We start from the raw sequence: 144,179 nt of genomic DNA, 5'->3' as shown, positions 1-144,179 counted from the left end.
CTTGGTCACATTTCCCCTATACATTTTATGAAGACTCAAGACATTCCAGAAAATATGCTGCCAGAAGAGCTGAATTAAAAGCAAGGTGTCCATATTTACTAAATTAACATGCCAAATTCAAACATAAAATGTCCAAGATTTTATACATCTATTAGAAACTAATTGCGTGTAATGTGAAAGAAACTGAAATATAAAATTGTTAGTGTCTTTATGATTCTGCTGTATCAAATCCTTCAGATGGTATAGACCTTGACAGCAGGACTAATTAGTTACCAAGAAACTATAGGCCCAAAATGTTAGCCTGTCTTAAATATATAAGAAACTCAACGCATTTAAAAAATTTATTTTAGTAAAAATAATTGTTGGATTTGATCACCTCATGTGCAGGATTTAAAGCCCCAACATTTCGGCACTGGGCTAGGACATTAGAACCTGAAAATAACTTACTTTGTAACTTCAGACTCATTAGTTTGTTTTCACTGTCTAAGCAAAGTGACTTATGAAAAGTTAGCCAGCAATAGAAATAGTGAAAAATGAACTCAATTTTTAGCAGTATTGTATTTTACTATATAACTGTGTTGTATTAACAATATAACATGGTTAGTATCAAGTATTAGTAATAAGGATTTTTTTAAAAAGTATAAACAAGTTACTGTCCCAATTCAGCACTCTTCAAAGTTTTATAAAGCTGGGTCTCTGGTTTGCTGTTTTCCCAGAACGTCTTTATATTTTTGAAGAGCAAACTTTTGTGTTCTGATTAGTCAATGCAAAAATGGAACAATGGAGCTAATAATTATTAAAATATTAGTAAAATTAAATGTAATCCGCCCACCAATTTGGGTGAAATTTGGGTTTTGGTGAAAACTTAGTGTCCATCTGAAATTTCGCATTTAAAAAAACCTGGTTAGAACGTAGGTTTCTGAAATAAAGTTTCCCGTTGTAGACAACAAAAATTAAATAGGTAGGCTATTGAATCATAGCTGCAACTATGCAAAAATGGAACAATGGAGCTAATAATTATTAAAATATTAGTAAAATTATATGTAGTCCACCCACCAATTTATTCAATATAAATTAAGGACTACAGGCACAACATAAATTGACTGCAAATGTTTAGCCATGTGGTAATCTCCTATATTGTTTGATTTATGATTTAATTATTCATTGTTTTATAAATGTAATTGCATGGATGCAAACTGTGCTCCATTGAGAAGTGAACGCACGAGGCAGCAGTGAGGCAGGATTCGGGGAGGGCATAGAAGCCTTGTCATATAGGACCAAAAAGGCGGCTGACGCTGCCAACATGCTAAATTCAGGAAGCAAGACTGACCTGGAAATAACAAGGAGGAAAAAAAAAAAACCCAGTATGTGCCTGACTGTGATATTAGTGACTTCCTGATAATTTTACCAGATAGCGACTATCTGCTGAGATGGGCATTAAATAGAGAATGTCAGAGTGGAGAGCAAGCTATCAGTGTGGGTTAAATTCTCCTCTGCAGAAATGCAATATCTGCTGGTATCTGGTAATCGGCAGATGGTATGTGAGCATCTGCAGGGGATAGTGATTAGTATATAGCAGGAGGAGAATCGAGAGGGAAACTAGGGCAAAAGGACAAGAATGAAAAGGAATTTGTAAGGGTTCTTCATCAGGATGATTAAAGACTCTCATAGGACACCATGCTGAAGTCAAAGGCAAATTTCCACTATATCTGCTTTGATAGCATCCTACCTTTATATAGTGCTTTACATGCCAAAACCTTTTACAATCATCCATTTACTCTGGCAGCACCTGGCCCGCAGTCAGTCAATGCAGTCCCAAAAGTAGGCAGAGCCAGCATAGTAAGCGTGAGGTGAGGCCAGCCAGAAGGGTGATATACTGTTTCCATGCTTTCCCTTAACAATCTGCCGGAATATAAAGTGGCCTCCCTTGGCCTGAACTTTCCCTCCAACACAGCTGCTTCAGGGGTGCCAGTGGGGCTTGTAGCCCTTACATCAGCAAGGAATGAATCTGTCTCTTTGTATAATCATATCTCACATCACTGAAATATTATCACCTCTGGGGTGCAACATGACATCCATTCTGCACCAGCAACATCACACATTTTTTAGGAAGGAAAGTGAAGAGCAATTCATGCAGCTGAAACACAGACTTCGTTTCAGATAATATATAAAGTGATGTGAATTATGTCAACAAGTGGGTGAAAGGGAAACTACATTGGTGAGGGGGCAGAGGAAGATGCAAGCTATGGTTTGGGAGGGCACTACTTCATCTTACACTTTCTGCCACCCTCTGAATAGTTGATTTTCCTGCTACACCCATTTCTCTGAGTCCCACAGAGTATGTTGCCCCAGTTTAGAGTTTGGATCTGGATCTGAATTTCCCCAAGGTTTGGTAGCTTCAGTTCAGAATTTTGGTTTCACCTTGTCTCTATGTCTGTTGCACTTCTATCACTTCCTATAATGAGCAAATGTGTGTAACTCTTCTCAAGTCATTTTGAGTAAAAGGATTAAAACCCTTAACATCATGTACATTGCAGATTTAACTCTAGAAATTAGAGTTCTCCCTTTCAGTTCAAAATGCTCTCAGTAGTGGGAAACAATAAATCCCCTTTGTGAATCTCACCCCATCAATGACTAGAGGTTTCTGGTCAGCATTTACCTGCACTTCATGACTGCACAGGCTTGAAAGACTGATTAGTGCAGGTTTGCTGCCAGAGATGAACAACAAGGGGTTGTGCTCAGCAAAAGGTCACTGCTATGTGGTTAAGGAGACTTTGTGGTCTTCTACAGTTTGGCTGCGGAGGTGTCCATGTCAATTTCAGGACCTGAAAATTGCTGCATCCCACCTATAGGTTCATAGATTTCACGGCCTGAAGGGATTATTATGATGATCTAGTCTGATCTGCATAATACAGGTTGTAGAATAACATCTGTCTGAGTTGGAGCATATATTTTAGAAAGCACTTGATTTAAAAAATCAAGTAACAGACTCCACCACAACCCTAGGCAAGTTGTTCCAATGGTTAGTCACCCTCAGGGCAAAAAATTGTTCCTTATTTTTAGTCTGTAGCACTCATACCCTGTCACACACTTGACTAGATGACAGCCGGAAATCACACTTTCTCCTTCCCTCAAAAGTCCATGAAAAGAAACTGGGCCATAATGATACATTATTTATCACAGATGTGAAGTGCTTCAGTGTGGTATCTGGGTACACTTTACATGGTTAATTACAAGCAATATTTCCCTACTAGAAGGAGCAAAACTTCTATAACCATTGTCCACAATACTTGCAAAGTTCCAGGAAAGAGGGTGCAAAATCTCGCTAATGGTTTGGATGCTAGGTGTACTGTAGTGATAGATGTGCCCTCTTAATGAATGAGCCAGGTGTGGGGAGATGGCAATGTTGACATAGGGAGCATGAACATACCTGAAAAAGCCTGAGCTCTTCATCTTGGCTGCTTCCCAGACACCATCTCCAAGGATTCTCTTTGCTACAGGACCAAAAACCAATTGACATAAAAGAAATGTATTTATTTAAAATCAGGAGCAAAATATATTCCCAGTTTTAAGTTATTGCGCAACAGTGGGTCTCAAGAACTGTCTTCACTGCAGCTGGTCTAGACAGAATCCATCTCAATTCCTCCTGTACTCTGCTCAATGTCACTTTCACAGCTGCAGCACTGAAAGGCCTGAGATTCTGGAGGCTGGTGAGTGAACTCCAAAAACCAGAATCTTGGACCAAATGCCTCAGATTAGGTGGGTATGGCATGTGTTCTCTTCAAGGCTGGGTGACACAACACTCAAGCCTAATAATTTCTGAGTGGAAAATACAAGTCTCATGCTTATTTCCACCATGGTTTTGATAACAGGCATTTCAAGGCCTGGGTGAAGCTAGTGATCTTAAATTTATACACACACAATCTTATCTGTTGCTCCACTGCTGGCAGAATCTCCCTGATTTTCCAGTGTCGGCAGATACAACGTGGTTGCTAACACAATAGGTGTACTTAGAGAGCCGTGACTGGCTAAAAGGCATAATGAAGATCATAAATAAAAAATATGCACAATATGAAAAATCTGTCCTCAAAGAAATTTAAATTGTGCATGAGGTCTGCTGCCTATACTCATGGCTGCAGGTTCTGTCCTCTTGTGTCTCTTCACTTCTTCCCATCAGATGATCTCTCCTTTGTGTTTGTGTCTTTGCCAGTGTGCCATGTAATGAAAGTGTCTCCCATTCAGGACCAATATGGGCAAAGTTTATTTTTTACATCCAGCCCACCACTGGTCACCTGTTATGGACAAGGTGGCATTATACACATACTGGTTTGGCAAATGTAAACCTTGTGACTTGTTAAATTTGTCCACAAGTTTGGTTGTCAGTATGGGGCCTGATATAGATTTTGAAAACTTGAGGAGTTTCCTTGGAGCCTTGGGACCTTGATGGTGGGCACAAGGGTCTACAAACATGGCCTCATCTATATCTCTACTGTGCAGGTGACTCAAAGAGGGAGGGGATAGAATGGGAAGATATAGCTGCTGTCATCAGGTAAAGAGATGTGGTTCCAATGTAGCAGGGAAGGGAAGCCCTGCAAAAGAGATGGCATTTACAGTCCTGTCGAAACGCAGGGTTCCTGTCTAAACGCATCATTGCCTGGCAGCTGAGACCTTGTCAAACAGCTTGTGAATGGGGACATTGCCAGACGAACACATGGGCATGAATGCAGGCAACTAAGAGGCTATCACGTGGCCTGTGTGATCACAAATTCTGGATGACTAGGATACAAGTCCCAGCTGGGAGCATCCTTGGGACAGATTATGGCTAAGGAACTGTGTCAATCCATCTAATGGCTGGAGTGACTTCAAACAATTTCTGTGTGTCTGTTAATTTAGAGCTTGGGAAAAGTGCCAGGCTGAGGATCACACAGTCCTGAAGACTGCAGGCCTCTTCTTAGCCACAAAGCAGATACAGAACTGGCAGCAGCATTGCAAGCTTCCTCACACTAGCCTGCCAATGTGCCTGACCTGGAGGGGCTACCTCCAGTGGTATGGGGATGGCTTATTCCTCATGCCCCATGCTGGCCAGCCTCTCTGCTGAGATTGCCAACCAGGGGCCAGATTGGGAGCTGAAGGAGAGAGGAGGATGCTACAAGCCTTCTGACCTTTGTGCAGAGGACAGGCACAATGGCAGTCCTTGTGTTCAGTAACTGCTCTTTCCTAATTCTTCTTGAGGCTCTGGCCATGCAAAACAGGCAGGGCGGAGCCTGGGGCATGACCAACCACGGAAGGGAGACAGACAAATGCACAGGGAAGCACATGCTATGCTGCCCTAAGGGATGGTGCAGTGGGCATGTTCCCCTGGTTCCAGAGGTTGCTGTGTTGGGGCACATCTCCCCAAGCTTCCCCTGGCATAGTACAGCTTTGTACCACTCTCAACATGGGCCTGACCCGGAGGTCGCCAGTTAGTGCTGATAATCTTTTCATGTGGACATTTGTCCCCTAGGAACTGAATTGACACCAGCAAACTTATTTCATAGGGGCTGACAATAAGTCATCATTTTTAGATTACTACTGACCTGAACTGGATTTGACCCAGTCAGCTGAAGTTTCAGTTTTTGCATGACATGTGTTAAACAGAAAAGGGGAAGCTTTTCATCTGATTATATAAAATATTATTGGTGGTCGTGGCAGTCATTGATCTATATAGAAAATGCCATGATTTCAGTCACCTACCCACCCACCCAGACAAGGTCTTCTCACAGCAGCTTTGAAAGTGAATAAGATTGGACGGAACAGAAGTATTTCTCGTTTTTACAGCAATCCCAGCAACATTTGTTTCCATTAAACCAGATTTAAAAACAAGCAAACAAACAAAACAAAACAATAACAAAAAAAACCAAGATTTTTTTTTAAATTAAAAGAGAAAAGAATCAGTTCATGGCTTATATTCCTAGGTGCACAAAGTGGTTTAAATTGACAGGCGATTTCCAAGAGATATTTTTGTATTCCTATAACAATAATTTTATAGACAGCAGCAATCCGTAGATTGAATCTGAATAAAGTTTTCCATTTACAGTGATTTCCACCCCCCACCCCTTTCTGGTGTTAGCTTGAGGCCTAGAAAGCAAGGAATTTCCCAAGAGATGGGCACATCTGTTTAGGAATCTGATCTAATTTCTGCCTTAAAGATCCTCCAACTAAATGGATCATTTGCTTTCACAAGAGTAGTTGCTTTGAATGCCATGAAAAAAAGGAGCCAGAGCCATGGATAACATCCAGCTTCTTTGATGTTTATCAAATAAGTGTATGTAATAAAATTAATAATAATAAAAGTAGCATTCAGTTTTTAAAAAATGAAGTTACCTATTTCTAAACCTGCCTTGGCTACATGTGGCACAGAGCATCACAAGGCAAATACAATCTCTGTGTTGCAAGGAATATGTGACTTATTCATACAGACATCACAGGCATCAGTTATGCTGCACACCTGGGCATTTTGGCCCCATAGATAGGGACCTACCAAATTCACGGCCCTGAAAAATGCGTTACTGAATGTGAATCTGGTCTCCCCCACGAAATCTGTATAGTATAGGGTAAAATTACACAAAAGACGAGATTTCACAGGGAGACAAGTGTTTCTCAAACTGGGGGTCCCAACCCAAAATGGGAGCTGTAGGGGCGGTTGCCAGGTTATTGTAGGGGGATGTGGTTTGCCACTCTTACTTCTGTGCTGCCTTCAGAGCTGGGTAGCCACAGAGCAGTGGCTGCTGACCATGCAGCACCCCACCAGCAGCAGCACCGATGTAAGGGTGGCAACACTATACCAGGCCACCCTTACACATGCGCTGCTGCCTTCAGAGCTGGGTGGCCAGAAAGTGGCAGCTGCTGGCTGAGGACACAGCTCTGAGGGCAGCAGCGCAGAAGTAAGGGTGGCAATACCATACCAGGCCAGTCTTACTTCTGTGCTGCTGCTGGCAGTGGCTCTGCCTTCAGCGCTGGGCAGCTGGAGAGCGGTGGCTGCTGGCCGGAAGCCCAGCTCTGAAGGCAGCGCTGCCGTCGGTTGCAGCACAGAAGTAAGGATGGCAATACTGCGACCTCCCTACAGTAACCTTGCGACCTCTCCCACAAGCCCATTTTGGGTCAGGACCCCTACAGTTACAACACTGTGAAATTTCAGATTTATGATTTTTAAAATCCTATGACTGTGAAATTAACCAAAATGGGCCGTGAATTTGGTAGGGCCCTACCCATAGAACACAGAGCTGTTCTCAGCCACACTGGTGTGAATCCAGAGTAATTCCACTGACTTCTGGGATAACAGACTGAGTTTGTCCTCAAGCCTTAACTACCTGAACTAAAGGAGGCTCTATGATACATGACATTAGTATTAAAATACTCTTGGTCTCACCACCTTCTCCCTGAAAAAACCCATGCTTGCAGGGGTGCTGCAACAATTTTTATAGTAGGGGTTGAGAGCCATTGAACCAAACTGTAAACCTTGTGTATATGGAAACCACTTCAAGCCAAGGGGTGCAGCAGCAGCCCCTGCACTCCTAGTTCCAGCACCTATGGAGGCTTCCTGCTGATTGGCTGATGATGTGGACATGACAACTCCGGATCAGGAAGCAGCAAGCTTGGAAGCTCTAAATGTAGAAGCCTTGATCACCTAAATTACATCTATTTGCCTTCTCTTATTTCCCTATATGTTAACCCACGCCCATCTCCAGATAAGTGGAGATGGCACTGCTGCACTCCCTACTTTAAGCAGCAACTTTTGCGGAAAGTCTGCTTCCCTCCCCTGCTCCCAGGCCCCGCATGTGTACCATCACCCTCTTCCTGCTCCACGCAAGAACCATCCCTCAATCTCCTGGTCTTAGATCCACAGAATAAGGGACATGCTGCACTCCCTACCTCAAGGAGCAGAAATGAACTGGTGTATGTTTCCCCATGCACAAACTTCCTCTCCCCCTGTCCACCATGCACTGCCAGTCCCCATCCTCCCAAACTTCAAACAAGCAGAGGCACTGATCTAAACTCCTTATCCCAGCAGGTATATTTGCTGCAGTAGCCCAGAGGCCTCTTGCCTGCTCTTAGCACTTCCTCTGAAGCAGGTACTGCACTCCATGATAGCATTTTGATCACCCATTGTGTGTGTTTTTACATATTATATGTTAAAATATTATATAGACTCCAAAGTGTACTAGGCACTTTACAAAGCAATTAGAAGTTGAAGTCCCTGTCCCAAGAACCTACAATCTAGACAGACAATGTGCAGAAGTGAGGATGCAATGAAGCCAGTGGCTCTGCGAGTGCTTAGCTTTAGCAGGAGTCCTACAGGTTGACTCTTGAGTTGTACAAAGAAGCAATTCCCTCTACTGGGTTCTAAGGTTTTTTTGAATGGTCACAATTCATGCTACTGATAAATAAAGATAGGGCCACTGGCAGGGGCAGCAGGTTTGTATAATTTTTGGTGGTGCCCAGAATGGGTCCAAGTCCTGCTTCCCCCCACACACACCTGCCTAAGGCTCTGGGAGGGAGTGTGGGGTGCAGGCTCTGGGAGGGAGTTTGGGTGTGGGAGGGGGTGAGGACTCTGAGAGGGAATTTGGGTGTGGGGTGCAGACTCTGGGCTGGGGCAGATTTTCCTCATGAAATTTTTCTATGGTGCTCATCACTACATGATCGGAGTGCTTCACAAACAGTAATGAATGGGTGTTATCCCCATTTTACAGATGGGGAACTGAGGCACTGAAGGATTAAGGTCAGAAGTAGCCACTAATTTTGGGTGCCTAAACACCTAGAACCTGATTTTTCAGAATTCTTAGCATTATAAAGCACTTTATATGTTCAAAGCACAGCTCCCATGGATTTCACCTGCAGCTGTGAGTGCTCAGCACCCTTCAGATCAGATCTCAAACTGTGCACACAGAAAATGAGAAACACAGGATTAGTGACCCGCCTGGGAAAAGTTTCGCTTAAGTGACATGATTAATGTGCTGGAGATTAGTCTATCCCCTTAAGAGTGATAGAGCCTGGCCTTTTACTGTTTCTTTAAGGGCTTGGGACTAAAAGCCTTGCAGAGTAAGTAGAGCAAAGCTCTCCTCTCTCCCAGCCAAGTGGGATGAGCTTTTGGAAGGGGCCCATGTATATGCTGTCAAGTGTCAGGGGGATAGCCATGTTAGTCTGTATCCACAAAAACAACACCTTAAAGTGTCCAGTGGCACCTTAAAGACTAACAGATTTATTTGGGCATAAGCTTTTGTGGGTAAAAAACCACTTCTTCAGATGCAGGGAGTGAAAATTACAGATGCAGGCATTATATACCGACACATGAAGAGAAGAGAGTTACCTCACAAGTGGAGAACCAGTGCTGACAGGGCCAATTCGATCAGGGTGGATATAGTCCACTCCCAATAATTGATGAGGAGGTGTCAATTCCAGGAGAGGCAAAGCTGTTTTGGTAGTGACCAAGCCACTCCCAGTCCCTATTCAAGCCCAAAATAATGGTGTTAAAATTGCAAATGAATTTTAGTTCTGCAGTTTCTCCTTGAAGTCTGTTTCTGAAGTTTTTTTGTTCAAGTTTAGCTACTTTTAAATCTGTTATAGAATGTCCAGGAAGATTGAAGTGTTCTCCTACTGGCTTTTGTATGTTGCCATTCCTGATGTCCGATTTGTGTCCATTTATTCTTTTACGTAGGGACTGTCTGGTTTGGCCAGTGTACATGGCAGAGGAGCATTGCTGGCACATGATGGCATATATAATATTATTAGACGTGCAGGTGAATGAGCCCCTGATGGTGTGGCTGATGTGACTGGGTCCTCTGATGGTGTCGCTAGAGTAGATATGGGGACAGAGTAGGCAACAAGTTTTGCTACGGGGGTTGGTTCCTGGGTTAGTGTTTCTGTGGTGTGTAGTTGCTGGTGAGTATGAAGGTCTGCCTGTGGAACTTTCACAGCCTAAAGGGCTGATTGGGGGAATGGGCTCAGCTGGCGAGAAAGCTGGCTGAGGGCCTGCAGCTAGCCTGAACTGGAGCCCAGCTTTAGGAGGAGAGCTGTGGGGATGCCTGATCTAAGGCAAATGCCAATAAGAGTTTAAAATACAGCCAGGTTCCAGGAGAGGAGGCTGCCTTAAGGAGGGATAATGTAACTACCTGAAGCATGACCTAGCTGCCAGAAAGGCCATGAGTGGACTTGAGGAATCTCCTCAGTAGCCAGCTGGGATGAAGCCAGATGAGGAGACCAAACTACACTACTCCTGCTCTGTAATCTCCAGCCCAAGGAAATGGAAGGAGCAGTTTGCTGCCTAACTCAGGGTCCTTGGGCTGAAACTCAGACTAGAGGGTGGGCCTGGGTTCTCTTACCTCTCTGCCAGTAAGACGAGGGACTACAAGCCTCTAGACTAAAAGAAGTAGAGACTGATGGGGCCACAGAGGAGGGCCAAAGGCATAAAGGCCAGTAGACTTGGGTTTGATTCTGTTTGGGCTTTTCTGCTAACCCCTACCTCTTGGAAGAGGATTGAACTCTAAAGTCCCAGGCAATGGAAGCTGCAGACCACTATAAAACCAGAACAGCAGATGACAGGCAGTGCTAGAGTAGAAGAACCCCTACAATGCTGCTGTTTGGCCTGTTTGCTCTGATGGTGAGTGTGCCCCATGACCCCTAGCATCACATAGGAGCTCTGGGGTGGCGGTAGGGGATAGAATCCAATTCTCTAGGGTGGTATTGAACTGCCTTAACCATGAGATTGTCCTTTCTCTTCCTGCAGTTCTCTGCCTCGTTTTCTAGGCACGTTCCAATGTCTACAACGAATGGAGCAGAAGCCTTAGAGAACGTTTTTATCTCTACACAACCCTGACTCATCCCAAGAGCCGGTCCATCCTGTGCACTGAATGAGGTAAGGGTCCTGGGGAAAAACAATATGGAGTCATAATGGATATGCACAATGGGGCTGAATTAGTCTTGCACAGCCTTAATTTTGGTGTTTCTTTACTTTTCAGTGCTTGACTTTGTGACATTAATGTTCTCTTAACATTGCATTTTTGTGTGTAATTGCTTTTTAAAAAACCCCCAGCAAAACCAGAATTTTGAACCTGTGGTGGCATATTGACCCCTATCTGGGTCATCAGCAGGGTTTGAGCCTTTAGATCCATCACATGAACCTCTGTCACTTGCACTAATTAAATGCTGGCCTATGCTATATAGTTATGTTGGCTTAACGACATTGCTCAGGATTGTGAAAAAGTTCATGCCCTGTGTGAGGTAATTAAGCAGACCGAAACCCTAGTGTAGACACCCCTAAATCCACAGAAGAATTTTTTCCATCGAATTAGCTCCTGCCTCTTGAAGAGGTGGATTTTCTACAGCGATGAAGAACCCCTTCTGTTGCTGTGGTGCAGCTGTGGCTGTGCTGCTGTAGCATTTCTAGTGTAGACATACCCTGGCTAACTGATAACAGTAGTAGACCATTATCCTCTGTGGACAGCAGTAGCAGGGGATAGGACACTTTGCCAGTGGGTTTCACAGGTACAAGCTGATAGCCGAGGAAGTTGAGGCTCGGGAATCTTGGTTTCCATTCCAGGTTCTGAAGGGGAGTCTTCTCCAGTGGGCACAGACTCTTCCGCTCTCTTCCCCCAATCTTGACCCCCTTCTGTCTTACTCCTGTCTCTTCCCCACCCCATCCCAGCCTCCTTATCCAGCAAGTCCTGGTCTCACCTTTTGAGATGCTCTGTCCCAGTCTTCTTGTCCAGGTAGCCCCAATCTTTTCCCACCCCAAATCCTCATCTCGGGTTCGTTCTTTTCTCCCCGCAGGCTCCTTGTTCCAATCTACTCCCCCAGGCTTTTGTTCCTTCTGCATTGGACTCAGACTTCCTCCTGTATGGGCCCAGTGTGGGAGGGAGACAGACAGACCGGCTCCTCTTAGTTCTGGTGCCCAGATCGAGCCTGGCTCACAGCAGGCCTGAGCTGTAACTGCAAGGAAATTCCTGCTCAGCCTTGGGCTGGAGCATACTAAATGCAGACAAAACTTTGGGGCATTTAGCTGTGAAGCTCTAGTAAGTCACTAATGAGCATGTGAAAAAAATTATGTATTTTTCACATGCTTACAATGTGGCCAAATCTGGGCAGCTTCTCATGGGGATGGCTAAAGGTGCTACCCTAACAAAAAGGCCACTCCTTGCCAAATTCCTAGTCCCTGCTCCAAACTCTGGGGTATTAAAACTTTTTTCAAAGAAAACGATGCCAAAATCTCTTTCATGTGGGCAAAACAAAATTTTATTCCCAAATCTCGTTCTCGGAAACAGCTGAACCATTCTGGCTGATATTTCCCCCCTTCCTTCCCGCCCCCCCCCGCCCCACCAAAATTGAGCATGAGGTAGGTGTGGAAAATTTTAGACAAAGCAGTTAGTTTGGCAAAGTTATAAACAACCAAAAACAGAATCTTGTAAATGGGATGTGCTGGCCAACATTAATAGCTGGGGCTGGTAGCATGACCTATGATACAGTGGTAACAGCAACAAAATACAGCTTCACCATTTGAAAAGAGTGGCCAGTTACTGACATTAAATAAATGTCACAGGTATGCATGGTGCTTCCCAGATAGATATAGAAGAAGACAAAGAGCTGTCCAGGGGGATTTTTATAGTCCATCATAGACAGATAACAGAACGTGTGTGTGTTAAATCAAACCATGGGGTAGGGAGGAATGAGGAGACAAATGAAGAGCGTGGGAGGAAAACTCTTGGAAGACTTGTCCTAGTGTGTAATGATCAGAGAGGGGCACGCTCAAGTCGTCTGAGCCCAGGCCTGGGTACCAGAAACTCCCCTGCTTCGAATCTTAGCTCTGATGCCGATTTTCTCTGTGACCTTGGGTAAGTTGCTTCATCTTTGCTTCTCAGTTTCCTCACCTTTAAAATGAGGCAGATGATGCGTCTTTCCCTCCCAGGGGTGTTGTGAAGAGTACAATGAATGTACGTAGAGCATTCTGAAGAACTAACTGGTTTACAGGACTTCTCCTGCTTTGTTGGCAGTCTAGTCCCAAGTATCCTGTCTCATTTTGTTATGCATCTTGTGAAAATTGGATGGATACCAAATCCTGGGCAGGAATGGAGAGGACATTGGAGAGAAAGGTGTGTGTGTTTGAAGACTCTTCTGGAAGCTAGCGTTTGATGTCAGCACTGCTCCATGCTGGGCTGCTCCTAGCTAATTACACTTCCCCTAGTTATCCATCTTTGCTACAGAGATCGTGGGACAAGGGAGATAAAATAGCTTATGCTTCATAAGAAAGCATTAGTGTGATGCTAAATACAATCTGCTGATGAAAATCCACTTTTTAATAACATCACTGAGTTCCCTGCTGCTTTGCATTTTAGCATAGATATTAATAATTGTTTATGAAATTCTTGAACAGATACTAACAGCAGGAAATGCACCTGCATTATTTAAAGGCTGTTAAGTAAGCAGATTTTATTTACCAAAACACCACCGTACTCCTTTAGCTATTAAACCTGTCCTTGGTTTTGGCAGGATGGGTGCTTATTTCTGTTTTGGGCCATTGGCTGCATGTTGCTGATGTCAACAGACAAAATGGACTTTTAAATGAGAAACAGTGGCATCCTTGGCTGTGAATTTTGGCTCCTGTTTAGGACTCTGCAATCAGCCAGTGATATTCACATATTGACTAACTGGGGGTTTTGTACAATACTGTGGCTAATCCATTTTAATGGGAAATAAGTATGTATTGAATTGGCTTGTGTGTGTACCCCCTGCTGGATGGAATCAGACTTGATCAACTGTGTGTCATCAGCCCTATACTGCTAGTGGTGATTATCCTTTAGCTTAAGTGGCAGGAGACTATGGTTTTGGCACATAAGGATCTGAGTTCTATCATTGCTGCCATGAAATGCCAAGTGTAACTCAGTGTAATTACACTAGGGATGAAGCTGACTCATTGGGTCCATTGTAACATCAGGAAAAATATCACAAAGCAATCACTTTATGGCTCTCTGCAACACAACTGCTTGATATTCCCTTCAGTTCTTTCTCACTCCTTCCTGACTGCTGAAGGGGGAAGAGAGGATGGACTCTCTTCTCTCCCTTCCTCCCTTATTTTGACTGTTTGGAGGAATAGGGGTCTAAAAAGCTCCACCCCATTTGCTCAACTTTTCCTTCAGAGCCTCCAGTGAGTTGGGTAGCATGGGGAGTGCGCCTTGGATTGGCAGTCATTCTACCTGATAACAACAGGCACAGCCAGGAAAGGGCCTGTTCACATATTACCCCCTTATTCTCTCTCCCCTCTTTCTCTCTCCCCCACCCCCCGGGAATGCATTTGGCATTAGAGCCATAGTCTGAGATCCATGGGGTAGAGTCTATGCTGGATGAACCTGTTGATTGGATATGTAGCCACAGTCAAGGCGCTTGTCTGAAGCCCAGCCAGACCTCCTGCATCTGCAAAATTGGCCTGGAAACTTCATGTTACTGTTAACAGATGTTCTTGAGATTTCTAGTATATCCTACTTATGTCTGGCCTAAAAATACAAGAATATCTCCAAGGTTATTTCAGCACCTCTGGGGCTGGTCCCGGTTGGAACCCAGAACCTCACTGGTCTGAGGAAAAGGCCAAAGCTAAAAGAATGCTTCAGAACCTTCAAAGATGCTCCCTTAAAAGAATGTGCAAAGGGTTCTGGGATAGATGTAGGAGCCTTATTGCGTCAGATTCAGGCAAGCTGCTTCAAACTCATGACACAAGGGTTATCCCGCTTGGCTCTTGCCTTTCATTTGAAGTTCTCAGTATTTGTGATGCACTTTAATTCTCGTACCATAGTGTGGTGGGTATTAATTATTCCCAGTTTACAAATGGGGGAAACCTAGGCACAGTGTGTCAAATGATTTGCCTGACCTCATACAGCATGTCCGTGCCAGAGCTAAAAATGAACCAACAAATCTTTACTCCTAGTCCCATTTGGGATCATTCGATCACTCTATGCCTCATACACAAAAATTTGATAGGGGAAAACGCCACATTACTAGACAGGTTGTACAAATTTGTATTGCAGTAGCTCCTAGAGACCCCAACTTGGATGTGTGTGTGGTGCTACTCAATGTACATACACGCAACAAGAGACAGTCCCTGTACAATTTAAATAGACAAGACAGACAAAGGGTGGTGGTGGTGGGGAAATCCACCTAATTATCCCCATTTTATAGATATGAAACTGAGGAGATTTGCCCAAGGTCTTGTGAGATGTCTGTGGCAGAACTGGGAAATGAACCAATATCCTCCCCAACTCCAGGTCCAGTACCTTAACTACACCACCATCCTTCCTCTTAATCACAGAGTTTTATCTATGTAAACAATTGTTAAAAACCCTCACATGATCCTATGCTAATTGTTTTAATTGCGCAAATGACACCTGTGCAGATCTAAGAAAGTTAAGACATCAATTAAAACTGTAGCCAATGGCTGTTTGAATAGTAGGGTGTCAGTGCAGAATGCTGCAACATCAGATGCAGCAGCAGAGCTGTTAAATTAGCACAGGGGTTCTCAAACTTCATTGCACTGTGACCCCCCTCCTTACAATAAAAATTACTATGTGATCCCGGGGGGCAGGCTGGCTTCAGCCCTGGGTGGTGAGCCTCAGGCTTTGGCCCTGGGCTCCAGCAAGTCTAATGCCAGTCCTGGTGACCCCATTAAAACGGGGTCGCTACCCACTTTGAGGTCCTGACCCACAGTTTGAGAACCGCTGAATTAGCACATTTAATGGGGCAGGGGGGAAAGAAAGATGCATTTTTTCCCTGCTGTTACAGAATAAATCCATCATTCATTAGAGAGGCTTTAATCCAGATGTCTGACAAGAAAAGTTTTTTCCTTTGAACAGCAGCATAATGGTCAACACAATAGGACTCCCATAGCCGAAATGATCTTGCAGCCACATTGAGCGAAAGGTCTGTGGTTCACAGTGTGCCACAGAAGTGACATTCAGCGGGGTGATTTCCTCCTCTCAGCAGCAGAAAAATTTCAGTGTGTATCGAGACTGCTGACAGCTGTTGAAATTGTGGTGGGTCAAAGGCTACCATGATGCTACTATCCACCATAATAAAACATTATTCCTTTATAGACCCTTTCATCCTAAAGCAATTCACAGGCTACATACAGTACAATTAGGCTTAGCAGAATTTGGATTCCAAATTTTTATAAATTTGGATCTTGTTTTAAGCACTTTATTTTTATAAATGTTCAGTTATGGGAAATGTGGGCTTTCAGATTAATTATTGGCAGTAGATGTTGAGATTAAAAAAGTTAAAGCTTTATATAACTGTTAGAACACAAACTGTCAACATCATATGTCAAAACATACAATGTAAATGCCTTTAAATCAAGCTCTAAGTTCTCAAGCAGCATTTTCTTTGCCCATCTGTAAATCTGTTGTTATCGCTGGCAATGCTGGTTTGGGTATATAGGGTGAAATCGATGTTTACCGATTTTTTATTTATTTATTTTTTTTAAACTAATGCTTTGAAGCCTAACTACAATGTAGCCATCTCTAGCTTGCCGCACTGGAGAGGGGAAATGTTATCCACGAATGCAGCCTATCACTGCCCTTTCAAAAAGTGCCATGGGGTCTTTAGTGGGCTGTAATATCAGACTGAATCCTGCTCTCCAGTTATGGGTCATTTTGCCATTGACTTCAATTGCAAGGAGCTCTAAATCATCTGCTTGCCGTAGGATAGTCATTGGAGCAGGGGGAATAGGCTAGAGAATCTTTCTCCTTCTCTCGCCCACTGACTATCTAACTATATCTCCAAAGTGGAATGGCTTCAAGAGGAGATACTGAGAGAACTCTGTATCAGACTATCCAATAGCTCAGTGGTTAGAGCACTCACTCAGGATTTGAACAGGGATCTGCTATCTTTTTTTCTCCCCATCAGGCGGATGGGGGGACTTAAGCTTGGGTTTCCAACCTCTCATGTGGGTGCTGGAATCGCTAGGCTGAAAGGTATAAGAAAGGCACTAGCTCCCCCTCTGATCCATTAGGTGTGCTCTGAGCGCACCTACTGGAATGGGCCCCAGAAGCAAGATAGGTATTCCACCACCGGTCTTCCCCTGGCTGGTGGATCGTGTTAGGGCTTAGGTGTGAGAGAGACATTCAGATGCCTTGAGTGAGGCAGCAATGCTCATGCCCAGGGCAAAAACTTAAGCATCTCTGGAACTTTTTTAAAGCAAAAATTTAGGTGCCGAGTGAGTTAAGTTTCTACAGAGTTAGGAGGCAGCTGAGCAGGGGTTTTGTGGGTCACAGTTGCACCTAAGTCCTTTGTGGATCTGGGCCTTTGAGTTTTGGGAGAAGAATAAACATTTCCCCATAAAACAGGGCTGGGGTGGGGAATAAAGAACCTTTCCCTACTAAACCTGGATCTCATTGATCAGTTATTCTAATGAAGACCTGGTTGTTCCCTTACAACTGGCCATGCAATAGCACCAAATAGCTTAGCCAGAAGCTTAACTAGAATATATTGTGTATGCCAGGGTTTTTTTGGGGGGGAAGGTTTCCTGTTCTCACTGCAAATCAAACAAATAAAGAATGGGGAGGTGAAACTCATGAAGAGTAGCTCTGGGAAGAATTTTCCCAGCATGCAGAATCAGTTAAGAGAGGAAATCAGTATATTTTTCTGTCATGTCTTTAAATACAACAGTCAGTTTTTTCAAAAGGCCTAATTTTAATCTAGCTAATTCAGGCACCGGAGCCATGAAACTGCGGCAGCATACACTTTAGCGCAGGCTGTACAAGCATACCCTGGGTAATTACTCACAGGGCTAGTCTCCTCTGAAGTGCATGCTGCTTCAGTTTCATGCTCTGGGTTGTGAGCTAGCTAAATTAAAGCTAGCTCAGGTATGTCTGCTCCCGCTGCAATCACACCCTGTGATTGCCATTTAGACATCCTCAAAGACAAACGGATGCTGATTCCAGGTATGGCAGGATTTTCTTCTGATGAGAGCTTAGGAGAATTGGGGTGATTTAGCTTGGAGAGCAGAAGCGAACGTGTAGAGGGAATATTATTTCAGCATTGTAGAAGGAACAGTGAAAACTGATCAGTCCCTCCTCCTTACCCTGTCCCATCAGACCACAACAAGAGGTCAGAGGCTGAAATTAATGGTTGATACATTTAGGATACATTAAAGAAAATATTTTATTTGCCCAAGTGTGGCAAGGAGCAGGCCCAGTCTCTCACCTGGGAATCCTGAGAAGGCCTTTGCCCTGCAGTGGCCTAAGAATGACTGATCCTGATGGCACTGACCAGGTGCTACAGTAATGGATGGTATAGAAAACCCTGAGAGAGATTGACCGGACATAAAATATGAGGTTGGTTACCTAATTTTGTTGGTGTGCAGGAAACCGAATCCTATTTACAAACTCCTGGAACTGGCAGGCATGAGTTGCTGACAACACAGGAATATGCTCAGACCACAGGCCAGATTCTGATCTGTTATACTGGTGTAAATCCAGAGCGGTTTCAGTGGAATTACTTCTGATTTACATTGGTATAACAGAGATGAGTATCAGAGCCCCATTTCTCTTGCAAGTCCCCAGAGGGTTCACGTGCCACCTTGGCCTCTCTTTCTAAGGCAGATGTGTATAAGCAACTAGATTGACATAGAGCAATGATAGCCAGCCTGTGGTTATTTTAGACAATACATGTGCCTCTCAAAGGGCCTGTTCAACGGTCCATCTACCCTGCCCAAGACCAGGTGGAAGGGCAAAAAAGGAACTCCCTCCCCCTACTTCACCTGTTTATTCCCAGCAGGAGAAGAGAGAAGGAAATTCCCTGTCAAGTTGCAAAGTCACCAGATAACGGTGGTGCGATTGCTTGCCGCTGCATTGCAGTGTTTCGTTACAGCACGATCGTTGCAGAACGATCCTGTGTCACAACAGTGCCACCCCGGGCAAAATAATGGCAGAAGGGAACGCTATGAGTCTCTGCACCTCCTTTCAGCGAAGGTTGAATAGCACTGGCACAGAGCAGGCTTCTTACTGACTGCAAGATGTTGCTTATCTTATGCTTGTATTTTTAGACTGTCATGGATCACTTCATCCTCTCACAGATGTTTTCCCCATCCAAATTCCCAGTCCCACACCTTTGCTTCAACTGCAGGGTTTGGGTATGCAAGAAGGTATTATCAGGGCAGTATTAAGGAGATAAGATGAAAATGATCTCCCTTTATTCAGATGGGTGTGGCTGCCTGGTTTTACTCTCTTATTTCCTGGGTTAGGGTGGTTGATTATTACTGACATTCCCATCATTGCTTGCCTCTCAGCACTCTGGTCTCCCTTCTCTGTAGTTGGGGTCTACTCTCCTGTGAGTTTTCCCTCTAATTTTATTTCCTGCATTTTTGATCATTGCTTAATTTTATACCGAAAACAACTGATAAAGGAGGGCATGAAGCAGTCGTGCAGCGTGAGGGAGGGACAGGTTTGGTTTAAAAAAAAAAAAAAAAAAAAGCTCTGGAAATCATAGCAGAGTCCTGGACTGGGTTGCAATTTAAGTAGCAGAAAGCACAACTGCTTAAAGACTGGCAGATGCAATGCCATTGTGAGAGCAGGCCACCTTGGAAGGCTTTGTAGAGAACAGCTGGAACCACTGTTTTATGGTATCTTCAGGGTTAAAACTCCAAGTGGAGGGAAATCATTCCTTTTAGACTAGCAGCAGAAAACCATCCAGGTGCTGGATCTGAGTAGAAAGGAGCATTAGAGTATGTAATTTACAGATTTTGTGCTGGTGTGTATCATCATATCTGAGTACATTCCTTTAAAAGTAGTCTAGAGACATCTGAGTGCCCAGGACTTCATTTTCACTGGGACTCTAGTTGTCTTGCTTTTTTGTTGTTCAGCAGCTCTGCCAGTCCCAACAGAAGCAGGCAGTAAATAATCACCATCTTTTCCGGTGTTGTTGGCAGCTGTGGGGCACAACAGAAATGCTAAGGGACTATGTAGACTCCCCTATCAATCACTTGGTGGGTGGTGAAGTGAACTGACTTCCAAGCAGATTGGGGATGTGTGTAGTGGGGCAGAGGAAACATTACAATGACTGGGGCCATATAAGAACCTAAACACACACAAATGGTTCAAGTGAGTGCAATTTGAGTCTGACCATCCCAGCTTGGACATTGCTAGTCCGGTTCTGTCACGTGCAAGGATACTTACCACTACAGTTTGCATGAAAAATTTCAGCCAATAGCTTTTGACTGAAAAATGTAGATTTGGGTCAACTGAAACTATTTTGTAAACTTGAGTCAGTTTTGATAAATAGTTTTGGTCAAAGACTTTTACCCCCCCTCCCCAAATAAAAATAAGCCAGAACAGCTTGTTTCAACATTTCCAAACCAAAACATCTAGATTCCTTTTTTTTTTCCCCTTCAGGAAGATGGCTGGTGGTTTGTTTGTTCTTTAAATGCAGGGAAATTCCAAAAACAAAACCATACATGTCTGAAACCCCGCAACAAATAAATAAAACCTCTTATTCAACCTGAAATGAAAGATTTTTAACTTTGTTTCATCCAGAAATTCAAACAATTTTTGGTTGATTTCTGAATGAATTCATGTGTGCGCACACACACACCATGACTTTTTTTTTTTGAAAGTTTGGTTCACCAAAACGAAAGAAATTATTTATCCAGCTCTACTCCCCACTTTTCAGACTTTGTCCCTCCAGGACAGAATCACCATGTCACAGTGCAGATGTTGCCATGTCTTCCTATAAGGTGAAGAGCTCAGCACTGAGATGTGGACAAAAGGAGGAGGTGTTGGTGATGAGTTCTGTAGGTTCTCTGAGTCTGCCCTTCCCTACTTATGTTTCACCATTTCTCACTTGTGTAGAAGAAGTTTGTCAATGACAACGCTGAAATATATTCGTAACAAAAGTGTTGGCAGTTTCAGAATGACCATCATCAGTGCTGCTGAGGAGTGGATGGCTCACAGGCTAATGATATTTGCATGAGGAGATTTTTTACCCCTAGGTGGCTAGTTCAAATCCATCTCCGATAACTATGAACTAAAAGTTTGTTTACCTTCTGCTGGCTGTTAAGTGGCCTATATGAAACGAGTGGGTGGATCTCAATCCACTTCCATGTAGGCACGTGTCCATCTCACAAATCCATCACCCTATTTGGCACTAATAGGCAATCTTAGAAAAGTACAAGGATCAAATGAGACATGGGGACTAAACTCCCATCGCATGGAGTTCCTTCCAGGGCATAGCCTACACACTGATGGGACAGTGTTAAGAAGATTGTGTTGTCTATGCCTGTTCTACGGATAAATTTCACTCTTTAGGATTGTCTATCCCGCCTGTTTAATGAGCACTGAATTCATTAACAAAGAGAACAAATATGAACAGGACCAGCTAAGGCTGACAGAAGAACTTGAGAAGATTGGGAAGGGTAAGGGGAGGAGGAAAAAATGATTAGAAACAAGCCCCCAAACCATTAAGAGCCTGATTCTTCTCTCCATTGAATAAACTGCATGTAAGGCCAAGTAGTGCGTGCTCAGGTCCAGATTTTACCACCCCTACTCATGTTGAGGAGCTCCATACTTCCATTGGCTTCAATGGGCCCACTTGGGGAGTAAGGCACTATTCAATGTGACTAAAGGGGATCCAAATCCAGACTTCTATCTGGGTATAGGCTTTGGTTCTGTAATATAACTTACCTTGGGGCACTTCTCCTCTGCGCGCACACACAGTTTAGTGGAGCAGACTACATTTGAAAGTTTACATTTTATTCTCAACTGTATGTTTCCTTTTCTTTAAGGTTGTTGAGCCATTTGTGCAAGCAATAAAGATGACAAGGGGTTTGCTTATGGTGAAAATAAAGACATTCCTTAGGCATAGGTGCTGTAACTAGGGGTGCTGCTGCACCCCCTGGCTTGAAGTGGGTTTCACTTTGGTTCAGAGTTTACAGTTTGGTTCAATGTCAGCACCCCCCATACAAATTGACAGATGCAGCTATTTGACAATTGCACAAACCAAGCATGGCATTATTACAATAATAAAAAAAAGCTTAATTTTTGGGAAGAGGTTACTTTTTTTTTTTAAATTGTATCTGTCAAGGTTGCTTCCCCACTCTGAACTCTAGGGTACAGATGTGGGGGGGACTTGCATGAAAACCCCCTAAGCTTACTTTTACCAGCTTAGGTTAAAACTTCCCCAAGGTACAAACTATTTTACCCTGGGACTTCAACTGCCACCACCAAACATTTGTCTGGGTTTATTTTTATTAGGAAAGCGTCGTTTGGAAAAGTCTTTCCCCCCCAAAATCCTCCCAACCCTTGCACCCCACTTCCTGGAGAAGATTTGGTAAAAATCCTCACCAATTTGCATAGGTGACCACAGATCCAAACCCTTGGATCTTAGAACAATGAAAAAAGCATTCAGTTCTTGAAAAGAAACATTTTAATAGAAGAAACAGTAAAAAGAATCACCTCTGTAAAGTCAGGATGATAAATACCTTACAGGGTAATTAGATTCAAAACATAGAGAATCCCTCTAGGCAAAACCTTAAGTTACAAAAAAGACACACAGACAGGAATATTCATTCTATTCAGCACAGCTATTTTCTCAGCCATTTAAAGAAATCATAATCTAACACATACCTACCTAGATTACTTACTAAGTTCTAAGACTCCATTCCTGTTCTGTCCCCGGCAAAAGCATCACACAGACCCTTTGTTTTTCTCCCTCCTCCCAGCTTTTGAAAGTATCTTGTCTCCTCATTGGTCATTTTGGTCAGGTGCCAGCAAGGTTATCTTTAGCTTCTTAACCCTTTACAGGTGAAAGGATTTTTCCTCTGGCCAGGAGGGATTTTAAAGGGGTTTACTCTTCCCTTTATATTTATGACAGTATCACTAGCAATGGGTTTTACAATACAGCTGACCCTACTCTGTTGAGCCAGGGAGAAGAGAGAACGGTAAATGTGAAGTGAGACAAGCTTTGGTAGCCCATGTATTTAGCAAGTAAGTAGTAATCCTGCAAGGTGCTGAGTGCCCAGAAACAGATCTAAAAAGATTTTAAATGTACCAGATTTCATATTCTAACCCTTAATTCAAAATCACTAATCTGGTAGATTTGAGAACCCAAAGCCCCAGTCCTGAAATCACTTACTACTGTGACCAGTCCCAGGACTTTGCAAGTCAAACACTTACATAAATGTTTGCAGAATCAGGGCCTTAAGGTAATATAGTAGGTCCACAGCATAATCTTATGTTCCTCATTCGCTAACTACTATGAAGAAACTTTTAAAGTAACTGAACCATTCACAATTATTACCTCATAGCTTGTTAATTTCTTTTGGTTTCTAGCAGTGATACTGAAATCATTCCAGGAAGTTCTACATATTAATATTTCAGTTCCTGGCAGCATGGTTTAAGTACTGCATGTGGGAAATGGCTGATTTTTTTTTTTTAAATAAAGGCCATGGAACTATCAGCTTAGTGTCATATATATGGCACAGAAGAAATCACAGGTATAGGAATGCTTAGCAACCAATACAGATCTGTAAAACGAAATGCTTTGTGTGACATGTATTAACAGTCTACTGTAAAGCATCTTAGGGAAAAAAATCATCTCAGGTCATTGGTTGGCAGAAAGTTTTGTACTATGAAGTATGTTGGAAAGATTCTGCATTGATTAAGTCTAATAAATGATACAGGTCAATGTAGTATGCCTATATCTTGATTATGTTATATTTATAAAGAATCTAGTGCTTTATAAGTTTTGGCCAATGCCAGTCACTGAAAAGCAGCCCTCCCTGGGATGCAGTGGTTTTTAAAAGGTGACAGCAAACAAGGCACACCAATTTAGGTCAAGAAATGAAGCGCACTGCATCCAATTAAAACCACAGAACTTTGGCCAGGACACCCTGGATCTTTATAAAGTATCATGGGGTGTATCTACATTGCAGTTGACTTGGGCTCTGGCTACAGGATTATAAAACTGCAGTGTAGACATTCAGGCCTGGGGATCCCATGAGGAGTAAAGGGTCCCAGAGCTTGGGCTCCAGCCTGAGCCAAGATGTCTACACTGCAATTATACAACCCCACAGCCTGAGCCCAAGTCAGCTGGCCAGGGCCAGCTGTGGGTGTCTTATTGCAGTGTAGACATACCCATGATGTCTTTAATGACATCAGGATCTTTGATTTTTATCTCTTATCCAAAAGGTGACCCCTCCATAAACTCAGGTGAGAATATATTACAAATAAAGCTTGATGACCCAGGATGAAATTAACATGTTTAAAGGGATGCTGTCAACTCTCATTTAGGTATAAACTCCAAATACATATTACAGAATCTGATATGAAGAGACAACCTGGAGAAGGATAGAGTGGACAGGGCTGGAGCACCCACAAAGAAAAATTAGCGGGTGCTCCGCACCCACCAGCAGCCAAGCTCCCCCCTCCTCAGCTCCTTCTCCCCCACTCCTGAGCATGCTGCGTCCCCGCTCCTCCCCCTCCCTCCTAGCGCTTCCCACCCCCCTGCTGCCTAACAGCTGTTTGGTGACACTTAGGACTTTCCGGGAGGGAGGGAGGGAGAGGAGTGGGGATGCGGCGTGCTCAGGGGAGGAGGTGCATAAGAGGCAGGGCAGGGACAGGGACTTGGGGGATGGGGGTGGGAAGATGGCAGGGCTGGGGAGGGAAAAGGCAGGATGCGGCAGGGACTTTAGGGAAGGGGTGAAATGGGGGTGGGGCAAGGACAGTGCATGGGGCAGGAAAAGCGGGGCAGGGGTGGAGCAGTCAAGCACCCACTAGACAGAGGGGAAGTTGGCGCCTATGAGCTGAGCTATGCAGGCAGAGGGGTTTTACTGAAATGGAACGCAAACGCAAGGGATTGGGTGTGGTTTGATGGAAAGGTGTCTCTGAGCAGAAACATTGAGTTGCATCTGGAGGCAGCTAGAGAATAGGCAGACGACAAAAGTCAACCAGTTAGTAGGAGAAACACTGGAAACAGGACCCTGAGAGAATGCAAAGAGAGCGCAATTTGGGGCAGAGGGTTGGCACTCTGAGCAAAGAAAATGCCTCATTTCTACTGTGTTCAGGGAAACAGGACTTTATGTACTATTTTGGTAAGTAAACAGGATTGCATTAAAGAAATACCTGACTCCATCACCAATTTCTCCTCCTAACAGAAACAGCCTGCAAGATCCTGAATAATGGCTAACTGCTCGGGTCAAAAGCAATAACAATACCTTGCACCTCCCCTTGGAAGATTTCTAAACGCTCTACAGTCATGAATTAAGCCTTAATATGCTCAGGGCTAAATGCTAACATTGTGCCAATATTTAAAAAGGGTAAAAGAAATAACCCAGGTAATTATAGGCCTCTCAATCTGACATCGATCCAGGGCAAGATAATGGAGTGGCTGATAAGAGACTCAATTAATAGAAAATTAAAGGAAGGTAACATAATTAATTCCAATCACCATTGTTTTATGAAAAATAGATACTGTCAGACTAACCTGATATCTTTTTTTGATGAGATTACCAGTTTGGTTAATAAAGGCAATAGTGTTGATATAACACACTTGGACTTCTATAAGGTGTTTGATTTTCTACCACATGACACTCTGAAAAAAGTTGAATGATATAAAGTTAACATGGCACACACTAAATTGACTTAAAACTGGCTAACTTACAGATCTCAAAATGTACCTGTCAACAGGGAATCCTCATCATTGAGCAGGTGTGTTTCTAGGGCGACCCCCAGGGATCTGTTCTTGGCCCTACACTATTTAACATCTTCATCAATAACTTGGAAGAAAACACAAAATCATCACTGATAAAATTGGCAGATGACACACAAATTGGTGAAGGAGTAAATAAAGAGGACGCGTCACTGATACAGAGTGATCTGGGTCACTTGATAAGCTGGGCACAAGCAAATAAAATGTGTTTTAATACAGCTAAATGTAAATGTTTACAGCTGGGAGCAAAGAATACAGACCAGACTTACAGGGTGGGGGACTCTATCCTGGGAAGCAGTGACACTGAAAAAGATCTGGGGATCATGGTAGATAATCAGCTGACCATGAGCTCCCAGTGCGCTGCTGTGGCCAAAAGGGCTAATTAGATCCTTGGATGCATAAATAGGGGATTCTTGAGTAGAAGTAGGTTATTTTATCTCTCTATTTGGCACTGGTGAGACTGCTGCTAGCATTTTGTGTCCAGTTCTGGTGTCCACGGTTCAAGAAGGATATTGATACATTGGAAAGGGGTCAGAGAAGAGCCACGAAAATTAGCAAAGTGACTGAAAAACATAGTGATAGATTGAGTTCCTTGAATCTATTTAGCTTAACAAAGAGAAGGTTAAGGGGTGTCTTGATTACAGTCTCTAGGTACCTACATGGGGAACAAATATTTAATAATGAGCTCTTCAATCTGGAAGAGAAAGGCATAATACAATCCAAAGGCTGGAAGATTAAGCAGACAGGCCTAAATATTTAACAGTGAGGATAATTTACCAAGGGTCAGGGCAGATTTTCCATCACTGGCAGTTTTTAAATCAAGATGGGATGTTTTTCTAAAAGTTCTGCTCTAGGAATGATTCTGGGGAAGTTCTATGGCCTGTTTTTTACAGGATGTCAGACTACATCATCACAGAGGTCTCTCCTGGTCTTGGAATCTATGCATCTTACTCTTACAGATGGGGAAGCTGGAGCACAGAGATGGGGGAAAGGGACTTGCCCAGCAAGTGAGTGGTATAGCCAGGAATAGAATCCAGAATTGCTTTCACCTGGAACTGTTCCTTAACCAAGAGACCATTCTTCCTCCATAGCTCTTGTTATGGGACCCAAATGGGTGGTGAGATTGCTGCAATGGCAAAGTTCTTAAATAGATTAGCGTGCAAACCCGTACAAGGACAGAGGAAGGGAAAAGGGACAGAGGGCCCAACAAGCCCAGGATAATCATTCTTAGCTACTAAATGGAGAACATGCTTTGGCAGAGGGTTGGGGGAGAAGGATGGGGAAATTAGTAGATTTAAAGTTGCTGGAAATCGTATTTATGGGGCTGAATTCATGCTAGCACTGATCACAGCAGCGTCAGGAGGGAATCCTTTCTACAGGGATAAATAACTTCTGCATTGCACTCGGTATAAAGAGGCGTGTCTTCCCCACCAGGTGGGTACATAAGTTCTTCTAGCATTTCCCGTGCCCCCCATTGTACAAGTGTTTTATTTTCCTCCAAAGCAGGTTTGCAAGGAATTGCTAAATGTAGCCTCAAAGGGAGTAGGCAGGTTATACAGAGACAACTGTTTGCTATGATATCCTAGAATACCTTTGAATGGAATAGTGTTATATATGTCTATTTCTTCTGCTCCATATAGTTCAGGATACACCGCCATGTAATCTTCCATGTCATTGGCTATGGTCAATACAAACACAATCCCTTCCCCCACCCCTTCAGTTTCTGTTAGAATTCCACAAGTCCATTTGAGAGTATTTCAGACTACTGTTGCAATAAGCAATTTGGTTCCAGGCTCATTCCCTCCTTGAAGACTTTAGTGCTATAGAATAGCTGATGTAGCTGTTGCCTTATTGACTTTCTGTTCTAATAGCTGCTTCTTTGGGGCACCAGAATAGAGTCACCTCCTTCTGGCAAGTGACTGGTCTGGGGTCTATGGCTTCATCTATTGTTACCAAAGAGAGTGAATCTTCATCATCATCAGCTGCTTTTAAGGCAATAGTTACGGTAGCATCACAATATGGAGAGAGTGTGCTAGAGTCGCTTCTACTTTATACTATACTCCAAGGAGTCTTGTCTGCGTGGCTCAAGGGACTGGTAATAGGTTATTAGCAGTTAGCCTTTAATTCAACTGGGGGATTTACAAGGGGGAGTATGGCTGGGCAGGGGACCAGTGAGTACAGTCAGTCAGCAACCCACAGCTGGATTGCCAGCCAAAGGCCTTAATAGCAGGGGAAGGAGAAAAGACATTTCTGAAGATGGAGGACTGGAAGGGGCATAGCAGGGGCCAGATAGAGAAGGAACTTCCAGCTGAAGGAGCAGGCATCTGACACCTGTCAAGGAGGGCAGAGCTGAATGCATCAATGGTACCTGTTGCGCACGTCCTTCTCCCTGCCACTCCTCTCATCGAGCCTCAGTTAAGTGAGGTATCAAGAGTAACATCAGTCAACTGCTGCCTCCCTCAAGCAATCAGCTGAAGTACTTTTACCTGTGGATGCAACATGCATTGTAATCAACTGGGGGACATTGCAATCATTTGATCGCTCTCTTATGCAGCCAAGCCCAAAGTTCTCTCTCTCTCTCTCTCTCTCTCTCCCATTCTAGCCCTACTAAGATATTCCTTCAGCTGGATGAAGGTCAAACCTCTACCAGTGTTACTACAGGCCACTGGAATCTCCTTGAGTTCCAGTGACGTAGAGGTCTGCATTTGGCACAGAGGACACTGAATTCTCTGTCTCTGTGCCAAGCGTGTGTACATTTTAGCCAGCAACCTTGGCCAAAATTTTCCAAAGGGACCAGTGACTCTGAGCACTCAACTTCAGACACTGTGTAAGGGCCTGATTTTCCAAGGATGGGTGCTCACAACTTTGAGAACCCTTTAATGTATCAATTTGAGTATCTAAAAAAATTGAGGTACCCAGAAATCATTAGTCACTTTAGAAAATCTTGGCAATGGTGCCTTGTTTGTGACTATGAATCTGCTACACTACGTTCAGGCACTAGTGCCCGGACACACATAGGGACTTAGGCATCACAGCACTCAGTGTTGTGACATCTAACTTGTAGGCGTATTGGAAAATCACTGGAACCTACAAACCCTGGCTTAGGCACCTAGACTCCCTGTGTAACTCATGGGAAGACAGGTGCCTGAGAATTGGATCCACAAAAGCCAGCATGCTAGACAATGGGAGGTTCCAACAGGCAGGCCCTCTCAGAGGTCCAGAGAGGCCTGGGCCACTTCCAGCTTTTGAGGCCCCTAGCTATAGTAAAAATAAAAAATGATGACCCATGAAAACAAAATAAGGCACCAAAAAAAGACTGAGACATAATTTGAATATTTTTTTATTTAACAAATGCTTTTCTGGTCCGAGGGGGATGTGCGTAAAAACAAGTTGCGAAACTTATCAAATACCAAAAAATTAACAAGTGTCTAACTTTGAGGCCCCCTTTGAGCTTGAGGCCCAGGCCAAATAGCCCTCCTGGCCCCGCCTCTGAATGTCTCTGCCAACAGGAGGGATGTCTCCTAAGCCCTGGCCCTCTCACAGAGTTCAGCACCTAACACCAGGCTGCAGGGAGACACCTATCTCTGCTTGCAACCCACAGCTGGGAATCCCCCTTGCCTGGAGTCAGGCACCTAAGGGTATGTCGGCACAGGATAGTCAAGCCAGGCTCAGACTCAGGTTTAAGCCCAAAGCCCCCTACTGTCCACACACAGCTCTTTCTGACTCAGGCCTGTGGACCCATCCAGGGGTTTGGTTCCAAGCCAGAGACCCACTAGGACTCAGGTCCAAGCCCAGTCATTTTGCCATGTGGACACAGCTCAAGCTTGGATCACCAGAGTCATGTCCAGAGAATCCACCAATGCTTTCCCACAATCCCCTAGGCCTGTGTTTCCCAGCCCTTCCTTCCCAAAACATCTCACTTGATTCCCAGGAACTGGAAGCGACCTCCTGGTTCAAACAGAGCTGCTTGGCATGTAACCCTTCCTCTCCATGCTGACCACGCAACTGGAAACTCCGTTAACCCTGTCCCACATTATCTATGGCCAGCGCTGCGAAGAAGCCGTATGATAACCACTAGGCTAAAGGCTAGAAGGGAGGCTGCCATCGCCTCCACCCCGCCCACCAGCCATTAGGCATGCTCTGAGCAAACCTACCAGATCGTGCCCTGCAGTGAGACAAATAGGGGAATGCCTATCTGCACCTGATTTGAGGATCATGCTGGGCTTAGGTGTGAGATAGGCATCTGGGCACCTGCCTGACGCAGCAGCGCACATGCCCAGAGGCAGAAACTTTAAGCACTTAGGAAACTTTTACAGTAAAGATTTAGGCACCAAGTGAGCTTAGGGGCAGCTGAGTGAGGGATCACAATAGTGCCTAAATCTAGGGCTTAGGCAACTAAATCTTGTGCATAGGTGCCTAAATTCCTATGTGAAGCTGGGCCTATGGCAGTAGCTCTGAACCTTTCCAGATCCTATTTGTGCCCCTTTCAGGAGTCTGATTTGTCTTGCATACCCCCAAGTTTCTCCTCACTTGAAAACTACTTGCTTATAAAATCAGACATAAAAATACAAAATGTGTCACAGCGCACTGTTACTGAAACATTGCTTACTTTCTCACTTTTACCATGGAATATAAATATTGTGCTTACATTTCAGTGTATAGTATATAGAGCAGTATAAACAAGTCATTGTCTGTATGAAATTTTAGTTTGCACTGACTGTGCTAGTGCTTTTTATGTAGCCTGTTGTAAAACTAGGCAATACCTAGATGAGTTGATGTACCCCCCATCCCCAGAAGACCTCTGTGTACCCCCAGGAGTATGTGTGCCCCTGGTTGAGAACCACTGGCCTATGGCACCAAACCATGAATCTGGGCTTAGGTGTGAGATAGGCATCCGGGCACCTGCCCGATGCAGCAGCACATATGCCCAGAGGCAGAAACTTTCAGCTTTCTGAACTACTGGGTTTTCCAGTATTGTTTGTTTTCTTTGTAATTGAATTTTCAATCCACAACAAAGGGAACCCCAGGAAGAGCCTTAACGTTGACAGAAACCGACAGTATCTTGGCAGTGCACTTGATTTGCAGCCTCACAGCTGCCAGTACTCTATTTGAAATTAATTAATATAGACAATAAAGAGGAATTAGGGCCAGGCCTTTAGCCTGCATTGAAATGCACTGCACTTCAGGAATTGTTTGGAGGGACAGAACGGGAGGTGAGGAGATACTTTTCCCCCCTAGAGAATAAAATTGTCCTTCAGGAGGGACAGTTGGCATAAACCATACTTCCTCATGCTGTGATCTTAACATCTCACAGAGTAAAGCAGGATCAGAACTTAAATCTGAGACCTCCAATGAATTCCTTGTGCTGCAGAAAGGACCGTTGGTCATTTAGTGGGTGGTACTCATCTCTCTTAGTACTGAGACATTCACCAGCCTCGGTTTAGGCTATAATGAGGCTCTTATCTTTCAGATGGTATCAAAAACTGAGGCTCAGTTTTGTCTGAGAAAGGGTTTTGACCCTGGTGTCCTGGTTTAATTCTACTTCAGGCAATTACATTCTGCTTCCTTACGTTTCCTTCCAGTTTGTTAAATACAAGAATCTTCTTCACGTCCTACCTTAAGACTTTGTATAGCATTACTGGGGGCTGTCTTCCGCTCTAGCAGCAGCTTCAATTCACACATTCTTCAAGTGCTTCACAATGAATGGCCCTAAATCTTAGTTCTTATTCCTACCTGATCCAGATCTTTAATCTCTCATTAAAATCAGGCATACGAGACATATTACCATGATTACAATATTGATGTCAAATAAGGCACGCTCCTTTAACTGTATGTCCGCAGCATGAGAATTAGATTACTGTACTAACCACCTGCAAATAGTAAAACTTTCCATCCATTTTATTTTCAAACAGTAAAACTGAAGTCTTATGTTCCTTGGGGACCTGTGTCTTCTGTGAAAAGCCACATGGTGGCTCTTAAATATGTCTTATAATCACTGGTAACTTACAGCATGATCATTTTGCATTAGGCAAGATGCAGATGAGACACATGGACTCAAATATTATCTGGTCACTAAAATGAATGGCTTTTCCACTATGCGCAACCTGGGACGGGCCACAGAAGTCTCTTGCTGTCTTGCAGCACCAATGAGAAAGTCACTGGACATTCATGATCTGGGCCATGACAGGGGCTGTCATTTGTTGTATGTTTGTATAAAGCCCAACACAGCGGGACTCTGATGCAGTTGAGGCCTCCAGGTGCTACCACAGTATAAACAATAACTGTAATAAAGGGTAACGAAGCTACACTGTAGCCTGACGAATTCACTGCAGGCCAAGAGTTAAGCAAGAGAGAAGAGAGGAAATGGAGGCAAACTGGCTAAGAGGGGAGAGGAAACAGAGTTTCCGCAGCATCCTCAAACAGTTTTCCGCTCATTGGGAGCCCGGAAATATTTACTGAATAACAGCTCAGCTCCGGCTAAGTATAGTATGTAAATCTGAAAACAGCACTTCTTAAACAGTGCATCAGTCAGGGGACAGTTCAGGTCATACCAGAGTGTACATGATTCAGGAGTCTAGCACCTGCCAAGAACTGTGTGGCGTCAGTTCCCAGGAACATTCAGGGTATGTCTACACTGCGATAAAATACCCGCCTCCCGGAGTCTCAGAGCCTAGGTCAACTGACTCAGGCTCGCGGGGCTATAAGATTGCTATGCAGACACTGGGGCTCCGGCTGGAGGCCGGGGCCCTAAGCGCCCATGACGGAGGGAGGGTCTCAGAGACCGGGCTCCAGTCAAAGCCTGAACATCTACACTGCAATTTTATAGCCCCACCACCCGAGTCAGCTGACTCAAGCCAGTTGTGGCCATGTCGTGGGTCTTTTATTGCTGGGTAGATGTACCCTTAGTAACTCACAGGGCTCAGCACCTCAGAAGCTTGGCACCTCAGCATTTAACCATCGACATCTGCCCTTAGCTGAAATTTGGCATATTCAAATGGAACAAATGAAAAGCTTTTGTCACAAGCTGGGGGGGCAGAAGGGGAGGAAGTTAACTTTTTAAAAAGAAAGTTTGCCTGCACTTTGTGCAGGTGCCATTAAACAGCTGGGTTATTCCAAAGTCAACATCCCTGAAGGATCTGTGAGGATTCCCCCGCTCTCGTTCTCCCACTCCTCAGCTAGAAATATCTCAGGCTGAGGAGGACAGCTAAACAGGTTCCCCCTTTATAGTCAACCACTGTTATTTCCACAGTATACCTCTTTTGCCAATATTTATTGCCTCTATAGGCTGCAGCCACTGCCACCAGGTGAGGGAGGAAGTGGTGTTATTTGGATTGCAGTAATGTCTAGAGGTCCCTATTGAGATCAAGACCCCGCACTGTGCTAGGCCCTGTACAGACACATAGTAGCATAGTCACAGCCCTGAGTTTATAATCTAGTGCAGGAGAAAAATATTACCCCTATTCTATGGATGGGGAAATACTGAACCACAATTCCCCCTGGCCATGGAGCAAGTAAAAGAACCAAAGCTAGGGGCCCGTGTAAGAAAAAGCGTGGCCAGTCACTTCCCTATGGGCACAATCTTTTTACTTTCTCCATAGTAACCTCCATAAAAGCAATCACTGTGGGTTAATTATTCTGGGCCTGATTTTTCAGAGAAGCCAGAACCCATAGCGCTCATTGGTTTCAGCTGGAACTCTTGGGGCCTAACTCATCCCTGGTTTAGCTCTACTGATTTCGGTCAGCTTCTGACTGGGCTTCTGTGTGGCCGTTGTTTTGGACGGTGTTTCCTGTGTTTCACCTATCTTACTCCAAAAAATGAGCTTAACTGTTTCTTACATTTGTTTTGAATAAAGGGCAGGTATCACGCCACCAGCTTCCACAAGGTTTCACCCAACCTCCAGCCTAACGACATTATTAATAATAATCTCGCTTCCTCGTCACTAATGTCCTAGAAGGATCCTTTCTGGGGCCTGGATTGTTTGGAAAAACCCACAGGATGGGGCACAAGGGAGAAGAAAATCCTGTGAGAATCTGTTTGGGACTTCTTCATGCTTCCATTGGGCTAGGGGAGAGTTTGTCCCTTATAGAAGAAATCTGGTCTGTATTGCCCCTGGATTTCCTGAGATCCAGCTTCCTGTGTGGACCAACAGACTATTTCTGTCTCTGGGATGGTCAGTGACAGTTCAGTCTGTCCCGAGCATTCCCTGCCAATGTGCCTCATCCTTAGAATGGAGAGTGTGAGAGAGACCATTCACATGTTCAAGTCTATGAAATTAGACTGAAAATTTCAAACTCTGGACAAAAGCAAATGTTCTTCCCCCATTGGCAGTTACCAGACTCCAGTGCTGATTGGAGGGGCTACTGGTGATTCCAGGGCAATGCATGCGGGGAGGTCTATCTGTGGGAGAACTAGAGGACTGTGGAAGAGCAGCTTCATATGTGAGTTTAGACACAGATCGGCTTCCTTAAAGTTATGGTTTGTTCTATTGTTAAATATGGCACAGAATGTTAAAAAAAACCCAACAGCTGACTGGTCTTTTGACTTCCAACAATAGCAGTAACTTGTACTTCTCTTACCTCTTTCATCTGAGTCCTTCAAAGGGCTTTTACACACACACGTCATTCTCCCCACCTCCTGGCAGCTAGGGGAGATTACCCTCATTTTCAAATGTGAGTTTAAATAGCTTGTCCGAGGTCTCAGAGCCAGGAATAGTACGTGGGAGTCCTGACTCTTCAAAACTTTAAACAACGCTGCCTCCCACCTGGCCCCGCCTCCTGGTGTTATCCAACCTGCTGCTGCTTAAAGTCTTGTAAGACTTCATATGTATTCCAGCTGCTGCACATATCTGCAGTGAGATTATCCTAACCAGCTCCCATTGTGTGGCTTAAACTGGGGCTTCTTGCTGGTCTGAGTAAGTGTCACTATAATAACTCGAGGGCCAAGTCTGGGGCTTTGAATGTTCCAAAGCCTTGAGGCAGACACAGCAGCTGCTGCTCCTGCTGCCACCACAAAGCTTGGCCACGCCTCGGACTCGGGCCATGCATCGGCCTATTCCTTGCTATGTTGGTATGTTTTTTTTCCAGAGGCTGCACTTCCTCCAGCAATTGTCAGCAAACAGCAACTTGGCTGGCAATAACACAGCCTGAAGGCTTTACCTGACTCTGCTTTCCAGATTGATAGAAGCTGTGAAGTGGGCTGCGGGCACAGCTTTTGCTTTGATAATTAAAGCCTTGGAATGTGGGGGATCTGCCTTTGCACCTCTGAAAACAATACAAGCGGAGAGGGGGCTCAAGCTGCCAAGTTTGGAACTGGATCCAAAGAGGAGGGATATTCCGATGCTTGTTACAGAGAGATTTAGCCAGCAGGGAAGTTTGGACTTGGATCTGAACTTCTCCAAAGGCTTTTGAGGCTTCAAACTGAGCATTTAATTTATTTTTAAGAGGGTGTGCAAATGAGCCCAAGGGACTGGGGGAGAATTTTGCTGGTACAGGTGCTCTGTAAGACTTGAGTGGGCAGCTTTATGCTACACCTCCCCCCTTGAAGACCCCAGCATAAAGGGCTTGAATATAGTGTCAAGCACTATGGGGATTGTGGGCTGCTGTGAGTTTAAAGCAGTCCCAGGGCTGCTCTAATTTACGCTAGGGGACGATTTGGCTCTGTAGCGACCCAGAATCTAGGTGGTGCAAAAGTGGCTTGAGAAATCCCTGTTGCAAGCTAATCCTCTAGACTATGATCCTTGGACAAAATTCTTTGCTGGCATTGAAATCAGTGGGGTTCTGCCAGCGGAGAATTTGCCCTCTTCATCCATAGAGTGTGTATGTGTGTGTGTTTGGGGGGAACCTACTAGAAAACTGTCCATGACAATGGTTATTGCTAGCACAGTTCCAACTATAGCATGGCCGGGTCCTAAGGCTTCATCCTCCCCCTTAGAGCTCTCCTCATGGCTACTGCTGGTGTAGCCGTACCTGTGGGGAACCTGAAGAACAATGCCAGAGCAGGAGAGGCCTAACAGGGTAACAAGTTCTTCTGCTGCCTCACCCTGTTTGCAGGTGTAGGAACCTTGCAGGGGGATGCTAACTGAGTCAGTCTGACTCATTGTATTAGATGTATAAGGGAGGTGGGTGAGACCCTCTGGAGAGAGGGTGCTAGAGTGTGGGACAGAGAGGTCCTGAAGGGAAATCCTAGGAACAGCCAAGCTGGGGAAAGGAAGCGTCATGTTGGCTGGTGAGTTTGTTTTTTAGCGGTTACGCTCTCTTCACTCCGGTTCCTCCCTGTCCTTCTATCCGTGCTGCAGCTGGGGACCTCATGCAGAGATTCGCTCCATGGCAGCCAGGAGTGGAGATGCCACACCCTACATTCCCATTCCGGGCAGCAGAGTCACAGCTGTTCAGCGGCCTTCAAGCCTTTGCATGGCTCTGATTTGCCCCCTAGAGACAGATAAACCTGCACCTGTTCTCTTCTGTGCACACCATCCTCCTCCTGCTCCTCCAAATCCCTCCACAAAGCTGCTCACTTTCCGTTCCTTTTCCCTTGCTGATCTCTGCTGTGGTGCTACCCAGTCCCCTGATTACGGCCCATTAAACGCACACAGACCATGGCAAACATGAAACAGACACACACTGAGCATGCTGGCATTGCTGCATAATGCTCTTCCCATGAGCAGCCTGTCCCATTCCCTCTCTCCCTGCATCTTATCTCCCATTAGGTCATCATCTCCTTCAGGTTTTAAACCCCTTGAGGCAAAGCCTCTGGCTCCTTACTTTACCATAAACCCTATACACATCAGTGGAGCTATAGTTATAGCAACTCATAAAGGCCAGCGGGACAATTGGATCGTCTAGTCTGATCCTCCTGTGTATCACAGGCCATTAGATTTCACCCAGTTACCCCTGTATTGAGCCCAATAACTTGTGTATGACTATAAGTAAAGGCATATCTTTCTGTAAGACAGTGTTTTTCAAAGTTCGGGTAGCGACCTAGTACTGGGTTGTGGCATGTAAGGCACTGGGTCACCTTGCTCAGCACCCAGGGACCCTAGTGGCTCTGGTCAGCACCGCTGACTGGGACACTAAAAGTCCTGTTGGCAGTGCTGCCCAGCTAAGGCAGGCTAGTGCCTACTTGTTCTGACACCGTGCTGCACCCTGGAAGCGGCCAGCAGCGGGTCTGGCTTCTAGGCAGGGGGGCCACAGGGCTCCGCACACTGCCCCCACCCCGAGCACCAGCTCTGCACTCCCATTGGCTGATTCCCGGCCAATGGGAGCTGGGGGGGCAGTGCCTGCAGGCAAGAGCCGCGCGGAGCCACTTGCGCACCTCTGCCTAGGAGCCGGACCTGCTGCTGGCTGCTTCTGGGGCACAGCACAGTGCCAGGACAGGTGAAAAGGGTGCCGCTGCACCGCTGACCAGGAGCCACCGGAGGTAAGTCCGCACCCCAACCCCGTACCCCAACTCCCTACCCCAGCCCTGAGCCTCCCCCCAAACCTAGAGCCCCTTCCTTCACCCCAAGCCCCTCATCTCTGTCCCCACCCCAGAGCCTGCACCCCCTGCCCTGATCCCCTCCTGCACCTCAACCCCCTGCCCCGAGCCCCCACCCCAAACCTGGAACCCCTCTTGCACCCCAAACCCCTCATCCCCAGCCCCACCCCAGAGCATGCATCCCCAGCCCAGAGCCCTGACCTCCTCCCACACCCCAACCCCCTGCCCCAGCCCAGAGCCCCCTCCCACACCCTGAAACCCTCATTCCTGGCCCCACCCCGCAACCCTCACCCCAACCCTCTGCCTCTGCCCTGAGTCCCTCCCACATCCCAAACCCCTCATCCCCAGCTCCGTTGGGTCGCAGGCATCAACAATTTTCTTAAATTGGGTCCCCAGAAAAAAAGTTTGAAAACCACTGCTGTACGGCATCCAGACTTGAGATGAAGACATCACAAGATGGAGGAATAATAATAATCTCCCTATAATTCAAATTCTGTCCACTGCTGCAAATGAGGCAATGATGGTGATTAAAGAACATGAGAAATGATTGCAGATAGGGAATGCTGCATGGATGGCTTTGTCCTCTTGGAGGATATTTTCCTGTCTCTGTTTTGTGTATTGCAGACTCTCAGGTACTTACTTGCTGAACTCTTTTATGAAACAAACAGAAGAGCTTTCAAAGACAGAGAGCAGAACAGTAATGTATTAAACACAGGTGCAGGCTAAAACATTAGTTGCAACAATGTGACACTCTTGACTGTTCCCAACGTTTTCTGGCTAACAAGGACACTGCTACTCATGCTGAGATCCTTCTGGTAGAAGGTGTTATAGAAAGGCAACATATGAACTTCCTAAGTCCACACACAAGCTAAGCTGGCGTCAGAGTGCTGTGCAAACACTAATGAAATAAGCCTAAAAGCACCCTATGAGGAATCAAGGTGGTATTACCCCCATTTCACATGGGTAAACTGGGGCACATGGGTAAAGTGACTGGCCCAAGGTCACACAGCAAGTGTGTGGCAGAGTTGGAGGTAGAGCCCAGATCTCCTCACCTTTAACCCTCAGAACAATCATAATTTTCTCAGCGATGCTTCCAGTTACTTCACAAAGCACATATGAGCATCACTGTTGTCTTTGTGTGCTTGTGCATGAGAACCATCTTCCTTGCCATAGGATCTGGAAATAGAATTGTAAAAAAGTTCAGCTTTCCTGAAATGTCAGTAATGGCTGACACAACAACCCAGAGCCAAACACCTCTGAACATAGGGATAGCCAAAATCCAAATTTTGGAGCTCAGCTGTCCTAAAAAGTTTTGTAGAAACACATCAACTCCCTCTGTGTTTATACTCCTTCCTAAAGAGAAATGGATGGGATTTACCCCAGTGCCCTTTGTAAGCTTTTTCCCACATCTCTATATTATTCTGATGTCAGAAATGCTTGGTGTGCTGTGCGTATCGACAGTGGAATCCTGATTATCCGAACAGCTTGGATGACTCCCAGTTTGTTAGGATAACCACAAATCAATAGGCAGGGCTTGGAGAGTGGGAATTGGGGATAATAGGGACTCGATTTGTGTGTTAGATTAAATAAACCTATTTTCACTGAATGAGATTAAAGAACCATCCAGGGTGAGGAATTAGACTTGTTTCCCCACTTCCCTCCAGTCTTTCCTTGGAAGCTGTGAACCCCAATTAGAACAACGGTAAATCTGGACTTTGCATCCTCTGCTGGTTTAAGTGTGAACCTAGCAGTGCTGTGAATGCATTGCTTTGTGAGCATTCATGGGAGGTGGCGGGGAGAGAAACCTCACTGTACCCTAATTGCAGATTTGTTCGCTTATTTCATCCGGCCTTGTGCGTTAGCCACAGAACTTTCTAAGCATCAGCACAAGCCAAGTTCGCATATGACAGCAGCAGAAGGCTGGGGAGAGGTTCATTAAGGAATTCTGTGATATTAATAGCCCCAAGATAAAAAATAATGAGGATTAATGTGCAGCAAGGTAACCAGAGATCCTGGTTAAGGCACCATTCCTCTTTAAAAGTGCTTCATCATAAAACTGGTCAGCCTCAGACTTATTTCATGCAGCATTTTGTTTTTTTAATTGAGGTAATTTGAACTTTCTCTGGTAGGAGTCTGTTACTTCTTTGGATGGATTTTTCTCTGACCTTGCGTTTTTTTAGAGATAACAGATATTACCTCCTCCACCTTGTCTCTCTAATATCCTGGGACCAACGTGGCTACCACACTGCAAACAACTTGTTTTATGTCATTCTTGGATGCAGGATGCTAGCGTGCAGTTACTGTTTTTATAGCAGTGCTCGCAGTTTGTGTGATATGCTTATACCATTGACACCGAACACTTCAAGACGTGTATTAATCATAAGGCCCTACCCGTCCCTTGTTTGCCATCACCTGTTCTCATCTTGAAGATGCTCTGTGAAAGAGGGGAAATGTTTGATTATAAGGCAGGCCTGAAAGGTAGGGGTGTGTGTTAACATTAGAAATTCAGGTCTTGTCTACCTTGTTTTTCCAGAAGACTTTTATGAAGGACTGGGAAACCAATTCTCGTAAGACATCCAAGATCTCAAGCAAGGGAAACTTGATTTAGGATTTGTGTAGGCTGCGTGGCCATCCCTCCCTGTCCCATGCCTCCTCGCTGTCGGGTACCTGTAAAGGAGAGCTCAAAGCGGGGGAATTAGCTTCACCTAATGCTCCAGTCCTCCGGCTGGGCAGAACAGTACAGCAGTCTCTGAGTCCCAGGCCCAGTCAGGCAGGGCAGGGCAGCAAAGCAATGAGGGGTCTCTGGCCTGCAGTCAGGGCAGAGCAGCTAAGCAGTCCACGAGCCCCAGTAGGGGTGAGCACCAATAAAGTCTAGAAGCTCAAAGAAGGGTGAGCACCAGTAAAAGACTATGGGGCTCAGGTAGGGTTGAACACCAAGAGAGTCTATGGGGCTCAGGTAGGTTTGCCTGAGGAGCGCAGGCCTCCTGGCCGACGGAGAGGGAGTACTGCCTTCCCAGGGGTGCGGTGGCAGGGGGGATGTGGGCCCGCCCAACTCCACCACGTCCCAGCCCAGGGCCCGAACAGCGGCAGAGTGGTCCGCCACTGCGTCAGTGTGGATCCGCGCGCAGCACACTGACCTTGTATCAGGCCAGCTCCCAACCAGACTGTTGCCTGGTTTCCCTGGGCTGCTTCCTACCCCCCCCGCCCCCTCCGAGGTGTACCTGCATCTGTCGTCTCGGGGAGACCCGGCCAGACCGCAGGCGACAGTCCTGGCAACTCCTCAGCGTATTGGTTGGCCAGTGGTCCTGGGATCTCTGGCCAGTCCTCAGGGGGCAGCCCTGACAGCTTTTCTGCAGGCTTCATCAGCAGGCTGGATGCATCCGTCTCCTGTGGTGGCTCCTGCAGGGCCCGCCTTTTGTACTTCCCCTTCCTGTTCCAGCCTTCCGCTTCTGGCGGGGCAGACGAGGCTCTCCTGGTTCAGCCCACCAGGGGGCCCCGTTGTGGTCCCTCCCTGTCACTCTCTGAGGGAGGCCACGCCTCCACACTACACTTGTCTACACAGAAAGTTTTTACCAATTAGACTAATCTAGTTATACCAATATAATTATATTGGTTTAACTCCCCTTGTGGACAGTCTAATTCCAGTATAAGAAGGCCTCTGGTATAGCTTATGTTGCTTTGGAAGGGATGTAAGCTAAACTAAAGGCCTTCTTCTGTTGGAATTAGGTTATGTCTACACTACAAACTTTGGTCGATGCAAGTTACATTGGCATAAAGCCATAGTAGTTAGTATATTGCTTGAGCGTGTGCATACATGACTCTTTGCGTTGGCAGTCCATGAACTCACCAGGAGTGCTTGTGTCAATGAACATTGCAGTGCACCATGGGCAGGTATCCCAGTGTACATCCCACTGTGCAGCCCACTGTCTTTTGGGAAGCTTTGACAATGCATGGTGGGACGGAAATGAGCTGAACAGGGGTGACTGGGAGAAAGGGGTCAACTTCCCAGCTTGCAACTGACTCCATCCCTAATGTCATCTCTAGCCCATAACTTCTGTGCCTTTTTTCAAAATCCCACAAACCCACATGGCCCTTCTCACTGTCCGCCATCTCTGACAGAAGCATGGAGCCTGCTCAGCTCTGCACTATTGTCATAAGCGTTGCAAGCGTGGGACACAGGATCCTCTGGTATTTGCAGAGCCGTAATAAGCACTGAATCAGCAGGGAACATAATGATTCCTTCCACGACCGATTGCTGTGGGACATAGCGAGAGCCAATTCAAGGTTGTTGGTGGCATTCACAAAGCAGTTGCAAATGGTGGAGTGACACTTCTGGGTCTGAGAAACAAGTACTGATCGGTGCGATCACATTGTAATGCAGGCTTGGGATGATGAGCAGCGGCTGCAGATGCACAAGGCCAAGTTCTGGATCTGTGCTCTGAGCTCACCCCCCCATCCTTCAGCCCAGGGGCACCAGAATGAGAGCTGCACTGACGATGGAGAAATGGCTATCGCACTGTGGAAACTTGCAACACTGGATTGCTGCTGGTCAGTGGGAAATTATTTTGGAGTTGGAAATCCACCTCAGGGGTCATTGTCATGCAAGTGTGCAGGGCCATTAATTGCCTCCTGCTATGCAGGACTATGATTCTGGACACAGTGGATGAATTTGCAGCAATGGGGGGTTCCTGAACTGCAGGGGAGTGATAGATGACAGCATATCCCTATTTTGGCACCAGACCACCTTGCCACAGAGTACATCAACAGAAAGGGCTATTTTTTGATGGTTTTGCAAACACTGGTGGATCACTGGGGATGAGTCACCAACATCAGTGTTTTCTGGTCAGGGAACTTGCCTTGATGCTCACATCTTTAAGAACATAGGACTGTTCAGAAAGCTACAAGCAGGGACTTTCTTTCCCAACCAGCAGATTACCATTAGTAAGAGGAAATCATTAGTACCTTCAGATAGTGTAGTGCAGCTGCTGTATGCAAAAATTCCTCCATGTCAATGTTCCCCCTAATTTTTTTACATCCATGTGTGGAATGAATTTTATGTGCCCCAATATAGAGGTGATGTGTGGCAGGGGTGGGGCTGAGGGGTTTAGAATGTGGGAGGGGGCTCAGGGCTGGGACAGATGGTTGGGGTGTGTGTGTGGGGGGGTGAGAGCTCTGGGGAGGGGCCGGGGAGGAGGGGTTTGGGGTGCAGGCTATCCCGGGGCTGCGGCAGGTAGAGAGGACTCCCCCAGTCCCGCAGCAGCCCGGGGCCAGGAGAAAGCACTTCTCCCTGCTGAGACAGCTCTGGGGCTGGGGCTAGGGAAGAGGCGCCTCTCCCCACCTGTGTCGCCCTTGATAGCCTGCTGCACAGCTACGCAGCTTAGAGGGAACTTAGCTCCATGCCCACTTCCATGTGTTGGTTATACACACTTGTTGTATCAGTTCTTAAACTTAGAGTGTATGTAATTACTGACAGGCCTTGTCCGTTACTATGTGTATGTACAGCACTTAGTACAGTGGGGCCCTGATTGGGATTTTTTTTTCTCCAATCTCATCCAGTGTCTCCTGGGAGGTGTTGAACACTCTCAGATGCCATTGCAGTCAGTGGGAGTTAAGGGCACTCAACATCATAAAGAATTGGGCCTCCGTATTATACTTCATGCTAGTGCAATATTAGTGTAAGCCATTTGGGGATGTTAGCTGCTCATCAAACCTACTTTATTTTTAATGGGAAATTCCAAACCGGTGAGTGACTCAAGGAGGAATTCTGAGGCCTATATGTTTATGGAATATGGTCTTGCTAAGACCCAGCCAAGCCAGCCCCTAGGGTGGCAGAGTCATATATGTAAAAGGGGTTAAAATGCACTGGAGGAAAAATGCACCATTGCCACTTGCTGTAACTTTTAGGTTGAAGGGGAGGATTCATCAAATCCAAACTCTGATACGAGGTTCTGCAAATAAAAGCAATCAAACTCCCTGAACAGATTGTAGTCCGCGGTAGTGCCAGTTAAATCTGCTGTGGAGAGTGGACATTTGTCGAGGAGCTGGATGACTGCACTAATGAAGGCTTCAGGCCTGGCATGTCTCTTCTCTGAATGGCCCAAGGGGCATTAACCTATCCAGGTCAAATGAGGGGAAATAGCATTGTTATGATGTGGTTTGTGTTGCTTAATGTAAACACACAAAGGTTTCTGACAGAGACTGGCCCAGCCCTCCAGACTCAAACATCTCTGGCACATAGGGTGACCAGATAGCAAGTATAAAAAATCAGGACGGGGTGGAGGGTAATAGGTGCCTAGGTAAGAAAAAGCCCCCAAAATCAGGACTGTCCCTATAAAATCGGGACAGCTGGTCACCCTACTTGCACAGAGTGCCGGAAATCTACCCACCTTTCATTCTAGAGTTGGCTTCTTCCTTCATTTAGTGACTAATTGATCAATTAGTCATTTCATTGAGCTTGGAAAGAGCCCTTCATCCAGAGTGCAAAGTACTCACGACAAGGCTGGAGTAGATCTGCCAATCCATTTCCAAAGGGCATCCCGAGATTTTTCCAAAGGGGAACCTGTCATTTCTTCAAATTCACTTTTAAGTCACTGATGTGCATTTACCCCCCTAGCTTGGCTACTTCCCCAGAATTACATCAGTTATTTCTGGCAATGCTGTCTCCCTTCCTGGAAATATGCTGTTACCAGATTTGACCGTTACTTTGGGATGCGCTCATCTATTAGGGTTACTCTTGGCGGGTGTGTGTGTGTGTGTGTCTGTAATTCTATCAATGTACTGCTTGTGTCACTTGTGTTCTCATATGGAGCTTTATTTCTCCCTTCTGCAAGTTCCCTCCCAATGGAGCTATCCTGCAGGACCTAGGTTCCCATGGGCTGGGTTCTTCCAGCCACATACACACACACACACACAGCGTCTGAGAGGACCGGGCTAATCAGCACTCCCAAGCTGACCCCTTAGATGTCCCTGGACTCAGCAGGCGGGGTCGAACAGCACCTCCAAGCTGTCACCCTCATATGCCATGGGCACCGCACCGGAATAGAGTACGCCTGAGCAGTGGCAGGGGAGCCCCGGGCCCTTAAAGCGCCACCCGAGCCCCACTGCCAGAGCTCTGGTGGTGCCTTAAAGGGCCCTGGGCTCCCCGCAGCGGCTGGAGCCCCAGGCCCTTTAAATCCCTGCCGGAGCCCTGCCGCCCCTACCTGTAGCAGCGGCAGGGCTCTGGCGGCGCTTTAAAGGGCCCAGGGCCCCCCGCAGTGGTGATTTAAAGGGCCCGGTGCTCCTGCCACTGCGGGGAGCCCCAGGCCCTTTAAATCACCTCTGGAGCTCCGGCACCATGGGACGGGATAACTGGTTGGGGGAAACTGGAGGAGTGTATGAAGGTATGAGAGAGGAGTGAGGGTTGCTTTCCACCCTGGGGATGGGTGTGCAGCCACTCAATCACATTGACATTGGCACTGATCTCTGGGTGCCTGGATGGAGCACTAGGTCATTCCCTTGTTCTAGTCTCTGCGCTCTCTCTTCAGCAGAAGCCATGCAACCATTTGTACCCTGCAGCACTTGTGCCCTTCCTACTGTCCCTCCTCCTCCCGCCCCTCAGAGAGTTAGAAATTAAAGTTGCAGTAAGCACTCCCACAGTAAGCAGTAAGCAGTAAGTGGGGATGGTCAAATCTGACCCTGGGGAGGGCTAAATCTGTAATGGGCTGAACCAAAATCTTGTGTCTAAACTCCCCTGCACTTCATGGAGTGGGCCATCTCTGATATGATTCGTGTGTCTCTGTTTCCCCTCTGACCCTCTTCTTGGGTAGTAAGCTCTTTGGGGCCTGCAGTATCTGTTACTATGTGTCTGTGCACTGCCTAGTACAAAGGGGGGGCCTGATCTTGGCTGGAGTTTCTGAGCACTACCACAATAAGCTATTTTAAATTATTTGTAAACAGGGCTTTTCCCTCATGCCAATGCCCTATGCTGTGTTACAGATTTCAGTGGCAAAGTCTTGCTGTATCTACTAATGAACATGGGACGCCAGACCTGGGTGAGAGCTAGAGCACTGTCCAGGTTCCATTTCGGCTTTTTCTTCAGGACCCACTAGCCATATTCCCACTCTGTTTCCTTCCACTAACATCTCTGTACCCAATCTTCCTCTGCCTTTCCACTCTGGGTTCTTATAGAGACATCTCGTGGATCAGTGTATGTACTACAGGGCATTCACATTGCAAACTGACACTTATTGTTAACTTGAGACCAAGGAAAATATGCCAATCAAGGATCTTCCGTTTTGTTTGTTTGTTTGTTTTTTGGGGGTGTGGGGGGGTGGGAACTTCATTACATTTGAGAAAATATATGGCAGAAGATTCTACTTTGACTCATTAGAACACATTGTGATTTTAACTCTTGTACTCAGATACCATGTGATGGGTGCATTACAAACGAGACCGATCACATTTACATCACTGAAGAGCACAGCAATATTTCTAATTCCCGCTCCCCCCACATTTTCTTCCTGTCTCTTCCATAAGAAACTCAGTAACAAAACAAAATATATCTTCTCCCTATAGCCGTGGGTTTTGTACTTAATTATCATATGCCCCTCAGCGTCAGGGTCATAGTCTCTTCTTCCCAGCCTTCAGCTCACTAACCCACACAATGGCCTCCTCTGTCCCATTTTATTGTGCATACAGTCCTCCTATGGATACCAGTGGAAAGACTGCAGGCTACACAGCGAAATCCAAGAAGCACGCTGGAGATGAGACGCTTATCCCTGATTTTGTCTTGCTTTAGAAAGTTTAAAAAGAAAATCTCTTTGATTCTGGCCCTCAGATCTCAAATCTAGAAATGGCTCCAAGTGCTTTTTTCCCCTTTTTATTCTTTTTAGGATTTTTTTTTATTCACGTACCCACTGTCACTGGCCAGTTGAAACAGCTTGACGGCTGCCATGTTTAAGGAAAAGAAAGTGATATTCTGTTCCACAATTGCTATTCCCTAGTAAATCCAAATGTTTGTTCTTTCTAGTTAAGAACTCTTGAGAGTATACAGCATTCCTAAGGAGGAAAAAGCAGATCAAATCAACCTGAATTACATTTGTACATATGCTACAGATAAAAGGGCATGCAAGTTGTCTCTGCTAACACATAGATAACTTCTAGAGCACTGCTTCTTCATGCAAATAATGTTGTTGTCTCTTCTTGTTTGTGTTTCCTTTGGGCTCTGGTTCAAGTATTTCAAGATGGGATAGTGAATCCTTTCAAATGCATCTTGCTGGCAACACACACTATGAAATAATTAGCTCTGATTCTCAGAAATTGAGTCCTGCGATTTTTGAATAGGTCCTTTGAGGGGATTCCCAATGGAGCAAAACTATCATCTGCTTCATTAATGGGAGAAAGGGCTTGGATGTATTTTCTTTCTTTCCTATCCCTTGCTTTTGATTTCACTTGGGGCTCGTCTTTAAAATGATTGCAGTGGAATGATAAAGTGATCAGATATACCATTGAGCACCCTTTAATAACGGGATACAGTTCTGCCTTGGCTGTAGGACTGACTTCTGGAGTTACTTGTCTCTATATCTGGGGTTACAAGCTTGATGCATCCCAGATTTGGGCTGTGTTAAAGATACTCACGTTTTTCTTCATCCTTTTGCATGGTTCTTAAGTGCTGCAGTAAAACAAACCAGCAGTGGTAAAAGGCTATAAAGTCATATCCTAATATCGTACATGTTTGCTTGCTCAATTAAATACTTGAAAATATTTGTTCTTCCTCCCTGGTCTAGAGTGAGGCAGCTGCCTAGATGATTGTCTAGAGCTTCAGATGTATTGAAATGTTGAGGATCCAAAATATAACTGGCCTTGCATAGCTTTAAAATTTAGAAACCGGGGGGGATCATGTTGTACAAAGTTTCAATCTCAACCAGACTTTTCCTGGTATAAGCGGTAGTTGGGGTCTTGGAGTTCAGTTATTCATTGATTTCAAGGCCAGAAGGGACCATTGTGGTCATTAAGTCTGATCTTCTGTATAGTACAGGCCATAGAACTTCCCCAGAATAATTCCTAGAGCAGAGCTTTTAGAATAACAGCCAGTCTTGATTTAAAAATCAAGCCTGTTATTAAATATTTGTTCCCATGAAACTACTTATAGATTGTATTTGAGTCCTAACTTAACCTTCTTTTTATGAAGATAATTAGATTGATCTCTTTGAGTCTATCGCTACAAGGCATGTTTTCTAATCCTTCAGTCATTCTCACAGCTCTTCTATGAACTCGCTCCAATTTATCAACATCCTTCTTGAATTGTGGACACCAGAACTGGACACACTATTCCAGCAGCGATCACACCAGTGCCTAATACAGATGTAAAATAACCCCTCTATTTCTACTTCAGATTCCCCTTTGTGATCCTTGGATACATAAAAACCTTTATGGCCACAGCATCCCACTAAGAGCTCATGTTCAGCTGATTGTCCAGCATGCCCCCAAATCTTTTTCAGAGTCACTACTTCCCAGTGTAGAGTCCCCCATCCTGTAAGTATGGCCTGCGTTCATTGTTCCTAAATGTAAACATTTACATTTAGCTTTATTAAATGCATATTGTTTGCCTGTGCCCAGTTTACCAAGCAATCCAAATCCCGCTGTGTCAGTGACCCTTTCTTTTCATTATTGACCACTCCCCCCAATTTTTGTGATCTGCAAACTTTATGAGTAATTTTGTTTTCTTCCAGGTCATTGATAAAAATGTTAAACAGTGTGTAGAGCCAAGTACTGATCCCTGTGCGACTCCATTCGAAAAATACCTGTTCCATGGGTCCCTGTTTACAATTAGATTTGGAGATCTATCATTTGATGCTGGAGAATGCCATCTTCCCCATAATACCCAACCGTAGCACTCCACTTACTGTTAGAATTGTGGAAAGATGTCAGTCATCAAGCCCTAAGGTACAGATTTTCTGAGTACAGTACTGCTCAAAGAAATACTGTTTCATCAAATTCTTCAATTACATCACAGCAAGAAGTTACGCTACCACCAAAACTGAAAAGTTATAAAATGGAAGTAGCAAGACTTGCAATTACTTTTTTTAAAATGTGCATTCTTAAACTGTAGCATGTTAACACAGCCACTCTTTTCAGCATTCCAATTGGCTATGGGAATTCCTCGCCCTGGGTACTTCTTTCTGGAGACCTATAATGAGATAAGTGCATTCAACACTATATTAAGACCATCCCAACCCCCCAAACAAAGAGCAACAGATGTGTAGAAATCATCTGTTTACCTACCTCCTGTGAAAAAATAGATATGAGCCCATTGCAAAGTTAGGTTTGTGAAACAAATAAGTTTATACAGGCATTTGTCTGTACAGCTGAGTAACTCAAGATTTAAAATTCACTTGAAGCCTGCATTCAACACCAAATATCTACAGAGATATTATGCAATTATAAGACCATCACAAAAAAAGCCACTACAAAATGTAATTGCCATAGTCTGGTATTGACTGTTGATGTTTATATACATATCCTGCTGGGTTGTCTATTACATTGAACAGACTTAAGAATTTGCTCACAGTGACAGCACTCTGTATTTGATACAGGAAAAATTGGTCATCTATTTGTTAACTTCTTATCAGCTGGCTACCCCAAATATGGCAGCAGCCATTCATCAGAGTCAGCCCAGTGCCACTTCAGAATTGGGATGGCAGGAGAATAGTTTTCTGATCACTTTGCCGTATGCTCCTTATCATGTGCCTGAGAGTGCAAAGAGTTTACAATGAAGTTCTTCTAGTTCAAAGTGATTTTCTCTACTAGTCTACATTGGAATGATTATGCACAGCTAGTCCTTTTATATTTGTCACAGTGCCAATTGTGTCCATGCTGTCAGCTTCTTAGAAATCCGTCTCGAAGCTTCTCTTCTATAGAAAACTAGAAGAGCCTCCATCTCAGAACTACCCCTTAGTTTACTATTTTATATATATGGGCTTGTCTAGACTATGAGAAGAGAGACTTTTAAAATGTGTTTGCTAATAAGTTTTAATACTTTAGCCTAGACGGGCAGCTTGTGTTTGACACGCGTTAGCTGGTCATGTTGTGGCACTGGCTCCCCCTTGGAGGGTTCACCTCCACCAGCAGACATGTTTTAAACTATAACTTGCCTTTCTATAATAGTGTGGGAAGACAAGTTAGCTAATGCCTTTTAACTAACATGTTTCAGAAATGCACTTTTATCCTAGTGTAGACAAGCCCTGTGAACACGTGTAGCCTTGCCTACGCATCCACGTACCAATTTAACAAAACCGCTTTAGAAACTAATTCCATTTCATAGTGTCCACACAAGTGGAATACGCTGATTTAACTAGTTTTTAAACCAAGTTAGTCACACTGGTACAACTTGTGTGTGTGGGCAAGGCTTGGAGCTCGTGCAGTTCTCCATCTCTGATAAATATGGGTCTATAATAATGTTTTAAAGTGTAATTATGGACCCAGATTGCAGCAAGGTGCTCAAGTACATGCCCATCTTCGTGCCCAATGAAGCCAAAGTCACGCATGTGCCGAGAGCATCTTGCTGAACTGAGGCCTCTGTCAGAAAAGTAATTCTAGAAAAAAGACCCTAGAGCAAGACACTCATGGTATCGTTGGCTTCCAGGTGAGGTTTGATCAAGTGAAAGCCTGACTTTCTAGCTTCCAGTCCCACAGGTTTCTTCCCTAGTGCCAAAGTTCAGCTCTCAGAACTTAACTGGAATGTTGTGGACTGTGAAAGCTTGAACAGAGCTCCTTGTTCTCCCATAGCTACCGGGCTGACAGCCGTTAATTCTAGTTTGTGTTAGCAAAGTGAGTTAGAAACTAATTATATGGTGACTATTTGGCCCTGTTCAAACATCAACAATATAGATTCCCTTCCCTGAAGATCTTCCAGCCTAAAAGAATCTGAACTGATTATCCACTTGGTGTCTAGCTACATGCCACAGATCCACAGGGAGCAGATATGCTGAGTTCACAAGTGCCATTTTTAGATAGCATATGGTCAGAAAATATCCTTACTTTTTAATTACATTTAGAAAAGACTTCTCCCACAGCAAGAGCACTTCCTAGCTTACCTCCACCCTTCTCGGAAATCTTGGTAAGAACTCAGGACCCATAATGTGTGGTGGGATTTTTCAATTATAATACTCCCCTTGCCATGTAAAGATCCAGTAGGTGTCCTTTTCTCAGGGGGCAAAAAACATGCATGGTCAGCAGCAGCAGAGTCGTTTCCATGTGCGGTGTTCATGGCTACTATGTTCTCCTATATGAGCAAAAAAATGGCAATTCCCCAGGTATACCCAGGAAATGCTTGGTCTTCCCCAGTCCTCTCCCCACATTAGCATGCTCTTGTGTATTTCTGATGGTTGAAGTATCAGCCAGAATAATATATTCCATGCTGCTGGCTAAGCAAAAGATTGGGTATCGGCGTGCCAATAAAGAAAGAGTCAAATTACAGTCCCGAGTAGGGCCAGAGCCAGGCGATGACTTTAAGCTCCATCAAGGCTGGTGTATGGGTCCAAGAAATACTCACCTACATCACAAAAGCTTGGAGATATAGCTAGCATTCAGCTGGGTTATTTAAGCATTTCTTACCTCTGTATAGCTAGGTGCCATACAAGATTTATAAAAGCCAGTGGGACCTATCCAGGGATACACTGTTAGAAAATTTTAAACCACTCAGGTCTGCAAAACTGAGGAGGGTGGGGGGAAATCTCTTGAACAGCCCTATCTGTGGTATTTCAATACTTCTGCTTCCAGCTCTGCTAAATCTAGAAGCTCAAAGGTCCAGAAATGGTAAAATACTAGGGTGAGTGGAAGGTGGGTAACTGAAGTCTCTCAAACATCACACAGAGTTTTTGGTGAGGGGTACAAATCTAATTCTTTCCCCCCTCCACACACACACATTTGGTTCCTCCATCCAGAGACCCATCTGGCTAGTTTAGCCTTATTTCCAAAACTCTGTTCAGCTTCACTGTTGTCTCTACTTATTTATGTCACAGACTGCTTTGGATAGTTTGTTCTCTGTTCAGCAACCTTTGTGTAAAGAAATCCTGACTGCAGCTTTGTGTATCAGTCCCTTATTCAACCCCCAGTCATTACCTCTTATCTTAAAATTCAAGGGCTAGCTCAGGTGAAGTATTGACGGTGATCAGTTCCCTAGATCTTGCAGTCTGCTTTAAGATATGTATTTATCAATGTACCTGGGTTGCCAGCTGTCCCATTTCCTCTGCCTCCAAGATCCTCTCCATTTTGGAATAGTGGTCAAGCTTGCAGAACCCAAAAGGGTCCTAGGGAACTACAATAATGTTTCGTTGTCAAATCACAATGGGATGATGGCAAGTTTGTCCTGGAGGTAGAGACTGTTTTGTTTCTGTATCTAACTGCAAAGGGTTTGAGCTGTGTGCAGAGACAGCGTGAACAAGTTAGGAGGGGGAAGTCATCACAGACCAATGAAATACAAGTTGATCAGAAAGCCAGGCCCAGGGGCTCAGGTTTGGGACATCATCTTTCTCTAAAAATGCATTTCATCGTTGCTGTAGACTTGTGGTGAGGATTAGCTTGGTTAGATTTTTTTCAAGGTGCTTTACAAACATGAAGGTGCTATACAGATCCTAGAGTATGTAACAAGCTGGATGGGGGGGGTGTGGTATGTGCCGTACTGCCTGACAGGTAGAACTGGATGTGCTCGGCTTTGTGCCATAGCACTGATGCTGCAAATGAGCAGCTGCCTTAGCTCCAGTGGCAGGGGTCTGTGCTTTCGGACCAGAGTGATTTGAATCCTAGCCCTGCCATGGTATTTTGGTGACCACAGTCTGTGGTATAATGACAGCTGTGAAGTTCCTAAGTAGCCAGGAATTTGTTACACTTTTATTATTCATCTTGAGCCTTGGAATAACTCTGCAGCACGTCCACCAACACAAACTCTTCTGGTACTATTTCTTCAACCCTCATTTTCCCACTTTTTATCACCGAACAGTGCCTGGTCCCTTAGGTAAGAATAACACTGGCACCCTCTGCTGCTCATAGATAACATAACAGGATATTTTGGCAATACAGTATTGAAAGCTGCTTCTGTTTATACAGCATTGGAGAGGAGGAAAACATTTTTTCCTGGACATTGTGGGGGAAGCAAAGGGATATTGAGCAAATGTGAGATGCGACTTCCTTCAGCAGAGGTGGAAGAAGCAACGTTTGTCTAACGGAAGTTGCAATGGTTTAACTAAATCAATTGGCATTGAACTAGTACAACTTCTCCTGCTGATGCTCTTCTGTTTAAACATGGCTTATATCCATTTTAACTTGTGCCTAGAGTGTCAACCACAGACAGAGTTGCAGTTGTAGGTATACAGCACCATTAGTTATGTCGGTCCAACTCTGTGTGTAGATCAAGGTCTAGTGATGACCCAGGCTAACTAGCTCAGCCATCTTATAGTGACAGACCTGCCTTATTGTGATAGAGTCAAGGAGTTCACTCTATGTAGCTTAGCAAAGAGGAGGTTAAGTACCTACATGGAGTACTAATAGGCTCTTTAGTCTAGCAGAGAAAGGTATAACAATCTAATAGCTGGAAGTTGAAGCAAGACAAATTTAGACTGGAAATAAGGTGTAAACTTTTAACAGTAAGGGTGACTAACCATCAGAACAACTTACCAAGGGTTATGGTAGATTTTTCTATCACTGGAAATTTTGAAATCCAGATTGGATGTTTCTATAAAAGCTCTAGGAATTATTTTAGGGAAGTTCTGTGGCCTGTGTTATACAGGAGATCAGACTATATCAGTGGTTCTCAGCTTCTCCATACTACTGGACCCCTTTCAGGAGTCTAATTTGTCTTGCATACCCCCCAAGTTTCACCTCACTTAAAAACTACTTGCTTACAAAATCAGACATAAAAATAAAAAAAAGTCACAGCATGCTATTACTGAAACATTGCTTACTTTCTGATTTTCCCATATAATTATAAAATAAATCAGTTGGAATATAAATAATGTACTTATATTTCAGTGTAAAGTATATAGAGCAGTATAAACAAATCATTGTTTGTATGAAATTATAGTTTGTACTGACTTCGCTAGTGATTTCTATGTAGCCTGTTGTAAATCTAGGCAAATATCTAGATGAGTTGATGTACACCCTGGAAGACCTCTGCATACCCCTAGTTGCGAACCACTGGACTAGATCACAATTGTCCCTTCTGGCCTTGGAATCTATTAATCAGGGAATTTTGGATGAAAGCCCAATGGAAGAGAAGAGAAGATAGGAAGATAGTCTGTCCATTTTACACTTGATCAAGAGAATGGGCTGAGCTGCAGCGTTAGGCTCAAGATGTGAATGATCCCAAACGTTTAGAATGGAGGGTATTCTTTTGATTCAGGCCTATGGTGGTTGGTTGGTTGTTGGTATTGCAGTAGTGCCCAGAGATCAGGGCCCCATTGTCCTAAGTGCTGTACAAACAGTGAAAGACACCTGCCCCAAAGACCTTACTCTTACTCTTTTAAAAGTTGCTTCTTTATAGCTGATCCAAGCTCCAAGTCCCCCTGAATTCTGTGCTGAGCCTCTATCAGAGTTTGGCTCTTTATATGTTTTTGGTTAGGGTCAGGTCTCTTTCATATGGTCCCTGGTTTTTCTTTAATCTCTTCCCTTCCCCCGTCCACCACCAGCTGCCCTATAAGAAGCTATCTACTCCCAGAGACTCAGTGGGATAAGGGATTCTTCACTTGCTGTCCTAAAACACTGGTGTAGTATTGCTAAGTGCTGTTAAGCAACTGCCATATTGCACCAGAGATGACTGCATTTTAGTGGTGGGTGAATCAAAATGAAAAGTTCCTACCCAACCTAAGTTCCCTCTAAGCTGCGTGACCACCCAGCTGCCGCCAGGGAGAGGCGCTTCTCCCCCAGCCCCGAGCTGCTGAGGCCAGAGAAGACTGGGGGGAGTCCTCTCTCCCCACCATAGCCCCTGGGCAGCCTGCACCCCAAACCCCTCATTCCCAGCCCCACCCCAGAGTCTGTACCCCCCACACCTGAACCCTCTGCCCCAGCCCTGAGCCCCCTCCTGCACCGTGAACCCCGCATCCCTGGCCCCACCCCAGAGCCTGCACCTCCAGCCAGAGCCATCACACCCACACCCAAATCCTCTGCCCCAGCCCTGAGCCCCCTCCCACACTCCGAACCCTTCAGCCCCATCCCCACCACATGAATTTTGTTACGTGCACCAATATGAAGGTGTTGTGTCACACATCACCTCCATATTGGTGCACATAACAAAATTCATTCCCCACATGGATGTAAAAAGTTAGAGGGAACACTGTGTCCAACTGTAAGGTATTAATAATATATATGTCATTTGCTTCTTGTTTGGCCCTCAAATCATGCTCTCGATATGATTCAGGGCTTTGTGGTAAATGACCCTAAAGTGAATAACCTGCCACCCAGTATTTCTTGGGCAAAACAAACTCTCGGCCTTATGCCACAGGTTGTTTAATAAAATGGGAAGGCAGCGCCTATTAAGTCTGAACTAGTGAGGAGGAAGGAGTCGTCGTTTTTTCCCCTCTCTTGGTGCAACAAGTCTTTGTGGCTATCGAATGCAGTGAAGGGAAAAAGTGGGCATGGATTAATAGAGAAACACTGTGTGCAGTGTGATTTACTCCACAACAGTTCTGAGGGCTGAGAAAAATAGTGCACTGGACTATATCAACCGTGTAGGCTCTGGAGGAGCAAAATGTGCTTAACGGCTCTATTATAAATCCCTGACATTCAGTCTTTAATATCTGTTGGGGCTAAAACATGATTCCTTAAATCAAAGGCCTCAAAAAGTCTAAACATATGACATCTTTGCAGTTACCTTTATCCACCAAACTTATAATCTCCTCAAAGAATTAAATCAGGTTTATTTGATGAGCCCCATTTTCCATAAAACCATGTCTACTAGCATTGATTCTATTCCTATCCTTTAATTCTTTATTAATAGAATCCCTTATCAACTTTTTCATTATTTTGCCTGGGACTGATGTCAGGGTAACTGGCCTATGGTTGCCCAGGCTCATCCTGCTTGCCCTGTTGGAATACGGGCACACCATTATTACGCTTCTAGCCTTCTGAATTTCTTAGGTGTTTGAACCTGGGTCTCCCACATGCCAGATAAGTACTTTAACCACCAGGCTATTAGGTAAAGAGCAGTGCCACTTAAGAACAGAAGAACTGTCACACTGGGTCAGACCATGCTTCATCTTGCCCAGGATCCTGTCTCTGACAGAGGCTTCTACCAGAGATTCAGGGGCAGTGTGCAGAACAGGACAATTATGGGGGGGTTGCCCTGAGCATGGGGTTGTCCCCCTGACCATCTTGGATAAATGCCATTGATGGACCTAACCACCAGTCCGTTTTTTGAACCCACTTACACTTTTGGCCATCACAACATCCTGTGGCAATGAGTGCCAGAGTTACTTATGTACTGCATGAAAACTACTTCCTCTTGTCTGTATCAAACCTGCAGCCTATTAACGTCACCTGGTGATTCCTAGTTCTTGTATTGTGTGAAAGGGTCAATAACACGTCTCTATTCACTTTTTCCACACCGGTCATGATTTTCTACATCTCAGTGGTATCCATCCTTGGTAGTCTGTTTTCTCAGCTGCACAGCCCTTATCTTTATTGTCTGTCCTCTATGGTAACTGTTCCAGACTCTTTATCACCTCTGCTGCCCTTCTCTGAAACTTTTCCATTTCCACTATATCCTTTTTGAGATGGGGCGCTCAGAACTGCATGTAATATTCACGGAGAGGTGCTCACCATGTGTTTACAGAATGGCATTGTGATATTTTCTATCTCTTTCCTAATATATTCTTAGCCTTTTTGACCACTACTGCACATTGAGCGGAAGTTTTCAGAGAACTATCCACAGTGACTCCAAGATCTTTCTTGCCTAATGAAAGTTAATTTAGACCCCCGCATTGTATATGTATAGTTGGGATTATTTTTCCAGTGTGCATTACTTTGCATTTACCAGCATTGAATTTCATCTGCCGTTTTGTTGCCCAGTCACCCTGTTTGGTGAGATCCCTTTGTAACTCCTCCCACTTCCTCCTCCACAATTTGTGTGTGTGATATATGAATATATGACCTATCTTGGTCGCCTGTCACAGACCTGGTTGGGCTCCCCCTGTTCATGGCTCACTGGATTGCAGTGAGGAGATCCAGTTGTTGAATCCCTGCGTGTTTCAAGCCCCAGAGTCAGAACAGAGCCCGGGCACTGTCCCAAGGCACAAGTTTGGGGTGCAGATCCTCTGTCTAGCACCCTCTCCCGAGAGCTGTGATGACATACTCCCCCTGCTCACTCTCTGGAAGTAGTGCTTATTCCTCTGACTCCCCCTGTAGCTTAAACACACCTTCTCCCAGAACTTCACCCAAAGGTGTCAGACTGCTGGTTTCTCTCTCTCTCTCTCACACACACACACACACACACACACACACTCTTTGCACAGAAGTCTAACACATTATTGCTCTTTACTTAATCATATGAGAAATACACAGATCTATAGAAGAATAATAAACCTTACATGCATTTCCTTGCCTCAGTTTCCTCACCGCTCCAGGGAGTCCTGGGGCTGGGGTTAGAGTCCTTTGGGCTCGTCCAGCATCCTTCTGTTTCCGTTCCAGTGCATGGCTTGTGTTCTGAAACTTGGAGCCTTCTCTTCCCCCAGGTCAGCTTGCTTCCTCTGACCTTGGTCAGTCTGGCTGCTTCTGTCCTCCTGCCCAGACTTCCTGTGACTGCTTTCATAACCCTTTGCTTCGGTCATCACTTGCTGCCTGTCTCCTGCTTTGGAAACTTTCCACTTCTCCACTCCCATCAGACAGAGAAGGATGGAGCTCCTTCCAGCTCAAGCAAATTTCCTTAGCATACCTATCATCCAGTCAAAACACAGTTGCTAAAGTTAAGTTCCCCTCACTGGCCTCCAGTTTGTGTGTACCTGCTACAGGCCCTGTCAGCAACGGTGAATACTTATTGAGACCGGGGCTTTCCATGATACAGCAATTCCATAATAACTTCATAATATCACTTAATTGTCAAGTAATTGTGCGTAATACAGAGATAACTGGGTGTTAGGGAGGAGGTCAGACTAGATCAGTGGCTTTCCAGTCTACTGTACCCCTTTTAGGAGTCCGATTTGTCTGGCGTACCCCCAAGTTTCACCTCACTTAAAAACTACTTGCTTACAAAATCAGACATAAATATACAAAAGTGTGACAGCACACTGTTACTGAAACATTGCTTACTTTCTCATTTTGACCGTATAATTATAAACTAAATCAATTGGACTATAAATATTGTTCCTACATTTCAGTGCATAAAGCAGTATAAACAAGTCATTTGTCTGTATGATATTTGTTCTGTACTGACTTCACTAGTGCTTTTTATGTAGGCTGTTGTAAAACTAGGCAAATATCTAGCTGAGTTGATGTACCCCCTGGAATACCTCTGGGTACCCTGAGGAGTACCCATAGCCCTTGTTGAGAACCACTGACATAGATGATCTAATGGGCCCTTGTGGCTGTGAACTGAATTAAAGAAGCAAGGAAAGGCACCAACCTAATTGCTTTCTAGCTCACCTTTGGAGGCTGGAAGCTAATGGACTGAGGGGTAAAGTGAAAGATTGAATCCTGCCCCTATTGACTTCAACAGAAGTAGGATTCAAAGTGTAAATGAATAAATTTCAGCAGAGAGCAGCTTGGGGGTGCAGTGAACACAAGTTTGTGCTGCTGCTTGGGTCTAGACTTGGGTACCTGGTGCCAGCAATGGCACAAAGCAAGCAGTTTATGGTAGCGGATTCTGATCTCCCTGGGTCCCATGGTAGGAGGGTATTGCACTGCTGATGGCGGAGAGCATTGTCAGCTGTGAGTGGCATTGCTGGCCTGCTCTTCCCAGCAGAGGAACAGTGCGAGTGCCGAGAGCTGCAGCCAAAGGAAGGGGCAGACGGCAGGGCCAATGGAGGTATTCACTAGAAGGAGAAGCCAGAAAGGCCTCTACTTGTTCATAGCAGAGGGTGGGGGAGGAACAAGGGATGACGCGAGAGGGCAGCGTGCAGACTTCTGGAAGCAGCTATCACAGGCACGCACCTTCCATGTTTGGCTGTAGACAAGACAAAATGCTGCTTGTGTAATAAATAGCTGCAGCTTGTTCGGTTATCTGCTGAAGTTGTCTCTGCAGTATGACAGGAGCAGAGATAAGTACCAATCAGTTACAGCTGGGATTGGGAATGAGGGAAAATCTCACTGCTTACCTGTAATTCTTTCCCAAGAATAGCAGTGTATTTCCATGCTGGTCATGTGGACTTTAGAGAGCATCATTCAGGCTCACATGGCTCCAGGGTTCCTAGAAGTTTTTAAGGTCAGGCTTGACAAAGCCCTGGCTGGGATGATTTAGTCGGGGATCGGTCCTGCTTTGAGCAGGGGGTTGGACTAGATGACCTCCTGAGGTCCCTTCCAACCCTGATACTCTATGATTCTATAGGGTAGTGGGGACTCCAGGCACTGACACTGGGTCTGAAGTTAATGGCAGCAGGGCTGTATGGCATGTCTGAGTCATGTGGACCTCATAGAAATGGTCTGATCAGAGACAGGAATTCACAAATTTGAATGCTCAGTCCCTTGCGTCTGGCAAATTACTTAATCCCACCCTGTCTCCTCATCTGTAAAACGGGGATAATGCTACTCCTTTACCGTCTCACAGATAGGATTAGGTAGTTATGGGTAAAATGCCTTGAAGGGGTAAAGCAGTGTGTGTTATCAAGATTGGTCAGTCTGGTGATGGTATCTGAAGAATTTTGTATAGCCCTGAAAACCTGTAAGCCAACCTCCTGATAAGCAAAAGGGAGACTGACCTTGCTGACTTTCATGCGGAAAGGAAAAGGCAAAAGGTAAACAAACAAATGGTGACAGGCTGGCTTTTAAGGATTTGCTATTGAAGGAGTTTGCGGCATAGCTGTAGTTGTGTTGGTCCCAGGATATGAAAGGGACAGATAGGTGAGGTAATATCTTTTAGTGGACCGACTTCTGCTGGTGAGGGAGACAAGCTTCTGAACCGCACAGAGCTCTTCATCAGACCTGAAGCTCAAAAGCTTGTCTCCCTCACCAACAGAAGCAGGTCCACTAAAAGATATTACCTCACCCTCCTTGTCTCTCTCACAGGAGCTGGAAGGGGAGTACTGAAATCTGCCTGTTTCCAAGATCCGATTTTGTAAAGGGACAGTCTTCCCCTTTAACTTGCATCAAATGTAATAAGTTGGTCTAAAAGGAATAAAACACTAGTGTGGATTTAGGTGGCCAAATCATTCCTGGTGTAACTCCACAGACAGTGGGGATTACACCAGGCCCAGAAAACTGTTCTAACTTCCTGCAGCAGGCTTTTGCCCTGGGAAAACACCCACTGAGCCATGGGTAGCATGAATTAAGTGGGTGCAACCTTTCTCCAAGTCTGTGGGCCAGGTCAATGCTGTAGGTTACTCAGCAGGTGTAAGTGGCAAAGTAGTGTACTCAGTGGTGTGCCCAACAAGTACATATTCCAGACAAAAGACGGAAGGTGCAAGAAAAAACTGCTATTCTTGCCCACTGTACACAGGGGGCTGAATTCTTATAGCAGCCTGAAAGCCAGCGTCAGTGGCTAGCAGGGAATGACCCTTTCCAAAAGGGAATCCCTGGGTGGCAACAAATTCATGCAGTTTTCAGGGGACAGTTCAGCATGTTAAGAGTAGAATATCTGTACTGTGATGCCTTAGCCTTGAACTTCAAATAAGTATGGGCAACTAGTATTAAAAAAAATTTGATTTGTACAGTGCTTTGACTACAGCTGTGTATAAGTGCAGATTTTTGTTGGTTGTTCGTTCTGTTTCGTCCTATTATGTTTACATACAATGATTATTCCTTCCTCTGCTGTTTGAGGACATTATTTCAATCTTTATCTCTGGGATATTAATCTTTGAGCTTCTTGCCCCAAGGGAGAAGCCTTTTTGGTTTGAATTTTGGAATCCAGTTTTAGGCTTTCTGCCAAGAGACTTTTGCACATTTTATTTATGGTTTTAAGCTGGTCTATTTGTAGTTTCCTAATCTGTATTTTTATCAGAAATTACTCTTGGTATTTCTGGAGTTAGAAGAAAAAGGAGTACTAGTGGCACCTTAGAGACTAACCAATTTATTTGAGCATGAGCTTTCGTGAGCTACAGCTCACTAGCTCACAAAAGCTTATGCTCAAATAAATTGGTTAGTCTCTAAGGTGCCACAAGTCCTCCTTTTCTTTTTGCGAATACAGACTAACACAGCTGCTACTCTGAAATCTGGAGTTAGACTGTCCCTCCCCAAATAGCTTTCAGAGAGGATTTTGATAGGGACAGCTTGAGGGTGGGAGGAGGACTCTTTCAATGAGTTAATATCGGGCACAATGAGAAAGCAGCTTGATTGGTCTCTGTCACAGGAAAGGCTATTCTACTTTGAGATGCAATCTTTTATTTTAGAGTCTGAGAGAGAGAGAACTAAAGTGTTACGTTTTTAATCGCACCCTCCAACTCTAATGATTGGTTTTGGAAGGAGTGTTGCACAAACTTCATCTAAATGTGGCACCTAGAGCAATGGGTACCCTAGACATGCCTCGTGGACTGTTTGGGCTTTGACTAGTATGGGGCCAGCCTACAAAGCAGAGAGAACCTTTTCCTCCCTCTTTAAAGGAGGGTTGTGCTCTGAGGGTTTGATCCTGTACCATTGACCTCAGTTGTCACAGGATCAGGGTTATAGTCCCAACTCCTCTGTGATGTGAAATTCTCTAGTAATTTCACCTGCCTGCAGTTTCTGTCTCAGTTATGAATGCTAAGTGAATCATCAGCCCTTGTAAACACGTTCTTGGTTAAAGGACATGGTATCAGATTCCCAACAGTGCTGGGCCAAGCACATCCTGGGTGGAACTTGGCCCTCTTACAGGGTTTAAAAATTGGCTTTACTGTGCAGAAACTGTCAGCATGCCTGACCCTGAGCCAGGGCAGGTAAGGGATGAGAGCATAGTTCAACATCTTGGCCTATTCAGTCCTCTCTGGGGCAATTAAGGAGAGGAACATAAGAACTGACCTACTGCATCAGAGCAGTGGTCATTTCCAGTCCACTAGCCTGGCTGTGCTGGTAGCCACTACCAGATGCTTCAGATGAAGTTTAAAAGAAGCACTAACAACTTTCCGGTGCAGGCTGGCGTATGCCCTGAAGCCATGAGCATTTACTGCTTCTGCAAAATATTCTATCCTCTTTACTGTAGCTGTGCTAACTGTGGAGGCAGCCGTGGCAGCTCCATAGTTAAGGATGAGCCTACATAAATGGCCATTATTATTTTGAATTTAATTGATACAAGTTTGTCTACTAAGAATTTGAGACCAACTCATTATCCATGGGCCAGCCAACGGTTAACAATTTCTGGGCAGAATCAACTTGAACTGTTCTTCAGCTCCTTTGGGGGAGGGAGTGAAAGGTCACTCTTTTGGTGTGGGGGGAGGGGAGGACCTCTGAGTCAGTCACTGCCTTTCAATTTTTAGCCACAATGCTGCACATTGCATTGTAACCAGCGATGTTTATTTCCTGCCTCTTGAACTACCTACCTCTGTAGAATTACAATGTTAAGCAAACATGAAGAGTCCTTCCACATCCAACTGTAACCTCAGTAATATTATCTGCTGTAGGAGATGGTTCATGTACTAAGCAGGTAGATAAAATACACATTCGTTCTATAGTGCTTCCCATCCAACAATCTCAAAGCAAATAGCGAATCAAGCCGCCTAGGAGGTGGCTGTTGCTAACCCCATTTTACAGTTGGAGAAATGGAGCTAGTGTTACCAAGAGCTGCAGCCACAGGTACCCTGCCAGCCAGTGGATGCCTCAGCCCTGGCCTAGGCTCCCTGTACACTGCATGAACAGAGGTGCCAAAGAAAGGGATTCACAAGCTAGCCTGCTGTGTGGGGAGCTGCCTAAACTAGGCAGTAGGAAATGCTGAGATCCAGCTGTGACCCCACTTCTAGATTTAGGTGCCTAAGCCAGCTCAGCCCTTTTGCATGAAAAATAGTGCTAGAGGGTATTTCTCAAGCTCTCCTGTTGAAACTGCTCCACTTCAGCCCAATGACTAATTTATACAGAGGAATGGACTCTAGTTTAGTGATTAGCGCATGCTTCCAGGAAACCTGTCTTCAGTCCCAGCTGCCATGGCTGTCTACATCTGGAACAGCTTCAACAGGAGAGAGTGAGATTACCCAAGGAGACCCAAGGCACTCATCTGGGAGGTGGGAGACCTGGGTTCAAGACCCTGCTCCAAAGCAGAGGGTGGGGAGATCTGAATCTTGGTCTCCTAGGTCCAGGGTGAGTGTTCACCACTAGGGTATTGCCCAGAAAGGGGAGAGTGGTGGGGGCTCCTCCACCTCCACTGGCTAGGTTTTGTGTAGAACCTAATTCAGGAGGCATGCTCTTAAGTGGCCCCTGAGAACGTCTACCAGATCAGACACCACAGGTAAGATAGGTGGGAGCTAGGTGCCACAGTATATGCTCACCAGCAGAACATTGGGGGCCTATGGAATTTTGATACCTACATTGTTAGGTGGTAGCTAAGAAAGTTTTGAGGATCTAAATTTTGGAGTTAGGTGCCTAAATCCATTTATGAAGCTGGCCCCTAAGTGACTTGCTTAAACTAATGCATGAAAGCTGCACTAAGGCTGGGCATAGCTAGGACTCCTGCATTATAACTATCAGACAGTGCTTCTTTCTACTGAACTGAGTTTTAAGAGGATGATGGAGACACTGGTTCAGACTTGTCATCAATAAGGTAAAAAACACAAACTGGCTATAGTCCTGCTTATTCATGGAAATGTTAAATCTGTAAGACAAGGTTAGGCTTCAGTGTGAAGTATGGGGATGGAGCCACATACCCTTAGCGTATGTCTACACTTAAAAACAGTACAGCAGTGCAGCTGCAGTGGTTCAGTGTAGACACTACCTATGCCAACAGAGAGCGTAGCTAGGCTGATGGAAGAATTCTTCATCATTGATGTAGCACTGTCTTTCCTGGGGGTTAGGTGGGTATAGCTACGTCTCTCAGGTGTGGATTTTTCACACCCCCAAGACACACAGCTGCTATCCCATGTAAATTCCTAGTGTAGACCAGGCTTGAGCATGTATACAGAAGCAAGGTAAGCTAGAAGAAGATCTCACTGCATCATGGTGCACAATGCAAGAGGCAATTGAAAAGGAGTCATTCCAAGCAGATTTCTCTTTTTGGGTACCTGCTAGAGCAGTGATCAAGTTGTACACAGGAGGAATAAATCCAATCAGATAAGATACAGAGGAAGTTTTCCGCTTTACATCATGTAATCTTAATCCCTCCAAAGCTACATGTGTTTTTGGCCCTCAGTATGTTTGACATTGTTTCATAGGAAGTGAACAAAAAAACCCAACTTACCGGTACTACTCATTCAGTGTCTTGCACAAGTATCTCTTCAGGTAGCAGAATATACAAAAAAACATGTTAATTTTGGTTCAATTACTTTAAAAATAGCATTTGCTGAAGGAATATATATTTTAGAACAAGTCTCTCAATACTGGAACAGTCCTTCTAAATTCAAATTTAGAGAGGTTTTAAGCTAATGTTGGGGTAAAAACTAACTTCTATTGCTGAATCATGAGGGGCTGAGTCAGACTCAGGGTATTTTTTTTAAAGGGACAGAGGGTTTGAAAACCAAACTCTTGAGACGGGGACTATTTAAATACAAACATTCCAGCCTTGTGCTAGCACCTGAAAACAACATTTGTTTTTTTTTAAATTATCCAAGATGAGTGGAGAAAACAAATGGTGTAAAGTTCAGTTTAAATAATTACTCTTACCATAGCCAAAGTAGCATGTATAACCCCTTAGTGTCACTTATTTTGGACTATCTGATTTCACTTTGCATCAGTCCCATTGCTGGCATTAGGATATGAGTGGGTTGTGTAAGAATTAGCTACACTGTTTTTCCCCCACAAAGCATTATTTCCAAAGAAGCTTTCACAGGCTATAGTCCTAAATTACAAAACAACTATGATGCTCAGGTAGGGAAGCTATTTTGCATATACACAAGGGAAGAGCATATATGGCTCATCCCCATAACTACCTGGCTTTCCCATTAACCTAATCTACACCTAGATGTGATGAGTAATACTAATGAACTATACTTCCTACTAGTACATGTTCTGCTGATCTAAGTATATTTTATGACTGAACAGCATGAGAATCAGATCTCTCCCTGTGGACTGTGTCAAAAGAGTGCAAACTAATTAAGGAAGTATTGAGGGTAATTACTGCTATGAAGCACTTGTATGGCTATAGTATAGAACCACAGCTGTTGGGGTACCCTCACTGTCCATTTCCACGCTCATGTCACTCCTCACAACCCTCCCCATGTGAGAGTGGGTTGGGAGGTACACTATAACGATTTGGATGTGCTAAAGTGGGATCTAAACTTGATTACTATACTACATGCAGGCCTTTGAAGGCAGCATAGAGATGCACCCTCTGCAGGAGAACCACCATCCTGCACAAGTTTTCCCCTTACCATTCACTGCTCTCTGCGGCTGGAAGGGGAGCTGCAGTCACCTTTAGTTTTTTCTTTTCTGTTTCTCTACTACCCACAGAGACTTGCTCCGATACTGATTTAGGCTGAGTTGTGTCTTCCATGTACACAAGGGTGGAGGCAATCTAGCACATTCACCCCTTGCTAGGGTAGCATCTTTTAATCCCCTCTAGACTGCTTTCCTCTTTCTATAGAGCTGGGACAAGTATACAGATGGGATCTGGGGAGATGGATAACAGAAGGCCATGACTTTCACAGCTAGGCCAAAGCCCTAGGTCATAGTCCCAGTGCCATTGAGTGGATGTCCTAGGGAATATTGCCCAGAGAATTCTGAGTAGAAGGGTTGGAAAAAACACAGCAACTACAACTCACAAGTCTTTCCCGTTTTGCTCTCAGCCAGGGTCCGCACCTGAACTTTGAGGGAGTCAGCAGCTGGCAAGAGCAGACACACAGCTTGAGCAGGTAATGCAGCTTTGGGAGGAAAGGAAAATGGGCCCAGTTGGAATCATCTCTTCCCCTGACTTGTCTCCACACCCAGAAGGGGTGACACTCCTCCCATGGGCACTAGGATGTGTGCAGTGCCCTACCTCCCCATAGCCCACATTGACCTAAGGAAGAAAAGGTCCATCAAGGCTTTAGTGCCAGAGCTCAAACAAACTGGCAGAAAGCAGGTACAGCTCACCCAATAGGTGCTGGAGCAGGGACTCTGTGGGAAAAGTTTTAACTGGAGACACTCTGCTTTGGGAGGAGGGTATAAAACAAAGCCAGTTTCTCTTCACCTTAACCGCACTCTGCGAGCCCTTCATGCTCCCTTCCTTTGCCTAATCCACTCAATTAACTTCCACTTAATGTTTTTTAAAAAATTATGGCACAAACATGCTATTTGACACCATCACATTGCTTACTCCGTTAGATCCATGTCTCTAGCGACTTTAAGCACCTCAAGGCAGGAACGGTTGGTGCAGTGTCTGGCGCAGTAAGACACCCTAGCCACTACTACAGTAATGAAAATACTCATTATGTGCAGATAATCTCCACCCCAGAGGGACATTAACCTTCTCCAATGCACATCCTCAGGCAAACTGTCCACATAGCCTTGTGGTTTTTAATTGACAACCATTAGCATGCTCAGGGCAGTGTATAAGTACAGCAGAACTGAAGAGTAGGGGAGAAAAGGTTGCTGTATACTGTGAATCTTTACGAAAAGGAAGGGCATTTAAAAAAACATTACCATGTTCTACTTGAACAGCCATCTACAGGGGTAAAATTAATAAAAAGCCAACAGGGGTTACAGATAAATGTATTTTAATTAAGATTAAATATATTATTCCAAGGTATTTTAAATCGCACTTGTACTGTACTAAACAGCCAGAGGCAATAAAAAAAGTTCGGAAACTGAGAAGTTCTGACATCCAACACGCGACAGTAAATGCTGCCAGTTAAAGCGACATACACTGCTCCCAAGAACAATATATATTTTAGAGAAAAGTCAAACTTTTTTGTATGGACAAAATCTAAATTGAAAACTGGAAGAAATATTAGTGCCTGCCTTTATTTTTTACATTTTTTTAAAAAGCAAGGTACTTCCTAACTCCATGGCCTATATACTGTATGTACACATGAGTAGAACATTTTACAAGTGTTTTGGATGGAGCAGCAGTAGCTAGCTATAAGCTGGTCGTGTGTTGCTGAACCAAATGCCAAGACAAGTTAAGCATTCTATAGGAGCCTTTTCTCCACAGTTGGTGTGAGAAAAAGAAAGTGAATCATGTACATACAAATCACATATTCAAACAACGCCCCCCCCGCCTCCCAAACGCCAACATCCCTATTTGTTATGGAACTGTACAAGCTGCCACTAATCAATGGAAATCCTACTGCAATAAGTGATTTGAGAAAGATGCAACAGTAATCAAGTGCATTACCCACGCAGAATGCGCAGTTCACCTTTACCATACCTGAACCCCCTCTCATCCCTTCAAAACAAAGCTCCATAGAAAAGTGCACTGTTTCTGCAGATATGCACCAGATAGCCATCTGTATTTGTTTTCAGAGCACAAACTATGAAAATGCTTCAACAGTATCTATGAAATATGGCATGGGAGATTAAAGCTAAAATATTTAAGGATCTGCAGGAACATTCTGCTTTTCCCTGAAAAACATAATTACAAACTAGAATTAAAGCATGGAGGGTTTGCACACAAGTACCCCCAGATTAAGCTAAAATGGGTTGTTCCTGGCAGTGATTTCCATAATATTAGTGCAACATTAATCCCTACACTTCACCAAAATGATTGAGATAACTGTTTAAATGCACTATGTGCAGATTTAGGTTTACAAAAAACACAAAGCAAGAGCTGAGAGTTGTGCAGAAAACTGATTTCACTTTGAAGTCTACCCGTACAGCAAATCAGCAAACAAGATAAGAACTTACTCATCCCCTGGTTCAGTGTCAGAATCCCACCACGGCTAGCAGTAGGTGGAGGGGGCACTAAGATTCTGCTTTGTGTCACTAGTTACACATATTTTCAATTGCTATCCTGGTTATCTCTTCCAATTTTGAAGTCACACAAGGGGCTCCATTTTTACAGTACTGTTGTATTGATCTGGACTATGCAGCCCCACTGAAAACAAATGCCATTATCTTTTATTCACTACACTGTTTTAAGAGATGGAATAAGTTATCTCTTGCATGACAACAGAAGAGACACAACTTGGTTCAAGTTTTAATTGTGTAAAAATCTGACATTTGAATACAGTTTTAAGGGAGAGACTTGCTACATTGCAAATCGTAACCAATTCTGCCCATTAAGGATGAGACCCCGTCTAATAACAAATCACCATAAATTCCCAAAGCACACAGACCAGGCAACACCATACCAACAACCGTTCAGACACTACGTGCTTGTGTGTGTAAGTAAGTAACAGTTTGGAGGTTTTGTATATGCAGTTAGTGTGACTTAGTCTAAGCACTGGCAGCCAGTGATTTCATTGGCTAACCTCTTGATGCCATTAAGGGCTGGGAGGTCCTGTGCTAAGCCCAACGTGATCTTCATTACAATTGTGCAGCAGAAAAATCCCAGCTTTTAATGTTAAAGTTCACACACAAACCGTATAGATACACCAGACAGGGTAAAATAGACTCAAAAGATCCATTACATTTGAAGAAAATTCCGAATAAAATGATGTCTTCTGCACAGCCCCAGCCTCCGACACTGCAACATCTTTATCTAGTATAATAGACTCTGTAGTAAACTGTTTTTGATCTCCATAATGAGTAGGAGTTGTCAAATTTAAGGAGATAAACTCCTCTCCCTGGGTACTGGTGGCTGCCAGCGTACACTTCTTCGTGACAGTCTCGTCTGTATACAGGCACTATTTCATCTAGCTGAGGCTTGCTGGCATTCTTTTTGGATTTCTCTTCACTGTTTTCTGTAGTGGAAAAAATAAATATCAGTCATTAAATATGAGGGGGGATTTTATGCAAAGAAAGAAAGAAAGAATAAAATAAAATGACTGGATTTTGTTTTGCTAGTCCAAGAGGGACCAGGAAGACACAAATCAGTGTTATTTGAGTAACAAAATAAGAGGTATGTTTAACTATTTGGGAGCATGTGGGTTTTTTGTTTTGTTTTGTTTTTTTGGGCGGGGGGGAGACTGTTAGGGACTAAGCATTCATGAGGAAGATTTAAGGTAAGATTTCTAAAATGAAGTACGGAAATGAGTCTCTTTATTCCTGCCTGAGGAAGTTCTTTATCCATTTTATGAGCGGTACCTTGTTGTGACATTACATTTACAAAGAAGGGGAAACCAGCCTTTAGTTCAGTCTGATCATGGGTTTCTTCATCAATCATGCACTTTATGAATCCACTAATGTTAAATAATAAACAGATCCAGGGCCTGATTTTCAAAGGGTCTTGAGCCATCACAGCTTCCATTAAAGTTAATCAGAGCAACTGGTGCTCAGCATTTCAGAGTTGCACCATAAGCACTTTTTACAGATCTTGTCAGAGGATCTCAAAGCCCAGCTATTTCAGACTCCTCTCGAGAGCCACTTTTGCTCAAGATCAGAGTTAATTCTCTGCACCCTGAAGTCTTTAAACCACGATCTGAGGACTTCAATAGCTCAGACATAAGTTAGGGGAGTTACAGGAGTTGGTGGGTGAGATTCTGTGGCCTGCTCTGGGCAGGAGGTCAGACTAGACAATCATAATGGTCCTTTCTGACCTTAAAGTCTATGATTCTATGATAATGAAAAGACTCAATAACTGATAGCACAGTAACATAAAGGTTAGCTGAGCTAACTGTTGAACTCCTGACAATAGTTAGGGTGGCTGACCTACTGTTATTCATGTGAGCTGAAGGACAGCCCATTAAGTGGGGTGGCCTGACCTGATGACTAGACCACAGCTGGCTGAATTAAGGTCAGCCTGAGGCGTTTCCAAATGTGGTTCACTTGGTTGTAAAATATCCGCAGGTCATTTTGTTCACTTGTCTATGCAGAGCAGTTGTGCACTTGCAAGCACATCCCTGTGCACAGTTTTTGCAGGCAGGACACAGTACACCCGACGGTGGCCGAGCAGTTCAGTGGCAGAGGACAGATGGCTGGGTCACAAGCTCCTGCAATGGCATGCCAGACTCCCCGGTGGCTGAGGGAAGGGACCTGGGTCCAAGCCTTTGGCCACCTGGGTTATTGCAACGTCAGGCCTTGGAAGAGAGGATGGGGAGGTTAATTTCCTTCCTGGAAAATAAGTCAGCAGTGCAGGAATTGAATCCTTTAGGGGAGTATTAAAGGTACATGGAGACTTTCACCACCATGTCTTGAGTTTTGGTCCAACATATAGAATAATGGAAGTGTGCATTTCATTGCTTGAGTCATTCGATACTGGACAAAGCACTGGAGACTAGATACTCATACATCAGAGGCAGGAGAATGAAAAGACAACCGAGTAAGTCTTTTCCATCTCTGACTTTTAAGAGTGGTATTTCTCATTCTCCCTCACATCAGGCTACTTTAACTCACTTACATGATCACCTGTTTTAATCACACCATATCATCTACAGGTGAAGTTTTCAAAGGGGCCTCTCTACCCAACCTCCATTTCTATGTGAACATTTTATGCACAAAAGGCTCCTTTTCTAGGTTTCAAATCACTGCACATAAGCCCCGCAATGCCAACAGGGAAAGGCAGGAAACCATCAGATGTAGCAATGTCCAAAGATCAATTCCAAAGAATGCTTTCACCATACTGTGTAGTTATTTCTAAAATGGACACTCGGCATTGTGACCTTTTGTGTTTAAGATTTTTTTTTTTTTTCAAGTTCCATGAAGGAGAGTTTCACTTATCAGTGGCTTATCTTAGTACCCTAGCTAGCACCAAGTGTTATCTGGGTCAGTATCTAGCAGAAGCAGGGATGTCCAGATTTGCCTACTACATAGTCATATATTAGGAAATCTAACAGCCTGAAGGTCATGTCCTAAAACAAAGATTTCCCTTAACCTTCAGCCCCACAGGTCCCAGCATCAGCCTAGCACTAAAGGCTTTGCACTTTATGGCCCCTTCTATCAAGGAACTCTCAGTGCAGAAATAATTTTGCCTCTCAATACCCATATCCAGGACAATATGTTTTACAGATTAGGAAGTCAAGAGAGTGGTTAAGTGACTTTGCTCAAGGTGACAAAGTATCAGGATGAGAAACAGAATCCAGGCATCTCCCCCTTGCTTTGATCACAAGACCAAGATCATCCTTCCACCCCAGCATGCAAGGTTTGAGCACCTTGTTCAAGGTGGAGCATAGCATACCGACTCCCACAGTCTACACGAGCACCACTTCAGTGTTGAAGGAACAATTTTTTTTAAATCACTTCTCTCTGAAGTGTTATTGTTACAGCCCCAAGATTAGAGAAAAAAAATAATTAGAGAAATCAATCAGAGAAAAAATCAGCTCATCAGTTGAGCATTTAACAGCAGCAAGGATTGTTTCCCTTAGAGTGTCTTTCACACCAAAAGAGAAAAGGACAAAATAGTAAAATAGAACCATAAAAACCAGCAACAGGACTGAGACACATGCACAGAGCCATGGCTCCTGAAGCCAAACAAACAATCCCCAGAATTGAAGTTTTCACTTTAAAAAGTTGTATTTCAGACCTTGTGATTGCAAAATAAAAGTCTGAAATGTAAGCCAAGCGTAACCATGGCAGTGGTGTCTGCAGACAGCCTGAAGAAAAGGTTCTAAAGAGGTGTTAACCTCCGCATTTATTCCAATGGGGTGTTAACTTTGAAAGCCCTAATGCTCTGGGAGGGGCCCCTACACATTGAGAATTGTGCGCTACCCTTGCTGTCAGCCCCCATTGCAGCTCTGTTGGGGTGTTGGTGGCAGGACCTCTTTGCTTGAGTGGGTAAGAACCTCTCTCCTTTGGGAATTTCCCCAGCCTGCTTAAGGAGCAGTGGTCTGGACAGGAGGGAGGCCCTATCTTGCCAGAAGATGGAGTAATAGTGACTCCTCCCTCAGCCATATGGGTGACCCTTGCCATTCACCCCAAAGGGTTGTGGGGCCATGAGGGCCAACACACGTGGATGCAACTAGGACCATGACTGCCTTAGCCTGGCCGCAGTCAGATGTGGTACTTGAAACAACTAGTAACTAAGATTTGGAAGGGACAGATTTCATGTTTAGAGGGACACCAGCTGTGCAGAGGGTGCGCACAAAAAAGAGACCCTTACATTAGAGTATGGCCAATAGACACCATTAAAAGCGTATATAAAATAAGCAAATATACCTTCATCTTCATCCTCATCATCACTGGATTCGCTGACATGCACGCTGACTGCAGTGTTAGGGGAGTCTGTCCATTCAAAATATACCCCAAAACCAATGTCATAATTGTCTGTAGCAAACTCCCAGAAGAGATACGACCCCTCTTCATGAGTTGGTACTCTGACTGTAACCACTTCTCCTCGGCCTACTGTGATCACGGAGTCTGCATCCTGTCGGATCTTCTCTTTAAAATCTTTTATCTGGGGTCGTGTCCACATGGATGGAGCAGCTATCACTGGAACAGATTCTAAAGAGGAAGGAAAAAGCATGGACAGTGAATGATTTGCCTTTAAAAATACAGTTATTTTAATGTTATGTAATAACAAATCACTTCTGTAAGACATGGCACCACCCAGCCTCTGCAGGGCAAGTCTCAAGGTTGCTTCCAAAACGGAGCTTTCATGCTACTACAGGACAATGCTCTTTTAACGGAGGCCTAGCAAACGCACATGAAATATATCATGAAGCCTGCATTGTAACATTGTACATATTACAAATCTGCCCCTTAGAACTAAGTCTGGCTGAGCGTGTCATTTGATTTGCAGCTGTCTGCACACCTAAGCTGACTGACAATACTATCTATCTTTACTCAGACAAAATTTCATTCCTAAGACATCACTTCAGTGCAGTGCAATATGGGTTACTACTACAGTCAAAGACACTGGTTCTATGACAGCTACACAAGGTTACTTAAACCCTTTAAACAAATCCTTGAAATGTAACTCTTAAACACGCAAGCTGTTTTATTTGATGTGCTCAGTAGAACTGCTCCACTTTTTCACATAGGACCCAGAACCCATCCCCAGTTTCTTGCTAGGGCCTGCCCAAATCTTACAAGGATTTTGGATGAAGGTGGGCAAGTGCCACTGATGAAGCCAGGAACAGTGATAGACAGAACTGGGGAGTGGGGAAGGGAAGCTGATAGTGGGTTGATTTTCCTCCTCCAGCTCCACAGACTGTTACAACAGGGCTGTCCCTGGGAGCCAAGGGAACAGTGAGGAGCTGCAGTCTGTTGGGTTGGAAGGAAGATGGATCTGGATCATGGGGAGAGCAGCAGCGGCAGGCAGAAAGGAGAGAACAAGTTATTCCTTTAGAGTCACTCTCTTTAGACACTTGGAACTAGTGTCCATGGGAATATGCCCCCCGCCGCATTCAACCAACAGCCCCACTCCCCCATCAAGACCCACTTGTGGAACCGATCCTATACAGAGAGAAGCTCTGCAACAGAACTTCTACCTTACATTCCTTCCCTCTATGGTCTTGTGTCTCAGTTACCTTCAGCTCAAGAGGACTGGATGGGGGCTCTTTGGAACCCATCCAGCCCTCTCCTACTTTAAGTAATGGAGTTGCTGCACATTCTTCATCTTCCATAGGAACTGAGCACACTGCCTTTATACCTAATCCTTTCTGCTTTGGAAAAGGGAGAGAGTGGGCCCAAGAACCACATCTAGCTCTGACATGGTAGTAGGGAGTGATAACTACAGAACCACAATACGAGGGGGGGGGGGCAACAGATAAGTTACTTACTTTACAGAACTGGAAATTCTTTGAGCTGTGTGGTCCCTATCTCTATTCCATTGTAGGGGCACATGCACTCTATGCATCCTGAGGTGGAGGATTCTTGTAAGCAGCGTCCATTGGTCCATGGATGTGCCCTTCCTCTTCTTGGGCCTCAGACCAAGAGATAATGGACAGAGCAGACCGACTGCCTCTCCAGTCCCTTCTCTACTGTGAATCCAGGAATGATCCGAATCAGAGGGGAATGAAGGTGGGTAGTGAAATATAAATAGGGACCACTTATCTCAAAGAACCTCCAGTTACTATAAGGTAAGTAATTTTTCTTCCAGTATTGGTCCCTAAATGCATTCCACTGTGGTGACTGTCAAGCAGTACTCAAGTAGGAGGAGGGTGCGAGAATGCAGGCAGCAGACTTTCCCAATGGATACATCAATGGAGGAGTCCTGTACCAGAGCATAATGTCTCACGAATGTGTGGCTAGAACTCCATATGGCTGCCTTGCAAACATCAAGTATAGGTACTTCCTGAAGCACTGCCACTGATGTAGCTTGTGCTCTTGTAGAATGAGCCCTTACCTCAGGAGGAAGAGAGAAGTAGTGACAGCTGGTAGCAGAGTAGGATACAGCCTGAAATTCATTTAGAAATCCTCTGGGAAGAGACAGTGTGGCCTCAAAGTCATTCTGCTATAGCAAGAAAATCTTTGATTTTCTAGTTGGTTTTGTCCTTTGTAGGTAAAAAGCCACGGCATGTTGCATGTCAGCGGAACTCTGTCTCCTCCTCAGATGCATGTGGTTATGGAAAACCACAGCTGATTTACTGGCTTAAGGGGAAATCTGAAAGTACCTTGGCAGTGAACTTTGGCTGTAGTCATAAGACAAGACTTTGTCCTTATTGCAGATAGCGTATGGCGGATCCACCATTAGGGCTCTGAGTTTCCCCACCCTTCCGGCTGAGGTGATGGGCAGAAGGAACACAATTTTTATTGATAGGAGATACATGGAACATGTTCCTAGTGGTTTGAAGGGAGTCAGAGTGCTGAAAACAAGATTCAAGTCCCAGTGAAAGGTAGGCTTCCTTACTGGTGGGAAGGTTCTGATTGGGCCTTTCAAGAATCTGTTAGTCAATGGGTGAGTGAAAATTGAGTAGCCATGGAGGATGGATGGCATGCACTGAATGCTGCCAGGTAGACTCTTATAGGACTGAGCAAGAGCCCAGTTTTGAGTGAGAAGAGAGCCCAAAATAAGGGGAATATCTGCTGACTCAGATGTGTTTCATCTGTGCCCATATGGGGAAACACTTCCCCTTGATTGAACAGCATTTCCTAGTGTCCTTTTTGCTGCTCAGGATGGTTTGCATGGCTTTAGAGCGCGAACATTCTAGAGTGATGCCCATCCAAAAAACCAAGTCATCAGATAGGTTGAGATGCTTGATCTTGCTCTTCTCCTGGGTCAGGAGAGCAGGAAAGGACAGGATGCTGATCCGAGGGTGAGATGATATAAGGAGATTTGGGAACCAAAACTGTCTGGGCTAACTGGGGGCAATGAGGATGACTCGTGCCCTGTCCTGTAGAATTTTCCATGGGACTCAACATAGGAGTGGTAAGGGAGAAAAGTCATAGCCAGATGCCCTGACTAGGTGTGAAAGAGGACTGCCCTGACTGTAGCTCTAGAGCACCTTTGGAACAGCAAATGCTGCATTTCCAGTTGGTTTGGGAGGCAAACAGATCCCAGGTGGGGCTTCCTTATTGAGTGAAGATACTGTTCACTACTGAATTGTGCAGCTCCAACTTGTGACTGGTGGCAAAATGCCTGTGAGGGTGTCTGCCAACACATTCTGAGTTCCCAGAAGGTAAGCTGCCAACAAGATAATTTGATTGACACCTCAGTTCTATAGGGTGATAGCTTACACACTGCGAGAAATGGATCTCATCCTTCCTAGTTTGTAGATGTAAAAGACAGACAATTGCCATATTATCTGACAATATGAGGACATGCTGGGACTGGATAAGTTGCAGAAAGGCCTTGCAAGCTTCTTGCACTGAATGATGTTCCAGAGATTGATGCACATCCTGGCTTCTTGGGGCATCCAACTGCCCTGTGCTGTCTGGCTGTCCACATGGGCCACCCCCCTCCTCCCTCAAGAGGGAGGGATCTAATGACTGTCTTTTCCAGTGAGAGGTATGGGAAGAGAACACCCACACATACTTGATTGGGATCCCTTCCATCAATTTAGAGATGATGTTATTCTGGAAGGAATTGTCACTAAGATATTTGTGGTGTGGTTGGTTGGTGAACATGCTGTTTGGAGTAATGCCTGTAGGCAATGTAAGTAGAGTCTGGTGAATGGGATAACAAGTGATGAATTCATGTGCCCCAGGAGGGAAATAAAAGTTTTGAGTGGTGCTCAAGAGTCGCACATAACCTGGTCTATCAGGTCACTCATGGAGCAAAACCTGTCCATTGGTAGATAAGCTCTTGCCATGGCTGAATCCAGGGTCGCCCCTCTAAAGTCTATGGTCTGTGTCAGTGGGAGGATAGATTTTTCCAAGTTTACACTGGCTCCTAAAGAGGATAGGTGCTGAAGCATTAATGAGGCCTCGTGTGTCCTTGCAACGAGAAGCAATTAATTGAGATAAGGGCAGACAGTGAAGCCATTCCAGATGAAGTGAAATGCAACTACCAGGAAGACTTTGGTAAAGACCCTGGGGTGCAGGCAAGGCTGAACAGGAGCACCCTGTATTGGAAATGGTTGGGACCCACCACAAATCTGAGAAACTGCCTGTGGGTGGGGTGAACATCCACATAAGAGTATGTGTCCTTCACATCAGGAGCTGTAAACCAAATGTCCTTTTCCAGGAATGAGATTATTGATGCCAATGTGACCATGTGAAATTTCAGCGTACGAAAAAAGCGGTGGAGACTGTAAAGATCAAGAAAGGATCTCCAATCACCCTCTCTTTTTGGATACAAGGAAGTACACTGAGTAAAAAGCCCTTTCCTTGGTGTTGGAGAGCTACCTACTCTATTGTTGCTTGTTGGAGAAGGGACTCCACTTTCTGCCTGAGAATACTCTTGTGAGAATGATCCCTGAAGAGAGGGTTTCAGAGGAAGCAGAACAGTAAACTTGATTGCTTAGCCAGATCGGATGATGTTTAATACCCATTTATCCATGTTACAGCACTCCAGTTGTGGAAAAAGTGCCAAACAACTCCTGAAGGATGTGGGGATTGGTTAGTGGCGGCATCACTGAGTCCCATATTCCCCAGTATGACCAATAAACTGTGTCAGGAAGGGGTTGTAGAGGTCTTCAATGCATGGGGCACCACCAGTCCAGAGGTAAATGCGAAGGTGGAGGTTGGTACCAGGAAGCTCTGGATTTCTTGTCTGGGCTAGATTTTCTTGGGGGGAGGTGATGGTTCCTCTGGGGGTTTCAGATTCTCCCAATGAAGAGAAATTTTGGTCCGGATTCATCAGTGATACTAACAGTTCCAATGGAGGAAAAGCCAGACTGGTAGATGGAAGAGGGGACAGACTTCTGCTACAGCCAACATCCCCTGGTAGAATTAAAATCTCTCTAGTGAGAAAAGGTCCAGATGATGGGGGAAATTGAGGCGTGGGAACAGGAAAAACATCTTCTGGTGTAGTATAAGTCTCTGCCTTCCCTGGGTGTGATCCCCTCGTGCTGATGGGATTGGAGGTGCTGTGTGAGATGGGGAAGGTACCACCAGTGGTTGAGGCTCTGGTCAGGTGTTCCTTGCTGGAACTGATGTATCCTGATGTTTACTCCTGGGGGAATTCTGCACCACTACACATGCGCATAATTCATGTGCCACGTATAATTTATTTTATTTTTGCAGAAAATAGCTGCTGCTGGAAAGTTGCTGCCGTTCCACCTTTTGCCCACCAAAGGGCGCTGTGTCACTAGAACAGAGCAGCCACTCCCAGCCAGCTAGGGAAGAGAAAGAGCCTGCTTTCTTCATAGCGCCTGTTGGGCCAGGCCAAGAGACATGGGATATGGGGAAACAGACAGTGTGGGGGTGCTGGGGGGCCAGACAGGGGCTAATGAGGACAAACTGGGGCAGGGGCTGAATGGGAGTGGAGGTGCAAGGGGTGGGAGTGCAGGGCCACATAAGGCACAGAGGTGCCTGAGTGGGGGCACAGTGACACATGGGGACAGGGGCAGATGTGCCTAACTGAATTGGAGAGGCTAGGGGTCATACAGGGTCTGCCTGGGGGAAGCTCCATAACAATCCCCCCCTCCCCCCCCCCCCAAAAAAGCCTGTTCCCTTCTTTGCCCATCCATACCAAACAACCCTCCAAGTTCACACCCAGGCTCCTTCCCAGCAATTACCTCCCTCCGTTCCCAACTCCCCCAAGCCTTTGCACTGCTTCTGAGGGATGCGGGAAATACGGTTCTGTATTGTAGTTTAAATGAATTATTACTCAAGAGTTCTCTATTAATATGCCTAGTAAGGAATCTTTTTGTTAAAAAACATTTCCTGAATCTTTTTTGCTGTCTGTATTGTTACAGACATAGTTGCTGACAAGTATATTGAAATAAATTATCAAAATAATTGAAACTGGTGTAATTATATTGTGTTATTTTGACAAATAAAATAATATGCAAATTTTTGCAGAATATTAAAATATTGTGTGCATAATTTTTTTTGGGGGGGGGGGTGCACTAATTTTTAGTTTTTAGCACATAATTCCCCCCAGTAGATGTTTTAGCTTGGACAGTACCAGTGAACTTGGTGTCACTGGTACAGGGTCTGGTACTGAAAAAGCCCATAGAACCAGGGCTCTAGTGTCATGCTCTTGGGACCTTAGGATGATCTAAGTCCTTACAGGCTGAATAAGCAGACTTGCTCAATTTAAGCAGAAATGCATTGGTCATCTGAAGCACATTTAGAGGAAGACCTGCTCTTAGGCTTGTGAGAGCATTTCCTGCCTGCTGATAAGGGTCTGTGGATATGGATTCGCATCAGCATCACCTCTCATTGTGGGAGGCATTGTGGCCTCATGGTCTTCTCCATGAGGTGCTCTGGACCCGGGAGGTTCTGACCCAGGCTATGCGGTGGCAAGAAGGAACTGGAGAGGCGGTCATCTGCTCTGCCCTTTATACCCTCAGTTTGAGGCATGAGGAGAGCAAGGGTGCATGCGCAGACCAATGGATGCTGCTTGCAGGAATTCTCCAACTTCAGGTGCATGTAGCACATGTGCACCCACAGGGGAATACAGATAGGGACCAACACTCAAAGAACTAGGCTCTAACAAAAGTCTCAGGTTTCTTGTTTAAATTAAGGAATCTCGTTCTAGTCATACCTTTTGGTCCATTCTCTAGTGCTTCTTCCAGAGCATCTGGCTCCAGCTCTTTTTCAGGGATGTCTGTATGAGCATTGGCCTGTCCATTAACAGATGGGCTCTCTCCTGGGGCAGCTGCATTCACCTTTGGCATGGTAGTCATAGAAGCCCCTGCTGCCTCCTGCTGGTTTTGTAATGCTGCCTACAGTTAGAGAAACCAAGTTCAGTAAAAACAAGGAAGTAGTCATCAAAATATCTTAATTAACATTTCAGAATGTAGGCCAACATTTTTCCAATCTGGGGACCTAAAGTTAAGCATCTAAATCAAGTGGCCTGATTTTCAGGTGTGCCGAGCATACGCAGCCCCCATTGCAATCAGTGAGTTACATGGAGTCAGGCCTTTTGAAGTCAGGCCATTTGGATCCAGATGCTGAAAAAAATTGAAAATGGTCAGTTGAAATCCTAACTGGAGACAGCTAGTGGTAATTTGTTTTCACACCTAATTGGAGAAATGTTTGCAAGTTTCAGTAATCACTATAGTAATTCTGCTCACAAAAAACTTGTTTTAGAAAAGGTATGCACAGAATTTCACATTTACATATTTACTGGCCTTTAATAGTTAGCCTGTTGAAAGGGTCTATCTTGAAATCTAGTTAACTGTTTGAAAGCAGAAGTACCTGAGAGCTATAATAAATCCCCTGCCAGTTTGTGGGTTTACAATATCAAATCTGTGTGAATTTGAAACTAAGGGCAAAAGAAGCCCACAGAACTAAAGTAAAGAGCAGCTATGGAAAGCATGCCAGAAGAATGGCATTCCAAGACAGACTGAGGATGCTTTGCACACAGAACAAGGCCTATGCACTTTACCAGCTTCAAAAAAAAGGTCTCAATGGGACATAAGTGGTACATAGATTTTGTGTGGACCCTCTGCAAATGGTTTAATTCACCCAAGAAGAGGGAGAACTGTACCATATAATAATTCAAACAATTTATAGTTAACACTTGGAATTAGCCAGCGGGGAAGTCTTTTGGATTTAGCAAGGAAGGTTTATTCCTGAAGAAAAATTGGAAACCCAACAGATTATAGAATTGGTGGGGGGGGGGGGGGGGGAAATCAGATTTACATGGTACCAGCCTTTATGAAAATCAAAGAAAAACAAGAGCAACAGAGATGTGATCTGACTGCTAATTCCTTAAAAGACTTTCCCATGAATGGGTTTGAACTAACGTCATACATTAAAATGCAGAAATTCTGGAAACGTAAATTTGTTGCCATCTGAGCCCATATTCCACTGCTAAGGGCACATTAAACTATTAAAGTACGCACACATTATTACAGAGTGCTTAACATTTGACCTCTAAGAACTCTAACAGGGATTAAGTGATTGGCAAAGTCACTTCAGACAAGTCAAAGGTTGAACTGTCTACTTAGAATATTCTTAGCCAATGGTTGTTTTAGAAAATTACAGGAAGAGATTAACAAAGAAGCTCCGGTATTTGAATCTGATACAGTGTCAGCCAACCAAATGCCACTTTTTAAACTTTAAGAGTCACTACCTCTTTGACCTAGGATAACAAAAGTGCATTAGTACCTCTGGTAGAAAGGTTGGATCAGGGATACCAATGACCCTGTATATCTCAAATGTCCTACTATACCTGTTGCTGTGCAAGCTGGACTTGATACAACTGCTGCATGTACTGTTGATAGTGCTGTTCTTGAAGCTGGCGAATTAGGATCTGCTGCTGTTCATAGTTGCCCGGATACTGCTGGGCTGCATATTGCTGGAACTGAACAGCAGTCTGGGAGTTCAATGCTGCCATTATTTGTTGCCTAAATTGTCAGGAGCAGAGTATGAAGATTACAAATGGCTGGAGGTATCAGCAAGATCACTATTTTTAACTGGCCTCAAATTACAGTGAACTCAATTCCTTGTGCAAACTAATTAATACAGATAGGACAAAGCCAGGAGATAATGCAAGTGAGATTTCTCCCATCTAAAATATGCCAGTTGAGAAAAGTATTACCAAGAGGCCAGGTTATTTTCTACTGAATGTTTGAAAACCCGTTTAAAGTGTTAAATCAAGAGCTGCCTTGCAAGGCACACCATGAGTCACCATTTGAAGTCTGATAAACCAGAAGGAAGTGCTAAAAAAGCCACAATATTGCATTTTTCAGATTTTTGAAGCCAGAAAAAAGGGTTTGGTGTTCAAGTATACACACACAATCCCAATAGTCCTCCGACACAGAAGGCATCAAGGACAGAGTGCCAAAGTAGTCCCATGTCAATGCTTTGTGGTGAAAATAAGAGTTCTGTACAAAAGGAGAACATACATTGTGATACTTGATCTGCCTCAAATTCCCTGGACAACTTGTACTCAACCAGATAGGGAAAGTATGACTGACTGGCTTGATTCAGGGGAGGACAGAAAACAATGCAAGATGGAACATTGTGTGACTGTTTAATTGGTAACACTTTAGGATTATTACATGGGTTAGTTCTAAGTGGATATGCAGCTTTACTCCTTTTCTACAGGAATTAAATAGGAATTTGATCAGACACATGGTCCACTTAGTCCAATATCCTGTCTCCAACTGTGGCCGGGACCAGATGCTTCAGAGAAAGGTGAAAGAGCCTGGCAGTAGGCAGATGGGATAATTTGCCCCAACTCATTAGGTCTCATCCTGATCTCTGATAGTTACAGACTGGCTTAAACCTTGAAGGATGAGGTTAATATTTCTTCCACAAAATGTTTGACACCTATAGATATTCTTGATATGCATATACATGTTCAATCCTTTCCCTCCCTCCCACCCCTTTTTAAATTATTTGCATCAACTTCCTGAAGCCATGAGTTCCACAGTTCAATTACATGGTATGTGACCAAATATTTTCTTTTACTGGTTTTGAATTTCCCACTTTACATTTTATTGAAAGTCACCTTATTCTTGGGTTACGAGACAGGGAGAACAAACTCTTGATCTACCTTCTCTGTATCATTTTACAGACTTACTATGTTTCCTCTTATTTGCCTCCTTTGTAAGATGAGCAATCGCAGTCTTTTCAGTCTCTTTGCACAGAAGATGTTTCCAGATCTTTGATCACTCATCACCCTTCTCTAAATCCTCCTACTTCTATAATATCCTTTTTGAAACAGATGCCCAGCACTGCCCATAGCATAAGCGAGGAGGCTGTATCACTGATTTATATAAAGGCATTATAATATTCTCTGTTATTCACCATCCCATCCCTCATGCATCCCAACATCTTGTTTGCATTTTGACCACAGCGGCACACTGAGCAGAGGTCTTCATATATAGTGATGCTCAGGAACCCTTTTTTGAGTGACAGTTACTTTAGAACCCTGTAAAGTGTCAGGGCAGGTCCACACTGAAAACGCTGCATTGGTGCAGCTGCAGTGCTTAAGTGAAGATGCTCTCCCATCGGCATAGTTAATCCACCTCCCGAAGAGACGGGAGAAGCTCTCTGGGAGAAGCTCTCCTGTCAACACAGCGTTGTCTACACAGGGGATTACGGTCAGTATAACTGTCACACAGGGTGTGGACTTTCCACACCCCTGAGCAATGTACTTATATCAACCTAGGCCTGTAGTGTAGACCTGGCCTTGTAAAAATTTCTCTCGAATGTGTATTACTTTGCATTTCTGGAAATTGAATCTTGTCTGTCATCATGTTGCCCACTGTCCTAGCTTTTTTTTGATCTCTCTGAAGTTCCTCTCAGTCTGCTCTGGTTCTGACTAACCTACATAACTGACATTTGCAAATTTTACTACCTCACTACTCACTCCCCTTTCCAAGTCATAAATATATTAAAACACAGAGGCACTCCACTGTTAACCTTTTGCCATGATGAAATTAGACAGTTTTAATCAAAGAGAAGGAAAGAAGTTTTAATTAACTAGCATTCTCTTATGCACTGGAGTATATGATGGATGGATCCATGTTCTCAGGATTTTGATGTGTTTCTGCTGGTAAATACAATGAAATACACAACTTTAAATATATTGCTTTTTTAAAAAAGTTAAAGCTTTACATCATCATAGAATTTGACCAAATTTTAATCTTGGGCACAAAGTTCCAGCTCTTTACTGACTTGATTTTTAGAGGTACTGAGCACACACAAATTCCACGTAAGTAAACAGGAGCTGCAGACACAGCACCCCTGAAAATCAAGCCATGTTAGGGAACAAGGTTTGAAAATTTTGGTGCATGTACGCATAGAATTGAAATTGAGAAACATGATTATACAGCACTCTCTTTAAAGTTAACAACCTGGGTTCAATTCTCAGTAGAGACAGGGCCTCAAATCACAATTCAAGTAACCTTTTCATGGGGCACTCAAACTTTCCTCAACTGTGGGTAGCATTAGCAACTTGCCAAGAACCAGAGGGCTGCAAATTTGTATAACTGCAGCCCATGAAACTACAGAGCCCAGAACGAATCACACTTCTGCACAGCTGCTTCTTCCCCCTTCATTCTCTCGGTTGCATCAGTGGCTCTACAATGTCAAATTAAGAGGACAAAGCATCTATCATGGGGTTAAATGCTTTATAGTCCAAATCCTGTTTGTAAGGCAAACTAAACAGCAACTTTGCTCAAAATGCAGCACCGCATGCTGGGATCTGCAATGTTTGCAAATCTGCACCTCTCTAAGATGCGTAGCTGCAGATCTCATTGTAGAACTCCATATGCCATATTTGATCCACACACAGACTGCTCCTGACCAAGACTTTTGGCATTTGTTTATGGTATAACTATTCCAAAGCGAGCACAGAATGAAAGGCAACTGTTCCAATAGCATGGATAGCAATTTTCTTAAATTTGGTCTATTCCAACAACTCACTTCTGCTGTTCCATCCGGAGCCTCTCCTCCTCTATTCGCCGCCTCTCCTCTTCTTCCCGTCTCAGTCTTTCTTCCTCCTCTCGTCTACGCCTCTCTTCTTCCTTTTGTAAACGCTCTCGCTCTTCCTCTTCACGACGCCTCTGTTCCTCCTCTTCCCTCCTGTGACAGCCATTCAATGACACACTTCAGCATCTCCACCATCCTAAATGTAGTTACTTTTACCATTTTGTCATCTGCGGCAAAGTCAAAAGTTATGTCTACATGACTCACTGTACAGGGTACATGGCATCAGGCTTCTTTTCATATGTATGATAAGGCTTTCGGTATTCAACACATTGCCTCTTCCTCTCTAACTTGACAGGCATAATATCTTTATGAAGATATGGAGAAGAAAGACTTGTCTGAGCTTTACTCAGCTGTCATCAGTTTTGCCAAGTATAAAAATTAGAATCATAAGTTGATGATCACTCTAACCTACTAAATTTTGTCAGCAAACTATGGTAGAACATGAAGCTAAATGGCTGGAAACGAGCTCAGCCACAACCACTCCTCCCTCCCCTATGTTTGTTAATGATTTAGAAACTACTATGCAGATTCTACTTAACACATGAGCGGCTGTATAAACCCCCTGCCCAAGGGGTGGGGGGGCTGCCTGCGCTGACTCCTCTCCTCCACTCTTCCTTCCTCTCCGGAGGTCCCTGCCAAGACATCCCACCTGCCGCATCCCTCCTCACTGCCACCCCGGGGAGGGACCACACACTGCATCCCTCCTTTCCCTGGAAGCTGGGGGGAGAGAAGCGCCCTAGGCCAGCAGTCCGGGGTGGGGCTCAGGCTGGCCTAGCTGGGGGGGTGGAAGGAGAGAGGTAGGGATGGGGCCTCAGGCAGAAGGGGTGGACTCGGAGGGCTAGCCTCCCCCAAGGGGGCTTTCAGCCGCTGCTTATGCCCACTGGAGACCAGTAGGATAGGAGATTTTAGGCATCTGCTCATTATTTTATATTCTCGTTGTTCAGTGTCAGATAGTGGGAAAGTTATTTTTAGACAAACTCAGTTCCTCACAAAGATATTAGAAATGTCAGTAGAAATAATAGCCAGGCACTTCTAAGGCACTCTAGAGAGGTTTGGTCTTCTTACCCCCTTCCTTCAAATACTCACTTATCACTGAAATGGTAAAAAGGCTTAAGGAGTGTGACTGGTACAAGGCAATTTGGGAGACAAGCACTGACAAAGGTAAGGGCCTGCAACTGAAGCTAGCTGCAGCTTTGCATGCACATGGAGGAAGACAGCTCTCTTCCACACAAAAAAACCCACTTCACCTTTTCTTTTCTTGTTCTTCTTTCTCTATTTTATGGGAGGTGACATATGTTGAAAAGAGATGACAACACCTATTAAGGAGGTGTACAAATTCTGCCATGGCTTCCTGTTTTGACATGTTTCCAAGGGCTGCCCATTCTTTCCTGAGAGAAACAAAAAATATACCCCAGTAAGAGTATATAATGTCAGAAGAACATACAACAATCTTCTCAAGTTAGTGGTCAATTCCCAATCCAACAAACACAGAATAAACTCAGGTTGAAATTACAGTCACATTTTGAGCCATGATGCACAAGAGACTTGGAACCAAGCGTGTTTATCTCATACTAACTAGAAAAAACAGAGTTTTTCTTCTTACAATTGACATTTCAACCAGAAGACTTCATAGCTGTTTTTCCTCTCTGTCCTACAAGGCTTTTTTCTGCCCATCCCTCTTTTTAGGGCATAACATTTATGAAGGGATTTTGTTAAAGTATTGCAAGCAAGTCTCTAACGCACACCATTAAACCTAACTATAACTTCACATTATACCTTGAAAAATCCAAAATTCAGAAAAACTGGAAAGGAGGCATTTGATGTATTATCCCCCTTTTGCTTCTGTTCTATGTTATGACTGATTAATTCTTCATGAATCTAATGAGATTTTGGGGCATTAACTAATCAAAATAGTGACATGTTATAACAGAAGTGGTTTAGATAAATTGTATAGATCTTGCCAGTTGAAGATAAAGGATGCCGAGTATTCCTGGGTTTCAAGTCTAAACAATTCTATTCTTATATTTGTCTAGTAACTGATATGTCAGGCACACACATCTGAAGAACTCCCCCTTCCACCAACTTATTTGCATTTCCAGACAGTACAATATATTTGTTTTGCTACTGTTGAACCAAGATTATGTTAACTGCATTTCTCTCACTGTCTGTTTGAAATATAGGCCAATGAAAGAGAAACTACCTCCTATCATTTCCCAGCACATCAAAGAATCCAACTTCAGGGCAAGTGTCCGGATTGTAGGGTCCCAACAGAACCTGCTTGTGTAGTGCCACAAGTTTAAGTTTTTCTTCATATGTTGGATGAAAGGCTTTGCCATCTTTCTCTGCCAAAGCAAAGAGAAGAATTTGGTATTATGATGTATTCATTAAAAGAGAAACTTACACTAATATGAAAAAGCCTCACAGAATGGATAGGGTAACCTATGCCTTAAGTGTTCTCAATTTTTTGCCCCAGAGGAAATTATCTGCCCCTTGAATTGTTAAATACAAGTCATAAATCCTATTATTTGGTCAAAATTAAGCAAATTTGTCCAGAATAGAAACAGCTGTAGCTATTGCAACATAATTATAAAAAGTGTTTTAAATAATGTATCCTAGATTGCATCTTTAGCAAAAATACGGTAATTACTGTATAAATATTTAAGTTATATAGACCAAAATTGTATCATATGGATCTATAGTTTTCAAATATTTAAGAGGCTTCTTAATGTGAATTTTTCACAAGTATGCTTCCCAAGTCCCCTGTAATGGCATGGGAAGGCATTTCTGTATAAAGAGCTAAGATTTAAATTTTACATTCCATAGAGTTTTAACACTGTTCTGTGTGTCTTGCTTTATGCCAAGAGCTACAGCAAGGAAGACTGCAGAAAATTTAAAAAAAATCACAATTTAAGGGGAATATCTTGCTTAAGGCAATTAAATTACTCCAGCTGCCTTGGCAAAATGTGATACTACTCCACAATTAAGAGACTAGAGGTGACTCAATTAGCAAGGCTTAGACTGAATGGATTTCAGTGCTAGAGGAGAAACAGCATTAAAACTTATATTTACAGTAAATTAAAATTAATTTCAAAAAAGTCTTCAGATTCTATCAATTCTGCTTATCACATCTTGATACGGTCTTAGTCCAATTACACTGAATGCTTATTAGTAGAGCCATGCAAATCTGCATATACCGACTTTATATTCACGAACTATGTTTGTGGATGGATGCAGATACAAATTTTGTATCCTTGCATGGTTCTACTTATTAGCAAGAAAAATGCTGCATGGAAAATAAATATATATTTATTTAAACAAAAAGTGTCAACTAGGACTATCCCAGCATGTTTCACTAGCTGTTAAAACAAAGCAAAGGAACATCCATTATTTGAATTATACTGCTTGCAGAAAAGACTTGTTTCCTGTTACACAAGATAGAATGAATACCCTTTTTCTCTGTTTAGAAAGATTGGTATAAAGGAGCCACTACTGTAGATAACCACAATACAGAATTCAAGTGAAAGGCCTACTGCACTCAAAACCTGTGCTTGCTGGTACTGCTTGTATGGTCATGAATTGCAGCCAAAGTACCTACAGGTTGGAGCTGTGAAACTGACAAGAATGTGCCCGGCTCGGAGCCTGGCTGCCCAAGGCTCCTGGCTCTAAATTCCCCACCAGGAGCATAGCAGCTGACCAGACTCCAGGTGGCTTCCCCAGTCTGCCAGCTGGGGGGAAGCTGGGCTCCTGGTAGGGAGCTGCGTGAGCTCAGACCCCTGGCTCTCAGCCTCCCAAATTGGCCCTCTTTAGTCAGTGGAAGCGCTCCTGGTGAGGACACACACCATCAACAGAAGGAGGATAGTGTGGACATCAGCCACCACAGTAATTACTGCAGTGACTGTAAGTCAGGGGGGCAAACTTTTTGACCTGAGGGCCACATCTGGGTGGGGAACTGTATGCAGGGCCATGAATGTAGGGCTGAGGCAGGGGGTTGGGGTGTGGGAGGGGGTGCAGTGTGCAGGAAGGGGCTCAGGGTAGGGTATTGGGGAGCAGGAGGGATGTGGCAGGAGGCTCAGGGCAGGGGGTTGGAGTGCAGGAGGGGTGCGGCAGGAGGTTAGGGGGCTCAGGGCAGGGATTTGGTGTGAGGGGTGCAGGAGGGGTGTGGGCTCCGGCCTGGTGCTGCTTACTTCGAGCGGCTCCAGAGTGGCAGCAGCACGCAGCAGGGCTAAGGCAGGTTCTCTGCCTGCCCTGGCCCTGTGCCTCTCTTGGAAGTGGCCAGCATGTCCAGCAGTGGCTCCTGGGGGTAGGGTGGGGTGGGGCAGGCGGTTCCGCTGCACACTGCCATCGCCTGCGGGTACCAGCCCCGAAGCCCCCATTGGTTGCTGTTCCCCGTTCCTGGCCAATGGGAGCTGCAGAGGGCAATGCCTGCAGGCGAGGGCAGTGCACAGAGCCCTCTGGCTCCCCCTCCCCCAGCGACATGGTGCCGGCCGCTTCTGGGAGTGGCACGGAGCCAGGGCAGGCAGGGAGCCTGTCTTAGCCCTGCTGCACCATGGGGCTGGCAATCCCGCAGGCCACACTGAAAACCCTGACTGGCTAGATCTGACCCGCGGACCATAGTTTGCCTTCCCCTGCTGTAAATCAACTTAACCTAGGTTGATTTAAGATTATAGTGTAGACATGGCCTGTGTTTCAAATCAGTTCAGACAGTTACTCTGAAATTGTTTTTTCTTACATAAACATAAGTGAGAGCCATGGCTAATATACCACTGTGATAGACAACATTGTAAGAACCTAGGAAAAACAGAAGTTAAATGTTATGTCCAGCTATCTGGTTTTAATTGTAATTATCCACCAGATAATTTCTGAAAATAGCTCTTGGTCCATGGATCATTTGGGAGCACTTTATTGCAACTATTTGAATATTAAATTAGATAAAATAAATTTGACTCTTAAAAACAGGTTTCCAGTGTGAATACTCACATTGAAAATGCTATTTATATACAAAAATGATCAGAAAATCCAAGCTAATCTAAATGGAGATGACTGTCCTTGGTCATGGTAGGGACAAGGGCCCTAAGATAACATTATGTCTAGCTTTACATGCTAAGTACACTTTCAGACCACTAAACAACACGGACAAATCTAACAATGGGGAACTGTGTACCTGTAATTCTTCACTGTTGGATGCTGTAGCATAGACGGTGTGTGGATGTTTTTACCACATGTTGTCTAATCCTGCCCTTAGAATCAGTATCTGAGCCCAGCTCAGAGCAGGGTTAGTAAAGCCTATTTCTACCAGCAGTTGAGAATTACAGATCTACATTTTCCCAATGTAAATAAGCTCTCTGATGACCAAGCTTCAAATATGAAGTGAAGTTGAAATCTGTATTGACAAAGAAAGTTCCCCAAGAGAGAAAGAAATAAAAAGCTAAATGAAAAAAAAAGGATCAGACAACTTTCCACTGAGAGATTAAGAGATTTGGGGGAGGTGGGGGGTGGAATTCAGTGGCTTGTTCATAATATAAATGGGAGTACTTAACAAATGGTATTCTTCTGAGTCAGTCAAGAGAATCTGAGCTTCTAGGTTACATGCTAGCTATTTCTTGTTTTAATCATGTTTGTGCTCCAAGCTCTAACCACCCATCATACTTAGGCCTTGTTTACACTGCAGAGATTCGTTGGCAAAAGGCAGCTTTTGGTGGCAAAACAGTGGCGGTGTACAAAACTGCAATCCCACTTTTGGTGGCAAAATAAAACCAGTTTGACGGGTAACACTTCTTGCACAAAAGTATTATCGACAAAGTGCCAGTGTAGCCCCCCACCCCCGTATCCCACAATGCCCACTGTTTTGAGCTCAGCTACCCTGCAGGCATGCACCCCTCCCCTTTCAAAGCTCCAGAAAACGTTGGTATTCCTCAGCCTGGAGAGCTCACAGAGCTGCTGAGGAGGCTGTGGGAGAACTCAGAAGGAATCACAGAACCCTTAATGTGGAATCGGCAGGCAGGCAGAGCAGGCTGCTGCTGTGGGGAGGAGAGAGACTGCTGTGCTGTGCAGAGCTGGGAGTCTGACGTGGAAGGGTGTTCCTCTCCCCCAGGATTGGTCGTTCAGGCTGCTGTCTGAACATAAAGAGACAGCATGCCACTCTCCCCCAACACACACAAACTGTCTCTCACATATATACCCCCCCCCCCCAAAAAACACTCTCTCACACACACTCTCCCTCTCACACACTCCCTCCCCCCACATACACTTCAGTTGAAAAGCAGCTGGTGATCTAGTAGGATGCCCATGGAACAATGGGATTGAGAAACCTGCAACATGTGATGCTATACCTGCCCCCTGAGGCATTGCAAACCCTTCCCAAAGCACCCTGCAGCCAGATGCACAGTAGGATAGCTACCCACAGGATAGCTACCCACACTGCTCTCTGTGTTGACGCAAGAGCTGCTACTGTGGATGTGCTCTGCCGACACAGGGAGCATAGTATGGATGTGCTCTGCCGACACAGGGAGCACTTTTATTAAAGTGGCATCACTTTTGTCGACAAAACTCTATAGTATAGACAAGGCCTTAGAACCTTAACAGTTAAACTGTATCAGAAGATGAAATAGAGTAGCTGAAACGGTCTGCACCAGACCGCATGGAAAAAGCTACAGTCCTCGGAGTCTTGCCAAATAGGCTCTTCAGTGCCAGGCTCGTTAAGCGTCCATGAGTCATAAGCCTTTGACAGCCCTGAATATAATTACTGGACATCTCTACATGGTAAAATGAGACTTTTGTTTCAATTTAATATATATTTAGTACTTGTGAATGGTTCAAGAACAACACTGGACAATGCGTTCCCCTATTTATCCAGAGGAGGTACGTACCAAAGTCAGCAAAACTACAAGCTTCCCCATTCATTTCCATTGATATACCTCAACTATGACCTAGGAGAACCACTCCATGGATGGCAGAAGGATACGGTGATCTTTGTCTACCCGTCCACTCAGACCACTCAAGCTCCAGACCTTAGCAACTTTCAGTCACTAACAACGTGGACTGGACTTAACTGATGATTAAGAAGTAAAAGCTCTGTGTAACTGGCCATTACCAATCCCCTAGCCATCCAATCCTCCATACAGCTTTTCTTTATTCTGTTAGCATCTTGATTAAGTGAGAACACCCTAGAGATCCACTGAACACTCAATGAGTTGTCCATTGAGACAACTCTTCAAACAGGTTAGTCTCTATGCTAAAGTTAAAGCCAGGCCTATTAACAATGCACTTAAGACTGTTTAATATTAGTCTGCAAGTATGGCATAACCAAGAGAAAGATTAAACCATTCAAATGAGCTAGAAATGGAAAGCAGTTGAAGGTGCAACGCACACAGACACAACTGTCTCCCTTATAATCACAGAAAATTTAATTTACTGTTTCATTATTGTCAAGTAGTATATCTAAAATGGAATATATGCTGGCAATTAAGACTCAAGACAGAATGCAATTAAATATGCTAAAAAGAAAGGAGTATTAGTGTATTGTTTATATAAACTAAATAGCATTGCTTTTCATTTTATAACCATATTTTATAGCCATATTTAAAGTCATTTTATAACTTTAAATATTGAAAATTCTTCACCGAGAAACAGTGCACTCATATATACACAATATGCACAATATACTCATAACACTCCCTCTCAGGCTTCTATTCAATTACTGCATCCATTCTAAGGGAAGGAGTCCCATGGGACACAGTTAATTGAGTTTTTAGAACCGCCTCAAAAATATGTTTTTCGTTTGGTGTTTTTTGGAAGTGACAAACCAAAATATTACAAGAATGACTTAAAACCTAATTACTGTCTAATCTATGTACAGTTATTAGCACTCACCCTTACAGAGTATGTTCAGGAGGCAAGAAAAGTAGAAATAAAAATCCCAGTTAGGGAAAGTTACTCAAGCAAGTCCTTACGCTCAGAGGGCATATCAAAAAGGCCTAGCACCATTCTGATCACATCTGTAGATCTCTAGAGCAGATAACACTTTTCAAATGCCAGAGAACAAGAATGTACCCACAAAACTCATTGGCGGGACAATTCAGCCATTTCTAGTAACCAATTGCTATATGCCAAGCAACAGAAGAGACCAGGTCATACTTCCTGTCCTGAAGCCTCTGTGTAAGTCTGAGGACAGAGACAGAACTTCCGTTAGCATGATCTGAGGGGGAAACAGACAGCTGTGGTCAGATGAAATTAAGAAACAGATTTGGCCACGCCTACATCATGGTTGCTACAGCGGCAGAACAACAGCGCTACAACATTGTGTAGGTGCTTCCCACAGTGACAGGAGAGGTTTCTCATACCCAAGCAACATAGGTAGTTGATCCAATTTTTAAGTGCAGACTAGGCCTTAGGATACCACTGTAGCTTCCCAGTAGTAAAATGAGTGCTGTTGCTTTATGCATTGATGGTGCTGCACAGTTGATCATTTCCGGACAGATAACAAGTCTCTTCCTCAGACTGGTGTATACTGAAGGTTGGGGAGAAAATACAGACATTTCAGGCAGAGAGATTTCCATCCATAAGGCCAAGTCTACATTAGAAAAGGTTTGCTGGTACAGTTACACTGGAAAACCCTCTTACCCTGACAAAAAAGAGCTTTTGCATTTTCCTGATATAGCTTGTATCAGTCGTTCCCACACTTTTTTCCACCAAGGTCCCCTTTGGCACCTATATATCCTGAATCCCTTTCATTTCCTAAAGCAACAACTTGAAACATAGGTATATTAGCTAGGCTTATTATGACACTTATGCACATGCGCAAACACAGTTGAGTTCAGTGGTCTCAGGATTCCCTGGGCTCAGTTCCTATCTCCACCATAGAGTCCTGAAACCCTATGTCACTTGATCTGTATTTCTGTTTCCCCTAAATGGGCTATTATTTTCCTATCTTGTAGAAATGTTGAGTCTTGACATCTATGGCAGAAAAAGTACTTCTAAGCCCTCAAAGAAGGGTGTAATATCCTGAATGCACAAGGGCGGTACTACTAGAATACTCCCACAAGCATGACCACTCATGCCTATTGCATTATTTGAGAATAAAATGGCATCCTCCATATAGCAAAAGTGCCAGAATGCCATTCTGGTATGTTCTGGGCCTGGCGCAAAGTACAGACCCCTATATAACAATGGATCACCAGAGATCCGGGGATCCCACTTTGGGAACCAAAGGCTTACAGGAGTTTAGTGAGTGAAATAAGTTACACCGACAGAAGCATTTTCATGCTAGTATAACTGTGTCCATGCTAAGGCTTTTGCCAGTACAGAAGTGACTCAAAACCCTCACACTCCTAACTGACATTGCTATACCAACAAAGGTTTTGAGCAGAGACCTGGCCTAAGAATATGGAATATTTTCCTTATTCCTAACGAAGGTGATGGAAGCCCCAACACTGGAGTCATTTTAATATAGACTGCACAAAACAGTACAATATACAGTAGTAATGCAGGGAACAATTTTACCAGCAACAGGGGAGATGGAAAAAGGGATTATATCTAGACCATCTCTAGATGTCTCTCTTTGGTAGAGAGTAAACAAAATCGTCTTTAATATTTTAAGCCTTACCACTCTTAATTTAATAATATACCATCACATCACAAATAAAGGTAGAGTCCTTTGATCTATATAAACACACAATGAAAAATCTTGGCAATCACGATAAGTTGTTACCCAATTGGTACACCTGCACTGCAGCATGGAGCTATAGTTCCCAGCTAAGATAGACTAAGGCCTAGTCTACATTACAGACCTATAGTGGTATAACTACATTGCCAAGGGATCTGAAAAATCCACACCCGAGTGACTTAGTTATACCAACCTAACCCACCATCAACATGGCTACCGCCTTTCAGGAAGTTGGATTAACTATGCCAACAGGAGAGCACTCTCCCACCGTCTTAGAGCATCTTCATTGGAGTGCTACAGCAGAGCAGCTGCATCAGTTGCAGCTTATTAACTGGCCTAACACACTAGCTCTGATCAAGCGAATGCTCTAAAAACAGCAGTCTGAACATGGTAACATGAGCGGCCACCAGAGTACAATCTTGTCCGAGACCTTATGTACCAAGGTGGCTCGCCAAACTGCCACCACCCATTCTGCTGGGACCACATTGCTATTTTTAGCACACTGCCATGATCAGTACTAGCACAAGTACGTCAGCCTGAGCTGGGAATTACACCTTCCAGTTGCAGTGCAGATGTACCCTGGAGTTTTTTGATCAAAATGAAATTTTAGGGAAAGAAGAATCATAGACTGCAGGGTTAGCTAGTCATGTACCAGAAATGTACATTCAGGAGCAACACTTGGATAAGTAATTTCCTGTTCTCTAGGGTTGCTTATTCTTTGGCCTCCTGTGGCAACCTCCCTGGTATTCCAACTTATGCCCTCTCCATACCAACATCTGTATCAGTGCCATCAAGAATAGCAATTCATGACACAAGGTTGCCCTTACTTGCTTTGTGTTGGGTGTGTGGACAGTGAGCATCATGGGCTGCAATGTTTAGTCATCAAGCCTTCAGAGAGGGATAGAAGATTTTTTTCCCCTAACAGTTCAACATTCATGAAAACTGCTACACTAACAGCCGAAGTCTTCTCTCCATCAACATAGTATAGCTTTTGTAGAGGTAGAGGGATCACAAGCAACACAGGCTTCCTAACATTAGCCTTCCAGCATGCCTCAATTCTGACCTGGAGCAACAGCTTGTGCATTCACTCATTAGCCTCTCTTCTGAGGCTACCAATAAATGGTGCCAATGCAAAAATGTGTTTTACGATGTGGATACCTAAGCCACTGGGAATGGGACCGAGACCAATTCATTTCAGACATTCCATAGTCACCATCCTACTTCATATCTGAATCATTGACCTGAACGCGAGTCTCTCTAGCCAATTACTAATAACTGAAGCACAAGTGGAAAAGTTGACTGAAATAGTTTTAAATTGATGCATTCCACTTGGTGATTTAGATGTATGCTTGTTCACAATGTATGATTTTACAGTATGTCTTTTAAATAGCTGGGGGAAATGGAGAGTAATAAAACCATAGTCAAGAATGAAAGGCAAAGATAAGGTACCTTCCATACATAAGTTTCAAAGTACTTTAAAAAGTGCTCAAGAAGCCACACAAGAACCCTATTAAGTATTATACCCATTTTAACAGGTGGAAACAAGGCAGAGATTACATGACTTGTCCCAGATGACACAGAGTGACAGACTCAGGAATAGAACCCAGGAGTCCCGATTCCCAATTCATGAAAACTTACCATTAGATAAAAACTGTTTGCCTCTCATATTTTAAAGAATTAAGAAAATGCCTCTAACTTGTTATTTTAGTAAGAAAAAGAAAAACACTGCAGAACTACATCTCCTTCCCCAGGTCAGACTGAGGGTATGTCTACACTTAAAACACTACAGCAATACAGCTGCAGCAGTGCTTCAGTGCAGCAGACACTACCTACATTGACGGAAGGGGTTCACCCATCCCTGCCGGTACCTAGCACTATCTACCAGTGGGGTTAGGTCAGCATAGCTACATATTGGGGTTTGGATTTTTCATACCCCGAGAGACCTAGTATGCTGATGCAAGTTCCTAGTGTAGACCAGCTCTAAGGCAATGCAGTGTCCGGAACACAGGCCCCTAGAAGAGATGCATGGGCATCAGCGATAAAGCTCCAGGATGAAGACTGTATTCAACAACTTAATTCCTTTGGCACAATGGACCTTGTACAATAAGGTTAAAGCTTATCTATCCAGAAGACAGAGCTTTCTTGGGAGCTAGCTTGAGACCGTGAACTCACACAGGACCTAAGGACCTCCACAAACTTCACCACCATCCGCTCTATGTGCAAGAAGTACTTCTTTGACCTTAAAAAGAAAAGGAGTACTTGTGGCACCTTAGAGACTAACAAACGTATTTAAGCATAAGCTTTCAAATAAATGTGTTAGTCTCTAAGGTGCCACAAGTACTCCTTTTCTTTTTGCAGATACAGACTAACACAGCTGCTACTCTGAAACCTGTCTTTGACCTTGCCTTCTGTAACATACAGTACAATTTTATTAAAAACTACAAAACGCTCCACTGCACACACCTCCTCTAGGGAGAGGATGAAAGAACAAACATGAGACAGATGTTTGTCACATTGCTTAATGCACTACTGGAAGGCACTCAGATACTATGGTGATGAGCATGATATAAAGAACTTGTGCAGAACGAAATTCCTCCCCAGGATCACCACAAGATAGAACCTCTCCCCCTGGGGGCAACAAAGATGGCAACAGGGATCTCATCTCCCTCCTCCAGAAAGGCAGAGGTGGCATCGAGGGTCCCCCAGTACTTACCCAAGAAGATAAAGTATGGCTGTGCTAACACAGTTATTTCCTGGGACGATGTTCACAGGGCTCCCAGAGTAGTGAGCCTTTTAGTTAACGCCCCTTTGAGATGCATGGGGCAGTTCAAAGCCCTCAAAGCAATTGTTTGGCTGTCTGCAAACTCAAGCAGCCATCACTGAAATCGTGATGCTCAGTCCACATTTTCAAGGCTCTCTTTGCACCATGCAGGCCAGAAACAAAGTTAAAACTGAAATTCCAATACAATCACATGACCCCAAGAGCTGGAGCCCTAAATGTGAGCCAGTAGTGCCTGTTGTCTTAATCCTGTACTGCTTCTTCCCCTAATATACAGAGAAATTTGCCACTACAATTTCATTTTAAACATGAAACAAAAAAAACAGTAAAAAAGACTCTGCATTTTAGAACTGTTTGAAAATATCAAGTAAACCCCGATTGGTACAATCCTTGTTAATATAAATTTACCACTATAGCCTGACCTCTGTCCTTCTCTAGTGTTATAATATTTACAGCGGTAACCTAGGGACCCGGAAGCACCCGGGGGAAGGCGGCAGGGCTTGGGGGCAGCCCGCGCCCTCGGGGCGGGCCCGGCCGGGGGGCCCAGGATGGCGGGCCCGGCCGGGAGGCGCTGTCGGGGGTGGGGGGGTCAGTCACCTTTGAAGAAGCGCAGCGCCAGGCCGTACAGCTCCTCCAGGCCGAACCCCCAGCGCTGCTCCGGGCTCAGCGCCGCTGCCTCTTCCGCGTCCCCGCCGGCCGCCTGCGGGAGCCCGGGGCCCGGCCGGCTCCACCCCGCCGCGCTCGCGGCCTGGGGATCCGGCTGCCCCGGCCGCTCCTCGGAGTCGGGGCTCAGGGTCAGCCCGTCTATGGAGACCTCGAGCCGCTCCGAGCTCAGCGCCGCCACCACCGCCGCCGCCATCCTCCCTCAGCCTCCGGCTCGACTCGGCTGGGGCGGGGCGGCCACGTCCCGACTTCCGGTCCCCTCCGACCCGGAACTTCCGGCACCAGCGCAGAGCTCCCCGGCCCGCCCCACCCCCCGCTCCGTGGGGCGGTGCCTGCTGGAGGTGTCGAGAAGCCTGGGGGGGGGCAGTTTCCTCTCCGCTCTCAACAGCTGCCTGAGGGCTCTTGTCCCCCCCGCCTTCTGACCGTTCCGCCTTTGCACGGTGCCTCTGCGCGCGCTCTCCCCCTCTCCGATTGAACTGATGGCGGGACCGATTATTTTATTTGCGAGTACAGATGACAGGCGTGTACGCTGTGCTTTGCGTTTCTTGTGGATGGTTGTTAATAGGCTAGTTCGGCTGTAAAATTGAGTGTAATAAAACAATGCAGTTTTCAGGTTTTTTGATCTGCCACATTTTGTGCTTGAGTCACAGGGTTTGTGTATTGGGTTTCGTAACTATTGTATTAGGCAGCAGCTGCATGGCTTAATCTTTCGAAAAATTAAGCTAAGGGTCTGGTTTAAGAAACTTTGAATTCCTTCTTCTAAAACACATCCTCACTGTGAAAGGAATTGAATTTGTGACTGGACCTGTCAGGCTTGCCATGTTTTGCCTCAAATGGAAGGAAATACTTATTCGCATTCTAAGATAAGTTTGTTTCCTTGCTCATTTTGGTCTTGTCTACATTGGGGAAAAAGTTGTGTTCTTAATTCACTGTTAGTTAAAGATAAAATCCTAGGGAAGACAAAGCAGTTTGTAGGTTTCAGAGTAACAGTCGTGTTAGTCTGTATTTGCAAAAAGAAAAGGAGTACTTGTGGCACCTTAGAGACTAACCAATTTATTTGAGCATAAGCTTTCGTGAGCTTATGCATCGTATGCATCCGATGAAGTGAGCTGTAGCTCACGAAAGCTTAAGGTGCCACAAGTACTCCTTTTCTTAAAGCAGTTTGTAGTTTCCCATGTTAGGAGGTCAAGGTAAAGACAAAGAAAGTCTAGTTTTTACCTGGACCTGACACCTCATTAAAAGAACAAACTGCCTTGTCTTCAGTAGGATTTTATCTTGGGTTAGCTGACATGAGGGGGAAAAAATCCTTTTTTCCTAGGGAAGATGCACCATTGTGTTTCCTTTCTGCAATTTTTAGTAGTTTGTGGACCTCCAACTATCTACTGAGTGTTTACTGGTCACATTGGGTTAACTCTCCTTTGTTTCAAACTGCTAAATTACATTAAAGAAAGTAAAAGTACATCGGGGAATTATTAATGTTACACTTCCATGTGAGCAATTGCTGTAGGTGACTCAGAGGTGCTATGCAATTGCAACTGTGTGACCAGGTGATCTGCCCAACTATAAAGAGAAGGAGAAGTGTCCATGCAATATGGTATTAAGCTGCAGGTACACATTATGAAAGAGTTTAGGAATCTACTGGCAGTAGAAAATTGGTGAGAAGATTCTCCAAAGGTGAATTTTTCAAGTTGTGGATATGCACATTTTTTGCTAAAAACCAAAATTCTAATAGTTACGTTACACTCATCCAGTCAGGAAATAGAAACCTGTCCGGAGATCTATGTATCCAGTCAGCCATAGCTAATACAACTCAAATTTCATATATCAAACACTTACAATTAATAAATGTTTGCCATAAATATTTGACTAAATAATTCCAAATAGTTTATACATTTGAGGAAATGATTAGCAATTGGTGGCTAATTCACAAATAGCATAAAAAGGCTACATTCACCAAATACATTATACACTCAGCTCTAGTAATCACTGATCCTGGAGGGGAAAAGAAATGCAGAAGAGATTAGAGTCCCTGAGAGATTTGGGGGCAACAGCAGGGGCATCCATAGAAAAGCACAGTCCTGGAAACTCAAGATGTAACACAAAAGAAATCAATTTAATTTAATTATATAAACAGAGTTATAGATAATAAAGGCTCACTAGGTGCTTTATATCAAGGGACTAGCCCATCCTTCATCCCAAGATCCTCCATCCCAAGATCCCATCAGATACCTTCATATAAGCCTGCCTCACTCAATCAAATGACTCTCCTGACAGTGGGATTGGGGGAAAGCAGAAGAAAGCGCTATATTTAAAGGTAAAAGGCCCCTCCTCCCTAGGCAGTCAGAGTGAACACCCTGGTTTCTCCATCAGTCTGTACCTTCCTACCAGGAAGGTGGTCATGTTCCACACATCCAACAATTTCTAACAGAGGAGGAGTCTAGACTTCCTCTTACCCCATAAGAAGTGACATGAAGTACTCATGTGATTTAATATGTCAGTTCTGCTAGGTTGCCAACCTTCCAGGATTGGCCTGGAGTCTCCCAGAATCGGCATCAATCTCCCAGTGACTATTGAAAGCAATCCAGGAGATTTTAATAGGATATTTTAAGAAAATAACATTATGTCATATGGGGGGGGGGGAATCTCCCGGAATAGCTTCAGTCAGAGTTGGCAACCCTAAGTATTTTTATTATGTCAAGTGCACATCTCTGAACAGCCAGCCCCTGCTGCAGGCTCAGAACAGTAAGATGTTGAGGCAGTCAGTCATTCACAGGGGAAATCTGATGATCAGCTGCTATGGCACAGTCATTTGTTCCAGCCTTAGTAAGTCGGACAGACATGAACACAATGTTCCTAGCAGCACTGGACTTATGCCAGGCCCGAGCTCTAGTAACGCAAGAAGGAAGCCCTAGACTAGTACCTTTTATTAGAGAGATTACACTGAATGAGAGTGTCCCTGGCCAATCAGAGTGCCCTCTTTCCCCTCCCTCACTTCCTTATGATAGAAGCTCAAACTAAATGAAAGGGTGGAGTTCTATTAAGTCTGGCAGTTAAATTTCGTACTTGAGTGGTGGCAGAATTTACCTTCTTCCAGAGCATTAAGGTTCTGTCCCTTCCTATAGGATATTTCTGTTTTTCTTTGTTTCTTTCTTTTTTGTTTTGTTTGTTCCTGAGGGTTATGCTATCTGGCACAATCTAGACTAGGAAGAGGAGCCTAAGGTCTTAGACCTTTTAGCTATCTGAATTTTATGTGCCCCTTCCCTGCAGTAAATAGGTCCCAACTATACTGTAAAATCAACAATGTTGACTATTACAATATGGCAGGCTCCCAAGACTATTAAAGATGCAAAACAAAGACAAATTGAGTTTGTGCCTAAGCTACTTTATTGTGTATAAACAACAGTTGTTTTAAGTACTTTTTTCTGCTTTTTTAAAGAAGAAATTTAGATTTTTTCCCACTTTGAAAGACTATCTGCTACTGGAAAACTGCTAGGATTATGACATCACAGCACCAAAGAAGTGAAACTTGATTGAGAGGAATTTAAATCTCTGTTTTTCATGAACACCCATTTAATTCAATAGCCCTACAAATCTTGGGGAGAAAAATAAGTCTGTTAAAGATGCAGCATCTCTTACTTTTCAATTAAGGCTGAGAGAATTCCTAATCCACATCTCTGAAACCTCCAACAAGTTCTAATGCAAAACTCGGAAAGACCAGATTCAATAATCCTGATTTTTCTAAGGTATAAAATAAGCTGCAGCAGGGGGAGAAACAAAGTGGGGGGGAACTTCTATGTAGAAGCATAAAAAGTGCACAACCCTAATTTCTTTTCATTTGCATGGTTTAGTCTTGCACTGTACATGAAATCAAAGAATATTTTTAATAGTGTATCTGCACCACACTGCATCTTTGGAGTCTGCAAGGCTGTACTACAGATCAGAAACATAATTAAAACATAGTTCAGTCCCTTCTGGGTTCTAGGGAGAAAATTCAAACAAAAAATTCCCACTAGTGCAGCTATTTTGATGGTAGCACTGTTCACAGTCCTATTGTTGCCCAGCTCATGTAGTCACTTAGACCAATGCAAAATGAGTGTAAAGCACTACCAGATAAGCATTTTACACCCACTTTCTAGGGTTACCATATTTCAGGTTCCCCAAAAGAGGACAGTATGCGAGGAGGGAAGCTGAAGGGGAGAGGGGGGAGCTGGAGGGGATACCTGCAGCAGGGGTACTCACTGGATGTGGGAGGCAGTGTTGTTCCCTGTCATGGTGGCAGGGCAGCTGGCGCAAGCCCAGGATGCAGTGGCAGCCACCAGTCGGCACCTACCTGCGGGATCCCCTCCCCAGGGCTGGGAGCTGGGGCCTGGGTGGGTGGGATCCAACAGCTATAGCTTCAGGAGAATGGACCAATCAGCTGCCAATTCAGGGGGAGGGACTAATCGGGAAGCAGACCAAGAGGAGCTCTTTCTGAGCTGCAGCGACTGCTCTGCAAAAATCCAAGACATTTTCTGTTACTTGAAAAATCTGCCCGTTCGGAGCCTCAAAAAAGAGGCAATGTCTGGGAAAACCCAGACATATGGTAACCCTATCACTTTGCCCTTGTGAAAATGGTCTCACAAGGTGCAGAAGAATCACCATTGTTATGTAGATGACTTTCAGGCTCTGGCAACAGTTTTCAATACCACGTCCATTAACACAGACAGATGGGGTAAATTAACACAGTGCAGCACGTGGCTGCTGGAGCTGGAGAACTGTCTACACTAAGGCCTTTCTTAAAAGAACCCTAGTGTAGACAAAGTTACAACAGTAGAAAAATGCCTATTTTTTCATGTGTATATATACCTGCCTACTGTATTTTCCACTCCATGCATCTGATGAAGTGGGTTTTAGCCCACGAAAGCTTATGCCCCAATAAATTTGTTAGTCTCTAAGGTGCCACAAGTACTCCTCGTTGTTTATACCAGTATAGTTTAGTCTGCTTTGGCCACGTGAAATAAGCTCTACACTGGCTTTTGCTGGCATAACTAAGTCAGTAAACAACCACACCTCTTATTGACATAGTCATTTTGGTAAAACTTTCCTATGGCCTGATCTATGCTAAAAACTTGGTCAGTTTAACTACGTAAGTCAGGGGTGTGAAAAATCCACACCCCGAGCAGTATTGTTAAACCAATTAAAGTCTCCATGGAGACAGTGCTAGTTTGACTGACGTTCTTACGTTTACCCTAGCTACTACCTGTCAAGGAGGTGGATTACTTTATGCTGACAGAAGAACCCTTCTTGCCAGCGTACGTAGTAGTGTTTGCAATGAATTACTACAGCGGCACAGCTGCGGCAGGGAAGCTGTGCCACTGTAGCGTTTAGAGTAGTCAAGCCCTAGGTTGCCGCTACTGGTGGGAAGTTTGCTAAACAGTACAAGATCAAACAATGTTTTAACCACATTGGGACACTCCCGTAAGGTAACCAGCTCCTCTGATAGAGTTGACTTTACAGAGTAGAGGGTACTACCATGAATATTGTTAGCAAATACATGGTTTGGCTATCTGTCCCAGAAACAACTCTGTGAATCAATAGCCAGGGAAATACCCTTGAAGTGTTTAGCACCTATAGTTGCTGATTTAAGACACATTTGTGCTGGCTCAGGGTTAGCTTGAGAAGGGGTGTGACACCTCCACTTGTTTTCATTGACTAAACCTGAATTTCATGTTTGTGCCCTGAAAGACCTGAATAAAGGGCTCTGGTCATAACTTGAGGAGGAGTGGGGACCATCAAGGAAGATTGTATGGCAGGGTTTTTACAGCATCCATCAACAAGATTTGAAAAGGGCTGTCAAGAGAACATCTAAGGTGGCTTTGCTGGGACAACACTATTGTAATCTCCTCCATGGTAAATGTGTTACCAGATGTGCCTGTTACTTTCGGGTATGTTCATTTATTAAGGTTACTCTTCGGGGGGGGTTCTGTAATTCTGTTAATGTACTGCTCATGTCACTTGTGTGTTCATATGGAGCTCTACCCTTCCTTCTGCAAGTCCCCTCCCAGTGGAGCTATCCTGCAGGACCTAGGTTCCCCAGGACCGGGTTCTTCCAGCCCTAGAACCAGATGAACATGCGCACACAGACACACACACACACACACAAACAGAGCAAGTCTGAGCAGACCGGGTCAATCAGCACTCTCAAGCTGACCCCCTTATATGTCCCTGTACTCAATGGGCTGTGTCAAGCAGCACTTTCAAGCTGTCACCCTTATGTGCCCCTGGTCTCAATAGGGCAGGCCGAGCAGCACTTTCAGCTGCCACCCTTATGTGCCACAGGTTTAACACGTCCCTAGCCCCACTTTCATGTCACAATTGTACTGATAGTAATCCACTTGATGAGCAAATCTCACAATATTTTCGGCACTGCAGGGATCTTTAGCTTAGGTAAAAGAAGCGTTGCTGCAGAGTAAATGAGGAGGAGCTAAAAGCACAAAAGAGTAAAGTTCAGAGAGAGAGAAGCAACCAGCTTAACCATAAAAGTTATTTATTGAATAATAGTGATAACTACACAAGGAGAGCCTGAACCAACATAACAGTTACATTATTAAAGGTTAATACCGAGGTAGAAAAGAAAACAGAGAGAGAGAAGAGAGAGAGAGATCTCACCCACTCCATGGAGATTGAACTGATCAGGGTTCCCAGGTGATGGCGGTAGCTCAGGGTCCTGAGTGCTGGAGATAGGCAGAGCCCCCAGCATGATCAGTCAGGAGATGGAGTCCCATTGGAACTGCTGCAGAGTTTGGGTCCATGCATCAGAACACTTACTTGGGCGTAGGTAGGGGTTTTTGTAGAGAAAATACAATGATTCAAGGGAGAACACTAGATTTGTTTATGGATAAACTGATGACTCCAGAGTTTTCTTTAGGTTAGACAGTAGGAGCTGATCACTCTTGGTTATGGGTGGTGTTTTCTTCCAGGGAGCTCACAATGCAACTAGGCTGCTTCAGTATTTTGGATATCAATCAAGGATTCATTACTAGAATTGGTCTAATAACTGCTGAGCTGGGTGTGTGCAGGAGTAGGTTCATTAACATCTGGAGCAGAGATTCCCCATGATGCAGTGCTTCCCTCCTTTTCTGGTCCCAGAGTTCAGTGAAGTTCTCTGTTGTCCATTCTGTATGCTAATGGAGATGTCTTCATCTTGTCACTCTTGTCAGGAAGAGTCTAGGTGTGTCTCCCATCCACCATTCATTGCTCTCTGCAAGTCTTTTCTCTGATTGGTTTTGATTTAAGCAGAGGCTGGTGTAAGGGTGTCTTTCATGAGTCAGACAGGCTAGATACTGTGCCCTGGTTCCCCAAGAACACAGAGCTGACTGGTATCAAGTGCAGACAGCTCCTCTTTCATTAGGTCCTTGGCTTGCATAGTCTCCTGGGAGATGCTCACTTCTCTGGTGCTGGCCAGTGCTGAAAAGTTTCAGAGACTTTGGGGTCCATTCCTAGATTGCATGGCAACAGGATATTAGTTTCTGGGATCTCCACACAACACCTGGTGCCAAACACAGCAGCTTTCAAACATATATTCCCTACTCTTTTCTTTGCACCTGCTTCTTCTTTTCTCCTGTACTCTGTCTTTTTTGTAGCCTTTTCTTTTTAATTAAATTCAGATTATAAACTCTGCAGGATAGAGATTTTTTCTTCATAGTCGACTGCAAAGCACCATGTAAGTATAAGTAATATGGCTAAGTGATAATTTAGTGGCTTTCCCACCCTCCTCTCTTGGAAGCTTTTGGGCAATAGTGCTTGATACTATACACACCTATCTTTCAGGCAAGTAAAAGTGAGCAAACATTTTTTAGCTACTGCAGTGAACCTCTCTCTTCTCCTTTGACTGGGGCCCTAGCAGCTCTTACATCTCCAATAAAAAGACTGCAAGGGCATGTGGACTCCTCGTTATTTTCAATGGAGATAGATAGTACAACCAATCCTGGCTCCCATCCATTCGACACTAGCTCTGTTTCTTCTCTGTCTTAGAGTAAACTGAGGCCTGTTCTACACTGTAACGTTTAGCTGACATAGCTACATCATCAAGCACACACACACACACACACAGAGCTGACATAGCTATGCCAGCAAAACCGCCAGAGTAGACAACTATGCTGACAGAAAAGTGTTTCTGTTGATATACATTGCATCTCCATTAGGGGGCTCTGCCAACATAGCTATTCCAGCCAAGGCTCTGTAGAGTAGACCAGTGGTTGTCAACCTTTCCAGACTACTGTACCCCTTTCAGGAGGCTGATTTGCTTTGTGTACTCCCAAGTTGCACCTCACTTAAAAACGACTTGCTTACAAAATCAGACTTAAAAATGCAAAGGTGTCACAGCACACTATTACTGACAAATGGCTAACTTTCTCATTTTGACCATATAATTATAAAACAAATCACAGGTTGAGAAACACTGGTGCAGACAAAGCCTGAGAAGTGTCTTCACCTGACTAGTTATCCTTCAATTACTGTATTTACATAGTCAAGTTACTAAACATTTTTCTCTCCCCACAGTATTTTGTCAGCCATAGATGGCCATGTTCTCACCAGAAGGAAATAAAAGTGCTTCTCAGCATCACTCCACACACACAGCAAAAAAGCCTGGTTGACCATAAGCAGACTCTCTGACAATACAAAGATGGGTGGACATTTCAACATCTTGACTGGTCAGATTGCCCACCAATGGGCAGGTTAAGCAGACTACTACCAACTGGTCATCACTTCAGCAAATGCCCCTGGATACATCCAGCAATCTAGATCTTACAACACCCTCCACCATGGAGGAACTGGATGCTGGCATCAATGCCCTGAAAATGGGGAAAGCAGCAGGCCTAGATGACATCCGAACCAAACAGATCAAAAATGTCGGCTCCTCACACATGGAAGTGGCTTCTAAATACATTCAATACTTCTCTCATCCAGCTCAAGATACCAAAAATCTGGTGACAAACAAAGCTAGTGGCCCTTTTGTAGCCTGGTATGGAACCATCCAGCCCAAAAAACTTTTGACCTATCTCACTCCTGTGTGATATTTTAAAATTGTCTGAGTGGTTACGGTCATGTCACCTTACCCAAGTTATTGAACCACTGCTTATCAATGAACAGGCTGGCTTTCACCTATGTCAGTGATGGACTGGACAGCTTCTGAACTTGACACAACATATTGAAGGCAGGTTGATTATGGGAGCTGTGTTTGTTGATCTCTCAGCCACTTATGATTCAGTCAATCATTGTAAGCTTCTTGCCAAGGTACTAACGGTGACAAAGAACTACCCCAGTTCATGAATCTAATGCAGACCACGCTAGAGAACAGAAAATTCTTCATGAACTTTTGTGGAAAACAGAGCTGATGACAATGACAGAAGGATGGCCACCCACAAGATAGTGTCTTAGCATCTACATTATTCAACATAGACACAAACGACCAGCCAAGCTACCCTGGCACAAGGTGCATTATCTCTGCAGATGATCTGTGCATCACCACACAGCACAAGGAGTTTGGTGTGAGAGAGAGTACTCTGGTGAATGCACATAACACCCTAGAGAGGTATTACGCAGCCAAGCAACAACGTGCAAACCCAGCAAAGACGCAAGTCAGTGCATTCCAGCTCAAAAGCAGAAAGGCCAAATGCAAACTCATTATCAGCTGGGCTGGGACAAAACTTACTCATTCCACAAATCCCGAATATCTTGGTGTTACTCTCAACCGCACATTCTCCTTTAGAGCCCACATTGAGAAAGTGAAAGTTAGAATGCAAAGCAACATTCTTAGCAAACTGGTTAGCCACTCACTCTGCGATCAACAGCATTAGCACTTTGCTGCTCCTCTGCTGAATACACCTCATGCAAAGAAGCATGATCCCCCCTCATGCAAAGAAGCTAGACCCTGTACTTACCACTGCCTGCTGTTACATTACAGGACGCCTTAAGTCTGTCCACATCAACAGCCTCTACATCCTTGCAGGTATTGCTCCTCCTGATATACGCTGGGAAGTTGCTAATAGAATTGAGCACATAAGGCAATGCACAGATCCAAGACATCTGATATAACATTGACACTGAGTTGACTGAAGTCATTACAAAGTTCTCCTGCCACCGTTAAACCCCTCGATTTGTCACACAAACAGACAAGGGTTCAGTTAATCCAAACAAGGTCCTGTAGCTTGTGCGCTCCAGCTCCCAGTCAAGCATCCACCACCTGGTGCAGACCAGCCCTGGCCTATAAGGCATTGCTTTAATCGACTCCGCACTGGAGTTGGCCAGTCTAGAGACGCGATGATCAAGTGGGCTACTTCATTAGCCCCAATATCTGGGACTGTGGCAGAGTGCCTCAAAAGATGAAGCTTCTCCTGCAATGCCAGCTGCTTGAGTGACTTGGTGGAGTGCAATGATTGCGCAATTGCATGTGCTCCAATGTGATGGAAAGCAGCATGAGGACATGACAAGAAGATCTTGGAGCTAGCAGTAAAATTTTGGAAATGCAGCAGGAGAACTTCAATGAGTCAAGTACCAGGTAGTTCCATCCCACTCATCAGGCAATTGACACCAGCATTTTTCCCCCCCTCTTCCTCCTCCACAGTTACAGCATTAGTAAGTCCTTTCATTTTTAGTTTAAACCAATTTTTACCGAAAAAATCCCAGGTTTTACAAAAAGTATCATTTGTTTGTTTTATTTCTTCCAGTTTTCACCCTTCTTTTGTATCATTCAAATATATAAAAAAACCAAACTTGTTTTATTTGGAAAATAAAATACATTGCATGAGATATATGTATTCTGATAATACATTAGTCTGTGTGTATATGCAAAGCTGCCTGTTGAAGTAGACAATGGATTAGTCTAGAAGATACACACAAAAACCAAACAGGCATGCACACAAGCTCTGAAGTGTGTGCATATCTGAAGGTACTGATGAATCTCACGTCCACCACGTACACATTTCAAGCTGTGAGTGGATAACGGTTTAAAGATCTGACACACTAAAATGGGAAGGAAATGAAAATCTGTATCAGAATACGTTTCAGAACACAAGGAAGTATTCGAAAGTTTTAAAAAAAAACCAGGAGAAAAGGATGGAGTTGAGTGTATGTGCTGCAAATGGTGTGGCCCAATTATTAAATGTAAATATTTATAGGCTAATAGTTCTAAGTCTGCAATAGTAAACTGTTTATTCAAATGAAAAGTTTTATGTGGGGATTAGAGATGTATTGTTTTCTTTAAACTCAGAGGTGGCAGTGTGTTTTGAGTCCTGTTTTAGCTCTGCAGCGAACCACGTTGAATTCTATTCATCAAAGCATTAATCTATTGAATAGTTTTGCCCCTGTCCTTCCGGCCACTAAAATAGACCCCGATATTTACCCAGAAGAATCATGAATAGTTTTTTCCACCAACTTTCATCTATTTTTGTTGTTGCAGTAATAAACACCAATAAATTCCTGGGAAACATTAAATAAAATAAAAATGAAGGACCCTAAGCATTTGACAAGACTCACCTTTTCCTTCTTAAAGGATCATAAATTCCCCTCCCATCAAAGAGCACTGACAACAAGGTGGGAAGAGGCAACATGCTGCGTGATTAGAGCAGGGAACCAAAAAGAGTCAGATCACCTGGGTTCTGTTCCTGACCCATTGAGTGGCCTCGGCAAGTTAGTTAACCACCCAGTGCTCTCTAGTTTCTCCATCTGTGAAATGGAGATAATGATATCTATCTCACACAGGTATTACGAGACTTCGTGAAATAATGTTTGCAAAGTGATTTGAGGTCCTCACTTGAAAGATGTGTGGTCACCTCCGTATGTATGTGCATGCTGCTCCATTAACCCTGCCCTTCACTGGCCAGCAGATGTCCCTCTTTAAGAGAACAAGGCTCCCCCTCCCAGCATGGCATTAGAGCACAACACATCTACCGCTCTCCTTGTATCTGAGTGGTAGAGCACATCAGCAGTCTGAACTAGCAACTCCTGCACAAATTTTTAAAAAATGCTATTAAAACAAAACCCTACACTGCACACACAATTCTTTCCCTGGGGACTGTAAGCTAGAAAGCATCATAGAATCAAAGGGTTAGACAGAACTGCAAGGGTCATCTAGTCTAACCCCTTGCCGAGATGCAGGATTTGTTGTGTCTAAACCATCCAAGGCAGATGCCTATCCAGCCTCCTTTTGAAAACCTCCAGCGAAGGAGCTTCCACCACTTCCGGAAGCAGTCTTTTCCATTGTCCTACTGCTCTTACAGTTAGGAAGTTTTTCCTGAGATTTAATTTAAATCTTCTAGGCTGTAGTTTGAACTCATGGACGCTTGCTTTGCCCTCTGTGGCAAGACAAAACAACTTTTCTCCATCTTTTTTATGGCAGCCTTTCAAATATTTGAAAACTGCTATCATGCCCCTCTTAATCTCCTCTTTTTCAAACTAAACATACCCAGTTCCCTCAGCCTTTACTCATATGGCTTTCATTCCATCCTTTTGATCATCTTTGTCACTCACCTCTGGATCCTTTCCAGTTTCTCCAGGTCCCTTCTATACATTGGTGACCAAAATTGGATGCAATACTCCAGCTGAGGCCTAACCAGCACCAAGTAGAGTGGTACTATCCGCTCCCGTGACTTGCATGCTATGCTTCGGTTAATGCAACCTAAAATTGCATTTCCATGTTTGCAACAGCATCACATTGCAGACTCATGTTGAGGCTGTGCTCCACCACAACTCCCAGATCCTTCTCAGCAGTGCTGCTGCCAATTTTTCTTCCCCAAGTGTAGCTCCTCACATTTGTCTGTTGAATTTCATTTTGTTGTGAATGAACCACAACTGACAAGTGTTAGGCCCAGTCTAAACTACAGACTTCTGCTGCCATAGCGATGTTGATCAGGGATGTGATGAGCTGCGACTCCTGGCTGGCATAGCGGTGCCAGCAGAAGACTCTCGTGTAGATGCAGCTACACTGGCAAAACTGTCTTGTTTTGCTCACAGGGGATGGTTTTACTATAGGTACATCCACCCTAGGGGCACTTTGCCTGTGTAGAACACCAGTACAGTACTCCTAGTATTGACATGGCCTTTGCCATGTTATTTCATATGCTACTGGAAGGTGCTCAAGTACTACAGTGATTAGGACAGTTGAGAACCCGAACAGAATAGAACAAACCAGGAACCCGTGAAGCCACAAAGAAGCACTGGTAGTGTGCTAAAAAGAGCAGTGTGAATGTTGCGGCACAGGTGGTGGCTCAGGCTTGCCACCTGAACTAGGATCCAGGGGACTGGGGGCGTGTCATAGATATAGAGGGAAGGGTAAACACCTTTAAATCCCTCCTGGCCAGAGGAAAAACCCTCTCACCTGTAAAGGGTTAAGAAGCTAAAGGTAACCTCGCTGGCACCTGACCAAAATGACCAATGAGGAGACAAGATACTTTCAAAGCTGGAGGGGGGAAAACAAAGGGTTCTCTCTGTCTGTGTGATGCTTTTGCCGGGACCAGAGCAGGAATGCAGGTCAGAACTCCTGTGAAGGGCTAATAAGCAATCTAGTTAGATATGCGTTAGATTCTGTTTTGTTTAAATAGCTGATAAAATAAGTTGGGCTGAATGGAATGTATAGTCCTGTTTTTGTGTCTTTTTGTAACTTAAGGTTTTGCCTAGAGGGATTCTCTATGTTTTGAATCTGATTACCCTGTAAGGTATTTACCATCCTGATTTTACAGAGGTGATTCTTTTACTTTTTCTTTATTTAAAATTCTCTTTTAAGAACCTGATTGCTTTTTCATTGTTCTTAAGATCCAAGGGTTTGGGTCTGTGTTCACCTAGGCAAATTGGTGAGGATTTATCAAGCCTTCCCCAGGAAAGGGGATGTAGTGCTTGGGGGGATATTTTGAAGGGGAGACGTTTCCAAGCGGCCACTTCCTCTGTTCTTTGTGTAACGCTTTGGTGGTGGCAGCGTTTAACCTAAGCTGGTAAAAATAAGCGAAGGGGGTCTTTCATGCAGGTCCCCACATCTGTACCCTAGAGTTCAGAGTGGGGAAGAAACCTTGACAGTGCACTTGGCCTCATGCCCCTATACCAAGCCGCTGCCCATGCCATAACATCCACAATGCTATTTCTAGCATGATAGTTGAACCCTATTAACAGGGCTGGGAGGCACGTTCCCAACTACAGTGTAGACATACCTAAATAGGATTAATCTGACCATCCTTCTGAATCCCCAATTTACATACAAAGCCTATATAAGAGCACGGAAAGTGTTAAATAGGTTCCCTAATCAGTGTGGACATGTTTCAGAGTAGCAGCCGTGTTAGTCTGTATTCGCAAAAAGAAAAGGAGTACTTGTGGCACCTTAGAGACTAACCAATTTATTTGAGCATAAGCTTTTGTGAGCTACAGCTCACTTCATCAGTGAAGTGAGCTGTAGCTCACGAAAGCTTATGCTCAAATAAATTGGTTAGTCTCTAAGGTGCCACAAGTACTCCTTTTCCTTTAGTGTGGACATGGGATCAGAAGCCAAGGCTCCTGGCATTCTGTGGCCATTGTACTAGACAGACACCCTCCCCTTATCACTGCTGCAGAATGGCAAGAAAGTTGTCTTCCCTTCTCAGGACAACCAGCCCCCATGGGCAATGATTTACTCGTCACCTATTGAGGAGTGTGGAAGTCATTCTGGTGCCTCAGTGCTTGAGACGGAGGTAAATGGAGGAGCATCGTAGTACAGGGCCCTATTCTTGCCAGGTGTGGGACTAGAACGGAGAGAGAGCGCATCGCCTGTTTGTCAGAGGGTAATGCCAGCCTCAGAACAATCTACAGAAGATGGGAGGATGAAAACAGTCTCTGGCTGGGAGGTTATTGAATGCACAAAACTTATTCCCAGGGTCCTAAAAAAACCCATGTTCTACGGCAAACCAGCTTCCCCTCCCATCCTATTATGTATGGATCACTGGACCCCAGCAATGCACCAGTTCCCCTGAGAGCATGTGGCTACAAACTCAGAGTTTTAATCCAGCACCCTTATCCTTGTGTGTGTATCCGTCCCCTGATTCTGCCAAACTCATATGAAAGAGCTTATTATTGGAACTTCGGGTGGAATAAATACTTCTCAGTGTGAACAAGAGTGTCAGGATTGAGTTCTATGAGGGTCAGTTGCACTTTCATTGCCTTCCGTTTAGACCTTATCTATGCAGGGATTTTAGCCACTGGTGTAAATCATACATTGTTGCAGCCACACTGGTGGCTAAAATCCCAGCGTAGATAAGGCCAATGGGTAACTAAGGAGCCTAAATCCTATTTTCAAAAGTGACTTAGGCACTTACGAGCCTAAATCTCATCAAAAGACACTGGAACATAGGCTCCTAAGCCGCTTAGGTGATTTTGAAAATTTTACTCTAAATCTCCTTTACGGGGCTGTGCTAACAAGATCCCACCACATAAGACACACTTTTCTCTGGCAGCAGTCTGTTGTTTTCTCGGGAACAAGACCTTATCTGCTGTGCAAAGGGTGTAATTGCTTTTTGATAGCAGTACCTTTCTCTAGCACCCTTCAGCTCAAGGATCCTAAAGCACCTCCTAAATTATATACATAGAACACCATTGAAATGCAGCCACGTCTGGGGAGGAATACAGCTGTCTGCTGCACCATAGTGCAGGAAGGGAGAATGCTGACCAAAGATATTGGTGCAAATCCATGCTATTGCATTATTCCGCATAGTCTATAGTTTTTTGTGTCAGTATAACCATTTTGGTCAGGGGTGTGCTTTTTTTACCCAAATAGTGATACCAAGTGTAGATGCAATTATATTGGTATAAATGTGCCTACTGGTATTGCTTATTGCCCTTCCCATATGGGAATAGCTATGCGTTCTCAAACTGGGGGTTGTGTGACCCCCTCAGGGAGTCGCGAGCTGCCAGCCTCTAGTGTTAAATATAAAAAAGTGTTTTCAATATATAAAGGTGAGGTCGCACTCCGATGCTTGCTGTGTGAAAGGGGTCAGCAGTACCACTGTGAGAACCACTCGCCAATATAAAAGCACCTTTTCCCAGTATAATTGCGTCCACACTAGAGGGGTTGTACTGCTTTAACTTTGCCAGAGTACTTAAAGCAGTACAACTTTTGTGTGTAGACAAGCCCTTTATCTGCTCTCATTGATAGTGTTATGGGGGTTTTAACATCCACTCAGAGCAGAACAGAGCTTGGGTTTTAAGCTCTGGCAAGTGCATCCACAACACCCAGGGTGCTTCTGTTACTCCTGTCCCATCAAAGAGACAAGCCCTGTAGTGTGATGCAGAGTTCCAGCAGCTCTGTCTTGACTTTGGTGAGTGTAGCGGTGGTCCGAAAGTGGCTGTGTGAAAATGGCACCTTCCTTGTGTATACTCAGACTCACAGCTGCTCAGGGAGTTGGCTCATGCATCAAGAGAACTGTCCAGTAAACCCCACTTATAACATCTCTGATCCTGAGAAGGACTCATTTACTGGTGATGGTGCAGGAGGCAGAAAGAACCAAGCTCAACTCTCAGATCCCAGCAGGAGTTTACAGAGATTACTGGGGGGCGGGGGGGTGGGAAACAATCTCCTTACTCTTACACTAAGAACATTGGATCTGAAGATGAACAGAATGCCATAATGCCATTTTAACAGCATGACTTTGAGAGCAGACCAGGACCTTATGTAGAACTATGGTGCCACACAGTCCTGTCTACCATTTGGACCATGGTAGAGAGAGAGGCAGAGCCCTGGACAAAGTTGCTCATTTTAAAAAAAAAAACAACCCAACCTCCCTTTGCCCCCTTGAATGCACATGGTAACCATGCAGGAAGAGGATAACTGGTTATATTTTGTCCATTCGCACAGGAATGAGCTTTGCAGTAGCCCAGCCCTGCCCTCGTGACATTTCCAGCAGGGATAACAAACAGTTCTGAAAAATGTAAATGATTGTGCTGGAGAGGTGGTGAGGAAGGGCTGACATTTTTAAAATGGTTTCCAACATACGAGAGGAAGGATGGCCTTGTGTTTAAAGCAGTGAACTGGGATGCAGGAGACCTAGGTTCAATTCTGGCTCTACCACAGGCTTCCTATGTGACCTTGTGTAAGGTCCGTGTAAGACCTTATGTAAGATTGTTCTGTGCCTCAGTTTCCCCATCCATTCTTGTGTTAGGCACACACACACTCTGGCTACAGGTAGGTAAGCACAATAGAAATCCCTTCAAGTAAAATCAATACCATTCTAAAGACTAGGGAGCCAAATTCAGCTATCCCAAGATAATTATACTGTCACAGTTCCACTGATGTAGCTGAGAGCAGAATCTGACTATAGACCACTACTACAGGGGCAGTCATACCTCAGCCACTCCAATGGCGCCACCGTGTTGTAAGAGACAACTCAATAAGCACACACCCCTGCTTAGCACAGCCCAAGATGTAGTGTAGACAGGATCACAGCGTGCCCGGTCACATTCTGGATCTCCTTGTTTCGCATATAATCATTTCTCTCTTTGCCTAACTGCCCCGTCACCTCGGGCTGCTTTAGTATTTGTCACCTGACCATTTCCTCTCAAACCCTGTGAGCATTCCACCCCTTCAGACCCTGTCAAAGGACTTCACATGCTGCTTAGACGTTGGCAGCACCATTTTCCAGCCATACTCCAAAGGCCCTATCTATGCCACACAAAAACAAAACCAACCTGGACACAACACCTGTGTCCTTCGACACAGCTCTGTCGTACAGGTTGTCCATGGCTTTAGCATGGTTCAAGGACATGGTTCGGTCTGTTCTCATTCTGCACTGCAAGGTGAGAGAGCCAGCGCTTTATCTAATTCACACTGGTGCGTAGATAGCAAGTTGACTGGGGCCTTAAGATGCTTAATATAGACAGACACGTGGCTGATTGGAGATGGACTTCCTCTTTTCAACTGCTACAGCATGTTTCTTTGAATCTTGCTTATGGCTGGGGGAGATGGTGTAACACTATAGCAGGCTGGGTTGCAGCTCCATCCCCCAAAGGCAAACTAGCTCTGAGGTAGGTCAATCATCTGGCAATGATCTGGCCAAGTTTGCTGTGCTTTCTGGTTAAATGCAGAGCACAGCATCAGTCACTCCCCTCCCCCAGGATATTCTCCTGTAAGTTACCTAGTCTTTTCAAAAAGAAAAGGAGGACTTGTGGCCCCTTAGAGACTAAGGGGCCACAAGTCCTCCTTTTCTTTTTGCGGATACAGACTAACACGGCTGCTACTCTGAAATCTGATCTTTTCAAGATTCCATACACACCCTCCCATGGAGCCATAACACACATAGTAGAGCATGGGAGTTGTGCACTGGGCATTGGTTGTGTTTGCATTTCAGGTTACAAACAAAACTTGTGGGTTTATCAATATGAACTCATGGGTTTCTTGATCATCGTATTCCTTGCTAATGAGTCACAGTTTGGAGCCTTTAATCTGGCCAGTAAGCAACTGATAGTTAGATGTGTTTCCCAATGGGAAAATGCATCCGATGAAGTGAGCTGTAGCTCACGAAAGCTTATGCTCAAATAAATTGGTTAGTCTCTAAGGTGCCACAAGTCCTCCTGTTCTTTTTCCCAGTGGGCTAATTGGAAGCATTTCATCTTAGTTCTCATGCTATTTCTATTGAAAACACTTTCCTGCCCCCTCCAAAGAAGCAATAGCTTTACAAAAATATTTGCACATTGTTTGGGCCTCACCGTTTGATTATGAACTAATAAAATTCCATCATCAAGCAGCTACAGGCCCTGTAATAGCAGGACATCAGGCAGTGATGTCTAGTGGCTAGAACAAGAGGCTAGGAATCAGGACACACGGGTTCTAGTCCTAGCTCTGCCATTGACTTTTTTGTGCAACTTTGGGCAAGTCACTTAAACCCTCTGTGCCTCAATTTCCCCATATGCCAAATGGGGATAATAATACATAGCCACCTTTGGAAAATACTTTGAGAGCCTCAACTAAAAGCTGCCATATAAGTGAAATAATTGTTAAGAGATCATCTTAAATCCTGGGGACTAATACCTTCCCTAGCCAAATGTTTGTTCAGATTTATAAAAGAATGAGCTTTACTACAGCATATAGAGAACTGGGTCTTCTCCAGCTTCGTTAGAGATCAACCACCTACTCCAGACAAGAATTTGTTTCTATGTGTAAAAAGAAAAGGAGGACTTGTGGCTCTTTAGAGACTAATAAATTTATTTGAGCATAAGCTTTCGTGAGCTACTGTAGCTTACGAAAGCTTATGCTCAAATAAATTTGTTAGTCTCTAAGGTGCCACAAGTCCTCCTTTTCTTTTTGCAGCTACAGACTAACACGGCTGCTACTCTGAAACGTTTCTATGTGTGGTATTCACAGCTAGCAGAATTCCAAATGCATGGAACTAGTACGTTGACTGTAAATCAATAAATTCTATTTCAGAAATGAACAAGTTCTTCTAGCATCCTGCTACTACGGGAAGCCTAGGTTTAACCGTGATCAGGTAACGTTTTTAAACACAACTGTCCTTGTCTACTTTATGGGCAAAATCCTGTTGAACATGTTTGTTAACATGTTTTCTAACATAATGGATTTTCCCCAGTGTAAACAAGGCCTAAATGAGTTTATACTTGTCCAGTATTAACAGTCAGCAAAGCTACAGAAATGATACATTTGCTGGCCTCTGTGTTACTACACAGGAATTGCTTATACCATATGCCCAGATCACAGGTAAAATCGGAGGATTTATGCAAATCTAGAAGAAATTATTTTTGGATTGACATGATATAACCTTGGATTCCTGCTTGTCAAAGAGACGTCTGTGTTCTAAATTCCCTGTGTTATATAATAAGATGATTGCTATACTATTTTCTGTTGCTTGTGTTCACATGAAGTAGACCTGATTGATAATGCACCAGAGTGTGTGTGGAGCAGCAGCTGCGCTGTGCTTTCAAAGAGCATTACTGATCTTTTTAAAGCCTGGCTGCAGATTGACATCACTGATGAATAGATTCAAGTTCTCAGATAAATTCTATCCACAACATGCAACCTTCATGCATTGCTAGCAGGAAGGAGGTTGATAGGAAGCCTCTGTGTGGTGACATAGGCTAGTAACATTTATGTATTTGTTCCTTTCTCTTCCCCGCACTCAGGGTCTGCATCTTCTGATTAGCAGTGTGAAAGACTTATCCAGGGAGACTGGTTGCCTCAGGGAATTAGCAATAGGAGTAAAGTCTTTCATCTCTAGAGTGTGGTTCAAGGCAGCCTCTGTCAGCAGTGACCAAAAGTTGTTCCCATTTGGTAGTGTAATGACTAGGAGGTTTTGTTAGCTCCCAGTATATGGCTGGTCCAGGTGACAATAGGCTGGAAACACATGAGACCCTTTACACTGTCAGCCCTAATGTCTGTGCCACACTGTCAGTCTGTGAATTCCTGGCTACGCTGGAAGGCTTGTAAAAAATGGTGTCTAGTAGAGTCAGAGCCATTGACAGGGAAGCGTGAATGGCTGCTGCCCAGGCTGTAGCTGCCTTGCGGAGATGCTCAGTCGGTCAGTTTCCAGGACAATCGGGCTGGTCTTGTTTACTAACAGGGTGTTCACAGCTTGAAAAATAATGATGCTGGGTTTGGGGCTCATGTGGGGCTCAGATGCACTTGGGGTAACGGAATAATTTTCATAGATGGTGAATGAAACACTTTCCAGAGCATCTGCACAAGGCCTGTGCACCACTTAAGCCCATAGGGCTTGATTTAGTATTGCCTTGGGCCCCTTTACATCAGCTTGGCTGGCACAAAGAGGCCACAGGACAAGTGCAATACCCCAATGCCATTCAGATGCAAAATGGCCTCTGACAGCTCTTCACCACCCCTTCTAGGGACTCAGGGGGCACATTAGGGAAGGAGGAGTGGGGCCAGGGCAGCAGACCTGTCCTCCTACAAAGCCCAATAGAGCTCATTGAAGCAGGGGTGCAAGTTAAGGCAGCCCCTGGATAGAGGAGGCACAAGCTGCTTCCTCCTTGCTCCTGCATCAGGGTGGGGATCAGGGCTGAGTCCTGACAGCTCTAGGCTTGGCAGTTCATAGCCCTGGCACCTCTGGGCTTGCCGTGTCAGTTATGAAAGTAAAAAAAAAAATTGCTTGAGCCCCCAAACCTAATTGTTTGAGCCCCAGCACCTCTTTCATTAACAATTAAGCACTGGTAGGGATGTGGTCCACAGGGTTGAAATGGTGCATAGTAATCAAATAGGATGTTGTTGGGGTTTTTTGGCAAGTATATAAACTGTTGCTAACATTTCTTCAAAATCTCATTATAAGAGCATAAGAACATGAGTGGCCATACTGGGTCAGAGCAAAGGTCCATCTGGCCCAGTATCCTGTCTTCCGACAGTGGCCAATGCCAGATGCCCCAGAGGGAATGAACAGAACAGGCCATCACCATGTGATCCATCCCCTGCTTCCCATTTCAGTTTCTATCATTCCATTTGTTCACTGAGAACAGAGACTTAAGAACAACCTTCCCCCTTTTTAAAGTGAGTCTCTTCTGGGAGAAAATTCAAGACGCCCTCTAGTTAGTTCCTTTCCCCCCTGTTTGTATTATTTTCTGAACAGCACATGTAATAACTGGAGCAACAATGCAATTGCATCAAAATATCATAGACTGAAATGTTGCTGAATAAGACACAGAGCAGTGATTTGGGCATGCTGGCATTATGTGATCTAGCCTTGACTATATCCAGGCAGAGTGGGGATACCCACACATTCCACAACAGAGGAGAGCTGGTGGGAGGTGGGGATGAATGTGTCAAACCTTAGGGGGCTACAAACATCTGATTAGCTGGCCACTTCATCAAAAAAAAATGGTGGCCAAGGTGTATACCTGCCAGACGGTGATGAGCTGGGAAAGTGAGAATATTGCAAATACCTAACTTAATACATTGTTGCACAATTCTTGTATAAATGCCCTGGGCTTGCTGAGTTACTTTCCAAGGTGGAAACATGTATCACTCTTCCCCTTTTCAGAGTAGCAGCCGTGTTAGTCTGTAGCCGCAAAAAGAACAGGAGGACTTGTGGCACCTTAGAGACTAACAAATTTATTTGAGCATAAGCTTTTGTGAGCTACATCGGATGCATTCCACTGAATGCATCCGATGAAGTGAGCTGTAGCTCACGAAAGCTTAGGCTCAAATAAATGTATTAGTCTCTAAGGTGCCACAAGTCCTCCTGTTCTTCCCCTTTTGAGTTTCTAATCAAAGACCGATCTGTTTTCAGCTACAGTCAACTTTGAAGTTCGAGCAGACATCGCAGCAGTGAAAATGCCCAGGTGACACCGGGCTCCCGACCTGCTCTATGTCACACTCCAGTTTTAAGGCAGCGAGGGAGAGTTCTATGACAGGTACAGAACATACTGAAGGACCCTGACGTATATCCACGCTCAGGTGCAGCAGCACCACTTTCTGTGTGAGCTTGGGCTGCAGCATGGGGAGAAGGAGTTTTGTTTTGGCCCCAACCACTCCTAGAAAATGTGCTGCCAATGTCCAAAGAGCCTTGAGTTTTAAGACACCATTTCACGGAGCTAACCAGTAAACGGCGTGGAACACATGGCCCGACTATGTTGGACAAACGCTTCGAGTTCAAAAGCTAAACCAACACACAAGTAGCATTATGGTAAACATGATTTTGCCCTTAATATTGGCAAAGAAAGCGTTGTTTAGAGACATGTTAGATGGCTCTGGTTAACGCTGCGAGAAACAGGGTGGGCTCAACTGGTTAGTCATTGACTGCTGGAATTGGGGAAAATTCCCACTGTAGACAAGGCCTTTATTCCTGACTAACCATCAGCTTGTTGTGGTTTCTTGGTGTCCTCTCACTTAATTAGTCAGTTTTTTAAAAGTGAATTTCTTGCTGGTGGGACCGATAGGCCTGGAGAGAGAAGTCCTCTTTGCAAGAGCCACTGTAGGGCTGGCATCAGCCAGCCCAGCCAATGGGTGTCATTGGGGGTGTTGGGGGTATGATATGCAGACACTTTTCCACTGGGAACTGGACTGAGACCAATCCACTTTCTATACAGACCACTGAACCCCCAGAAAATACTGACAAGTTTTGGTCACTGACTATCTTGTGTGAGTTTGTCTCAGTGAAAAACTCTGCATCTAATTTCTAAACCCCTAAGCTATTCTTTCTAGCTGATTTTTCCATTGGAAAATGTATATTACTCTTTCTATAAGAACAATTTTTCAGCCTTTGTGTTTAAGTAACTGATACTTGAACATCTTCCTGCACTTTTTCCAGGCTCTAAATGAAGAAATCTGGACCTTTTTATGACTAGATCAGGGTGGGCTAATAGACCACTATAGTTAAGGGTGAGACTAGTTCACTACTTAACAGCTGGTTTTCCTACCTGCTCTAAAATCCACATTGATTATTGTCTCTCAAATTGCTGTGTCTCATGGGAATCGGGGGGCGGTGTAGTGATCCATACCTGGGGCTGTCTGAGCAGGGGTTCTTGCAATACAGCCGTACCCTTCCTTAAAAAGCATATGATGCCAACATGTTATCGTTCTTATCACTTTTTTTTTGGTACATACCTGGGGCTCAGACTAAGACTCTGATCCTCCCAAAATTGATATCACCTGCTCAGGACTGAGCTCAGCTAGGATCCAGCATCCACTGCCCCTTTTGAAAGACAACATTTAAAAAGTTATTCAGAATAAAATTTGGATCTGCAGTGAGGCTTAAGCCAAGCTGCTGTGCTGGAGAAAGTCATCTGTGCACAGTGTAGCAGGACTGGGGCCCGATTACAAGCCAGAGGGTGTGCAGGTAACCTAATGTCAGAGTAAGTGGGTGACTCAAGGTTTTCATAGATTCATAGATATTAAAGTCAGAAGGGACCTTATGATCATCTAGTCCGACCTCCTGCACAATGCAGGCCAGAGAATCTCACCCACCCACTCCTGCGATAAACCTCTCACCTATGTCTGAGCTATTGAAGTCCTCAAATCGTGGTTTAAAGACTTCAAGGAGCAGAGAATCCTCCAGCAAGTGACCCGTGCCCCATGCTACAGAGGAAGGTGAAATGCTGTGGTCACTGAACACAAGCACTGGCCATGTACCATGATCCTGAGTCCTACCTGTGGCGGCTTTCTCAGAGTGTGTGTTGTGCACATTAATTGCATTCTCCAAGGGCCCCTCCCGTAATTTTTGCCATGAGACCAAAGTTTCAGGTTTAAGAGCTGGTATTTCAAGGGCCCTAAAGTCCACATACACACTTCAGGTACGTCTATACAGCAGCTAGACACCCGCAGCTGGCTCATGCCAGCCAACTCAGCGGGAGCCACTCGAGCTCAGATTTCAACTTTGTCAAAGAAAAGAGCATTAATTACATGGAGGGAAGATGAAAGACTCAAGTAAGCTTTGCATTTGGGTAATATAATGTAATCAAGACTCATTGTCTTCATTAAAGCATTTAGACGGCCCAGCTGCATCAGTGCAGCTGCTCCAATGCAGTGTTTTAAGTGTAGACCTGCCCTTAAGTTCCCCTCCACTCCCCCTTGCTGCTGGTAGATATGCACCGCATAGCCATATGCACCATAGCTGGTAGATGCACACCTCATAGCCCAGCGACTACCCCATTCCTTCCTCCTTATGGCCCCTTCAGCCTTGTTGGGAGCAAGAAGGGGCCAGAAGGTTGGCAGATCTAGTAGTTGAGTGGCAGGCAGGTGTTCCCAGGAATCCTCCTGGTGCCACCCCAGGTGCTCCTCTCATTACTGCTACTTCCTCAGAAAATAAGGGAAATTCACTGCCCACAAACCCAACACAGAACATAAAGTGACACCATTCCTTATGTCTGCTTATTGGAAGGCAGTCCTGGTTGACACTAGCCAGCTCCAGGGGGCAGAGCTAAGGTTAGAGTTAGCATGTATCTTAACTCTTTATTTCCTGTTTTTTCAGCGGTTTAAGTATAGGTACATTCAACATTTTGGAACTTTACTAGGCACTGTCAGTCAACCTTAACTCTGCATTAACAAAGCCCTTGGGCAATGTTCCTAAGACAACAGTCTCAGAAACAGATTGCCCCCTTGTGGAAAAATTAAACTTTCAGCAAACAAACTTTTTCCAGAAAAGTAGGAAAGAGTTTGAGGGGGACTTGGAGAAATTTTCAAATATGCTTCCACTTAAATCTATTTACCTTTCACAGTGACCCCTTTGCTTATGTAATTATTAAATACATTATTAAATAGATTTAGTTTTAAAAGCTCATGCCTAAATTTCTAGGAAACTGGGCCACTTTTATGCTATTAAAATCACACGCGAGTTACTTTGCCTCAGTTGCACAAAAGATATACCAAAAATAAGTCTCCCTTGCAACACTCTCTGACTCCTCCCACCCCTTAGGTGTTGCACCTCAGTGCCCATCTGGTATATTTATGTTATAGCAATACCTAAAGGCCCAAGCAAGATCAGGACTCCCAAGTGACAGCACTGTGCAAACATATAGTGAGGGACAGCCCCTGCCCGAAAGGCACAGGAATAGCTAGGAATAGAACTCCCAGTCCACTGTTCTATGAGCCTTTGCTGTAGTGAGCCCTAAGAGACATCTAGAGGCAGCTATATTCCGTACATCTTAGCTCCTCCCTTTACACTTTTAAGACCAATGACAGTTATTTTCTAGGTGTTTTCAGGCAAGTCTGCGGGCCTGGGAAATCTCCCAAATGCTTGAGTCTAAGACAAAATTATGAGGATAGGTGAGTATGTTCCCTATGTGCTTTCTCTGAACACACAGGCAGCAGTGCTGAAAAAATATTTTCCCTTGGACTTCTCTATGTGATTTGGTTGCATTAGCGTGTGTCGATATAACTAATTTTGCAGGACTTTTAATCGTGTGTATATATATATATATATATATCTCAAGGAAAAAAGCTTGAATAATGTGGAGAGTTAAAATAAAGGCAATGCAGAACTACAAAAGTGGAAGAAAATCTATGCAAGAATCTCCTTTTTAGGGAGAAAAAAACCATTCACTCTTATATAGTTTGCTCAGAGGGTTCTGCATCTGCATCATTGACAGCAGTTTAAGCATTAAACCTGTTAAATATGATGTAGGTTAGAAAAGGCAGCTCAGAAATACCACCACTGAGTTTCCATTAGCTATTGGGTCTGTAGTTTTTGCATAGTCCTAAATCAAAACCAGAAATGAAAATAGCTTTCCCCAGCTTGTTTATTTAACCAAAGGGGAGCCACATCATGTCAAAAGAAAAGGAGTACTAGCTGTAGCTCATGAAAGCTTATGCTCAAATACATTGGTTAGTCTCTAAGGTGCCACTAGTCCTCCTTTTCTTTTTGCGAATACAAACTAACACGGCTGCTACTCTGAAACACATCATGTCAGTCATTTCTATCTAGACTGGATAAAGTGCTAAAAAACAGGCTGTAGGGAACTATCTTGCACTGAACAAACTAGACGTGACCAAATGTGGATCTTCCAGGGTGCTATGAACTCCTTGTACAGTTGTAATATTAGCACATGAAGATTACTTTGGTAATTGATGCATCTAGTTGGCCAGCAATTGAATGGTTGTCATTATTAATAAGGAAGCCCAGTTGTGGAAAGTTTAAGTAGGCCATTAAAATGAATATGGTTAGAGTTCACACCTCCTACTGTTAATATGAGAAGTGAACAAGACCACAGTGCACTGAATTATATTGCATGTCCTTCTTATAAGCTGAGAGCTAGAAACTCTCGGTGAGCTTGAGCCTGCTCCATTGAAGTCAATGGGAGTTTCACTATTAACTTGAATGGGAGCATGATCAAGCCCTTAAACATGGAAGATGAGTTCTGCAAGTAAACCCTAGAATTACTCTAATTTCCCTGCTGCCTCCCCACCACCTGAATTTCTGTTGTTTCATCCAATGGGGAAGGCCTAAATGTGAAGGTATCTCAGCCAAGGAGCAAACACCAGTGGGAAATTCCTCATCTTCTTAAATTCTTCCTTTGAAGAGCATGTGTTTTTCCATCCTTGTAATGCAGCATGGAATACGGCCTTCTGAAATGCTGTAAAATGAACACCTTGAATGACACTATTTTGGCCCTGACCAAGTCATGTGTTACAAAACAGCCAGGTAATAGTGCAGCCAACTCATCTGCTATTCAGTTCTGTAGATTCCTGCTACTTAACTAGTGACAAGGCCTCTCACATGGGCACTTTAACCACTAATGGTGTAATCATGGGACAGCCCAGGTGCTAGCAATAGTGGATGTGTTAATGTAGACAGAGCACTGAGGTTTTTATATCTAACTCTGGCAAAGCCCCTGCACTCTGTTTTATCCCACAGCCCTCCCCAAACTCTACATTTGGCAGTACTATCACAAAACTGTGTTCAATAGGGAGAAGGATCCTTTCTAAGCTAGCTGTAGAAAACAGTTCTTGGGTCTGTATCGGCTCAGGATTTGGGATTGTTATTTTTCTGATTTAGAATAATAAGTGCATTTGATGATAATTTGGACATGTGTCAAGTGGCAGATGAAAACTTGGGGAAAAGGGGAGAAAACTCAGGATTCTTGGTTTCCCCCTGAGGCACACAAAAGGTGGGTGGAAGATGGGCTAGCCTTGGTCGCACACAGAAGCCACTGGAAAGAATCAGGGGGGGCCAGAGCACTAGAGGGGAATGAGATTATAAATAGTAAATAGAGGGAGAGGGAGATGGGAAACTTCAGACAACAAAGGAGTGGATTAGACTAAAGAGGTGATAATGGTGTTCCTTTGACAAGTAGGGCCAAAACAGATAACAATAAGCACAACAGAAATAAAAAGAGAGGAGAAGAGAATGAATAATGGGGAATCATTTCAAATGGGAGGGGGGAATAAAGAGAGGCACTTCAAAGGAATGATCAGAGTTGAAGCATTTTTGTTGTAATTAGCTCCTAATGCTTCCAGGTGGAGAAAACATGACATCTGGATGGGGCACCTGATTCCGTCGGGTGTGTGTGGTAGGGAGGTAGCGGGTAGATGCTACAGACTGGGTGTTTGTGGAGGTGAAGGATCATATTGCTTGTCTGGAGAGACAGAGGTGGGGTGGGAGGATGGGGTTGCTTTTCTATTCAAATGTGCATGGAACAGATGGAGATTTTGCCAGACTCGTACAAAAATCATGACACTGGCTTAAAATTGTGAGATATTGAAAAAAAAAAAACCCACATGGTGGGTTCTGTCTGGTTTCTGAACCTTCACGGTGCATTCACTCCACACGATCAAGCTTTCTCCACAACCAGGATGGCTGCTGCTTTTTTTTCTTTTTAAGCGATAGCTGAGCCGCTCATGCAATCCACTGATTCCAGCAGCTGTGGCTTTAAGATGCACACCAAATATCGTGAGACTTGTGCTAAAACCACATTGTTTGTCAGATGATGGGAATAGCAGGAAAATTTGGAAGCTGAATGGAAGTATCAGATACAGTATCAGTATCAGATACAGCTGGTTGGCACTGGGGGGAAGAGTGGGTTAGGTTAGTGGTTCTCAACCTTTGATCCCCAGAACCTGGGGGTCCTCGGACTATGTCAAAGATTTCCAAAGGAGTCCACACCCCCATTTGAAATTTTTTAGGGGTTTGCAAATGAAAAAAGGTTGAGGACCACGGGGTTAGGGTGCAGCTGGGGGGATTATTAGATTGACTGCATATGTGTGAGGGCTACATACAGAGGAATATAATTATTTTTGATAGTAACTCAGAGTTTATCTAGAGTAGAGAAATTTGTACTGGTATAACCATAGCAGTGCAAATTCCTACCCCCTAAAAAACAATATAAACCAAAAAGAAAAGGAGTACTTGTGGCACCTTAGAGACTAACCAATTTATTTGAGCACGAGCTTTCGTGAGCTACAGCCAAGACTCAGTGCCGCTCACTAAAAGGCTTTGACTAAGAACATAAGAATGGGCCATACTAGGTCAGACCAATGGTCTATCTAGTCCAGTATCCTTTGTTCCAACCATGGATGGTGCCAGCTACTTCAGAGAGAATGAACAGAACAGGACAATTATTGAGTGATCCATCCCCTGTTGTCCAGCCCCAGCATCTGGCAATCAGAGGTTTAAGGACACCCAGAGCATGGGCTTTCATCCCATACCACTGATGGACCTATCCTCCATGAATTAGTCTAATTTTTTTTAACCCAGTTTTACTCTCGGCCTTCACTACATGCCCTGGCAATGAGTTCCATAGGTTGAGTCTGTGTTGTGTGAAGAAATACTTCCTTATATTTGTTTTAAACCTGCTGACTATTAATTTCTCAGGATGACCCCTGGTTCTTGTGTTATGTGAAGGGGTAAATAACACTTCCCCATTCTCTTTCTCCTCACCATTCTTGATTCTAGGACAGACCGTGAATGAATCAGTAGGATTGGAACTTTTCATTCTGATATTTAATTAAAACTGAATTTAGTATCTATGCAAGTCTCAGCAGGAATACAGGGTCTGAGAGCTGCCTTAACCCCCTCAAATTTCCAGATGTGGTCTGAATATTTATTATCTAGTATTTATATTGTGGTGGCCTCTGCACAAAAAAGACAAGATCCTTAGTTCTTCTGTTTGTACTTCCCTCGTAATTCTTTTACTGGGACCCAGTTACTTCCCTACCTCACAGGGACGTTTGGAGACTAAACAGATTAAGAACTGTGAGGTGCTTGGGTACTATGATCATGGGGACCTTATAAGTATCTTAGATTGATAGTTATTACAATAGCCCCTTTTAAAGAAAACACCCATAAAATACGTTATTGAAAAGATCCTGTATTCTATCTGCAAACTCATAGTAATGAGCCAAGCAATGTAGTTTATCCATTTTAAGTGGTGGGAGCTGGTTCTCTCAGTTTTGTGTCCTATACAATTAGAGAGCTGGATACAGGACTAATACTTAAAAATCACTGTCTAAGGATGGGCAGTGGGTAAACCCACTTTAAGTGCCCAAAGGCCAAAGCCTGTTGACACTGAAGTCAATGGGATTCTGGCCATAGACTTCAGTAGGAACAAGATGTCAGTTATGTACATTCTGTCTTCCTGAAAGCATCTCAAACTTCAAAGCCAGAATAAGGTTTAATAGAGCCCAGATTCACCAAAAATCCCCTTCACTCTAGACAGACTCTTCCCTTTAACCTAACCCCCTTCCACCTCAAGACAGCTTCCTACTGGTACTCCTCCCCATCATATATTCTGATCTTCCTCCTACTCCTGAGTCATTCATCTTCCTCACAAGTGAAGCAGGGAGCCAGCTGTCAGCAATCAGACTGTACTTTGCTCCTGCCTTCTTGCTCCGCCTGGGTCCCCTCCAAACCTGGGATCTCAAATCTGTCCCTGTTGGGGTTTAGAAAATGCTGCTCCTTGATCTTTTCATATGCATCTCTTGGATTCTTATGCCTCCCCCACTGTTGTTTTTTTTAAGGTCTTCCTTATGTCTGAAGCTCTTATCAACTCTTTGGAACAGAATACACTAATGGTACCGTGGGAGACTGATGTCATGTCTCACACCTCCTGGGTCCCAGGTCACATCTGCTTTCTAAGCAGAAGGCTCAAGTCACAAGATTCTACTTGTTCCTTACTGCTAAGGCCAAAGAACAAAATTAAAAAAAATAAATGACTAAATCTTATTCAAGAGTTTTGAATTATGGATGGAAGCAAGATATAATCAAGCTCTAACCAATGGAGATCAAGTCTCCACCTTTTGGAAAGGGCATGAATACTTGATACACTTTATTTTATTCTGCATATGTGCTGCCCTGGACATCACTGGTTGGCAGAATTGTGCCTATGCTTTGTGAGCTGTAATGGTGCTTGACACTGCAACAACTGTGCAAGGTTACATGAGAAGGCAGTCTCTTGTATTGGTATCTGAGAGTGGATTGTGTCATTGTTGTCATCAGGTGCTGATGGCATAGTTTTAGCTGCAAGCAACAACAATTCTTGGCTTTTCTGGAGTGCTCTTTGTCTATAGCTCTCAAAGCACTTTGTAAAGGGGGGTGGGTAAACATAATTATTTCCATTTTGCAGCTGGGGTATATGGAGAAGTGACTTGTCCAAGAACAGAAAACAGGTCAGAGTCAGAGCTGTGAGTCCAAGTGTTCTTAGCTCATTGTGCTTTTCATCCAAATAAAGCACCTTATTGATCCCAGATGACCAAGTAGCAGAAGTGCCAACCTTAAATGTTCAAAAATCATGAGAGTCAGGCTCACCAAAAATGATGAGGTTGGCTTTAAAACCATGTGGTTATGTAACAATAATAGACTTGGGTGTTCTTTTTATTGGCCTTCTGCTTTTTGAGCCTTTCGGGGTCTGCACTGGGGTCACATTCTAACCCACGAGGGCTAGAAACTTACTTACTTTTTCTTTAAGAATGAAGGCTGGTGACCCACCCACAAACAGTCAGTTGCAGAGTAAACAGTCCATCAAGAAGGACAGAACTGTTCACACTCTCAGAACTATTGTTTCAGGACGTTGCAAACTCAGGCAGGGGTCACCCTCTCTGTTATATTGAAGTCACGTTTTCTTCTTCACAGTGATGAGGTTCAAAACATAAATATTTTTAAATTAAAGCTTACAGTCAGAAGCATGACATCATGAGCTTCCTGGAGCCAGGACCCTATCTACAAGCCTATAGTACCTATGCCTCAATCTGTAGCCCTGTGTATGGTTTCAGAGTACCAGTCGTGTTAGTCTGTATTCGCAAAAAGAAAAGGGGTACTTGTGGCACCTTAGAGATGTGTGTCTCTGCTAGGGGAATCTGATAACCACCTGCAAGTGTTTGAAGGTAGTAAGCAGCATTGTTTGTGGTGTTATATAGTAACTAGGAGTCATGGGATAGAAATTAAGAAGAGGAAGTCCTTAGCATCCAACTGAATCCTTAGGTAGAAGAGGAAAACTAAGGCCAGTTCTACACTAGAAACTTTTGCTGCTACAACAATGTTGGTTAGGGACATGATTGTTTACAACATTTTTATACTGGCAAAAGCCCTACTATAGGTGCCGTTATGCTGGCAAAAGAGAGCTTTTGCTGGTATTGCTTATTTCATTTGGGGAATTGGTATACTGGCAAACGCTCTTTTGGCAGTATAAGCTTCCCCTACGCTAGGAGGGTTTGCCAGTGTTGGGAAATGGCATTGTTGTATATATTATACATAGCTATAAACCCCCTCGAGTTCTCACATAGCACTTTTTGTCATTAGAGCTCAACATGCTTTATAAAGGAGATATCATAATCCGCATTTTACAGAAGGAGAAACTGAGGCACAGAGAAGGGGAAGGACTCACCCGAGGTCCACAACGAATATGTGGTACCACTCAGTGCACATAAAGGCTGCTGCGTAGAATTGTATCAGCCGATCATGGTTAAACTGCCTCAACCAGGCTGGAAAGCTCAATCATTTGTAAATGAATTCATCAATGGCTTTACGCTAACTGAAGCACAAATGGTTAAGTCCATCCACACTCGTCATGCTGTTATCATGTTAATGACACTTGCAGTTTTGGCCTGTGCTTGCATTAGTAGTCAGCTAGACCAATTCAGCTGCAATGATTTCTGGCAACCTCTACCACTGTTCCCAGCACAGTGCATTTTGAGAGATCTTGGCAGACGTGGGATATCTCTGTGGGCCCTGTGAGATATCACAGAACTCGCCCGGTGCTGGCACTTGTTTATGGTACAGTCTTTAGTTACAGGTTCTCATGCTATTGCCTTATCCCACAGTTGTTTCTACATCCAATAATGTGCATAGCATTTTGTAGCCATGTACTGTACTCTGGATGCCAGATGATCCATGAAAGTAATATCTATAAAAATTACACGGTAAGCTTTACATGTTAGACTAATATAGGGTAATAGTGAAAATCTTTTGGCCATAAGCCAAAGTTCACCAGTTAGCTAACTTCATTGATATTTGCCTTACCTCTTGAATCACACCTAATTATATAGCGCACAGCACAGGTGGTGGCAAAAAAAAAAAAAATTAAAATACATACCTTTAAGAGAAAAGCACTTACGTAAAGAAGGCTGTCAATAAATTCACATAGGACCGTTAGGACAATAAAATTCGTGTAAGCGTAAGAGAATGAAAAAATATTGCAAGATTGCATTACAGATTTTACATGTGCATCTAGAGTTGTAGAACCTCTCCTTGGATCTATTCAGGATTGCAAAGAAGGCTCCATCAGTTTTTGTTGGTGTTCTGCTTGCTTATGGAACATCTTTATAATAAATTAGATACTGCCACCAAAACAGAAGGAAAGAAATACACTACACTCTTCTAGTGCAATAATGTTACATAAAAGCGAAACCCCTTAGCATTTTCCTGCCCTTCAATAAGCCAGTTGTTTTCTCCCTAGCCAGAGCTGCTGGCATTGAGGCCACAGTGAAGAATGATTTTAGTGGAAAGCAGCAATGGCTGGAGCAGGGGAAGCTAGGTTTACAGAACTGGGATCTAGTAATTAGACAGCTCTAGAGGGAAGCATCAGGAACTAGATTTAAATGTCCCCTTCTCCCCTTCCAACTAGATCAATCACAGGGACCACAGCAAAGAAGTGTCTCTGGTGGGAACCAGGTTCAAAATCATGAAAGATGAGCAGTGGTGGGTGGCAGGAGAGAGGAGTTTTAATGGCCATATTTGTAGACAGGAAGGAATTTCCCCCCAGCTCTGATTGGCAGAGACCCTGTAGACAAAGCTCATTACAGGATTAGGGCCCAAGTTACTGAGTTGTATGTTATAGGATTCAGAGTAACAGCCGTGTTAGTCTGCATTTGCAAAAAGAAAAGGAGGACTTGTGGCACCTTAGAGACTAACCAATTTATTTGAGCATAAGCTTTCGTGAGCTATTTGAGCTTATGCTCAAATAAATTGGTTAGTCTCTAAGGTGCCACAAGTACTCCTTTTCATGTTATAGGATGTTATTAAGATGTGAAAACAGCACTTTATAAAAGAAATGCTGAGTTATTCTTAACTACAGCAGAGATAGCAGCCAAGTAGCAGCCAGACTACAAAATGTGCCAAACCTAGAATATAATGTATTCTGTTCCATCTTTCTTCTATTATTTCTTCTATTTGCCTTCCCCTCTTTTTATAGTCTATATAAATATCATCTATCTATGTCTCCTAATTAAAGTTTTAGAGTCTGTGAAGGGTCCCTCATAATTTCATTTTTTATGAAAAGTATATTAATCATTACAAGCTAGTTATTGGAGCTCCTCCCTCCCCCTTTCAATATCAAGATACAGTAAAGTGCAAGAGAACCCATGGAATCTCTGTTGCCCTAAGGATGTCACACACATGACAGTTTACAACTGGAAGTGCTGAAAGATCAAAGACCTGAGCCCATTTCCAAATCTACAGGTTGGGAATAGGTCCATTATCTCCCAATACTAGCTCTTTCCTGGGTTTGTTTTCAATATACATTGATAGAATGTCTATCTTAATGGGAAGTCTGACCTGGAAAAGCAGAGCTGGATTAAGGCAGATGGGGATGTAGGCACACTCCCATGTGAGTCCCCCACGGCTCTCTCCCCCACACCCTTGTGGCCCTGCCTCTGCTTGCACACTGGCACTCTGGTCCATGACTGGGATTAATAGTGACAAGGGTAAAACTCATAAATCTGCTGGGCTGGTGAAGAAGCTGGGCCTCCCCCAACTCGAAACTATCTCTCCCAGTTACCAGGCAAGTTAGTGTCCATCCCAGAGGAAGACTCAGCCCCACCCCTTGACACGAGCAGGATGAGATGGTGGCAGCAAGACTCTTTCCATTTCTCCCAGTCATCTCCCCTTGAGTAGCAGGGTTGGAAGTTAACAACCCATTTAGATGAATGGGGCAGTTAGCACATCTCTCAACAATTGTTTCATGTTCTTTGCAGGTTGAGGTAGAATGTCTTTTAATCAGTTAGGGTCTGTCTAAACAGGGAAATTATTCCAGAATAAGGTAGGATGTTGATTTAAAGTACTCTAGTTATTCCAGAATAACACTTTGTGAGGGCACTCTTATTCTGGAACCAGTGGGCCTGCATGACTATGGGGGGAGGTACAATTTGTATATTAAAGATGTAAACAGAATTTAGTCCCTCCTTTATTTTGTATCATTGGTAAAAGGAGTTTTATGTAACTGCACTGAGGAAACTGAAGTACTGTTTTTAAATTATGCCTTGGTGTTGTCATAAATCCAGAGATGCTAAGGCCAGAGGGGACCATTGTGATTATCTACTCTGACCCCTTGTATAGGAGAGACCATAGAACATCTCCAAAATAATTCCTAGAGTATATCTTTTAGAAAAAATATCCAATCTTGATTTAAAAATTATCAGTGATGGAGATTTAAAACAGGAACAGATGCAGAGGAGGGCTACTAGGATGATCAGAGAAATGGAAAACCTACCAGAATGAGACTTAAGGATCTTGGCTTGTTCAGCCTAACAAAACAAAGGCTGAGGGGAGATACGATTGGTCTCTATAAATACATCAGAGGGATAAACAGCAGCAAGAGAGAGGAGTTATTTAAATTAAGACCCAATGTTAGCACAAGAACAAATGGATATAAACTAGCCATCATAAGTTTAGGCTTGAAATTAGACAAAGGTTACTAACCGTCAGAGGAATGAAGTGATGGAACAGCCATCCAAGGGGAGCATTGGGGGAAGAAAAAACTAACTTGTTTCAGGATTGAGCTTGATAAGTTTATGGAGGGGATGGTAAGATGAGATTTCCTACAATGGCATATGGCCCACCTATCCCTAACAGCCTGAGATGGGACTCTAGATGGGGAGGGCTCAGAGTTACTACAGACGATTCTTTCCCAGGTGTCTGGCTGATGGATCTTGCCCACATGTTTGGTGGGTCTAACTGATCACCATATTTGAAGGAATTTCCCCCCAGGTCCGACTGGCAGAGGTCCAGGCTGTGGGATTTTTTGCCTTCTACTGCAGCATGAGGCATGGGTCAGGTGCTGGTTTGAACTACAGTAAATGGTGAATTCTCTGTAACATTAAGTCTTTAAATCAGTATTTAAGAACTTCAGTAACTCAGCCAGAGCTTACTACAGGAATGGGTGAGTGAGATTCTGTGGCCTGTGATGAGCAGGTCAGACTAGATGATCATAATGGTACCTTCTGGCATGGGTGGAGATTGGGGGTAGCATGTAGGGGTGCCACTCTCCCAACTGTATACCATAGGTTTTCACACTGTGGGGCATGCCCCCCTAAAGGGGGTGAGGAGGAATGTTTAGAGGGATGAGCCTTGTTGTGCATGGCTGGCCCATGCTGCCAGGCATTGCTGCTTGCCCCCCTAAATGTTCCTCTGTGCCCCCATAGGGGAGCACACCCCACAGTGTGAAAACCTCTAGTATACGTTCAGGGGGGCAAGTAGCAAAGCCAGGTGGCTTGGGCCAGCCCCATGGGGGAAGAGGGAGGGGAGGCTTGGGCCAGTCCCAGACAGGGGGGTCAGGGAAGGAGCACCACTTCCATCCCTGACTCACTCATTAAGTACACTGTAATTTAAGTACCACTAACAATCAGTAAATCTGGAAGTTAGACCTATACCTATTGTTAATAGTATTAAGCCCCTTGCCCCAAATATAGACTTCTGACCTTAAAGTCTATGAGTCCATGAGAATTCACCACAATGCTTGGTAAATTGTTTCAGTGTTTAATTTCCCTCACAATTAAAAATTCATGCCTTATCTACAGTCTGAATTTGTCTAGCTTCAACTTCCAGGCATTGTTATACCTTTCTCTGCTAGACTGAAGGGCCCATTATTAAATATTTGTTCCTCATGTAGGTACTTACAGGCTGTAATCAAGTCTCCCCTTAACCTTTTCTTTGTTAAGCTCAATAGATTGAGCTCTAGTCTATCACCATAGGGCATTTTTTAAATCCTTTAATCATTCTTGTGGTTCTTCTCTGAACCCTCTCCAATTTATCAACCTCTGTCTTAAATTGTGGGTACCAGAACTAGACACAGTATTCCAACAGCGGTCCCACTAGTGCAGAATACTAAGGTGAAATGACCTCTTTGAGATGCCCTTATTTATGTATCTCAGGATTGTATTAGTTTTTCTGGCCATAGCATCACAGTGGGAGTTCACATTCAGCTGATTATCCACCACAACCCTCAAATCGTTTTCAGAGTCACAGCTTCCCAGGGTACAGTCCCTCATCCTGTAAATATGGCCTACATTCTTTGTTCCCAGATAACTGAGTAAGCAGTAAGAAAAGGAGTACTTGTGGCACCTTAGAGACTAACAAATAAATTGGTTAGGCTCTAAGGTGCCAGAAGTACTCCTTTTCTTTTTGCGAATACAGACTAACACGTCTGTTACTCTGAAACCTGAGTAAGCAGTATACACGTGAAGCAACTTTCAATATTTTTGGCATTAAATCTACATAGATCCCCTCCATTTGGGAAGCATTTATCACAGACGTCCCCGCTCCTTGTATTCAACTGTGAGGAATTACACCCATTAGTTGGAGTGGGTGGGAGAGGAGATGTTTTAGTGATATGGGCCTCTGCTTAATATCTACCTATAGGAATTTCCAGATGTGTGTAACCTATATCTTAAAAACAGAGAGCAAATCTTTGCTGCAGCAGGTATGTTATACGCCCACAAGCACAATTTACTGTGAGATACTCCCTAAACAAAATAGGAGAGAAGATCGATAGGAGATAACTTTATTTACCATTTCTCAGTCAGTAAGGTACATAAGGTCCTTCCACACCACTAAAGTGCTATATACCTTCAGTGTCTATACTCAAGCACTAAAGACTGGTAGGAAAAGAAAAGCTACATCCTTTAAGAATTCCAGGAGACTGTTTTGAGAGGGGATAAGTGCCAAGGTGTCTGGCCTAACAAACTTGACAGGGACTCATTAAAGGCCCAGTCCTGTGAGAACGCTGTATATGATGCTTGTTTGCATTTGCAGGACTGAGCCCATAATGAGTGCCCATATTGTTGTTCATAGAGCTTTAAAATGAAGCCCCTGCCCTCCTCTCTGTAATAACTGCAAAGCAAGGACACAGCTGATCACCAGCAATGAAACTGCAGTTGAACACACACCTATTACAAAGATGCATGGCTCTTTGGCAATTTATGGAGGAGGACCTGGGGTTGGGGACACCAGGGCATTAAATCAAATGACTGAATAGATTAGTTGATTGCAAAGAAATGCCTGTAATCAATAAGCAAGGAAAGGAAAGGAAAGCTATGCTAAAAGACACAGAATATAAACACACCATGCCTGTTAGGGAACAGTGTTTACAGTCTTTGAAACAAGGCACACAGTTTTGCTGGTCAATGTACATAGAGGCAAACAATGCCATAAATGGAAAAGGAGTACTTGTGGCACCTTAGACACTAACAAATTTATTTGAGCAGAAGCTTTCCTGAGCTACAGCTCACTTCATCGGATGCATGATGAATTTGTTAGTCTCTAAGGTGCCACAAGTCCTCCTTTTTGCGAATACAGACTAACACGGCTGCTACTGGGAATGCTATAAATGGTTACTGATGCCTATTTAGCTGGAGCTGTGGTTTAAATAGTTAAAAGCCCAGTACGGGCATGGCCCAAACTGCAAGATTCAAAGATAGATTTCAGAGTAGCAGCCATGTTAGTCTGTATCCGCAAAAAGAACAGGAGGACTTGTGGCACCTTAGAGACTAACAAATTTATGAGCGTAAGCTTTCGTGAGCTACAGCCGATGAAGTGAGCTGTAGCTCAGGAAAGCTTATGCTCAAATAAATGTGTTAGTCTCTAAGGTGCCACAAGTACTCCTTTTCTTTTTGTGAATACAGACTAACACGGCTGTCACTCTGAAACTTAGGAACGATTCTAGCCAGTGTCTTTCAAATGCCTGTCACGACAGGAGAGGGGAAAGTCCGGCGCATCATGATATAAAGAAAGGGACTCCATCAAGTAATGATTGGCATCTTCCACCTGAGGATTGTCCAGCTTTCTAATGTTTTGCATACGGGCCCCTCTTTGTATCGGGCCAGCCCCCGTGTGGGATTCCCTCCCCGGAAATCAGAGTGTCCCCTCTGAATTTCCGCCCCAGAGAACTTGCTTTCCAATCGGTTCTTTTATTAAGCGTGAAGCTGTTTTCGGCTCGACGCGCCGTTCGGATCGTTCAATCACCAGCCGAAGGGTTTTGTTTCCTCTAATAACCCCCCCCCCCCCAACCAGTTGAGTGTTAAACCCATTGAAACATTTTCTTCCGCAGCCCTTCCCGAGCGCCCCGTGGGGCGGGAGCGCAGAACACAGGGCAGCCTGGTTACCCGACACGTCTCTCCCTGTTTCTCTTGACTTGTCCGCGTCCAGGCGCCCCATCCCTCCTGCCCATCCCAGCCACACGCCAGCGTCAGCAGCGTGGGTTGCTGAGAAGACCCCGGGGAATAAAGCTCCCAGGGGATGGGGGCGGGCGCACCAAAGATTCACACTTTTCCCCTCCTGAGTCCATCTCCGTCCTAAGGAAGCGACTATTATCTGTCCCCCCCCCCCCCCCGCGTGCATCCTAAAGAGACCGGCTGGCTCGGGAAGCCTTTGATCACCGGAGACCAACCCCCATCCACCCCCGGGGCGGCTGGCCTCTGCGCTCCCAGTATAAAGAGGAGCGTGGCGAGGCGGCCTCTCGGAAGGGGAACCCGAAGGCGCCAGTCTCTCCAGCGCAAGCCGCACGCTGGGCGGAGCCCCATGGATCTCTACCCCACCCAGCATGCAGCCCACGGGGGGGGCCGGGCCCCGCCGGAGGGCCGCTTCCCCGGCAACTTCCCCACAGGTAGGTCCCAGCGCCGTGCGCGTCGCATCCCCGCTGCGCCCCAGCGCTAGCTCGGCCTAGGCGCGTGTGGCTGACTCGCGTTGTCTCTCCGCAGCCAGGAGCGAAGGGGCCGGAGGTGGCTGCCCTTCCCTGTCCCCGGATCTCAGCCCGCCCGCCCCGTTCCCCCCGGACGCGGCTGAGCTGGTGCCTTCCATCTCCCAGCGCAGGAAAAGGACCAACTTCACCACGGCTCAGCTGGAGACGCTGGAGCTGGTCTTCAGCGACACCATGTACCCCGATATCTACCTGCGGGAGAAGCTGGCGGCCATGACCCAGATCCCGGAGTCCAGGATCCAGGTGAGTGGGCGACTGGGGCGCCGGTGTCAGTGGTGAGGGTAGGGCCAAGGATCCCCGGAACTGTCTGCCTCCAAACGCGCCAGGCGCTGCCTGCGCGCTCTTCCCTGCCTCCGCGGCTTGCCCTGCCGCACGGGGCTCGGCCCCTCGGCCTCGGTCCTCCGCCCTGAGAGCCGGGACGCTGCTCCCGTCTAAGGCTGGAACAAAATGGCTCGCTCACTCGCCATCCGGCCAAACCCTGCTGGTCTAACTAAGCCCTCCGGTGACCAGCGCTTTGCAGCGGCGAGCACGCTTATTCTCTGGGCCTGCCCCTGCCAGCTCTCCGCCCCCGCCCACTCGGGTTCATCACACCGCCCGGTAACCCGGGTCCGCCGCCCCACGGCTAACCACCGATCTCTTCCCAGGTCTGGTTCCAGAACAGGCGTGCCAAGTCCCGGCGGCAGCGAGGGAAACCTTGCAGCAGTCCGGGAGCCGCGGAGCCTTTCCCTGGCCCCAAGGCTCCTGCCAAAAATGCATATCCACCGGTGGGCATCCGGCAGCACCCCTCCCGCACAGAGCGGCACGGTTACTCCCAGGCCCCCCTGGGCCCTTCAGGGGCTGCCTGCGCTACCCGGCCGCCTTTTCCCAGCAACCACGCAAGCACTAGCGTGAAGGCGCTGGAGGGTCATCCACCGCATTACGCGCTGTCGGGAGTAGCCCAGATCATTCAAATAAAAGAAGAAAACGCGAGTCCGTACCAGTGGCCCTCCAACCTGCCCTTCCAGCCTGGGCTCGGGGTGGACTTTGAGAGCGTCCCTCCGAATAGGACGGTCGGACCTGAAATGAATTTTCTAGTGCCCTCCCTGCCCCTTTCAGCTGGTGCGGGTAGACATGGCGGTATGGGGAAGCTGTGTGGTCCTCGCTCCCAAACGCCCCAGACCATGTGTGGACAATATTCGCCCATCTCTGATGCAGAAGACACCAGCAGCTATTCCGAGTCAGGCTCCGAGTGGGAAGAGAGCACCCTAAGTGCCTTCCGAGGAATCTGAAGGGACCATTCAAGATCCGCAGGGGGAAGGCAAAAGGAAACACGTGTAAAAGTTAATTTTTAAGCAACTTTTTGTAACCATGGAGTTCTCGAAACGGCGAATTTCGGGTGTATCTTTTTAGAGTGCTAGGAATAAGTCTTGTAAGTCACAGGCCCCTTATGAAAAGGGCATTTATTTGTGAGCTCAGGTGTCCGGCAAACAAAACTGCCAACCCACCACCTGGTGTAATTTTATCAGCCAGACAACCTCCACCTCATCAAAAATATTTTACCTAGGAAAGGGAGCCATAGCAAGAATTAAGTCCGTGCTAGTGACAGGGAAACAATTAGAAAGCAAGTTCTTAGTTTCCTTCTTTTTAAACAACTTGTATGTGTAAACAACGCTTGTTTGGTTTTTTACTGTAGCCTAATAGACAAAGGGGAGCGACTATCGCCCAACTCCACACCTTCTTAACACAAAGCCATTAAGAGGTCACTGGTGAAACTAACCAAGAGGGAAGCTGGAGGTTACCATAATCCTAGAAATGGCATATTTTAAACCCCAATTCCCTCTCACCTCTCTTCCTAAAAGTTTCCTAGCAGCTGTTGAATAACATGTTGCTTTCACTGAACCCTAAGAGGTTCCTAAAACTCCTTTTGCTACCTGACGGGAGGGAGTGAGTCACACCCAGGATCACCGGTGTGTGTAATAGATGCATGGATGTACTGAGCCATTGAAAGCTTCTAAAATAAAGCGTCTTCGCAGATCTCTGCACTGTAATTTAATCACAAGGTTTTAGAGTTGCACTATTAAGAGCCATATAAGAATATGACTGCCTAGTTTGGTGTAAATATGACTACAGCTGTGTGTGGGCTAGGGTTAGTAAAGGCATAAACAGTGGTGGAGGGAGAGAAAGTACCATGTGCAATGTTCTCTTATTTGTAATTAAATGAAGCTTAGTCTTCTTAAATGTGTAAGACTTTAGATTATTGCATAGTTAAGAATACACCCAATATCACAAATGTTAGCACGTACAGAAGACCTAATATTTCTGGGTGGCTTTCCCCCTCCTACCCCCTTAAGAGACATACAAGTGTTATTTGAATACAGTGAAAGTGTGTATTAGCAAAAATGACCATGATGGATACAAAACCTCTCAAAACATCCTCTCGAGGATGAAATTAAGTGCAATAGTAAAACTTTTTAATGTTACCTATTTATTTTAAGTAAGGTGTGTGTCTTGTAAAACTGCCTTCAGATGAAAATACAGCTTGGCTTTTAAAATAAGAACAGACTATGATACTCAGTTGACCTAGCAAGGAAGATAAACTGGCTAGCTTTTTTAAAATTCTACTAGCTTATTTATTTTTGCATCTTTATTTAACCTTGTGTAAAAGAACTAGGAAACTCCTGGTTCTGCGTTTTGGAAAACCTGTGACATTTCTTTTTGAGAAGAAAAATAAAACAATCATTTGTTATACTATCTTGCTTTTCCTTAATGTGCCACTTTGTAAATTCCTGAAAGCAGGGATCAACTCCTCCACTATGTTGCATTTATAGTGTAGAGCAGACCCACTCTAAAAGGGGAGAGGTACTGGAGTATCCAATCTGCAGCTTCTGTTGCTAAATCAGGTCAAGAAACATCAGCTTTGATAGGTTGCAGCTCAAGATTGAATTAAATAGCAGGTTTGAACAATAGGCAACAAAATGTGTTAATTTACCTCAGTCATAATTTGATTAGCATAAATGTTGCTGGGGGGTGGGGAAGGAGAGTAAATCCTAACTGCCCTTCTAGCAGTGCAAAAAAAAAAAAGTTTTGAAACTTTGATTGAGCCAGCAGACTATGTAAATCTAAAGTGCCCTACCACCCCATGAATTAGCTTAGATGTTAACCAAAATGACACAAAAATACATCAATCTTTCTTCTGTTAGCATCCTCTTAACAGGGCTAGATAGTAAACTCTCTTTGCAAGGCGCTCTACAAAATTCCTTTTCAGAAGGCCCTAACCTCTTGCAAATACTTACACATATTTAGCTAAGTTTTAAGCATCTGAATAGTCCCATTTATTCCAATAGTGCTATTCAGCTGCTTTCATGTGACTATATAATTTTCAGATTTAGTGTCTTGAAACCTAAATTGGGGTTCAACTAATATGGGGAAAATTCCCACAGGTGAAAAGCCAGTGTAAACTGAACCTATGCTTATTCTGACTTTAAAATGTTAAACATTAGAATATCTTCAATAATTAATGAAGATTTACCACAAGAGGTATGTAATAATAGCTAGCCAGGTCACCTCAGATGAGGTGACTGGGAATTTTGTCACCTGTCTTTCCTCCAAGCTGGCCTGGAGGAGCTTTTCAAAAGTGAAACAAAACTCCAGGATCACATAACATTACATTCCCCACCCAAATCATATCTTGGCCTAGGGCAGGGGTGGCCAGACTTACTGGTCCTCCAAGCCACTTACACCAATCAGAAGTTTGAGAGCTTGGACACACCTGTCAGGACTTCAGCCCTGCAGGAGGTGCCTGACAGGGCTTGGGGTTTCAGCCCCACTGCTGCTGAAGCCCCATAACTCAGCAGGTGCACCCCATTGGGCTGAAACCCCAACCTCCTCCCCCTCCCCCCGCCACCGGGCAGAAGCCTCTACCCCACCACCCTGCTGCAAGGCAGAGGTCCTGAGCTCCCCTCCACCAGTCTAATAGGTGGAAAATGGGGAGGGGGCTTCACTAGCTGCACTTTAATGATAAAAGAGCCGCATGTGGCTTGAGAGCCAGTTTGGCCACCCCTGGCCTAGGGTGACTGTGGACAAGGTTCATTTTCCAGCTGGAGTAAGTGAGGAATAAAGGGCTAGATTCTCTCTTGCACTTTGTCCCCTTTGCTTTGCCACCACTCTTGGCACAAAGAGGCCTTGATCCTCTTGTGGGGGGACCCCTAATGACTCTGTTGCCAGCATAGATAGCTCCTATGGCAATCCCATTCTTGGACCAAGGGGAGGTAGTATTTCTGCAGCATGCTACATTCAAACAAACCCTGGAGGGCTGATGACTCTTTGGGAACTATTGCTAGGTGGCATAGGTTAGAGGCTCCTGGGTTGCTCTAAACTACACTGAGGTTGGGGCTAGCATAGAACTAGACAGGGAATCAAGGAGTTACAACTGGCTCTCGGATGACTCCCTCCTCTGCTGTGACATGTGGTAGTCCTGCTAAAGAAAGAATGTGGGCCTACATTTTTAAGTGACTTGCTAAAGGCTACACATGCAGGTGGTGGCAGAGCTAATAACACCTCCTGAGAAATCAGTTCTAAGACCCATAATTATCCACTAGACCCTGGTGCTGCTTGTACAACTACTTCAAATTTTTGTACCTAATTAGGTCAAATTAAAATAATAATGCTTACCTAACACTCTGAAATCTACAGATGGAAAACCCGTGTGTAAATACAGAGCATTATTAGAGATATTTGTTGAGGGGGTGACTAAGGACTTGTTGACAGAGGTAATGTGTCCTGGCTGTAGCCATTGATGGCCAGCCGGCCAGCGTAGCTGTGCTATGTAAATGATTACAGATTCCATAGCCAAAGGGACATCTGTGATCATCAGCTCTTTCTGTATAACAGTCCATAGAACTTCCCTGGAATAATTCCTGTTTGAACCAGAGTATAACTTTTATAAAAACATTCAATCTCGATTTAAAAAAAAATCGCCAGTTGAGGAGGCTACACAGGTATAGCTACTATAAACAGCAATTTACAATGGTACCACTTACCCCAGTTTCAAGCAGGGGTAAACCACCTGGGTAAAAATTGTGGTTTATTAACATCTACACTAATAGATATTTTTGCTGGCTGTTCATGGCTGGAAAGCAGTATGGACAAGGCCTGAGTTCCATAGTAACATGCTTTGTACAGTGTAGACTGAATGAGGCAGGTCTCTTTAGGAGCCATTACTAGTTTGGGAAACAGAGCTAATTTAATTTAGTAATTTTATAACATATGCATTCCATCTATTTTATATGGTCTTCATTTACTTACCTAGCAGGAGAAAATGAAGGATGTCAAAAAAATCTGTGGAAATTCCAAAATCAATTAACTTTGTTTAAAATACCAGTAACAATTGCTAAGTGACAATATTATAGTAACCTATCACATCATTTAGAAAGCCCAGGCACTTAAAAGTAATTAAATTAGTAAGTTAGGACATCATAAAACTTATACTTCCCACATGTGTGTTTTATTAAGTATAAAGAAATGGAAGATTTCTTACCCAAACATTTCTTTCTAGTAGTAATATCCCCCAGAATCTATAACGAATGGACTAAGCCTTTTTCCTGCAGAATTCTGAGCTTTTGTTGTCAAAGGCTCCAGGAATAAAATCTGTCCCTCACTTCCTACCACCAGAAGAGTTCTTCCAAAGATGCAGAGATACTCAAGCACAATATGATCATCATCACTAATGCACTTACCTTTACACAATTTCATCACAGCTTGGAAACCTAAAACACATTCTGGCAATCAAGACAACTGCTAGGGTAGATCAGATTGAGATGGAACTACCAGAAAGGAAATTGCTGGGTAAGGAATTTTCCATTCTACTATATAGCACATCCCATAGCAAGTGGAATGTAACAGTATATCACGTAAGCGAGGAGGGAAGGAGTAAGGCAGAATTATTTTGTTTACATTAAGGTAGAATAAAAGATATAAATTCCTTCATAAGACACTTTTTAAAATTAAGCAATTATTTGGTAACCACCATATGCAGCACCTTTCTAGCAAAGGATGCCTTTAGAGTTCAATAAACGTATTGAATGATTTTGAGGCTATGAGGGCCTGGTGTTTTGGATGGAATGAGATCAACATGACCAATATGTATATAAAGAGGAGTTGTCAAGCATTTGAACCTGGAGCCTCTTGTACATAAAGTGAGAATCAGACTTGTAGACCAAGCAAGCTACTTGGAAGCAACCAAGCTATTTGGTTTCCACCAAGCAGATCTTCTTTACCCATGACAAGTCTAATTCTTGGTCTTTAGATGGTCACTCCATGGTATAGTTCTTCTTGAAAGATATGAGGCTTTTAATCAGGGCTTGAATTAGAGGCTTGCAAAGGCCTGGTGTCCCAATACATTTTTGATGTGGCTATGTTGTGCTCCTGAATCTAGACTTTCTTGAAAAAAAGACTCTAGCCTTCATGATTGAAGCGATATTTTTCCAAATGTGAACTAAATGTAAACTGAAGGAGTAATGACTACCTGAGTTTGTCAGAGAGCCTGAAACAATAACTCTAAGAGCTCTTTCATGTCATTTAATTTTAATTTCACTTAGCTGTTAACTCAGATGTCCAAAGATGACAATTTAAATGGGAACATTGCTATTTCCTTGCTGGTCAAAGCATGTCAGAAAAAGAGAAAAGTGGTCATGTGAAGAACTGCAGTACTGGGAAAGACAACTTTTTTGGCATCAGGAGTGGACTGCACTTGGTAGAGTACCACCACTTAGGGCTGGTTTAATGCACTTTTTGTACTGATGTAGCTATACTGGACTGCAACAATTAAATCAGTACAAAAACTGTGCATAGACTCTTTGATACACTTAAATCAGTTGAACCCCCTATTGTAGATGTAGTTATACCAGTATAAAAATATTTAAATTTCAGTACATTTACTGAAATAAGCTATATCAATAAGCACTTTTCTATTGCTATTTCCATATTAGAGGTTGCAACTATTTCACTTTCTAACCAATATAGTTAAATTCTGTAGATAAGCCTTACATTTACCCCACAGTCTGACCTGTGGTTCCAACAAGTCAGAGGGCAAAAGCAGGGGCCCAGGAAATAATCTGAGCATTACCAACGGATAACCAATCCTGCAGAGCCCAGCAGTGCATCCAAGTCCCACCAAGGAGAAGTGAAGCAAGGGGATCCAGTAAAGCCCTGTAAAGTACTTGTAAGGATAAGCTAAGCCGAGGAGACCAGCAGGTAATCTGAGTCACTCAGAGAGGAAGATGAGCCCAGCAGTGGCCACTTAATAATATTTTAAACATCTGCATGATCTAAGTGGTATTTCACTTTGAAATCTTAAGTGGACAGAACTCAGAAGAATACCACTCCCCCTTGGTCAAGTTTGATCCCTGTTGCTAATTATGCCTGCTTAGCTGCGTACAAAGCTTGGGAAACTTTACCGACTGCCCTTAGTCTCGTGGACTATGGGATCTTTTGGGCATGAGTCCCCTTCTAAAAGGGTGACTGTGTCTTTCATCTTTGGGGCAACTGCTGTACCACCCTTTGGTACCAGCGATGATGGTTCCTGTAATTTATGAGCTTTCCTTGTGGCTTAACTTAACATTTTAGTGTTACTGGCAGTTCCAATACACATCGCATGAGGTCCACTAAAGAGGAGAGTATGAGAAGCCCAGCTTCTAAGTCTGTTTGGAGGACAGATATTTTCCCTTAGTTTTGGGACCTTCTTCCTCTGTTTTGCTTTATCAGCCTTGCAGCTATAGTATAAAAACATGCAAAGGAAGAAAAGTATGTGGCTCTGTTGGCCTTGACTGAGCCTGGGTGCTTCTCTGCTGCTGTGTACTCTCCTCTTTAGTGGAGGGCAGAGA

The 144,179-nt window shown here is 44.3% G+C and overlaps 2 protein-coding genes and 1 long non-coding RNA gene across 3 annotated transcripts; 1 reads left to right on the top strand and 2 right to left on the bottom strand.

Moving 5' to 3' along the window:
- Positions 1-66,259: 66,259 nt before the first annotated feature.
- ACBD3 (acyl-CoA binding domain containing 3) lies at positions 66,260-96,696 on the bottom strand. The gene is made up of 8 exons (XM_074949171.1): positions 96,412-96,696; positions 85,575-85,716; positions 84,622-84,762; positions 83,309-83,467; positions 80,103-80,277; positions 78,468-78,648; positions 71,588-71,872; positions 66,260-68,238 (listed from the first exon to the last, which is right to left on the bottom strand). Exons 1-8 carry the CDS (start codon positions 96,671-96,673, stop codon positions 68,033-68,035), a joined length of 1,551 nt encoding a protein of 516 aa, XP_074805272.1. The 5' UTR covers positions 96,674-96,696; the 3' UTR covers positions 66,260-68,032.
- A 6,385-nt stretch (positions 96,697-103,081) lies between these two features.
- LOC141984159 (uncharacterized) lies at positions 103,082-136,772 on the bottom strand. Its single transcript, XR_012638670.1, has 4 exons — positions 136,513-136,772; positions 120,029-120,116; positions 106,401-106,501; positions 103,082-103,955 (listed from the first exon to the last, which is right to left on the bottom strand). It is a non-coding gene; the product is annotated as an uncharacterized LOC141984159 (long non-coding RNA).
- On the top strand, positions 136,137-138,874 carry MIXL1 (Mix paired-like homeobox). Its single transcript, XM_074947098.1, has 3 exons — positions 136,137-136,227; positions 136,322-136,563; positions 136,965-138,874. The coding sequence occupies exons 1-3, from the start codon at positions 136,143-136,145 to the stop codon at positions 137,586-137,588; spliced, it is 951 nt and encodes a 316-aa protein (XP_074803199.1). The 5' UTR covers positions 136,137-136,142; the 3' UTR covers positions 137,589-138,874.
- The last annotated feature ends 5,305 nt before the right edge of the window (positions 138,875-144,179 follow it).

Source organism: Natator depressus, chromosome 3 (genome assembly GCF_965152275.1).
Source record: "Natator depressus isolate rNatDep1 chromosome 3, rNatDep2.hap1, whole genome shotgun sequence".
In the NCBI taxonomy this organism is placed as follows: Eukaryota; Metazoa; Chordata; order Testudines; family Cheloniidae; genus Natator; species Natator depressus.
The sequence above is the reverse complement of the archived record's forward strand: the minus strand, read 5'-3'. Positions and strand labels throughout refer to the sequence as shown.

Bases quoted from the DNA above. Each gene is read 5' to 3' on its own strand.
- ACBD3 (XM_074949171.1), bottom strand. From the start codon at position 96,673: ATGGCGGCGGCGGTGGTGGCGGCGCTGAGCTCGGAGCGGCTCGAGGTC. The intron at 85,717-96,411 runs GTGACTGACCCC...TTGCTTTGGCAG, and splicing joins GGCGCTGCGCTTCTTCAAAG to AGAAAGATGGCAAAGCCTTT. The intron at 71,873-78,467 runs GTATGACTAGAA...CTTCCTCTTTAG, and splicing joins ACTAGAGAATGGACCAAAAG to AATCTGTTCCAGTGATAGCT.
- MIXL1 (XM_074947098.1), top strand. From the start codon at position 136,143: ATGGATCTCTACCCCACCCAGCATGCAGCCCACGGGGGGGGCCGGGCC. The intron at 136,228-136,321 runs GTAGGTCCCAGC...GTCTCTCCGCAG, and splicing joins CCCCGGCAACTTCCCCACAG to CCAGGAGCGAAGGGGCCGGA. The intron at 136,564-136,964 runs GTGAGTGGGCGA...ATCTCTTCCCAG, and splicing joins TCCCGGAGTCCAGGATCCAG to GTCTGGTTCCAGAACAGGCG.